Source organism: Lepidochelys kempii, chromosome 3 (genome assembly GCF_965140285.1).
Source record: "Lepidochelys kempii isolate rLepKem1 chromosome 3, rLepKem1.hap1, whole genome shotgun sequence".
In the NCBI taxonomy this organism is placed as follows: Eukaryota; Metazoa; Chordata; order Testudines; family Cheloniidae; genus Lepidochelys; species Lepidochelys kempii.
Genome location: NC_136382.1, coordinates 16562839 through 16704308, shown reverse-complemented (window position 1 = coordinate 16704308; position 141470 = coordinate 16562839). Strand labels below are relative to the sequence as shown.

The following is a 141470-nucleotide window of genomic DNA, read 5'->3' as shown; positions in this document are numbered from 1 at the left end:
AGGAGGTTGTGAAGGCTAGGACTATAACAGGGTTTAAAGGAGAACTGGATAAATTCATGGAAGTTAAGTCCATTAATGGCTATTAGCCATGATGGGTACGGAATGGTGTCCCTAGGCTCTGTTTGTCAGAGGGTGGAGACGGATGGCAGGAGAGAGATCACTTGATCATTACCTGTTAGGTTCACTCCCTCTGGGGCACCCGGCATTGGCCACTGTCGGTAGACAGGATACTGGGCTGGATGGACCTTTGGTCTGACCCAGTATGGCCATTCTTATGTTCTTAGTTAACAGCCCTACTTTTAAAATGTTCACATTGATAAACAAAATATCACAAGAGAAGACTGTAAGAACTAGCACAACATCCTCCATCAGTAAGGAAGCCAGGCACACCACAAAAGATAGATAGTAAGCGATGGCAGGAAATGGAAAATCTCTCTCACAATAAGAGTGTGAGCAAAGTCCCAGTGCAGGGCTGAAGATATTTAAGCTGCAGAAAGATTCATGCCTATATCTCTGTCAAAGGAGAGTCCAATACCAAGTAACTTACTTAAGATACATGTAAGTGTAAAATTCATGAACTAAATAGATGTTAAATTAGATTCACCCCACAAGGTTCCCCTACCATTTCATTCTGCAGGACACTTTAGAACAGACCCCATGCTTGGACTACCCACATGACTATTTCTCCAATCCTCAGGCTGCAGTTTCATTCTGTGGACATCTATGAACAGGCTCTGCAGACCACTAATTGCCCAGGAGTACTCTTAGAGAAGCAAACTTTACGATGTGATGGGCTCCCTGCATGGTTATCCTTGGAGGGCTTCCGATTGCCTTTAAACCAACGTCTCCCTGTCAACCTCTCCTTCCTCCTCTTCTCTTAGCTCTACATCGTCCTTACTGGCTCTCCTTTACCATGACTGAAAGGTCAGATCTTCTCCTTTCTCCACGGAAGCAGCCAATAAACATCACACACATTTTCATCTCCTTTGCAGGACCTACTTCATCTGTGTTAAATGTGGGATTTTCCAACATATTGGAGGAGCTGTCTGTCCTCCTCCTGGCTGCAGGTTTTGCAGGTCCCAAAAGCAAGCTCTGATCTAATGTTAGTTTTCATCACACTGCCGTATTATTTTTATTTCCCCCTGTTGGAGACCCCAGGGCATGGCCACTAGTTAAGTCGAGGGGCTGGAAGGCCATAAGGGTTGAGGAAGTCTCCCTGCTGAAGGCCTAAGGGCTTCTTCTTAACCCCCCTTAATAGAATTCAGGCCTGGCTGGTTTGAGTAAGCTCTTTTGCTCTTAAAACAATGTTGCAGCTGCAGATAATGCCTTATAGTGTAAGGTTTGCTGACTCCAAGTTAAAAATAATAGGAGATAGTTACAAGGCCAGGCAGGATGTGCTGGTTGTTTAAGTTGCTAGGAATGCTTGTAAGAGGTTGCAGGAAATAAACATTGTTGTAACCCATATAAGGAAGGCAGAGTATTTGTGCAAAGTTTTAATTGGCTGATGTGTAGTGCAGTAGCATTAAGGAATATAAAAGTGTGTGTAATGACCTGCTCTGGTGTGCAGGATTTGAGATTTTATTCTCCCTGTACCTTTTTTTTGAAGCTTCAAATAAACTTTTCTGCTTCTCCACCCTGTTGTGATTATTGAGTGAAACACGCCGGGTAACGAACCTCTGCTGTTGTTTTGCCTCTCGGCACTGGGTGCCGGCAACACCCCTCTTTTTTGCTTACCTGCATTTATTTCCGGGATATTGCCTTTCAGCTGTGTTGCAAATGAATCAACATATGTATGTTACTATCAAGATGTCAGTGAACCTTTGCAGTATGATACTGCTTGCACTACTCCCAGCCTAGTAAGTAAAACTCATCCATTTTCCTTTAGGCCTAGATGCATAACCATTTCATTATTACCCTTATCTTCAGTGAAGTTTCTGATCTGCAACATAAAAAGTCAATTTCAAAATCACGGACAACAGTGAAATCTTGCCCTGACCTTGAGCCTGAAAATAGACAAAAGGATAAGAATACCATAAAGATGGAGGTGCAGGTAGCCACAACTGCCAGACACAACAGCCTAAAGGAATCCATTGTAAAAGATCAGCTGGTTTTGTATACGCTGGTATACCACGCTGTCAATGATGGTCTCAGAAAACACTAGTAAACTTCAAAAGTACTGCACTTTGTACAGAAAATTGGGTTCTTGTTGTATCAGATGCAGCCATAAACCAACTTACTGGTTAAGCTGCCTTCTCATTTCATAACCATCCCTAATTTTATGAACCTTTGTAGTAATCAGAGCCAAAGAGGGTTATTTAATAGTGCTCCAAATTCTTCAGGATAAGCTCACTCTTTTTTTCCATTCCACGTACTCTCCAGTCCCCATTCTGGCATAAGGAAAAACCTGGCTGCTAAGAATGGAGGCATCACTGATTGGATGCTCACAGGTCTGCAGCCTGAATGGATAGATCACTAGAGAGGGTCAGAAAATGGGTATTTTTCCCTGGGAGCATTTTGATAATACCAAACATTTTTGTTTTCATCAAAATTTTCAGGGTAAAGTATCACCTTTTCTTCAAAAAAACAAAAATTGTTTCGCTTTTGGCAACCAAAACTGCAAACTGCCCAAACCCAAACCCTCAGTTTACAGGTTTCCCTTGGGAAAAAAAAAAAAAAGCATAGAGGGAAGCAGACACTTTCTGTGAACATTTTTTTCATTACAAATCAAATTTTCCATTTTAAAAAAAGAAGTTTTGATGGACTATTTTCAACCAGCTCTATAATCCACAAAGTGGTCAGACTGGCAGCACTGGGGAGAGAAGGCCTCTATTCACCACAGAACTGTGGGAGTCCAAGCATTTACCACATGCCACCCCTCAACCCTTCTTCCACAGTTCTGTAAATATTTTCATTGTGGGGGGAGAATGCAAAGAGGCACAGGGACTATCCTCCTCCTCTGCCCAAGATCCATGCCTCTGTTATCTCTAAAATTGTCTTGGTGCCCTCTACATGGGGCCAGCCTGGAAGCATTAGCTGGGACAGAATACAGTTCTCAGAGGGAGCACCTTATACCACAGATGACATTGGCTTCCAGTAGATACCTGGGTACAGTGCTAGATGTAGGTTGTGATCTGTAAAGCTCTTCAGTGTCTGAGCCATATGCCTCCCTCTTTCACGTGGCAGTTGAGATCCAGCTGTTTTATTGTAATTTGTTGTAAGAGTACTGACAGAAGTTCAACAGAAATCTTGTATAAATGTGCCTGTGTCTGGAATAAATGATGTGTGCAATCAAAAATGGTGGCCATTTAAAATGGTGGCTGTATACGACATCCGTAGGTATTGAAATGCATTAGGACCTTGTATCTTGGAGAGACTGTGAAGTGTGTGGATTTCAAGGCATGTTAGTTGGTTACTCCAACTAAGGAAAAAGGTAGAATTGGTACATAGCTCCTAATAAATTCCTTATTCTCTGTTACATCCATCTCCAATGGGAACCATTCTCTTAGCACAGTCTTCCGTGCATGGGTGGTGGATGAACCACAGGCTTGGGGAGGCTAGCTCCCGGCCCAGCCCACCCCTTCCCCCTGAAGTCCTGCGCCTCCTGCCTACTTCCCCCGTGGAAGCCCAAAGTCATCCCCCCATGGCTGCCAGCCCCTCCTCCCCATCCCCCCATGGCCCCTGGCTGCCCGAGCACCTCCAGCCTCAGGACCAGGGGCTAGAGACTCAATGACCTTAGTGGAGCAATGCTGATTTATAACAGCTAAAAAGCTGAGCCTATATTTTTATAACAGTGTACATAAAAACCGACACATAATTTACATGTGCAGTAACAGCTGCACAGGCTGACACTGTAATTGCATATGCAATTAGTCAGGCAGGTCATTTGACATGCAAATCACCATGGCCGCATATGCACAATTCTATGTGACTTTAAGTGATGGTAGGAGGCTAGATGATGGCTGGCAGTAGCCACTGAGGCAAGGTGGGTATCGGGGGTTGGGGTTCCCCTGGGAGGAGTGTGGGGGCACTGCTGTGAGGCAGCACCACAGGGTGAGAGGGCACCAGGGTCCGGGAGGGACAGGGGGCCTGCGGCAGCTGAGACACTGGCTGCAGAGGGCGCTCTGAGACTGACCAGCAGGAGGTGCCGTGAGCGATCTGCTACACAGACACACAACAGGGATTAGGCCAGTTCGGAGTCACTGTCCCAGCACCATGGAATAGGTTGTCATTCACCATTTACCCTCCTTGTACTTCAAGTTTTACTGCCATCAGTGCCTGACGCTCACCGGCTTGTTCTGATCCCACAGACTGCCGTATGGGATGACACGTATGTTCTTAGGAAAGCAGTTCTATTGTCTGAAATCACCCACCTATGTAGTTATAAGCAGGTACATATTAGCTGGGTCTTGTGGAGTTCCAGGGCTGCAGGAATTCATTTGGCATCACCAGTCTGCTATGGTCATCTCTGTTCACAAACCTCTGAAAAGAAATTCAGGTGCAGACAAAAGATGAAGAGGACATTGGCCTCATTAGACACATGGGGCCAGATCCTTTTAAGTCAATGGACCTGCACCCTTATAGCAACCTATTCTGCTCTTGAAAAGTATGTGGGCACCCTCACGGTCACCTGGTGCTCTTGAAGGCACAGTGCTGTCAGTTCGGCTCCTAACCTTTTCATTTCTTTTTTCAAAGTAACCCTGAATTTTATTTTTTTATATTAAAACAATAGAATAAAGCTTTTGAGCCAGAATCTGCTCCCACTGAAGTTAATGGGAGCTTTATCATTGACACTAGTGGCAGCAGAATGGCATAAGGTTCCACACTCCTTGTTATTCATTGGCATACGACAACTTCTGTACCATGCTAATTCAAAGCCATAATGGACTCCAGCCTGTTCATGGCACCCACATTCAAATTATTATGGTAGCATATAGGGGAACATCACCAGAATAATAACTAGCGGATCTAAAATTTGCATAATTTTTGCCCCTTCCAATATTGTGCAAAATATATTGCATAATTGCCAGTGAAGATGGAGGAGGGGATAAGAGACAGATTCAGAAGGGAATAAGAAAAAGGGAGATGAAGACCAGGGAGAGCTGCCAAAGACTGGGGAGGTGGAACAAAAAGGGAACAGAGTGAGCCTCAGTGAGATGAGGGAGAAATGACTATTTGTGGGAGGGGAAGGCCAGAGCCAATATGATTCAAAGGGGTCAATAGCTGATTTATTGGAGAAACTCTTCTCCTCCCCACCAGAGGGATGGGGCTCTGACCCTTTCTGCACTTCTCTCTCCCATGCACACTTTCTGCATGCCTTTCTCTCTTTCCCTCCCCAACCCCTTGCATCTCCAACTGCCCCTTACACACACTCCCAAGCGTGTCTCTGTGCCCCTGTCACACTTCTCGGGCTGCTGAAGGAGATGGGGTTCTTGACTCCCATTCCCCTAGTCCCTTTTGTATAGCCCCATATTCCCTAACCCCTAAATGGGTATAGGTTAGTGGTACGCTCTGCCTAATGATTCAACTTAAGGCTGGCCAAACCTATCATACCCAGCTAGTATACCAGGGTCACTGTCTCCTTTTAGAGAGGTGGGGTGGGGTGTGTGATAAGTGGCCTTCAAGAGGGCAGTTCTGCTCAAGGCTTCCTGGAGTCTCCTTTGGGAGCTGTACAGCAACTGCTGGGAACTACTTCCGTTTAAGCCCTTATTCCACCAGTCCATGCCTGAGGGGTGGGGCCAGCCTTGCCCACAGCAGATTTTTAGCCCCTTCATCACCAGCTGGGTTTATCATAGAATCATAGAATATCAGGGTTGGAAGGGACCTCAGGAGGTCATCTACTCCAACCCCCTGCTCAAAACAGGACTGATCCCCAATTAAATCATCCCAGCCAGGGCTTTGTCAAGCCTGACCTTAAAAACTTCTAAGGAGATTCCACCACCTCCCTAAGTAACGCATTCCAGTGTTTCACCACCCTCCTAGTGAAAAAGTTTTTCCTAGTATCCAACCTAAACCTCCCTCACTGCAACTTGAGACCATTACTCCTTGTCCTGTCATCCGCTACCACTGAGAATAGTCGAGATCCATCCTCTTCGGAACCACCTTTCAGGTAGTTGAAAGCAGCTATCAAATCTCCCCTCATTCTTCTCTTCTGTAGACTAACCAATCCCAGTTCCCTCAGCCGCTCCTCATAAGTCATGTGTTCCAGTCCCCTAATCATTTTTGTTGCCCTCCGCTGGACTCTCTCCAATTTTTCCACATCCTTCTTGTAGTGTGGGGCTCAAAACTGGACACAGTACTCCAGATGAGGCCTCACCAATATTGAATAGAGAGGAACGATCACGTCCCTCGAGCTGAATCATAGAATCATAGAATCATAGAATATCAGGGTTGGAAGGGACCCCTGAAGGTCATCTAGTCCAACCCCCTGCTCGAAGCAGGACCAATTCCCAGTTAAATCATCCCAGCCAGGGCTTTGTCAAGCCTGACCTTAAAAACCTCTAAGGAAGGAGATTCTACCACCTCCCTAGGTAACGCATTCCAGTGTTTCACCACCCTCCTAGTGAAAAAGTTTTTCCTAATATCCAATCTAAACCTCCCCCACTGCAACTTGAGACCATTACTCCTCGTTCTGTCATCTGCTACCATTGAGAACAGTCTAGAGCCATCCTCTTTGGAACCCCCTTTCAGGTAGTTGAAAGCAGCTATCAAATCCCCCCTCATTCTTCTCTTCTGCAGGCTAAACAATCTCAGCTCCCTCAGCCTCTCCTCATAAGTCATGTGTTCTAGACCCCTAATCATTTTTGTTGCCCTTCGCTGGACTCTCTCCAATTTATCCACATCCTTCTTGTAGTGTGGGGCCCAAAACTGGACACAGTACTCCAGATGAGGCCTCACCAATGTCGAATAGAGGGGAACGATCACGTCCCTCAATCTGCTGGCAATGCCCCTACTTATATATCCCAAAATGCCATTGGCCTTCTTGGCAATAAGGGCACACTGTTGACTCATATCCAGCTTCTCGTCCACTGTAACCCCTAGGTCCTTTTCTGCAGAACTGCTGCTGAGCCATTCGGTCCCTAGTCTGTAGCAGTGCATTGGATTCTTCCTTCCTAAGTGCAGGACTCTGCACTTGTCCTTGTGGAACCTCATCAGATTTCTTTTGGCCCAATCCTCCAATTTGTCAAGGTCCCTCTGTATCCTATCCCTACCCTCCAGCATATCTACCACTCCTCCCAGTTTAGTGTCTTCTGCAAACTTGCTGAGGGTGCAATCCACACCATCCTCCAGATCATTAATGAACATATTGAACAAAACCGGCCCCAGGACCGACCCTTGGGGCACTCTGCTTGATACTGGCTGCCAACTAGACATGGAGCCATTGATCACTACCCGTTGAGCCTGAAAATCTAGCCAATTTTCTACCCACCTTATAGTGCATTCATCCAGCCCATACTTCTTTAACTTGCTGACAAGAATACTGTGGGAGACAGTGTCAAAAGCTTTGCTAAAGTCAAGGAACAACATGTCCACTGCTTTCCCTTCATCCACAGAACCAGTTATCTCGTCATAGAAGGCAATTAGATTAGTCAGGCATGACTTGCCCTTGGTGAATCCATGCTGACTGTTCCTGATCACTTTCCTCTCCTCTAAGTGCTTTAGAATTGACTCCTTGAGGACCTGCTCCATGATTTTTCCAGGGACTGAGGTGAGGCTGACTGGCCTGTAGTTCCCAGGATCCTCCTTCTTCCCTTTTTTAAAGATGGGCACTACATTAGACTTTTTCCAGTCGTCCGGGACTTCTCCCGATTGCCATGAGTTTTCAAAGATAATGGCCAATGGCTCTGCAATCACATCCGCCAACTCCTTTAGCACTCTCGGATGCAACGCATCCAGCCCCATGGACTTGTGCACGTCCAGCTTTTCTAAATAGTTCCAAACCACTTATTTCTCCACAGAGGTTTGGTCACCTTCTCCCCATGCTGTGCTGCCCGGTGCAGTAGTCTGGGAGCTGACCTTGTTCGTGAAGACAGAGGCAAAAAAAGCATTGAGTACATTAGCTTTTTCCACATCCTCTGTCACTAGGTTGCCTCCCTCATTCAGTAAGGGGCCCACACTTTCCTTGACTTTCTTCTTGTTGCCAACATACCTGAAGAAACCCTTCTTGTTACTTTTAACATCTCTTGCTACCTGCAACTCCAGGTGTGATTTGGCCTTCCTGATTTCACTCCTGCATGCCGGAGCAATATTTTTATACTCATCCCTGGTCATTTGTCCAATTTTCCACTTCTTGTAAGCTTCTTTTTTGTGTTTAAGATCAGCAAGGATTTCACTGTTAAGCCAAGCTGGCCGCCTGCCATATTTACTATTCTTTCTACACATCGGGATGGTTTGCCCCTGTAACCTCAATAAGGATTCTTTAAAATACAGCCAGCTCTCCTGGACTCCTTTCCCCCTCATGTTATTCTCCCAGGGGATCTTGCCCATCAGTTCCCTGAGGGAGTCAAAGTCTTCTTTTCTGAAGTCCAGGGTCCGTATTCTGCTACTTTCCTTTCCTCCTTGTGTCAGGATCCTGAACTCGACCATCTCATGGTCACTGCCTCCCAGGTTCCCATCCACTTTTGCTTCCCCTACTAATTCTTCCCGGTTTGTGAGCAGCAGGTCAAGAAGAGCTCTGCCCCTAGTTGGTTCCTCCAGCACTTGCACCAGGAAATTGTCCCCTACATTTTCCAAAAACTTCCTGGATTGTCTGTGCACCGCTGTATTGCTCTCCCAGCAGATATCAGGGTGATTGAAGTCTCCCATGAGAACCAGGGCCTGCGATCTAGTAGCTTCTGCGAGTTGCCGGAAGAAAGCCTCGTCCACCTCATCCCCCTGGTCCGGTGGTCCATAGCAGACTCCCACCACGACATCACCCTTGGTGCTCACACTTCTAAACTTAATCCAGAGACTCTCAGGTTTTTCTGCTGTTTCATACCGGAGCTCTGAGCAGTTTAAAACCTAGTTTAAAGCCCTCCTCACTAGGTTAGCCAGCCTGCTTGCGAAGATGCTCTTCCCTCTCTTCGTTAGGTGGAGCCCGTCTTTGCCTAGCACTCCTCCTTCTTGGAACAATATCCCATGGTCAAAGAATCCAAGGCCTTCTCTCCTACACCACCTGTGTAGCCATTCGTTGACTTCCACAATTCGACGGTCTCTACCCAGGCCTTTTCCTTCCAAGGGGAGGATGGACGAGAACACCACTTGCGCCTCAAACTCCTTTATCCTTCTTCCCAGAGCCACGTAGTCTGCGGTGATCCGCTCAAGGTCATTCTTGGCAGTATCATTGGTGCCCACGTGGAGAAGCAGGAAGGGGTAGCGATCCGAGGGCTTGATGAGTCTCGGCAGTCTCTCCGTCACATTGCAAATCTTAGCTCCGGGCAAGCAGCAGACTTCTCAGTTTTCCCGGTCGGGGCGGCAGATAGATGACTCAGTCCCCTTGAGGAGAGAGTCCCCGACCACCACCACCCACTTCCCTCTCTTGGGAGTGGTGGTCATGGAACCCCCAACCCTAGGACAGTGCATCTCATACCTTCCAACTGGCGGAGTCTCCTTCTGCTCCCTTCCCTCAGACGTATCATCTGGTCCACTCTCCGCATTGGTACCTGTGGAGAGAATATGAAAACGGTTACTTACCTGTATCTGCGTTGCTGGTACATGGACATTCCCCTTTCTTCTTCTGGAAGTCACATGATGCCAAATTTCTTCGCCGGCCTCCTGCCCCATCACAGCCAGGGCTCTGCTAGGAGTCAGTCCTTCAAACCCCACAAAGGGCTTTTCTGTTCTAAATTCATAACTGTCTTAGCTCAGAACCAGAAGCATCAGGAATAGTCCAGTCTTTCCTTTATGCAGCTTGGGCCTTTGATCTTCAGATTCTGGGAACAGATGATCAGCAGACAATGGCCAACGCCTCAGACCATAACATCAAAAGGTTTGGGTCTTGGAGAATGAGGGGTGGGGAATTTGTATTCACCTCCTTTAGATATTTCCCAGGAAATCCATTTCACACGTATTGTTCCAAAAGGACCAGTCTTATCCACCACAGCATTTATTATAGTCCTTTGATCAGCCAGACCCACCATAACACAACCTTTGCATTTAATACAATGGACTCCAAAGATACTGAAATTTAATTCGATATGGGTTTTCAAAGATATTGCAGGAAATAGACAATTCTGTCATGTGGGGGGTCTGAGGTAGGCAGGGGAAAGGGGCAGACTGCTCATTTTTTCACCTGATCAGATGGGGAGGGGTGGGGATGAGGGAGTATAGCGACCCTGAGCAGCTGGACTCTTTCTGTTCCTTCTACCTCCCCTACATCAGGAACTGAAAGAAGGTTTTAGATAAGGGAACACTGTGCCTGCTGCAGGCAGCAGCTCTGACTGGCTGCTTTTCCCAGGAGGTGGGATAAGCAGCTGTCAGGTGAATCCAGTACCAGCATAGACAATACTGCAGGTGAATTAGTCGATAACACACTAACCAACTGGCACTTTTTGGTTAATTTCTTACAACATCTGGGATTTTGGGGGCAAGACAGACAGAGAACAGACTAGTCAATGCCTACAGAAATCAAATCTACAAAAGAGGAAACCAAGGTGATGGCAGGTGCAGTAGTAACAGCCGAGGACCTAACCTGAAGCTGGATGGAGAACTATCATGACGCTCCGAATCAGGGGCCTGGGCAGGAAGCCAAACTCACTGGCAGGTCTCACATAAACAGTGTTTAGCTACCATGGTGATAAGTAAATTAGATAAGATTAAGAGATAAAGAAAATATGACACATCACTCCTAAACACTTGCTATTCAGAGCACTGTGTATAGCAGTCACAAAACATTCATTCTAAAAAAGCCCTTGGCTTCTCTGTAGCGTATCCTTCATAACCTGGATGTGTCTGGGTCTGATAGCACCTCCCTGTTGGACCAATTCTTTCCTGACTTTGGTTATTTCTAAAGAACCTGAGGCCATCTTGTTTCATACTCACTCTTGTATTTATTCACTTGAGAACAGGGTTTATTTTTCTTAAGTTCTTTTTTCTTGAGTTCCCACTTTTTATCTGTCTGGTCTAACCCAAGCTCTCTAACAGATGTTCGTTCCTGCACATCGCCTTGGCTCTAGAGAAGAAAGACAAAATTTCACTCTAACCACAGCAAGTTCAGTAAAGTCACACTAGTGTGACACCCTGTACCCCATGTGATACTCCCTATTTGCCACTTTTATATGGTTGTGATATAATTTGTACTAAGTGTGTCTTGTGAGGCATCATTTGAAAACTCAATCTGCTGAACATCATTATCCTGTTAAAATGTGTTCATTGACATGGTATATGTAGCTATGAGATCTTGCTATATGATCGTTACCTAAATATGCTGTCATTCTGGGTTACACCCTCAGACCACTTTCTCAACAACAAAGGCATGCTGGCTTGTCAGCTAAATCAGACATTCACCAGCAAGGGGGGAAAGGGATAAACAAAGTATTTATAATTCATCTGAAGGATGGCTTGCAGAGCAGTATGCTGACCCCATGACCCAGCAAAGACTTTTCCAATACAAAGGGTCAGAGTATAGAAAGGACAGGCAGTGACCTCCCCCCCTACCCAGCATCTCTACTCACACCAGCAATTGAAAGACAAAGGTGCACTATTGAACTGGGGTGAGTGGTCTTGGTCTGCAGGTTTTCCAGCCAGTACAGACTGTGGAAAGCTTTTGGGTGAGAGAAACCTTTTTGCTTCTTAGCCTTAGTAAAGTTTAGGAATTAGCTTGTGTGTTTCTTTTTATTTCTTTTGTAACCAACTCTGACTTATAACTATCTATTAAAATCTACCTTTCTCTTGTTAATAAACTTGTTTGTTTTATCTAAACCAGTGTGTTTGGTTGAAGTGTTTGGGAAGCTTCCATTTGAGATAACAAGGCTGGTGCATATTCATTACCATATTCATTACACTTTGTCGGAATGATGAACTAATTATGAGCTTGTACAGGCCACTGGACTAGTGAATGGGCCAAGACACATGGGGGGTGGGGGGGGTAGCACAAGGCTGGAACTGAGGGATATGCGAGTGTTGCCCTGTATCTATTATGGGTAGCTAGGTGTAGCATTTGTGTACTCACCTGGGAATGACTTTGCATGCTAATGGCTGTGCATGAGCAGGCCAGGAGTGGCTGTTCTGACAGTAAAGCAGTGTGAAAGGTGCAGGGATGAAGAGTTAAGGGGACATAGCAGTTCAAGGTTACACTCTGGGGAATGTCACACCCAATTCTTCAGGATTATTCTGGATTTTCTATTTAAATAGCTATCATCATCACAGAGCACACAGGCTGATCCAAAATCTTGGCTCCAAATGCCCCATAACTTTTGGGAATGTTTGCATCCCAAATCCAGATCTAAACTTGGCAACCCAGATATTGACTGCATGGTTTATTCACCAAATCTATATTCTTTCCTACTGTGAAGCACTGTGGGATACAAATTTTTAGGAAAGATGTCATAGAAAGTGTTTTGCAGCAGTGTAATGCTCAGACTAGAGCTTAATTAAAAGTCACCCATGGCAATTTAGTGGGATATTTGTTCACTATTTTTTATTGTGCAGGCATGAACTTCAGGCCTCCTATAAGGCAATTTAAACATTATTCTGCAGAAGAACTGGGTACTGAGTTAACAATCCAAATATCCATGGGTAATATTGATATTTGGGGCTTTTTTCCCCCAGTGATATAAAACCGTGTTTTCCATGTGTTATACAGAAAGAAGTGTAGTTCATCTGTCCATTTGAGTCTAATGTTACAGCACTGCAAGAAGATCTGCTGCTCTGGGACAGAACTTCTGTACATATTCAAGAATTGGAGCCACTGGTATAAATCTTTCAAAAAATTAGTATCCACTATAGTTGGCCTGGTGATCCTACTAATTGAGGCTGCTGTTGGAATTCAGGTACATGCTTTCATTCAGAAATTCATAAATTGCATTGACTGGGTCAAACTGAGATGCCTGTCCTCAAGTGCCATTCTGGGCTTCTCCAGGTTTTGCTTCTTCTGCATAGCTATAGTACAGATTTTCTGTGTGACCATCTTTCCTTGCATCTGTTAAGTGAACTCTACATACCAAACACTCAGAACTGTCCCCTGGTTCACTGCCTGTCTGTCTTTTACTGCGTGAGGACTGTGACCTTCAGCCTAAAACTAAAAATCTCCAGGCTGATGCCATGGTGGTTCCTCGCTTCTGTACTTTAATTCTTTTTTTGGTGATATTTATAAAATACAATATAATAGTTCTTTCTAACCTCTCGGGACTTAAAACTGAGGAAAAACTTACACTGGAGCCACATTTTCCCCCCCTCTGTTTGGAGGTTTTCCCTGGCTTTCACCATATCCACCATTGCAGCCTCTCACTCTTCTCTCTCTCAAGACACACCTGACAGACGCTAAACAGTTTATAGCATTTCACAAACCCCAGCACGGAGCCCATGTTCTGGCAGTAAAAAGTATAAATGCCCTTCACCATCATCAATGTTATGCTGGACATATGTTTATATGCATATAAATATGCACGAAAACTACATGAATCTTCCCTGTTTAATCGCTGTAGATGCTTGGCTGTTGAGACAGTCCATTATCTTGATTCTGAGCTGCCACACACTGAAAAAGGCATTGACTAGGGGGCTACACCATGCAAGGGGCTGCGGTTGTTTGGGAGAAGGAACTTAACAAAACCTACCTCTGTCTTTCGGATGGGAGCCATTGAAAAGTAACTTTTCTCTTGAATAGATTATTGGAATATAGTTGCCCCACTCTCTGCTAGTGCAAACTGGCTCAGCTCCACTGACCCTACTTCTTGGCTCTTCTCTCAGACTGGTGCAAATCAGGAGTAAGGCTACATTTTAGTCACGGGTATTTTTAGTAAAAGTCATGGACAGGTGATGGGCAATAAGCAAAAATTCACGGCCCATGAGCTGTCTATGACTTGTACGATATACCCCTGGGTATATATAAACCTTGGGTGCTCTGGGGCAGGGGGTGGTTCGGGGGCACAGCCCAGGACCCCCGCTGGCGCTGGGGGGCATGCGTGGCCCGATACTTCCCCAGCAGCAGCCAGTGCAGCTGGCCCAGGTACTGCTTGAGCTGCTCAGGCAGCCCCTAGGCCAGCCGCACTGGCCTCTGCAGATGTCACAGAGGTCCTGTGACTTCTGTGACCTCTGTGACACTTGCCTCCTTAATCAGGAGTAACATTGTTGAAATAATTAAGCTACACCAGTGTAAAACTGCTGTTAAGGAGAGGATAATACCCCAAGAACTATCACAGGACTGTGAGTCACTTTTGTTACTCCCTGCCTCCAGCATGAGGGAGTCTTGTTTGTGCTTAGCTGGGTGATCTAATTCCTGACCCCACCAGCCTTCTAGCCACTCTAACGCTCTCCTCTAGACTATGCCAGCCTTTATTTTGCCTTGAAGGCTAACAATAGGTGCAGCCCAGTCCTCACACCAAGCACTGGAAGCTTAAATAGATCACTGACCTGACTAGTTCTGGTCTCTGTTTAAGATCAGGTCAGGTCTCTTTTTACCTTTCTGATGCCGAGTGTGATGCTGGGTCTCCAACCTGCTCCTAATTTAGTTATTGGTGGGTATAAGTGACCCAGTCTCACACATTAGCAGTCTGCACTGTACTTTAAAAACTTTTACAGAGTTTAGATACCACATTCTAGGCACATGAGATTAGATTAAAAGATAAAGAAATAGATGATACATCTCTCCTAACCACTTCCCATTGAAAGCCCTGTACACAGCACATCACAAAGCACTCAGGGTAAAGCCATACGCTTTCACACTCAAGATGGGCCTGGGGTCTGTTAGAATTTCCTGATTTACCAGTTCCTCATGACATTCCTTGGTTCTAAGAATTCTGAAGAACACTTTGTGGTTTTCTATTGCGTACAAACTGTGTTTTTCACAATCTTTCCATTGAGTTCTCAGTCTCTACCTGTCTGGTTCAGTCAAAAATTCCTTTCATCCTGCTGCCAGGCTGTGGTCTGCAGCTCCTGCACTCAACCTCAGCTTTGGAGAAGAAAGAAAACATCTTGCATTGAGCATGTGCAAGAGGGATGCAGTGAGCCCACCCACTTTGGCATGGCATACGACTGTAGTTCCTTCCAAGTGTCAGAAATAATCTACTCACATCCAGAGAGTCTTTAAACAACGCTCCCCTCACCTACGGTTTAATTTATTAAAGAAAGTTTGGTTCCCTTACATTCAGGGCTCCAGAGTCCTTCTTGGGACTGGGTGATTTCAACCTGGCCTGTCCACCCTACAAACTTTCCCCTTCAGTGTAGGGTTTTCTCAACTCTCCTTCTGGCTGAATTCTTCCTCTTGGCAGGCTTTCCTTGGCTGGGTTTGGACTTTCCTGTCTGATTCACCTACCCAGTCATCATTTCTCAGGTGGGTCTAATAACCTCAAACACCTGTTGGGGCCAGCTGGGAGAGAGGGAACATTGCTCTGCCCTCTTTGCAGGAACAATGGCCTGGGTTTTCCTACTCCTTTCCCTCCCAGTCACTAACTATGGCCTAAGACCATTTCCCTCTCACCCAATGTCCGTCTCCTGCCCCAGATGCCTGGAATCAGGTAACTGGCCTTCCAGACATCCTCCTTCAGCCTTGTGACACATTGTAGATACAATATGTCACACAACAACGTTGTTACACAACCCTGTTACACATTGCAGATACAATATGTCACACCAGGTCTCATTCTATTCTATTCTAGTGGTGCAATGGAAACACATTATAGCTACAGTTGTATCATATCTGTTTAAAGGACAACCATTCTAAGTCCCCTAAAATCTTCGTGCTTCGATGGATTCCTTTGAAATTTGGAGTGCCTCAGGAGCGGGCAAGGTAAGGTCAGAGATCCACATTTGGAGTCCTTTGAGCAAGGGGTTCTGCAGATTTAAGCCCTGAAAAAAAGTCATTTTAAAAAAAGTTTCTAAGTGGGATTTTTAAGGCAAAAGCTAAAGCTCAAACTATTTATTAGTGGGTCAAATAGTTTCAATCTGTCGAGTTTTACCCAAGATAGTGCATGGCACCCACAACATATTTGGGGGACCCTAAGGAAGAATGGTATTTGAGAAAAAAGTACATTTTTACACTGTGTAGGAACCAACACAGAAAAACAGCTAGAGGGTTTCCATTCCCACCATTTTATAGGCTTTAAACTCAACTCCTGTGGAGTGCTCTAAAATATAAATGATTACTCAGGCTTTTTTTTTTTTTTTAATTTGAGGCGGGGGGGGGGTGAGGGGTAGCATCCAATCATATTTTGGCTCGTTTGACCTAAGGGCTCCCAAGTTACAGGCCCCACTCAAAAAACTGGTTTCCTTCTGCTGCCTTGTACTGTTAGAGATACTGAAGACTGCATGAACTGCAGACCTCCTGCTGGCTGTGAATTCACCCTTCAGATAACATACTGCCTTATATATCAAAAATGTATACACACGGACTGTGGCTGAGATGGAAATAGGAGACAGATATGTTGCAAGCCTCTGGATAAGGATAAAAGGGATACAAAACAAGGGTGATGTCATGGTTGGGGTCTATTACAGACTACTAACCAGGAAGGAGGTGGATGAGGCTTTTTTAAAAACAAAATCACCCAGAGCACAGGACTTGATGGTGATGGGAGACTTAAAACTAACTATGACATCTGTTGGGAAAATAACACAGCAGGGCATCGATTATCCAACAAGTTCTTGGAATGTATTGGAGACAATTTTTTTATTTCAGAAGGTGGAGAAAGCTACTAGGGGAGAGGCTGTTCTAGATTTGGTTTTGACAAACAGGGAGGAACTAGTTGAGAATTTGAAAGTGGAAGGCAGCTGAGGTAAGAGTGATCATGAAATGGCAGCGTTCACGATTCTAAGGAATGGTAGGAGGGAGAACAGCCAAATAAAGACAATGGATTTCAAGAAGGCAGACCTTAGCAAACTCAGGGAGTTGATAGGTAAGATCCCATAAGAAGCAAGTCTAAGGGTAAAAATAGTTCAAGAGAGCTGGCGGTTTTTCAGAGATATTATTAAGGGCACAAGAGCAAACTATCCCACTGCGTAGGAAAGATAGGAAGTATGGCAAGAGAACTTGCTGGCTTAACCAGGAGATCTTCAATTATCTGAAACTCAAAAAAAGAGTCCTACAAAAAGTAGAAACTAGGTCAAATTACAAAGGATGAATATAAACAAATAACAAAGTATGTAGGAACAAAATTAGAAAGGCCAAGGCATAAAATGAGATTAAACTAGCTAGAGACATAAAGGGTAACAAGAAAACATTCTACAAATACAGTAGAAGCAAGAGGAAGACCAAGGACATGGTAGCCCTGTTATTCAATTTGTGGGGGAAAACAATGACTGGAAATGGCAGAAGTGCTAAATGACTTCTTTGTTTCAATTTCCACCAAGTTTAGTTACAACTGGACATCTAACATAGTGAATGCCAGTGAAAATGAGGTAGGATCACAGGCTAAGATAGGGAAAGGCCTGAACATCCTAGAATACTCAAGGAGCTGACTGAGGAGGTATCTGAGCCATTAGCGATTATCTTTGTAAAGTTATGGAATACGGGGGAGATTCCAGAGGATTGGAAAAGGGCAAATGTAGTGCCAAGCTATAAAAAGGGAAATAAGAACAACCCGGGGAATTACAGACCAGTCAGCTTAACTTCTGTACCCGGAGAGATAATGGAGCAAATAAGTAAGCAATCAGTTTGTAAAAACCTAGAAGATAATAAGGTGATAAGTAACAGCCAGCATGGATTTGTCAAGAATAAATTGTCAAACCAACCTGATAGCTTTTTGACAGGGTAACAAGCCTTGAAAATGGGGGATGGGGGGGGAGGGAAGGGGTGGAAGTCGTAGACGTGGTATATCTTGACTTTAGTAAGGCTTTTGATACTGTCTCGCATGACCTTCTCATAAACAAATTAAGGAAATACAACCTAGATGGAGCTACTATAAGGTAGGTGCATAACTGGTTGGAAAACTGTTCCCAAAGAATAATCATAAATCAAGCTGGAAGGACATATTAAATGGGGTCCCACAAGGATCAGTTCTGGGTCTGGTTCTGTTCAATATCTTCATCAGTGCTTTAGATAATGGCATAGAGAGTACACTTGTAAAGTTTGTGGATGATTCCAAACTGGGAGGGGTTGCAAGTGCTTTGGAGGATAGGATTAAAATTCAACATGATCTGGAGAAATGGTCTAAAGCAAATAGGATGAAATTCAATAAGGACAAATGCAAAGTACTCCACTTAGGAAGGAACAATCAGTTGCACACATACAAAATGGGAAATGATTGCCTAGGGAGGAGTACTGCAGAAAGGGATCTGGTGGTCACGATGGATCACAAGCTAAATAAAAGTCTGTATTACACTGTTGCAAAAAAAGCAAACATCATTCTGGGATGTATTATCAAGAGTGTTGTAAGTAAGACATGAGAAATAATTCTTCTGCTCTACTCCATGCTGGTTAGGCCTCAGCTGGAGTATTGTGTCCAGTTCTGGGTACCACATTTCAAGAAAGATGTGGACAAACTGGAGAAAGTCCAGAGAAGAGTGACATAAAAGGTTAAAGATCTAGAAAATATGACCTATGAGGGAAGATTGAAAAAATTGGTTTGTTTAGTCTGGAGAAGAGAATATTGAAGGGGGACATGATAATCATTTTCAAGTATATAAAAGGTAGTTACAAGGAAGAGGGAAGGTGAATTGTTTTCATTAACCCTTGAGCGATAGGACAAGAAGAAATGGGCTTAAATTGCAGCCAGGGAGGTTTAGGTTGGACATTAGGAAAAACTTCCTATCTGTCAGGGTGGTTAAGCACTGTAATAAATTGCCTAGGGAGGTTGTGGGAGGTCTAGAGAATACGTAGTCCTGGCATGAGTGCAGGGGACTGGACTATATGATCTCTCAAGATCCCTTCCAGTCCTACGATTCTATGATTCTACATCTAAGAATACATTCATCACAAGCCCCCACCCCACCTAGGACCAAAGGGGTTTTGAGCTGAGTGACTGGAGGCTGCTGCGATTTGAGAGTCATGAGTGGTAATTTACTCTGGGGGGAATGTAACCAAAGTATTCATGGGGGAATAAAGCATGTGAATGCTTTTTGGTAGGGGAGTGGTATTAGGGGTGGAAGGGCCTTGGGGCTTCAGCAAGGGGAGGCTGGCCACTCCAGGTCGCTGCCTCCGTGCAGCGCAGCGTCTGCCTGGAAAAGCCCGGCTGGGGAGGTAGCTGCGGCCCACCCTCTCTACTTCCTGCCCAGGCCTGGCTACCAGGGAGTGGGGCCGAGCAAGCCAGAAACATGCTGGGGAGAGGCACAGAGGAGAAGGACAGAGCCCGCCTCCCCGCCCCCTGCAAGTAGGGCTGGGAAGGGGGAGGGTGTCACTGGGGAAGGCACCAGGAGTGGGTTCCCTCTGCTCAGTCCAATCTAGGGGCATTGCTCAGGTGTCTGTGAGGGTGCAGGAGCTCCGGGGAGACACTGGGGCACTGTGGGCCTCCCTGGTCTGGCCAAGAAGAAGGTGTTCCCCACTCCTGCGGCCCCAGCCCTGGCCTAGGGAGGTGGGGCTGGAAGGTTCCTTCCAGAGGGGACACATGGAGTGGTCATATGCCCCCCCCCTTTACATTTTGTGTCCCCCCGTATCAGCAGGTATGAGCTGTCTCTGCCAGCCACTGCCTCCACCTTTTAGTGGGGGCACACCTAACACACTGACTGCACTTGGCGTGTATGCAAATAATTCCTGCTGGCTACTGCCAACTCCAGGAGAACAGAGGGTAGGTGACATGGGCATATTGTTGAGGTGGCTTTTGCGGTTTTGTTCTTTAATAGGATTGAGGGAATCCTGTGGGTGAGAATAAATGGGCTGGAAAAGGAGGTGAAGCATTTGTACATTTCAGCAACTGTGAGGTTGGCAGAGTAAAGGGGTGTGTGCTACTGGGCCTATTGGGGCATTGCTGAAAGAGGGAAGAGCTAAGGTTACCTAGGCATTTCCTGGTTTTCAGAAATCTGAGTTTTACTCAATTCAGCCTTTTGCAAGGGGACAACATACCCCCGGCTGCCTTCACTCTGCATTAATTGTAGTTTGTTGCCATTGAATTCTGTATAGGTTTATGGGCCAGCCATATCACCGTAGTATCTGAGCACCTTCCAACTGTGCATTCAGCTAATTAAGTAACATGCGTCACGTGTGGTTCCTTCTTTCTCTCATCTTCATCCTACCGAGGGAAACAGTGTGTGCCTTGTAAGGTTTTGGTAGGGATTTTTTAATACATACATACTGCTCTGTGTTTGAGCAGGCAGGTTGAGGAGAGTGGAGTTGTCGACCATAGTCCTCACGCTGGAGCATTAGGTAATCTTTTAGATACGCCGAGGTTCAGGACTTTGAGCACCTTGAAGATAGGGACCAAGACCTTGAACTTGTTTCAATGTTTTGTGGGAAGCCAGGCAGGCCTGGTGAACTTTTCATTCCTTGCATCAGACTAAACACATTGCAGACTGACCGTGCGGAGTATTTACTTTAAAATAATAAAATCTGACCTGTGAAGTTTCCTCTCTTTCTGCTATTATTTAGTACTAGAGGTGGTTCAAAACCAAATCACCGGATCAGAACACCACTGAAATCTGGAAAAGTTGGGATCCAGATCTGGACTTTGCAGCTGACAGCTGTCTTTTAAATAGGCTGAACCAAGGCCTGGATTCAAATGCTCTTGAACTTTTAGGAATGTTGACATCCAAATCCAGATCTGAACTTGGCAACTCAGGCCCATCCCTGTTTCATAATAGCAATGCATTTATTCCTCTGGTTTCTCCAGTAACGCACATCTTTATTTTTCAGCTGTGTAAATGTATTGAAGTAATTCAAATTTCAGACTAGAAAATTAATGTACACAAATGTAGTATTCTAGTGGGTTATGTGGTATATGTTTTATTTAGTTTGTATTATTCTGGCATAAACAGAAGGCATCCCAAAAGATCATTTTAAGATTGTTTTTACTCTGTACACAGCTCTTCAGAATGAAAATGCAAATATTAATGAGTGATACCAATAGATTGTAAGAGAATACACCACACATTTACGTTCCTGGTCAAGCAGATGCTTCATTATGAAGAGACATCTCTGAAGGGTTTGTTTTTCCAACTATATAAAGCTGTGTTGTCTATAGGTGATACAGACAAGAGGATAGTGCATCTGTCAACCACATTCCAACAGTAAAATGTTGCGTGACGAATGTTTGTTTCAGAGACAGAACTTTCGTAAAGAATGGGACACAATAATTGTAACTTTGTAAAAGAGGCTGACATCACTGAATCAAGCATAACTGTCCTGGTAATCTTAGTATCTGGGGCTTTTGTTGGGATGTGGATAAATTCTTTCATTGTGGCCATGAATTGTGTTGGGCGTGTCAAGTGCAGGTGCCTGTCCTCAAGTGATAATATCTTGGCTGTCCTGGCATTCTCGAGATTTTGCTTCTTGCTCAAAACAACATTACAGACTTTTTGCTCAACATTTTTCCAAGAGATCTATTACCAGAACTCCGTGTTCCAAGCATTCAGAGCTGTTACCTGGTTTTTGAACTTTTCCAATCAATGGTATGCCGCCTGCTTGTATGTATTTTACTGTGTGAAAATTGCAAACTTCAGCCACCCCCTCTTCATCTGTCTAAAATTTAAAATCTCCAAGCTGGTGCCATAGTTGCTCCTGGGTTCTGTGCTTTTATCCTTGTTCAGCAGCCTCCCTTTCCTTAATACTATTTACAAAATAGAGTATAATTACTTCAATTCCAACTTCAAAAGGCATTACAATGCGAAAAATGTCACAGCGTAAACATCTGTGTCTCACGTACTTTTTTCTGTGGCGTTAGATTTTCCATGGCGTTCACCATATTCATCATTTCAGTCTTTCTGTTGTTGGTCTCTCTCTGGAAACACACCCGGCAGATGCAAAACAACTCAAGCAGTGTCAGGAGCCCCTGCGTGGAGGCCCACATTCAAGCAATGATAGCTATCATGTCTTTCTTCCTCATCAATATTGTTAACTTTATAGCTTTGCTGATCTTGTTGACAAATATATATCAAGAAATATCTGCTGTGAGCATTGCCTGTACAATCATTGTAGATGCTTGGCCATCAGTACATTTCATTATCTTGATTCTGAGCAATCCCAAATTGAAAAAAAAAAAAATTGATTAAAGTTCTGTATTATGCAAAGTGCCAGGGATGAGTGGGAGAAGGAACATCATAAAATCTACTTTTGTCCTTCATATGGAATCCATTAGAAGAAACTCAAGCTTTTCTATTAAAAAATATAATTTAATCTAGGGTCTAAATTCTCTGCTGGTGTGAAATGCCACAGATTCATGTGTCTTTCACCTCAATTGTTCTCCCAAATCACTATAATTTAGAAGAAACTTCATTGAAAGCAATCAAGCTGCAGTGATGTAAAACCAGTGTAAATGTGAGGATAATTTAGGCACCTATTTTAATATGTCTCCTGGTATGTGTTTTGTTTTGGTGTTTTGAAAAGACTTCTAGCTCAGTGGAGAAATCTGGATGTAAAAATTAATCTTTCCAGAAGATAATTTTGTTGTCTCTCACTTCAGCTGATGGTACCTTGAATTTCCATGGAGATATGGGACTGCCTCTGAGTTCATTAAGGAAATATATTTTTGATTTCTTACAGGATAATCTCCTGTCTAAAAGACTGCAAGTACCAGGTGATATATCATTGAAAGTATCCCAAGAGAAATGGGGGAAGCCACATTGCTTTGAAGCATTTAAAACTGGACTCAACAACTCACTAGAAAATATATCACAGAAAACAATGAAGCATTGTCAGGAGCTAGACTAAGTGATTTAATAAGGCTTTTCCATCGCTAATTTGTATATCTTTATGATCCTGTGATCAAAGACCACTTAATTTTGTTCATCTCATGTACTTATCTTGTATTTATGAAGCACCTTTGATCCAATGACTTAAATGCTTTTGCTGTGTACAGGCCTGTGCTCTAAATTGTCCAATGTAAGAAAAGTCCAGCTCAGCCTCTTACTTAAAATTATTTATAAAAATCAGCAAAAATTTAAGACAAAAAGACCACCCAAGGACTGTGTTGAGATCATTTCTCATGAACCAGAGCAGTGTAGGACTAGAAATCAATGGACCAGAACTGGTGCGCTGGAAATTTGACCTAAATGGTGGAGAAAATAATGAGGGGATAGGATATTTCACCTGTCACTCCCTTTTGGGGTCCTTAAAAAAGACTTCAGGGTAAGAATCAAGTTAGCTAGCTGGGAATGAGCTTCCTCACTATCTTCTGGGATCCATTGTGACACCTTTGGACCTTCACTGCCTTGATCCAGAGAGATGTCCTGCCCAGTCCTGGCCAGAAAGAGAGACCCAGATGGCATCAGAACTTCAACCAGCTTTGGTTTTGATGATTTAACTGGGAATTGGTCCTGCTTTGAGCAGGGGGTTGGACTAGATGACCTTCTGGGGTCCCTTCCAACCCTGATATTCTATGATTCTATGATTCTATGGTTCCTGCTGTCACCAACCTCCCAATCATGTGCCCCATTCCTTCCCCCACCTTTTTTTCCTTCTCCTTCCTTTTGCCTTCTGTCTAGAAAGAGTCTGGCTTACCCAGCCAAGACCTTCTCTTCCTATGCTGCTGTGGGCCTATGACCAGAGAGGCAGCTAAAACAATGCCCAAAACAGTCTGATGGCTGATACAAGTTTGACAAGTCTTGGAGTGGCTGATCAGATCATGTCCTGGGGGGCTGTTTTTCCCCAGCAGCAAGGCTGCAGGTAAGAAGCAGCACTAGAGACAGAAGCTGCATTTTCTATCTGTGCTGATCTTGCCTTTTGCCCTTTGTGTCTGTTGCTCTTGTTTTGTCTTCAGGGAAACAGGATCAGATTTTAGCAACAGTAACGACAACAGCTCCAGCTCATCTCAACTAACATCGCTTTTCCCCCAAAGAGGCAGTTACTGCCATCTTTAGTACCATCTAAAAGACAATTAGACAGGCCTAGTGCCTAAGGAAATGGAAATAAGGGATGTTGGTCAAATAGAAGCCTCACTTAATACTTTACATTTCACATGCTTCCCTGTTTTTCTTTTTTTTTCTGTATCTTTGATGAAGTGTTTTAAAGGTGTTCTTTTATGATGATTGTTGCTATGGGATTAAGCAGGACAAGATCTCTGTACTCAAAACCCCAAACCATATTTGGCTGTTTAGTGTTGTACAGTGACAGGGCCATGTTCACACCTTCGGTTCCCTGGGCACATTTATTCCACTGTAATTAACACACACACTGTCCATTTTGGTCAATTTCACGGTCGTAGGATTTTAAAAATCATAAATTTCATTATTTCAGCCATCTAAATCTGAAATTCCCCAGTGTTGTAATTGTAGGGGTCCTGATCCAAGAAGAGTTGGGGGGGGTCACAAGGTTATTGTAGGTGGGGTTGTGGTACTGCTACCCTTATTTCTTCACTGCTGCTAGCGGGGGCCTTGCCTTCAGAGCTGGGTGCCCAGCCAACAGCTGCTGCTCTCTGGCCCCCTGAAATAACCTTGTGCCCCCCCACTGCCCGCAACTCCATTTCAGGTCAGGACCCCCAATTTGAGAAATACCAGTCTCATAGAATATCAGGGTTGGAAGGGATCTCAGGAGGTCATCTAGTACAACCCCCTGCTCAAAGCAGGACCAACCCCAACTAAATCATCCCAGCCAGGGCTTTGTCAAGCTGGGCCTTCTCACACTGTGAAATCTGTGTATAGTATAAGGTAAGAGCACACAAAAGACCAGATTTTATGGGGGGAGACCAGATTTCATGGCTGTGAATTTAGTAGGATCCTAGCGATACGACTACATAAAGTACCGTAAAAATGCAGCCATCTCTGGGTTGCATGGCTATTGATTTTACATGCCATCAAAGTCTAGTGATGACTCAGAAAAGATGATTAACTAGAGCCAGTTCCTGAGATGTGCTGAGCAACCCCACAAATCCCCCTGATTTCTGTAAATTATGCAGCTGCTCAGCATCAATCAGGAAAAGAGCCTAAGACTCAATGGAAGATAACGTATAAACCATGTTAGATTTCTCTCTTAGAAATTAGACAGATGAGAATACTAAACTCTACTAAAGATACTGGCTCAGATACTGAGTTGTGTCTGCAAAGCACAAAACAAACTCACTAGCCTTGTAAATATAGCTTTAAGATACCTTTGCACTCCCCTGGGCTGGCTTTGAGCTGATACAGTTCCCTGGCATTGTAGCAGTTGAAGGTCTGCTTTAAATTATGCTTGCTGCCTATGGCCCAATGGACTTTATAGCAGCAGCATCCAGAATGCTGAGACACTTCAACCATTCATCCATATTCTTGGCCACCAGCCTATGCAGGGAAGGGATGGTGTGCATAGGACCGGCAACAATAACTCTATGCCAGTGGAGTATCCTCCTGCATTGAGAGATCATTCTGTGAATGCATTGAGACCTCATTTGGAATACTATGTTCCATTCTGGTCTCCCATGTTTAAAAAAGATGAATTCAAACTGAATCAGGTGCAAAGAAGAGCTAGTAAGATGGTACGAGGAATGGAAAACTTACCTAATGAGAGGAGACTCAAAGAGCGTGGCTTGTTTAGCCTAATCAAAAGAAGGCTGAGGGAAGATATAATTGGTTTTTATAAATACATCAGAGGGCTAAATACCAGGGAGGGAGCAGAGTTATTTAAGTTAAGTACCAATGTGGACACACGAACAACTGGATATAAACTGGCCATCAACAAGTATAGGCTTGAAATTAGTGAAGGTTTTTAACAGCCTTCCAAAGGGAGCAGTGGGGGCAAAAAAACTTAACTGGCTTCAAGACTGAGCTTGATAAGTTTATGGAGGAGATGATATGATGGGACGTCCTACAATGGCATTTGCCTGATTTGCAACTGCCAGCAGCAAATATCTCCAGTGGCCGGTGATGGGACACTGGATGGTGAGGGCTACAGAGAATTTTTTCCCAGATGTCTGGCTGCTGGGGGTTGCTCACATGCTCAGGGTCTAACTGATCATCATATTTGGGATCAGGAAGGAATTTCCCCTTGGGTCAGATTGGCAAAGACTCTGGGTTTTTTTTGCCTTCCTCTGCAGCATGGGGCCCGGGTCACTTGCAGGTTTAACCTAATGTAAATGGTGGATTCTCTGCAATGTGAAGCCTTTAAACCATGATTTGAGGACTTCAGTTACTCAATCAGAGGTTAGAGGTCTATTATAGGAGTGGGTGGATGAGATTCTGGGGTCTGTGATGTGCATGAAGTCAGACTAGATAACGATGATGGGCCCTTCTGGCCTTAAAGTCTATGAGACTGGATATGGAGACTTTAGCTGCTTTTTGCCAGTAGCTAAGTGCAAAGTGGCCACAGCCTAGGTCCAGTGTCAGTCTTTGGAAAAGCATTACTTATACCTCTCCCTCCTGGTTCATACTTCTATCCAATTCCCGGCTCTTCCACTGGCCTGCTGGGTGACCTGGGGCATGTCACTTTCCTCCTTGTGCCTCAGTTTCTCCATCTGTAAAATAGGGTCAGTGATACTGACCTCTTTTGTAAAGTGCTTTGAGATCTAAGGATGAAAAGCACTGAGTAAAAGCTAGGTATTATTATTACTACATTAATAATATGTTGCTTTATAATGGCTTTTACTATTGCATCATGCCATATTTCTTTATAGACTATGTGTTATCTGATTAAAGTTCCATTGATTCACAATTTATGTGGAAGTGTTTTGATCATTATTGTCACAGTTCCTCCCCCACTCTGAACTCTAGGGTACAGATGTGGGGACCTGCATGAAAACTTCCTAAGCTTACTTTTACCAGCTTAGGTTAAAACTTCCCCAAGGTACAAATTAATTTTATCCTTTGCCCTTGGAATTTCCACTGCCACCACTAAACTTTAACTGGGTTTACTGGGAAACGTGGTTTGGACACATCTTTCCCCCAAAAATCCTCCCAACCCTTGCACCCCACTTCCTGGGGAAGGTTTGGTAAAAATCCTCACCAATTTGCATAGGTGACCACAGACCCAAACCCTTGGATCTGAGAACAATGAAAAAGCATTCCGTTTTCTTACAAGAAGACTTTTAATAGAAGTAAAGGAATCACCTCTGTAAAATCAGGATGGTAGATACCTTACAGGGTAATTAGATTCAAAACATAGAGAATCCCTCTAGGCAAAACCTTAAGTTACAAAAAAGACACACAGACAGGGATAGTCATTCTATTCAGCACAGTTCTTTTCTCAGCCATTTAAAGAAATCATAATCTAACACATACCTAGCTAGATTACTTACTAAAAGTTCTAAGACTCCATTCCTGTTCTGTCCCTGGCAAAAGCAGCATACAGACAGACACATAGACCCTTTGTTTCTCTCCCTCCTCCCAGCTTTTGAAAGTATCTTGTCTCCTCATTGGTCATTTTGGTCAGGTGCCAGTGAGGTTACCTTTAGCTTCTTAACCCTTTACAGGTGAGAGGATTTTTCCTCTAGCCAGGAGGGATTTTAAAGGGGTTTACCCTTCCCTTTATATTTATGACAATTATTATCAGTGTAGTTATTAGAAGGGTTACTCCAGTCAAATCAATCACATGTAGAGGTTTATGCAGCATAGGAATACTGGAACAGACTAGTGCTAGCTTGATTAGATGGATCCCCTGCCTCTAGCAGTGGCCTTCATCTCTTTTCATATCTGAGCTGAAAAATATCTCTCTTCAATGCTGTCCCACTCTGCTATTATTTATGGCATTGTGTTATTAACTCTGTAAAGCATTTCAGGATGCTATTTGTGTACCAAATAAAGTTGTATTGTACTTCAAAGATGTTAAGGGATTGCTGAGATCTGTGAACTCTGTGTGTCTGTGTATATATATATATATATGGAATATTTTTTGCTCTGAGAGAGCTTATGACTCATGGGCCAACAGGTGTAAATTGACAATGCTGGACTGAAGTAAAAGTTAATAGATTGCAAACTCTTTTGAGTAGGGGCTCTCTTTTCTTTTAATTTCAGTAGGTAAAAAACAGTTTAACTTTTTTCCCTCACTGGAAAACAGGAAGGGGAGAAGAAAGAGTGAGAAAGTGTTCCCAGGGGAGAAAAGGAAAAAGTGATTTTTTTTTCAAATTAAAACAAAACAAAGTTTTTGTTTTGAATTTTTCCATTCAAGGATTGATATGTCTGCCCTCTACCACTCTGTCTGTCAGGACTGACTTTGTCACAATAGCCAGATCCACTACTTCTAGCCATTTCCCATTAATAGCCATATGTACAACCCACCACACAGACCATATGCTTTTTCTCTTAGGTCTTCTCTACACAGTTCTTTAATTCACACCAGAGGGGTGTCAATTTTAGTCCCCACTAGTGTGTCATGCACTAACTGACCTACGTGGACCCTAGTGGCATATACTAAAAGTTCCCACATTAACATAGGCTTGTCTAGAACAGGGCTACGGTAATGCACACTAGAGAATTTCGGTGCATGCCAGCAGGGCACACACAAGCCAGTTAGCACGCAGCATGCTAGTGCAGACTAAAATTTACCCCTCTGACGTGGACTAAAGCACCATGTAGACAAGCACTTAGTGTATGTTTCATACTCCAGATGTATCTGGGGTCTGTTAGTGTCTTTGACTAGCTCTCTGTGACTTTCCCTAGTTCAAAGGAATCTGAAGACTCTACTGTTTCACATTCTTTCCTCTGTTTTTCTTTTGAGTAGAGAGTGTAGATTTTGCTTGAACACAGAGTGTATTTTTCTCAAGCTCTTCTTTCTTGAGTTCCCAGTCTTCATCTGTCTGGTCCAGTTGAATCCCTTTCAATCCTGCCACCAAACGGTAGTCCCTGCACTCCACCTCAGCTCTACAGAAGAAAGAAAAAACTTTGCCTTAACCATTGCACACTGCACAGTCCGACCACGCTTGTAGGACTGCTGTGGACTTTCCATTCAATGAAACAGACTAAAACATTGCGAACTGGTCATACACAAAAATTCAGTTAAAAATAACGAGCCTAAGCCTCTTCATTTCCACTCTTTCTGCTATTGCTTATTATGTAGAATTAGAGATGGTTCAGAACCAAAACATCAGATCAGAACAGCAAGAAAATCTGAAGAAGTTTCAGTCCCAATCTAATTTTGCAGCTGGTGGTGTCTCTAAAGTGGTCTGAACCAAACCCTAATTTAACAACCCTAAACTTAATTTTGCATCCAAATCCAAATCTGAACTTGGCAACTCAAGCCCACATCTTCCTAGAAATATATTGTTCTGCTTTATTCACTAATGCAACTCTGTATAACATTGTGGGATACAGTTTGCATGAAAGATGCTATAAAAATATAGCTGTGTTGTAGAAATTCACATTTTAAGCTAGAAAATTAAAGAAAAATTACCATAGTATGCAGGCAGGATCTGTGGCATTTCTTACATTTAGTTTTATTGCACTGTCATGAACATCATTCCTTCTACAAGAAGATTTAAACATTTATTTTATTTCTGTGCATTGCTCTTTGGATGAAAGTGCACATATCCATGAGTAACACTGATACTCATGAAGAGGATATTCTTGCCATGTACATTCCTCATTAATCAGGTGATTAATTAGGAAGAGAAACATATCCACTTGTAAAAAGAAAAGGAGTACTTGTGGCACCTTAGAGACTAACCAATTTATTTGAGCATGAGCTTTTGTGATGCTCTTCATCGGATGCATGAGCTGTAGCTCACGAAAGCTCATGCTCAAATAAATTGGTTAGTCTCTAAGGTGCCACAAGTACTCCTTTTCTTTTTGCGAATACAGACTAACACGGCTGTTACTCTGAAACATATCCACTTGTTTTATTTTGTTCAACTATTCAAAGTTGTGTGTATATGGGATGCAGACACAGGGTAGTGCATATGTCAACCAGACTCCAATAGCCAAACTTGGCAAGGAGAGTGGTTCTTCTGGGACAAAACTTCTGTACATCTTCAAGAATGAGGGCCAATAGTTGTAATGTTCAAAATGGAGGTAAGGCTATTGTATCTGATATAATTGTCCTGGCAATCACAATAACTGAGGCTACTGAAGAGCTACCTCTACCCTGCAGGAAGTATCCTTTAAGTTCCTGAGAGTTTAGACCTGACGGTTAAACCATTAATCCATCTTTAAGAAAAGGATTGATGATTTTCCATGGACAAAGCCTAGATACATAACAAAAGACTGAGAATAATAAGGGCCAACTCCTGACATTTGCTGATGATTGCAGTTCTCCTTGATTTCAAGAGGTACTGTGGATTCTGGACACCATTCTGGATGGGGCCACATCAGGGTTGATAGAAGACAACTTGACCATGAAGGGACCTCCTAGAACAGCAAATATGGCTTCAACATTAAGCACTCTGAAAATGAGATGGATACACACTAGAGAGCCAGGTTCTCTGCTTCTTTGCACCATGGTTAGCCGTTGGCACTGGTGCAAAGTGGGTGTAAAAGAACCCAAGATGGGGAATTTCTGCTGCAGACCAAAACTGATGTAAATTGTGTTTTTGTTGTTCTTGAAAAAACTCCAGGCCTCTGACACAAGCATTGTTTTTAACTCTGTACACCACTCTCCACACAACAGGCAAATATCAGGGAGTGACACTGACCCTCAACAGAATACATCTCACATTTACATGCCTAGTATAGCAGGAACAATTCCATTTAAGTATATATATTAACCCATGTTTTGAATGTGTGACCTACAGAGAGAAGGGCAGTGCATCTCTTGCCCAGATTCTAACACAGCACTGCATGAAGACCTTTGACCTCTGGGACAGAACTTGTGTACATCTTAAACAATGGGAAGCAACAGTTGTAATGTTCCCAAAGCTCTAATTTTCCCCCATCTGCTGTCAGTTTCCTGGCATTCCTAAGAGGCGAGGCAGTTGTTGGCTTTTGGGTAAATTCATTGTGGCAGTCAAAAAAGAGAGGCCTGAACTCAGATGATAAGATCTTGACCATTCTGGGGATCTCCAGGTTTTGCTTCTTGTGCACAGCAATGCTAAGGGTTTTCTATATGGCATTCTCTGCTAGCTTCTATCCTAGGAACAAAGCATAGCGAGCATTCACAGCTGTCAGCTGATTTTCAAGGTCTCCCATCCTCAGGTTGGTGGCCTGTTTATATGTCATTTACCATGTCAGAATTGGAGATTTCAGCCCCCTTTCTTCATCCACCTACACCTGAGAATCTCCAAGCTGATAGCCTGGTGGTGCCTTATGCCTGTGTTTTTATCCTTAGTCAACAGCATCCCTTTCTTCTGTGATATCTACAAAATGCAGTGTAATTATTCTGTTCCCAGTCTCTCCAAAAAGAACACTATGAAAGACTTGATCTTGGAGACAGATTTGTTTTTCTTTTCCGTGGCACTGGATTTCCTGTGGCTTTTGCCGCATTCATCATTTCTCCCCTCCTCCTCGTTTTCTCTCGGGAGTCACACCTGGCACATGCAAAACAGGTAAGCCAGTTTCAGGAGCCACGGCACAAAGGCCCACATTCAAGAAGTGAAAAGCATAATGTCTTTTTGTAATGGGGTGTGGACCCCACACTGGCCCTGCAAGAGATGGGTTAAGTCAGGAGGGCCCAATCAGCTAATTAGGCTGCAAACAGGGGAGCTTTAGGCTGGAGGCAGCTAACTAGAGAGAAGCTCACCTGCAAGAGACAGGCAGGGCTGCCACAAAAGACCAGGAAACTGGAAGTAGAGGGGGCAACAGGGGGAAAGATGCAGTCGCTCCCTGCGGAAAAGGAGGAGTGTTTGGGTTGAGTTATTCCCAGGGAGGAGGGAGACTGGCAAATCCAAAGGAGTGTGGAAGGCCAAGAAGTATGGAAGCAGCTCAGGGAAAGGCAGCAAGGTGCAGGGAATGGATCTTAGCTGCTGTGTAGAGGGTCCTTGAGCTGGAACCCAGAGTAGAGGGTGGGCCCATGTCCCCCTGCCAGCCACAGTGGGAGTGGCACTGTGAGGCAGTGAAGCAGAAGACTGCCTGAGATGGCTGGAGAGCAGGAACCTAAGGGGAAACCACATTAGTGACCTGGTGTGACGTTATGAGTGTAATAGGTTTCAGAGTAACAGCCGTGTTAGTCTGTATTCGCAAAAAGAAAAGGAGTACTTGTGGCACCTTAGAGACTGACCAATTTATTTGAGCATGAGCTTTCGTGAGCTACAGCTCACTTCATCGGATGCATATTGTGGAAACTGCAGAAGACATTATATACACAGAGACCATGAATGTAATATAATATCTCATTGAAAGGTGACATAAGGTCAGAAAGAGTTAATTAACTCACATACTGACCTGACCCATGGAAGAACTTTAAAGACTTGTTAGAAAGATATGTAAATGAATAGAGTTTTGAAATGCAAGCCTACATTGTTAGAGATAGAAGGGTAGATGTTTGCTCAGGTCTTGTGATTTAAGCAAACAAGTCTTGATTCAAAGATCAAAAAAGGAATATTAATATTTAGGAAGACTCTTGAGTGAAATAGTATTATTGTCTATATGTCTCTTTGAAGGTTGTGGTAATTTGTATCTGAACTGTTTAATGGATAAATTACCCTATGCTAATTGCCATGATGTTTAGGAGAAGGAAAGTTAAGCCTATCATTTTCTCTGGCCAAAAGGCTGCTAGAAATGTATAAAAACCCTGGGACACGATTCTTCTTCATCTCAGATCTGCTTTGGGTTTCAAGAAGGGGAAACCCTGAGCCATAAGGATTGAGATCCCCAGTCACTGACTGGAGTTATCCTGACTATGGACATTGGACTATAACCTGTGGACTATTTCTAAAAAGACTTTTGGCAACTACAGACTCCTCTCTGCTATGTATCTGAACCTCAAGAATTGAATTCAAGTCTGTCTGTATATTGATCTTTTAACCAACACTCTTTTCTTTTTAAATAAATTTTAGTTTAGTTAATAAGAATTGGCTATAAGAGTGTATTTTGGGTAAAATCTAAGTTATCATTTAACTTGGGTCCAGGGCTTGGTACTTTGGGATCAGGAGAACCTTTTCTTGTATATGATAAGATTTTCAGTAATCATTATCCTATCTGACACGTGTGTCTGGATGGAGGCCTGAGGCTGGGGACTTTAAGGGAACTGCATTATTTGGACTTCTGAGTAACCAGGGAGGTGCCATAGAAGCTGTTTTGTGCTGGGTTGTTAAACCTGAGTATTGGAATATCCACCAGCGTTTGAGGTTTGTCTGCCCCATTCTGTTTGCAGTTCACCCTGATTGAGTGACCTCAGCTGGCTCCCATGGGCCGCATCGTCACACCTGACCAGAGGGCTGAGTCAGGGAGAGAACACTGCGGTTCTTGAGAGCAAGAGAGGGAGCAGAGGACAAACTGATGGGCTGTGAATTGGAAAGTAAATTTCTCTTTTAAAATATGTATTTAATCAAAAATCTAGCCCTGGGTTTTCCTCTCACACTGGTGAAATGTAGCTGGTTCTCAGGACTTGCATTAAAACTGCCTGGGGTCTGCTTCAGCTGCCTGGCTGTCTCACGAAACTGGAGCTGAAGCTGCAGTTGCTGTTGTCACCCCATACTCCAGCTTGAGAGGGTGGATGTTACATCACCAGAGAAGGCCTTGGCACCCATCAGCTCCATTAATCACCAGCATGTGATCTAGCCGAAAGGGTTTTATTTTTAAAAACATTTTGTTTCAGAATTGTTTTTGCCATCGTAACATGTTTTATTTGTCAGAAGTCTCCTGGATGTTACATGATATGTTACTTTGCTTCATAACTCATGTTAATGTGCTTTGACTATTAATAATGGTGTCGTTTATTACAAATTTTACTCCGGTAAACTGAATTAAATATGGAGTGCCTTGCTTTCATTTACACTAAGTCCCCTTTACACCACTCTGGAGTGGAAAGGGCCCTTAGTGTACCTGAAAATCAGATCAGAAAGTTTGGCAGCTAGTTTCACAACATGGAAGCTGCACTATTGGAACAGACCGGCGGTCTGCGACAGCCAGATACATATCCTCCCTTTAGTAGTGGTATCACTGGCTCTTCATCTCATTTTGGGATACAATTTAGGTGAAATCAGCTATTCCAAATATAGTTGTATTTGGATCTCTGAGATCTAACTAAGCTAGTAAAGTCATAGAAATTTTTTTGCTCAGATCTCAGTTAGAATCATGGCCCATTTCCAGCAGCTAGTGTAAATTGACATAACTCCATTGAAGTCAACACTAACTTTCACCAGCTGAGCATCTGACCTGTTCTAGAAGAGCTTACATAAAATTTGCATGTGAATAATTTGCATGTGCAGTTACCCCAGTTCCACAAGGAAACACAAATGGTCAACAAACCAAACATACAAATGGCCCGTTCGGTCAGTTGAGTGTGGAAATCACAAGTGTAATTCTAAATGATAGCTTTTAACAGCATAAAAGATTTGTATTCCACAAGGTGAGAAACAGTGAAAACTTTCAACATTACATAATAGTATACTGACTTGACAGATCTGGCTAAATTTGAATGGGTACGTTTTCATTTGACTATTAAGCAGGAAAAAATTAAGCACATGTGCTCTGATTTCATAGTTACATGTAGTTAGTGCAATGGTGGTGGTGTACATGTTTCTTGAACATATTATTGTTGCCTGCAATTAGAAGTAGAACTGTTTTTATTCTGAATAAAGAATTTCTTTGATTTATCCCTTCTATTGCAAATTATTTGTGAACTAATCCTGATTTCTACCAGAGTAACTGTTATTTCTAATTAACCAGTTAGCTTGGATGAACAGTGTTCTGCCAAAGGGCTGTTCACTTTACCTATTGAGTGGTCATGCTGTGCAATTCGTCACCTAAGTCACACTGTGTTCCTTCAGCTTCCTCAATGGATGTCTGAGGCTTTTAAAAAATAAAACTAGCAAATGGTGAAGAGTGAATAACAAGTAGTCCTCTTTATGCACGAATACCCCCTTTTTGCATGTGAATATGGGTAGTCATATGACAAACAACCAATCCCCCCAAATATCTGTGGGAACACAATCCCAGTGGCATGAATGTTTGTGAAGAGTGAAGGAAAAGAGGCCTGGCCACCCATTCAGAATTCAAAGACTTGCTCGTGAGAAGAAGCCTTACAGATGCAATGATAAATGCCTGAGGTACTTATGAGACAATAGAGCCAGTTGGAACATTTTCCACAAAATGATTTTTCATTGGAAATTTGGAAAGACGCGAAACTTCGACATCTCAAAAGTCTTTGCAGAATTGAATTGTGACTCTTTGGCCAGCTCCGTACATGAGTTAACTCTCCCTTCTACCTTCCAAGGCAGCAGCTGGGATTTCTTGGGTTTAGACCCAGAAAGCTGCAACCCCAGGGGTGGCAGGTCTGTAGAAATGTTGGTGGTGCCCAAAACCCGCCCCCCCCAACTCTGCCCCCACCTGCCTAAGGCTCTGGAAGGAAGTTTGGGTGCTTGGTGTAGGCTCTGGGCTGGGACAGGGGGCGGGGGTGCAGGAAGGGCTGAGGGGGGCAGGCTCTGGAAGGGAGTTGGGGTGGGGGAGGGGGTCTGGGGTGCAGGCTCTGGGATGGAGTTTGGGTGCTGGGTGTAGGCTCCGGGCAGGGGGTGGGGGTGCAGGAGGGGGTGAGGGGGGCAGGCTCTGGGATGGAGTTTAGGTGTAGGCTCTGGGCTAGGGCAAGGGGTGGGGGCGCAGGAGAGGGCGAGGGGGGCAGGCTCTGAGAGGGAGTTTGGGGGTGGCGGGGGTGCAGGTTCTGGGTGGGAGTTTGGGGAGAGGAAGGGGTGAGGGCTGTGGATGAGAGGTTTGGGGTGTGGGAGGGGGCTCACGGCTGGGGCAGAGAATTAGGGTGCGGGGGGGGTGAGGGCTCTGGGGCGTTGGAGAGGCTCAGGGCTAGGGCGGAAGGGCAGGGTACGGGCAACCCGCCCTGCCACGAGTGACAGGGGTGCCCTAGGACCCTGCGGCAGCCGGCAGAGCAGAGTCAGCGTGAGCTGCAGGCGCTGGGGCCAGGGGAGGCGAGCGGGGGCAGCAAGTGGGGGCCGGGAGGAAACCGGGCTTTGGGACGCTCCCTCTCTCGGGAGCCCAGACTGTGGGCTCCATCCTGAGCCTGGACGTCTACATTGCAATTTAATTGCCCTACATGGCAAGGTAATTGCCCTGCAAGCCCGCGTCCGCTGACACAGGCAAGCCGCGGGTGTTTTATTGCAGGGGAGACATACCCAGAGTTTTCCGAAGAGCTCAGCTCCCCTGTCAGCACCTCTGTGAAGCGGCCAGATTTTCATAAGGGCTTGGTACCCGGAAGCTCCTGTTTATTCTTTCTTGAAAATCTGGCCACTTCATTTCAGAGCTTAAGTAGTCATTGAACATTTAAAATTCAAGCCACTTATTTATGTGCCTTAAGGGGAGCTCCTGGGTGCTTAGCTCTTTTGGAGACCTGGACCTAGAGCCAGAACACTTGGAAAAGATGGAAAATGATGAAGTGCTGTTCAGAGGCAGCAAGCCACTTAAGATAATTGGCTCTGTGGATTCACTGAAATCAACAAAGTTCTTTCCATTTGCTCACGCTGGTCCAGAAGCCCAGCAGAAAGCCTAAGCACATTTATATGCCACTTAAACCCCTAGGGCTTACATAGGGTTTAGGTTGAAATGCAAGTCGTGCATAGGCCATGGCGTAGGCCCTCTGTACAGGAGTGAATTTCACCTTCACTGGCTTCCACTTCATTTACTGCGGCTGGTTGCAGAAGTCTGTCAATACTCACATTTCTAAGAACTTCACACAGTCTTTGTGTCCATAGATTTCTGCAATCCTTTTCGGAGTGTCCCCATAGAGATCTGCTGTATCGAGGGCGGCATGCAAAAAATGAAGAGTCCTTAGAACGCCCAGTCTTCCTGACTCAGCAGCAAAATGAGCTGGAGTCCAACCCACGTCAGTTCTCAAGCAAAGGCGAGCGCCATGCTGCACAAGTAGCTTTACCATCTCTGATTGTCCTTGTAGATATGCAGAAAACACAGGGAGAAAAAAAAATGGTTCAAAGGTGAAATATTCAAGATGTTCTATATGGCAGTGTAAAGAATCTGTGTCCACGGACAACAAGCGCTGCAGTGATGTCACCAGCTAAACGGCACATACTTAGGAACTCCGGTTCCAACCCACACACGCCTCTACCCACTTGTGCCGATGCTCTGCTAGCTGGACTAGTGTTGGGTCTTTTACCCTCTGTAGACAGAAAATAGCCACAATCAGCTGATTAGGTCTGACCTTCCATCCAGACAATAGTACTGAGGTTCATAGCCACACATATGCTATACGGTATATTACATACTCCCTCTAGTTAGGCAGCGCTTGACCTCAAGCATCTGGGCTACAGGAATTCAAATCTCAGCAGCTGGACGTCATCCGCTATGAATGTAGTGTTAAGTGTACGAGCGTCAGCTGGGGAGCAAGATGGCCATGGGTTATGGCTGTGGATTGGTCACAGCCGCGTTTCCAGCACTTGCAAATCTGAGTCCTGTGATTTTCTTTTTAGGGTAGGGATATTTTTTTAAAATCATTAGGGACTCACATGAGCATAATTAAAATCTATATGTTTAATAACTTTTTAAAAATAACCAGATCCCCAGTCTCTTTGTCCAGACCTCATGGCCTGGGAGATGGATAAGCCAATCAGGGTACAAAAAAAGATCCTCAGCAAAGAGTGTCAGGGTATCTCTACACAGGGATAAACGAACCATGGCACAGCCGTGGCTGGCCTGGGTCAACTGTGAGGCTAAAAATAGCAGTGGAGACATTCAGATTTGGGCTGGAGCTTGGGCTCTGGAACCCAGCAAGGAGGGAGGGTCTTGGAGTCCATGCTCCAGCCCAAGTCCAACCAGCTGCACTGCTCTGTTTAACATCACAGCACACGTCCCAGCACCCTGAGCCAGTTGATCTGAGCTCTGAGATTCGCTGACACATTTTTTTTCTGCTGTGTAAACATACCCTTTGAGACTTACCTTCTGAAAGAAAAGGAGTACTTCTTTTTGCAAATACAGACTAACACAACTGTTACTCTGAAAGGTTTCAGATGAAGTGAGCTGTAGCTCACGAAAGCTTATGCTCAAATAAATTGGTTAGTCTCTAAGGTGCCACAAGTACTCCTTTTCTTGTTACTCTGAAACCTTCTGAAAGGACGCCCACATTCTATGGCCTTACCTGGAGATACATACACGGTTTTGATCAGCTCAGTATAACAAACGCAGCAACCCAGATAAGTAAAACACCAAGTTCAGAATTCACCCATAATAGCCCTTAGATACCACCTCTGTGCCATGTTAACTTGCCTCCCAGTCAGGACCCTGCTCAACTGCAGAGTATTTAACCACAGACCACAGTATTGTAGTCATTAACTTTTTATATTTCACTGAGCCTTCATCCATCCCAGGTGACATTCGTCAATCACAGAAGAAACTACATCTCTCAGCAATATCCTCTGCAGCTGTGATCATGGGAAGAAAGAAACTGCAGAGAGTTTCACTCAATTCCTAGAATTCCCTAAAGGCAGACCAGAAAGCAGTGCAGAGAGATGCTACACAAAGACAGACAAGCGAGAGGAAGAGAAAAAAGCGAAATGGAGAGGAGACAGGACACTGAAAGGCAATGAGGAAGGCAAAAAGACATTGGAGACAGGTTATGGGGGACAGAAGTGCAAGTCTGCGAAGCCTACCAAATATGGATCTAGCATAGAGATAAATACTTAGGTCCTTACTTGTTATACCATTGATTCCAAAGGGAGTTTTGCCAGACTGAAGGCTGAGTAAGAACAGAGTAAAGACCTCAGAATTTGACTCACAGATTTTTTTAGTTTGGGGAGGGAGGCTTGGGTAGGAGTTGGAAAGATATAGATTTTTCTGTGCAAAAACCTGTCCTTCCAGCTTGTTCTCAGCTTTGTATTCCATCCATGCTTACACATGATTTATTTCCCTGAAATGCTGAGGGAGAGGGAGAAAACCTGGCTGAGTTCGGACATTAATACAAAGCACAGTCCTGGTCTGCACAGAGTGTGAAACTATTCATCCAGGTCAGTACAAAATATTGAGGGAAAATGTACATTTGATATTTATATTTAATGCTTTGAAGAGCTGGATGTATGGTGTTTAGATTTTGTGTGCTGGTTGCAGGGGGTTAGCATTGTGTATACTATTGTGACACAATACAATACACAATGGCTCGGAGCCACTATTGAAGTCAATGGAGCTATGCCAGTTTACATTAGCTGAGAACCAGCCCAATATCAATAACTTAACTCATACCTTTTATACCCAACTATCATTAACCTACCACAGTGTGATATATGGCTTTGTTTCCCACCCTTCATTTAACCTTTCATCACTTGTCCTCCTCAGCCACCCCCAATCCTAGGGTTTCATATCATCACATCTTCTAATTTAGGTCCCAATCCTGCAGGGTACTGAGCACCCCCGGCAAGGTGCTGAGTGCCCTCATTCCCTGCTGAAGTTAATGGGAGTTGCGGGCACTAGGTAACTGCAGGAGATGCTCAGCAACTTGCAGGATCCGGCCCTTAGAATGTAAGTGTAACGCTAATGCTCCAGGGTGGGTCGTCAGCAGCAGGGATCAGACCTCTGGATCTTAATACATAAGGATCTACTGTCTGAGCTAAAAGACCCAGCTCTCGGAGCCAAGGAGGTAGCAGTAGAGCTTATCAGTCTCTAGCTGCTCTAGCCACCACTAGAGGGGAACAGAGTCCCACGTGGAGTAGGCATCGCTTACTAGAGAAAAGGAGTACTTGTGGCACCTTAGAGACTAACCAATTTCTAAGGTGCCACAAGTACTCCTTTTCTTTTTGCGAATACAGACTAACACGGCTGCTACTCTGAAACCTGTCATAAACTAGAGACCACACTGATGGATGCCACTGCCAGCTGGCACTCTCTGCACATCACTTGTAAGGCTCTTAGGCAGGTAATTAGGGAGTTACCAGCAGAGAGAAAACTCATTACATGTCTTACAAAGGGATATCACATGAACTGGGACCGAGGGTGCTTCGAGCAACCTGAACTTGTCACTGCTTTTGTGCAGTGTATTTTTAGTGCACACCAATTAATGTACGTTTAATCTTATCACCCCTTGCATAAGTCTTTGTTAGCACTTCCCCAAGCTTCCTAACTTTTATAAGGGCCAAGGGTCACTGATCCAAGGGCCACTGAAGTCAAGGGAAGCCTTTTACCTGGATTTCAAAGGGCTTTAGATCAGGCTCATAGCTCCTGTAATAAGATAATTATTTATTCTGAATGTGTGGTATTTGATTTCATCCCTTCTGGGAACAACATCTCAGGGGAAAGTCCAGCGGCAATGAAAAATGAATTAATAATGATTGAAACAACAAAAGTCACCGAATAAGGTAAGAATTTCTTTGTCTTTCTATAGGATCCTCAAGGATCTCAAAGCTCTTTACAAATGTTAATGCATTATAATACGGCTCTACCCCAAAGGATGGCAAAGTGATTCAAATGGTAGTGAGATGGTCTGTTTCTTGTGTCTCAGTGCCCTACAGACCACATGTACTCGGTGAATAGAATGTGTTCAGGATTTAAGCCAGGGGTGGGCAAACTTTTTGGCCCGAGGGCCACATCGGGGTTGCAAAACTGTACGGAGGGCCGGGTAGGGAAGGCTGTGTCTCCCCAAACAGCCTGGCCCCCACCCCCATCCGCCCCCTCCCACCTCCCACCCCCTGACTGCCCTTATCAGAACCCCTGACCCATCCAACCCCCCGCTGCTCCTTGTCTCCTGACCACCCCCTCCTGGGACCCCCCGCCCCTAACTGCTCCCCTGGGACCTCCCCCTTATCCAACCCTCCCTACTCCCTGACTGCCCTACCCCCTGTCCACACCCCCACCCCTCACAGGCCCCCCAGGACTCCCATGCCTATCCAACCTCCCCTGTTCCTCAACCCCTGACCGTCCCCCGCAGAATCCCCAACCCATCCAACCCCCACCCCCCTGCTCCCTGTCCCCTGACTGTCCCCAGGACTCCCTGCCCCTTATCCAAACGCCCCCCACCCCCCAGCTCCCTTACCATGCTGCTCAGAGTGGCAGGAGGTCACAGCCCCTCCGCCCAGCTGGAGCCAGAGCGCTGCCAACACGGCAGCTTCGCTGTGGGGCAGGACGGTCCTATGGGCCGGATGTGGCCTGCAGGCCATAGTTTGCCCACCTCTGGTTTAAGCCAATCTCTAACTATTAGAGGTAAGCATGAGACAGATGTGGGGGGCAGATTATCCCACATCTGCCTACTGAGAGGTTCTTTCACTTTCCTCTGAAGCATCTGGTACTGGTCACTGTCAGAGACAGAATACTGGACTAGATGGACTTTGGGTCTAATCCTGTCTGGTGATTTCAGTTCCTGTGCAAGTAAAAAGATGTTTGTTTCCCCCCTCACTAATTGCCCTGGAAATTCAACCTGGAATCTGAGGGTCAAGCTGGATTCTTTCTTTCTCATGCACTATCACCTGTTATAAAGATTCTGCAGGCTAAATTAAGCTCTCAGTGACCCCCATACAAACCATTTTCTTTAAAATTAAGTCCTTTGTTACATCCGCACAGTTCCACCTACTGCCTTCTAGGGGTTGGACCTGGTTGGACCTTAATAAATAGTTCTGATGCTAAAACACCAAACGTCAGCTGCAGGCAGGATCTGGTCCTGCATTGCTGATTTGAAAGATTCAACACTAAAAATAAAGGTGGGAGGATTTTAAACCACTGTGTAGTTACTGTGCTCAATCTGTTTTTCCTAAATGCCAATTGTGTCTACACATTGATTCGCCCTTCACACAGGTGTAAATCAGGAATAACTCCACTCAAGTCAATGCAGCTATTCCAGTGTTTCAGAGTGGCAGCCATGTTAGTCTGTATTCGCAAAAAGAAAAGGAGTACTTGTGGCACCTTAGAGACTAACCAATTTATTTGAGCATAAGCTTATGCTCAAATAAATTGGTTAGTCTCTAAGGTGCCACTAGGCCACTAGTACTCCTTTTCTTATTCCAGTGTGAAATCAAAGCGATGAAAGAAATAGGGCCCTTATATATACACACAGTGTGTAAAAATTACACATTATCCCTTTAAAATAATCAAACTTCATATAAACAAGAAATGATCATTTGGGGTCCAATCCCACATGTTCTTTAAACAGGCAAAATTCCCTTTTAATTCAATATTTTGTCTGTTTGGGCAAGGACAGCAGAATCAGAACCTCTCAGTGTAATTATCGGGATGCTGCATAACCCCATTAACAGCCTGCTCAGCAGTGGTGCTGGAACAATTTGTATAGTGGGGGTGCAGAGAGTCATTGAACCAAACTGTAAACCCTGTATATAATGGAAACTACTTCAAGCCAGGGGGTGCGGCAGCACACCCAGCATCCCTAGTTCTAGCACCTCTCCTGCATAGTGTAATATAATAATAAGCTGCACTCTCTTATATAACGTCAATGTTAGCATGTACATGGGCTACTGAGTACAGGGCCTCCTTACCTTTAGCAGCAGCCCAGTGCAGTGGTGTCCTGTCATTCCAATCCGTATCTTTGTAATTCACATCAAAAAGCCCTTTTTTCAGAAGCTTATTCACTAAATCGTAATCGCCCAGAGCTACAGCTTCATGAAGCTCTGTCATGTTGCACAGTTCTGACAACCCCTAGTACAAGAACAACAAAACAACAACTTCATGCACATGCTTTATATAGCAGTTTTCAGTAACTGTGGCTCAGAAAAGCCTCAACCCAAGAGACAATTTGAATGGATTAGGCAGTGTCCACACTGAAAATTCAGACATTAACCATCTGTATCAAAATTCTATCGAAGGCCAGAACAAGAAAGGCAGAGAGACAAAAAGAAAGAAAGAAAATTAACATCCACAGTTAACTGAACCTAAACCAATCACTGATTGCAGTCTGCTGGTGATGTTTGCTAGGTATTTAGTCTCCAAGTTCAGGGAATTCTGTTACAAAGTGTGACTCAGTAAATAAAGAAAACCACAGATAAAATCATAGTGCATTTCTCAAAGATGTCGCTGAAGATCTGCCAGCTCACAACACACAGTTGGCCTCCAAGTCTGTTGTTACTTATTTACCATGGAAACTGGCTCCTCCCTTGTTAAAGGTGCAGGTTTATTATATAGATTTATTTTTTTTTAAAGAAAAGACGTTACTGATCAGATATTTCCCATGTTATTCTGGGCAGATCTTGACACACCACACTGCTTATAAAAAAACATAATGCTGTTCTCCCCCAGGGGCATGCTCTGCATGCACAGACACCGTCCTATGAATCCAGCTGGGTGTGAGGCCTGTGCAATGGGTCCCCCATTGTGTTAGGTGATCACTTAGTGGCTGCTTTGCTGACAAATTATGTGCATCCCCAGAAAACAAAACTAGCTCTTCTAGGAACACAGGGTATTTCCTCCAGTGATGTACCCAGCTGGAAGGATCATTGCTAAGGAAAGCTCTCCCTTCTTCCAAGTGTAGAATGTAGTACTCATCTCTTACCAACCAGGGAAGCTAGAAGCCAGGCTGGGGATATTGATGTAGGTTTTAGTATAATAGATGCACAGGGTCTACAAGCATAGCCCAAGCTGAAGGGGTAAAGGGATCATCTCCTTTAATGCAAAGGGTGATATTCACCCTCCTAACACAAAGCCTCAAGAGGGAGAAGAGCCAGATGAGCTGAGTGAGGCAGCTAGTCCAGGCAGGCACAGAAAGAACACGGGCTGGACAGCTCAGATACAATGTGTATCCACCCCCCCGCACCACCACCCCCCTTCCACACACACACTTCACAGAGCAAAGCCAGTGGGGAGGAAACCAGTCAGTGGGACAGACCAAGGCAGCTGGGGCATGAGGTAACAGGGGGATGTAAATTGCAAAGTGGGAGATGAGTTGTCAGGGGATCTCTGGCATCAGCCTGAGAAAGAATTGTTGGCCAAAAGGTCCAATTCACTCAGCACTGTTGTACATGGACCACCCCACTGCTGGAAGGGAGCACACACGCTCCTCCACAGCCACAGAAGGATTGGTTCCATGGTCAGAGAACAGACAGAAGGGGCTAATTAGCAGGCCCTTTCAGAGGTCCAGAGAGGCCTGGGCCACTTCCAGCTTTTGAGGCCCCTAGCCATAATAAAAATTTAAAAATGACAACACATGAAAACAAAATAAGGCGCCAAAAAAAGAGTGAGACATAATTTGAATATTTTTTTATTTAACAAATGCTTTTCTAGCTTTTTTCTGTGCAAATGCACTAATTATTGAGGGAAAAGCTAGCTTTTGTGCAGTGCCACAGTGGATATTAAGCATGGTGAGCCCATTCAAACGCTCTTGTCCGACAGTTGGACGGTGATAGTTCTTTACCTGCCTCAACATGTTGAAGGTGCATTCAACTCAAGCCACTGATGCAGGCAAACTGACAAAAATATGCAATACAATTGTGATATTAGGAAACACCCCAGAGAGTCCAAGTTCAAATATTTCTTGAAGCAATTCCTTTGTCTTGCAATCCAATTTAAAGTTCATGGAATATATTTGTCTAAGGAAGATGACCTCGTCACTGAGATCTTTTGAGATTTCTTTGTTGTTGCTGAAATTGTTCAGCTGCAGAAAGTAGATCTTCATTATCAGTCTGTTGAACTTCCAAAGAAGGGTACAAATTAGTTGCAGTGACTCAAACTGACATGTAAGACCTGATTGAATAGAGTCAATGATGACAAGGAAGACATTGACCCTATAATGCTGCTTGGCATCGGATTTGGTACGTAAGTTGTGATTGGTGGAGAACTCAGATGAAATGGCAATATTCTGTGCTACTAATTTGGACTCAGTCAGGATCGCATCCCATTGTCATGAATCTGTTGAATCTCATTGATAAGACTTTCAATGTTATCCCTCTCAACATCAAGAGTAGCATTGCATGCTTCAATTACTAGATTAGTTTGGTGGATCATTGTAAGTAGCTTCATCCACAAAGATGACATCAGAATGCAGTCACATTTGGACATGTGCTTCTGAATAGATTGAAGTTCAGTTTGAGCCTGTGCAGTGAGATTGAGAGTTTCAAGCTCATTTAAAGCCTTTCTCACTGAATTCAAATGCTGTGCAACTGGTTGAACACCATTAATCCGTGCAGACCATCTAATTTTGGACATCCCATGCAGTGAAACAGGAGGATATTGCTTCAGAATTTCCCACCTTTGTGGATGGCTACTGGAGAGATTGTACATTTGCTGAACAGTTCCAAAGTAAGTAATTGCCTCCTTGCATGATTGAGCACAGTCAACACCTTCAAGGTTTAGTGTGTGGTTTCCACAGCTGGAGAAAATACAGTCTGAATTATGCTCATGCAGAACTGCTTGTACACCTTCATACTGCCCAGCCATATTAGATCCACTGTCATAGGCTTGACCAATGCAGACTTGAAAATCTAACTTAAAACCTTCTAGAACTGCTAGTACTGGAGCAGCAGTTTCTTTTCCAGTTTTTTTCGTGAAATTATCAAACAAAATAAACCTTTTTTCAATTGAAAATTTTGAGCTGTCTATAATCTTAACATATCAAATAACGATAGTAGTCTGTTCCTTGTGAGAACAATCTGGAGTGGCATCGACAATTACTGAAAAATACTTGGCATTTCAAATCTCATCAAGAATTGTTGTTTTTTCGAATGACGCAAATAGCTCAATAAACGCATTTTGTATGCATGTGGAGAGATAATGGACTTGCATGCACTTTTGACTCTCTTGCGATTCTTGAACACATTTAACATGCTCTGATAAAAGGGGGTCATATTTGCTGAGGAGCTCAACTATGCCCAGAAAATTTCCATTTGCACAATCACCAATACATTGACTGGAACCAAAGAAAGCCAATCCCCACACAGAAAGAAAAAGGATGACATTCAGGATATGCTCAAGAAGTTTTTTCCAGTTATTAGTTTCTGTAGAGAGTTCAGTCAAGAGTAAATTCTCAACTGAACTTTCAGCTTATGCTGCCCTACTGGCTGATTTCCATGCAACATAGTTTTCTTTCTGTGATGTTGAACTCTCATTTGATGGTATTCGGTCTTTCAACTTCCTCCAACCTCTGTTGATGCTCCATCCTGATTGATGACAGAGAACTGATTCATTTGCAGCACTTTTGTTCAAAATGAAGCAGGGTGCACAGGACAGAGATTGTTTTTCCGTACTCCAGCATAACCAGTCTCCGTACTCTAGCATAACCAGTCTCTAGTCTCTAATGTATTGGTGATCTCACCATTTGGAAGAGTTTTTGTCAGCAGACGAGTAGGGAAAGCATGATTATCAGCATCTCGTGAACTCTTACTTGCAATTTCAAAACAACTAATTTGAAGAAAAGATTGCATTTGGGCAGCATTGCTCTTGTCAATAGTTCCAATGTCAGTCACAATCAAACCTGTCGTACTCATGAATTGCTCTTGCTGTGTAAGATCTACATCTTTCTGTTGCTGTTGAGTTTCTTGATTCTACACAGGATCTTCTGCTGCATCTGTTACTGCTGGTACATCTCCTTCTCGACTACTGTCCTCATGTTCAGGTATTGGCACTGAAATATCACCTGTTGCAGTTGCGGAGTTTTCATTATCGGTAGCATTGTTTGTTGGGTAAGGTGTGTTTTCCAGTGGTTTGAGAAATGAAGTTACTGGCTTTGAGCTCTTAGCTGCCGCTTCACTCAGTTGTTTTTGCCATCTTTTGCTTGTACCACTTTCAAATCTCCTCTTCATAGTGATCTATCTGGCCAATATGTAGCCTATCCACACTTGAAATATTCTGCTGTAAATAAATAGCTTATCTACACTTGAAATCTTCTACTGTAAACATGTAAACAAATGCTGAATGGTACACAAATGCTGAAAAGACTTAAAACAAAGGAATACTAATTAAGAACACAAAATGAAACAGTCAGTTTATTATCGTTATCACTGAATCAAAACTCAAGCACGCAAGGTATAATATCACAGGCTGAGCTGAAGACAAAGGGATGACATATATATAGTGAACACAGATACAGAGAGAGGAATAATGTCCAAAAATTTCAAACATGTGTCCTCATGAAACTCACTGTACAAGATCGTCCTCACAAATTTCAGCTTGAATCTTGGCCTAAAGACTATGAAAGCCTATGATGATGGCCAAGCTACCAAGCTAGGGTTCAACCAACCAACCAGTCACCTCCTTTTAGCTACTATATGAAGATAATAATGAGGAATTCTCAAACATAAATAATTCCTTAGTCAACTAGATGTAAAACTATAAAGACACTAAAATGTAACAATTCTGTATCTTTCAACATGCACATGATCCAGCACCAGCCACTAGTATTGGTTTGTTTATATAATCAGCTTATCTGAGAGGACACATTCATCACGATCTAATCTTGTGCCTTCAGAGCTGATACCTTTTTATTAATATTTATGAACATTTTTAACTCTTTAATAGGACAAAATCTATATCAGTTAACAAAAAAATTATGTCTTTTACCAAAACACATCTCTTATTTGCTTAAATTTGCAGCTCTAAGCTGAGAGAGTGTGTCACATTTTGGTCCAATAGGAATGCGCATAAAAAAAAGTTGCAAAACTTATCAAATGCCAAAAAATTAACAAGTGTCTAAATTTGAGGACCCCTTTGAGCTTGAGGCCCAGGCCAAATGGCCCTCCTGCCTCCCCCCTCCCCCGATTGGCCCTGCTAATTAGAGAGGCGAGGTGTGTGAGGTAATATCTTATATAGGCTAATGGTCTTTCTGATAACAATCCCTGGTATGAGCAGACTTTCACAGCTCAGCCCGAGCTTTGCACCAACTGAAAGGGACAGGGAAAAGGTGACAGGGTAAAACCAAAGTCAACAAGATTAGGCCCCATATCCCCACTTCACCCTTACCCTGTGACCCCCATGGATTATATGGGGGGCTGTGTATTTTGGGAGGGTTCTCAGCTCACTGTCGTGTGCCCCCGCCAACTGCCAGTGAAGGGTTACCCAGCTGTTCACATTTGGCCAGAGCATCTGGAATCTTAGCTCCCAGCTAAGATGAGGGTGCAGGGGGAAATCAGGCTGGGGGCATCTTGGAGGGTCTCTGGGTCACAACAGGCCATCAAGGTTTACAAATGGGTCCTGAGCTCAAAAAGATTGAGAACCACTTCTTTAATGGCCCTTGCTGTCTTGTGTTTCAGAAGCGACCAGAACCTTGTCAGAGCAGTGTGTATTTATATAGCTAGGCTGCGCATGTTGTAGAAAGTGAGTCAACACAGTTATTTGGACTCCACTGTATCCATGTGGTTCCTTCGTATGATGTCTGATGCCCCAGTTTCCCCATATATAAAATGGGGATAATGATACTGACTGCCTTTGTAAAATACTTTGAGAACTACTGATGAAAAGTGCGAGATAAGATCTAGGTGTTTAGGGTGCATCTAAAAAAAGTCATATGTTGTTGCCATAGGAAGTCACAAAAGTGTCATTATTTCAGGTTTCAGAGTAGCAGCCGTGTTAGTCTGTATCCGCAAAAAGAAAAGGAGCACTTGTGGCACCTTAGCTCACATAAATTTGTTAGTCTCTAAGGTGCCACAAGTACTCCTTTTCTTTTTATTGGTTTCAGGGTTTCTGCAGCACTGATGTCACATGTATTGTATTCCCCTCCACCACCTCTCCAACCCTGCGATTGTTCTTGCTGAACCTGTTTCTTGAATAAACACAAGTCTCCAGGGCTGACCTTTTACAGACATTAAATTCTACCATACAAACTATATGCTCTGTTGGATCCAACCCTCAATTAGGACTACAGCTGGTAAGAAAAACAGGGGGGAGTGGAAAGAAAAGGAGTACTTGTGGCACCTTAGAGACTAACCAATTTAGAATCCTGAAAATGTTTACAAACTTCATTCTCGTTTTCAAGCAAAAATGTCTTTTAGATTTCAGCCAGCTTTCTGTGCAGTTCACACCTAGTGATATTCACACATGCGTTGGGCAGCCACATCCTCTCCCACCCTCCAGGGAAGCAGTCTCAGAAATCTGTGAAGTTCACTCTGTCGCGCTCCCGCTCTCCCCTTCTCACATGCCAAAGCCCCTGGCTTAAAGTGGTTTCCATCATATGCAGGGTTTGCAGTTTGGTTCAGTGTTCGAGCACCCCTGCAGCTGAGAGCAGAATTTGGCTCAAAGTCACTCCCACAAGGAGCTTTCAGTGTCAGAGCTAGATCCTACTCATGTATGTGGTACAACACAGGGGTGCTGGGCCTGGAACAATTTGTATGGGGGGGAGGGGTGCTGAGCGTCATTGAACCAAACTGTAAATCCTGTATATCAGAGGTTCTCAAACTTTGGTCCGTGGACCACCAGTGGTCGGCGAGCTCCATTCAGGTGGTCCGCGGATAGTTCCCTCTAAGGTGCGCACCTGGGCGGCCACACACGAGAGAATGAAGGGCCACCCACCTAATGCGCCGCGCAGGCATTGGTCCACTATTTAGGTGCTTGGACCCTGGAGAAGACGCACATGTAAGGTGAGGTGGCGGCCTTGGGGGGAATAGGGAGTAGTTGGGAGGGGGTGGGGGGAATTTGGGACGTGCAGGGCTGCAGCGGCCAGAGAAAGAGGCGACTTTCCCCAGCTCCAGGGCTGTGGCTGCCGGGGGAAAGACGCCTCTCATTCCCAGCCTCAACCCTGTGGCTGCTGTGGTGGAGGAAAGACCCCCCTCCTTCCCAGCCCCAGCAGGGGACAGAGGGCACATCCATCACATTAGAAAGGTCAGACTACTGATATTAAAATATGAGTTGTGCGCTCTTATTTGTAGAACAACAAAAAAAAAAAACCGTTCATTATTATTAAGGTTTTTTTGTGTAGTGCTTTTACCCAAAGGGCTTTACAATGGTTAGCTAAGGATACAAACAAGGCTTGGAGAGCTCATTAAGTGGCCTGCCGAGACCCTCAGCAATTTTCAAGTGAGCTGCGGAAAAAAAAGTTGGAGAACCGCTGCTGTGTAGGATGGAAACCACGCCACGCCGGGGTGGCAGCCCCCCTGGTCCCAGCACCTGGGCTCAGCTGCCCTGATGCCACTGGGGCTGACGGCAGCACTGGATCCCTTGTGATGAGCCGTAAAACAGCCACGGGGCTGAAGAAGTGGGACCGAAATGAGCCCCAGCCTGGCTGCGTGTGAGTGAGCGCCAGCCCCCGGGATGTGCGCTGAGTTACACAGCCGCCGGGAAACACACAGCGTCCCGATGGAGAGGCCCTGCGGTGGCTTGCCGGGCGCCGGGCGGGAGCGCGGCGCAGAAGGAAAAGCTCCCGCTGTGTAAAGAGGGTTGCAAGTCCCTCCCCTCCTGTGGGGAGCGAGGCCGAGGCCGACAGAAAGAGAAACAGCCCCGGAGCAGCAGCCTGCTGGGGCGCTGGCTGTCTCGGGGATCCAGGCTGCCACAGGACTGCGGCAGGCGGGCGCAGCTCCCCCGCGCCCGGGCAGGCCGCTCCCGGGGACCCCGCGCAGGAGGTAAGGGGCGTGGGAGAAGGGAGGCAGAGGAAAAAGCCCCAGAGCGGGGCGGGAGGGGATCTGTAAAGGGCTCTGTTCTAAGCCCAGTGGTTCTCGCTGCCGTCTCTCTGCCTTGCTCCTCTTTCTCAGTCCAGTCTTCCCCAGGCTAGCCCCACACCCCCGACCTCTGCCCAGAGGCTGAGTCTTATGCCAGCCCCCCTTCCCCCCCGCTACTCAGACTATCATCTCGCCTCCTCCAGACTGGCTCCTCATCGCCCCCTGCTACCCAGAGCGGCATGTCCCCCAGCTCCTCACCCAGTCCCGATGCCCCCCAGACCTGCATTTCACCCTCCCTGCCCCTGCACAGACTAGCATCTTGCCACATCCCACAGGGCTAGTCCAGCAGACACAAATCAGGAGCGTTTAGTGATTAACTGGGGCCTCTGGGTTCAGTGTGCCACCATCTCCCCCTCAGCTACCCCAATTTCTTGTGCCATACCTGCCGGGGGAGGGGAGAGTCCTTCCTGTTGGACTGGGAGGGCGAATGGGTGACTTGGCTTGTATCTGGTGTGTGTACAGAGGGAGTTGGAGGAAGAGTGGATGAAGGCGTCCCAGAGCCAGGGGAAACTACTTTGTTCTGGGGTGTATAAAGAGGGAGGTAGCCTGGGAGTCCGGGGGACTTTACATTGTCACCAAAACTCTGCACGAAGCAGCTTGTACCCTACCCCACCTGGCACTGGCATGTGGACAGTTTACATGCAGTTACTGAGGAAGCAACTGTAGGTAGAAACAGGGGCTAAAGTGTCAGCTGGATTTACAGCTGTTATAATATTATTTGTATTACCATAGTACCTTTGCACATCACTCAGGGATCAGGACCCTGTTGTGCGAGGCACTATACAAACACAGAACAAAAATACGAGCTTCCAATCTAAGTTCCAGACAAGAGACAGCTGATGGATGTAAACTGACAGGGGGGAAAACACAAGGAAACAATGAGACAATACTGGTCAGCATGATAAACAGTGGTGTCAGCAGGTCAGCTGCCTAGCCATTGTCAGATTTCAGTAGACATCAGGGCAAAAGAGAGTTTTAAGGAGCAATTTGAAGGAGTGTAATGATGTAGCTTTATGGCTGTGGTGGCAGATCCTCAGTAGAGCTAGGCTGATTTACACCAGCTCAGAATCTGGCCCTCTGTTGTGTCTTATTAACATTGAAACCAAAAAGAAAAGGAGTACTTGTGGCACCTTAGAGACTAACAAATTTATTTGAGCATAAGCTTTCGTGAGCTACAGCTCACTTCATCAGATGCATTCAGTGGAAAATACTGAATTTTTAGGTATTTTTCTATTAAAGAGGCATTAATGTAAGTAACCCTTGTGCCAAAGGGGGAGTTATATTTTGTTACACTGTAAAGAAGGGTGAGGGGCAGAAACTGCTTCCAAGGGGCAGAAAGATCCTTTCCAAGTAAACGTATCCAACTGGGAATTACACGTTTAATTCCTGGCTCTGGCAAACATTTACAGTATGACCCTGGGCAAGTCACAGCCTTTCGAAGCCCCATATTCCCATCTGTACAATCTTGCTTTTCCTTGTGGAGTTTGATGCTACAGTGACGGCTGCTAAAGACATATGCAGGCTTAATTTAGTCACTTTGTGTAAGATGTTTTCAAACATCAGCTAGAAGTTGCTATAGAAGTGCAAAGTCTTACTGTCTACCAGACTTGGTGCCTAGAGCAGCCCTTTTGTATTTCGCTCAATTGTGCATGGCCCCCACAATACGAAAGCCTTTGGCGTAAGGACATTCTGTGTCATCAGGCTCCCTCAGTCTTATTCACCACTTATCCATGAGTAAATATTTAATCTCTCTGACTAAACTCTTCCTCTCTGTCAGCCTTCCTAATAATACAACATCCTGAGTGGAGGTTATGGACAGGGCCAAGGTCAGAAAAACTAACAGAGTTTGATTAAAGATATTAACTTTCCAATCCTACCCCCCCTAAAGTGTGAGAGGTTTCCAGTTACTGGAGTGGGGAGGAGGCTGTTCACAGGTTAATTTGCACGGACGTCTCTTACCTTAGCCCCACATTTACATTTATCTTTTATATATGCAATCCTAACTCAGGCCTGACATTAGCAGTGCTGACTCATGACAGGCTGTAATAAAGTGCAGCATGCATTCTTATACACAGTTTCAAAATGAAATTCTTGTTTCCAGCTTCCTTTGCTGCAGCTGTTTTGCATCCTACACTTTAGGTGGATCACATGCTTTAAAGATCTCACGGACTGGGGAACTCATTCATCCATGTAACAGACTTTGGAGCAAGTTAATGTTGTGCCTGGGCCAGTCACAGACACTAAATTGCATTGTGCCACTGTAGCCTATGTTTATAAACTTCCTTGTGGTCAGGGTCACTCACTAATATTGATGATTGTCCCTCTTGTCCATAACAAACTGAGTAGCTGGCATACATCATAGAAATAAACAGGCAAGGGAGCATCTAATGATAATCACATCTAGGGCCTAATCCTGCCACTCTGACATAGATGTAATTCTCACTGGAACCTATGGGAGTTTTATGTATGAGAGAACTACAAGAGGAGGCCTAAAGTGGCCAAGTGAAGCCAGACCCTCAGCTGATTCAGCTCCACTGGTCAGTGCTGATTCACTCTAGCTTTGGATCTAGCCCTTGGGAGTTTAGAAATGAATAGTTACCGTCATATATGTATTGAATACATAAAGGAGAGGCCTCCCTGACTTCTCTCTGCTTCTTTCAACTGAGCTCTTGTGACCATTTCCCTGAGGCCCTCCATATGGATGGGCAGTGGTTTGCCACCACTGAAATTGCAGGAGTGGTTAACATGGAAAATTATGTGATAAGCAGCATTCTGGTTCCTCCTGTGTCTGATGCCAATTGACATTCCTCCCCACTTTTCCCCAACTCTCTCCTTTCTGCACTTACTCCACTAATTCCTCTTCTTACCCCTCTGCATGGCATTTAGCTGCAGACATGTTGCCCTATATTATACATCTGTACACTCACTATTCCTCCTAACTTCAGACCCACATGTAATAGTGGCAAGAGAGCATTAAACTAGGAGATGCCTATAATAAAGTGTCACTTCAGTCAAACATTACCAAAGAAAGGCCCTTGTCAGCATAATGCAAAGTGTAGCACCTTAAAATACACTGAAAGGAAGCAGTGCTGATCAAATCAAGGTCGGGGTGGTTGTTTTTTTGCTCACTTACTTCCTTTAACTATGTATCTCCTCCTCTGCAGTGCCACAAACTTACTCTCCTTTTACTTAAGTATCAACATGATTGGTTCACATACAGAAAACCCCTTGCAAACAACGCTTGAAGTTTATCTGCTTATTACCATTTCCTTTGACTAGTAACTAATATTTTGGTATGTTGCTGTTGTGCATAGTTTGTTATTTTTTTGAAAGCTAGAAGACATTCTTCATAGCGCATTTATACAGTGCAGTTTTTATGGTATGCCCATGTATATGATCCAAGGAAGAGTTAGAGTTGGGGGCTCATCTACCTTCAGATACATCTCACACATTGTGTATGCCCTGAGCACACGCACATAAGTGGCAGGATATACTGAAACAAAGTACAGTATTGGGCCTTTACTGTCTGAAGCAGCAGCTAAGGGACCACAGTACCATTCCCACATCACACAGAGTCTTTCTGGGGAAATCAGTTAGAAATAATTGCTCCTCAGATTAATTTAACTGGCTACAGCATTGGGAATTTAGTCTCTCTGCCTCAGTTTCTCCATCTATAAAATAGGATTAATATGTAACACATTTGCAAGGAGTGCAGGGGTGCTTAGAAAGAAAGGTTCAAAGAAGTAGTATGATGATAATGAAACAGACTGATGCTCACAAATGCCACTAAAGTTAAGGATTTCCAGTCCCCCATTTTATTACTAACTCTGCCACAGAAAGGTGTTGGAAGATGACATGAGGGTTTTTCCTGTGGGATTCAGGCTGATTGGGAAGCTCCCCCCAACGTACTGTGACCACTGAAGTACTACCATCATCTTTCAGTGTTTAACTCTGCCCTCCAGATAGACACCTACAATTCCCCAGGGCATCACCAGGAGTTGCTTGGGTAGATGTTATAGCACAATTGCGCCCTTCCTCCTAAAAGTAGGGTTCTGGCAACTACAGCTCCCTGCCACCACAAAGGGAACTGGCTGGCCTGGCAAGGGCAGCGGTGGTGGTGGGACCTGGGGAAGGTGCGCGCCCGGCTCTTCTGCCATGACTACACCCGGGGCGCCAGCCGATGGAGGGATGCAGCGATAGGACAGTTGGAACGGGAGGTCTTAGAGCTGGAGAGGCGTCTGGCCGCCAGCCCCAAGGATCCATCCCTCTCCAGGGCATGCCGGAAGAAGCAGAAGGAGCTCCGGGCCCTTGAGGACTATCGGGCCCGGGGTGCCTTTGTTCGATCCCGCATCCGCCTCCTTCGGGAGATGGATCGTGACTCCCGCTTCTTTTACACCTTGGAGAAAAAGAGGAGGGCCAAGAAGCACGTCACTTGCCTCCTAGCAGAGGACAGCACGCCCCTCACGGATCCGGCGGAGATGTGCGGGAGGGCCAGGGCCTTTTATGCAGGCCTCTTCTCCCCAGATCTGACCGATCCTAACACTTGCAGAGTGCTCTGGGACGAACTCCCAATGGTCAGCGCGGGCGACCGAGACCAGTTAGAGCTGCCTCTCACTGTGGCCAAGTTCTCGGAAGCCCTCCACCGCATGCCCACCAATAAATCTCTGGGCATGGACAGGCTGACTGTGGAGTTCTACCGTGTGTTCTGAGACCTCCTCGGCCCAGACCTAGTCACCGTCTGGGCCGAGTCTTTGCAGAGCAGGGTCCTCCCTCTTTCATGCAGGTGAGCCGTGCTCGCCTTATTGCCGAAGAAGGGGGACCTCCACAATTTACGAAATTGGCATCCCGTCTCGCTCCTCAGCATGGACAACAAGGTTGTAGCGAAAGCCATCTCGCTGTGGCTAGGATCCGTGCTGGCGGACGTGATCCACCCAGACCAGACCTACACCATCCCGGGCCACACCATCTTCGACAACCTGTATCTGGTCTGGGACCTCTTGGAACTCGGGTGTAGGGACGGTCTGTCGTTCGCACTCCTGTCCCTGGATCAGGAGAAGGCGTTCGACAGGGTGGATCACAGATATCTCCTGAGCACTCTGCGAGTGTTTGGCTTCAGACCCCAGTTTGTGGGTTTTCTCCAGGTGCTGTATGCTTTCGCAGAGTGTCTGGTCAGGCTCAACTGGACCCTGGTCAGCTTCGGAGTATGGCAGTGGTGCCCCTTCTTGGGCCATCTGTACGCTCTGGCGATCGAGCCCTTCCTCTGTCTCCTCCGTAGGAGGTTGACGGGGTTGGTGCTGCGGGAGCCGGAGCTGCAGCTGGTCCTGTTGGTGTACGCCGACAATGTGCTCCTCGTGGTCCAGGACCCGGGCGACTTGGCGCTGGTGGAGGCTTGCCAGGCCATTTACTCGGCAGCCTCATCTGCCAGGGTCAACTGGGTCAAGAGCTCTGGCTTGGTGGTAGGGGACTGGTGGCAGGCAAGCTCCCTCCCACCCACGCTTCAGGCCATCCGGTGGAGTGCAGGTCCACTGCTCTATCTTGGCATTTACCTTTCTGCCACGCATCCATCTCCCCCGGAGAACTGGCACGGTTTAGAGGGCAGGGTGGTAGAGTGGCTCCGGAGATGGATGGGACTACTCTGGTGTCTCTCCCTTTGAGGGAGGGCACTGGTGCTTAATCAACTAGTCCTGTCCATGCTCTGGTCCCAGCTCAACACTCTGGTCCCAGCCCCGGGTTTCCTAGGCAACCTCTGGACATTGATTCTGGAATTCTTCTAGTCAGGGCTGCACTGGGTCTCTGCAGGGGTTCTCCATCTACCCTGGAGGAGGGAGGGCAGGGCCTGAAGTGTCTCCGCACTCAGGTCCATGTCTTCCGCCTCCAGGCCCTGCAGAGGCTCCTTTATGGTGCAGGTAGTCTGGCGTTGAGAGTACTGGCGCACGCCTTCCTGCGCCGCTTCCGAGGGCTCTGATATGACCGGCAGCTCCTTTATCTCCATCCGAGAGGTCTTCCGCAAGACCTCTCCGGGCTGCCGGTCTTCTACCAGGACCTCGTCTGGACTTGGAAACTGTTCACAGTGACCAGGTCCATGGCGGCCTCCGTGGGGGAAGAGCTCCTCGCGGATCCCCTGCTACACAACCCCCAGCTCCGTGTGCAGGTGGCGGAGTCCCCTCAGTGCACCAGAGGTTGGTCCTGGCAGAAGTCACTAGAGTCAGAGACCTCCGGGACTACGACCGGGGAGACTGGCTGGAACCCTTGATGCTAGCTCAGTACATGGGGCTCTCCAGACCTCGTACTCCCCTGCGTGTACTTCAGGAGGTGAGGGCCGCTTTGCCGCTCGCTGCTTGGGTTTACCTCGACCGGATCCTAAGGAGGGGCATGCCCCGCCCACCCTCCACGCCAGGCCCTCCGGACCTTCTTATCGGGCCCCTGCCCCATGGACCCAACCGACCCCCCACCCCTTCACCGTGAGCCAGCTACACGAGCTGCAACCGGTCCATTTCCAGACCACGCCAAGGAAACATCTATACACGCTCGTGCTCCACACCCTTCATGTCCTCACCCTCGCGTCCTGCCCCAAACACAAAGTGGTGGGACCTCCTGCCACCCCTAGAGGGTGAGGAGCCCCGGTGGGCTGGCCTATATTCCACCTTGGTCCCGAGGCCTGCCGGGGATATCAGTTGGTGGCTCCTTCATGGGGCCGTGAGTACGGGCGTGTACTTGGCGCGGTTCACTCCAATCCCGGACACTTGCCCCTTTTGCGGTGTGAGGGAAATCCTGGCGCATGTCTACCTGGAGTCCGCCAGGCTGCAGCCCCTATTCCAGTTCCTCACGAGTATTTTGTTAAGATTTTGGTTGCACTTTTCCCCTCACCTCCTTATCTATGCACTCCCTGTCCTTGGCCCCACTAAGTCACAGGACCTCCTGGTCAACCTCCTCCTGGCCCTGGCTAAAGCGGCCATCTATAAAACCAGGGTGAGGAGGTTGGCAGATGGAGTCTCCTGTGACTGTGGGGCTTATTTCTGATCCTCCGTCCGTTCACGCCTCTGAGCAGAGTTCCTCTGGGCCGTGTCCACTGACTCCCTTGACACCTTTAAGGAGCAGTGGGCACTGTCCAGGGTTCTCTGCTCGGTGTCCCCGGTCCTTCGTTTGACCCTTTGACCACACTCCTGTCCCTATGGTTCATTAGTTGTCCCCCGTAATTATTTAGTTTTCCAGGTCCTGTGGACCCCCTCTTAGGCTGGGGGGGATCCTTTACTACTTCCTGGATCCCAATAAGACAGCTTCCTACTTTCCCCACCTCTTTTGGAGTCCTAAAAAATACATTTTTCACTTAAGGATTTTTAAAAATTCCTTGTTTTACTAATATCTTGATTAAAATGGAAAGAAGTTTGAAAATCTAGTTTGTTCCATTGCCATTTATGGTAGTTTATTCAAACTAGTGCACACACTACTCAGCTTGAACAAGATTAGACTGTGAGGTTTCACTTTGTGACTCTCATACTCTCGCATGGTGCTGCTGGGTTTAAGTTTCCATCCTAAGAGGGGAATGTTTTTAAGGTCAGGCTTGACAAAGCCCTGGCTGGGAGGATTTAGTTGGAGATTGGTCCTGCTTTGAGCAGGGGGTTGGACTAGATGACCTCCTGAGGTCCCTTCCAACCCTGATATGCTATGATTCTATGTTTAAACATGCTACCCATCCCGCTTAAAACATCTGTGCAAACCTTTCTATTTATAGTCAGGATTGGAATGGAGATGTAGGCTAGTGTCCAGGCACAGGAATTTTTGGAGTTTACTCCAGCTCCAACACCAACTTCCTTTGTAGCCGTGGTTAAAGGTGCAGAAAGAAATTTGAAAATAGAAATCTTTAGTACCAAATTTATTATATACATATATATTTTTATAAATTGAAATTAGCATCTATTTAACTATCTGTGGTTTCATTGTAAACTTTTGTTTTTAAGGTCATCCAGAAGGAAGATAAAGAATAGAGTCTACTGGCACATTTAATTATCTTTATGAAATTTCAAAGAAAGGCTTACAATTATTATGTCCAAAAATACATGTACCCTTTTCTGGCAAGGCTACAATTTCACATATTAATTTTGGTTTGCTCAGTTCCCGTCTGGGAAAGAAAAATGTAACTAGGTAGTTCCTAGTCAATTTGAAAGCTGTGGGTAGCTTATTAGTGCCAATTTGCATTCAACTTATTTTTCACTAAGGTCAGCTACAAAAACTAATTATTAATGTGAGAGTCTTGCTAAGACTAGAATTATTGTCAATGGCTTTACTCATTTCAGTGTCCAGTTTAACCAGCAGTTTGCAACATTCATAAGTCAGTGGTGTAAAAAAAGAGGTTATAGGTTCAACTCTGGAGCTTACTCGGTACGTGGATATATCAAAGATACTCAACTCACAGTGCTTCTAAAGTCAAACTTCTCTTCAGTCACCAGTTAGAATCTTTACTATAAGTTATGGAGAGTTGGTTTTTCATTATTTTTAAATCTACCTATGGCTTAACCCATAGGACAATGAGCACATGTTCATCCTCACCACTTGGGCCTGAGGGATTTTGTGCCAGGTCCCTCTTCTCCTTGGCAAAGGGCCCCTATGTCCTCCTTCCTGAGATTGCTCTCCTCCTACAGTCCTGCTGAGGAGCTCACATGGCTGTGCATGCTCTGTAATAGCAGTGCATACCAACTCCCCAGTTGGCAGCAGCTCCCAGCTTCTGGAAGTAGTTGGGAACCTGAAGCAAAAGGGGACGGTACGTGACAGAGAGTGAGGGTAGAATGTGGAAGGTTCCTAAAAAAAACCAGAAGTGGTAGCAGGTGGGAGAAAGGGACTTACAGCAGGCATGAAACCAGACCCAGTTCCTCCCTATCTAAACAACCCCACATCAGCAGCAAGAAACCCAGGACATTTGTTAGTTAGACCCTGTGTGACATACGGAGAGCAGCTAATTTTCAAAGGGTTAAAACAGCAAAACTAGGAGAGATTTTCCTCTATGTCAGAGTCCTGGCACCACACAGCCATGAAAACTTCCAGCATTTTAGCATGTTAGTGCTGACCAGAGATAAGGAGGTCATACCATTAGTTCCACTGCCATACACTGTCTCCTTGCCTGCATGGTAGGCAAAAGATAGATCACAACCTTGCTATTTATGCATTGCTTTACATGCTTTGCTCCTTTTCCTCAAACTCCATGCCACCAGTATACCAGTATCACGGAAGAATAGCTACTTCAGTAGAGGAAAAGTTTAAAATTCCTTCATGGCATAAAGTATTAGTGACCCAAAGTTTTCCTGGGTAACTACCCACTCACCTCTTTTTCACATGGTTAGGTTTAAGATTTTCAAAGCACTTCTCAGTTTGCTTTGGGTTTATTCTTTTAAAAATAGGCATTAGTATCATCCTAGATAAGATATTTTCTCAAAATTATGAATGACTTACACCCTGGTTGGCAGAAAAATATAGTTACATCCATGCTACTAAAATATATATAGTATTTCTCATTTAATAACTTCCCCTTTTATCATTAAAGGGAAAGCAGCTTTAAAAACAAAAAACAAACAAAAAATACACAGTAGCACCTACCTCTGCTACAGTTTGATAAGATAAAAGGAAAATATATTTCCCTTGTCAGTTTCATGTTGTGGATTTAACAACATGTACTGAAGACAACTTTATGATTTCCTTTAGTCTTTAAGCTATTTAAGGTTATAAGCCACAAAAATTGTCAGGGAGAGCAAAGTGAAGATACTTTTAACTCCGTTTGAAATTCACTAGATTTCAACTTGGTAAAGTGGGAGCGGAGTTCACTCTGCCACCTACTTTTAAAGTACGCTTTTGTTCAGCTGGATTCCCTCACCATCTACTGATGCATTAACCCCTATCAGCAGGGAGCTAAGCCTAAACTCAACTTTCCAACCATACCAGTATTGAAGAACTGCAACTCAAGTTCCACAACAGCGATAGCACTGTGTTGCCAGTATTCCACTCTAATCACATGATCCATGTGTGAAACTTGTATTGCAAGTGATAATGAATATGTGAGAGGCGGCATGGGGCAGTTCTGAAGCACTAGCCTAGAACTCAGGCCTCCTGGGTCTAATTCCCTGCTCTGTAACAGACTTCTTTTGTGACGATAGGAAAGACCCTTAGTCCTTCTGTGCCTCAGTTTCCCTTCCGTAAAATGCGTATGCTCATACTTCTCCCACCTTGCTGCAGAGCTGAGGATAAATAAAGATGCCCAGACACTACGGTAATGGACATGTAAGTGCTTTAGGTCACAAGCATGCACGTTATTCAGTTTAAGGCCTTATCCACACTAGAAAAGATCTGCTGATTTATTTCTACTTCCTAGTAACAAGGCCAGTTCCTACCAGTCCCCAAACAAAATAAGCTATACCAGCAAAAGCCCTTGTTTGACTGCATAGTTATGTCCGATTTTTTTTCTCCACACTAAGCGACACAGCTATACCAGCAAAACTCTTCAGTATAGAAAAGGCCTTCACCCCTCTAAAGAGAGGATTTAACTTTCTGAGCTCCTTAGGGCAAAATGCCTAGCACATAAGTAGCACTACCATAAACAATAAATCCACAAGATGTAATAGACACTATGCAGCAAAACAACAACAATAAAGACAACAGGAAATATACTTGTGACCATGATGAAGACAGAATATACCTAGCCAGGTGCCTGAAAATCCACAGAAAAAATTAATAATGAACCATTTAAAATGTAGTTTGGTTTAAATTATTGGTTAAATGCCTGTTCCAGTTCAAAACTGAAACAATAACATTCAATTTTATTACTTTAGGGCAGGAGAAAACAAATACTACAGGGAAAGACAGCTCAGGTCTTGCTTTAAAGAAATCAAATGAATGCTCTAAGAAAAGTAATTTCAGCTTTATTAAAAGTGAGAAAGTCATGAGGACTATGTTAGGTATTGCTGCTGATTACAATGTTAGCATAACTAGCGAAGTTGAATTCTGAAAACAGAACTATCCCTATTGATTTATTTTTGAAAGAGTGACTATTGTGAGAGACAAGCCCCTTGACAAGGCAAAAGTATAAAACCTGTATCTCTTCCAACACCACATTTGAGCAACAAAATTTAAATCTTCAGTTGCCCTCTACATTGTTTTCCTGGCTAGGAGAGCATTTGTTCATTAGTTCCTTCTAGATGGCCCTCTGATGGTGACAACAGAACAACACCGTTCTGCCTGTTTTGCTAATGGTCTTTGCAGCAGGAGGGTACAATGTCACAGAGGAGACAGAGGCTTGCAGAGAGCTTAGTAGCCCATCTGGCCAGAAGTCCCTTCCTACAGGAAGTGGGTGGTATTGGGCTCAGCCCATCTGAGCCAGGAGTCCCTTCACAGGGAGGTGGTAGGAAGCAGGCATGGTGGCACAACTGAGCCAATAGCCCCTTTGCAGAGGAGGTGGGTGGTACTGGGGCTCAGCCCATGTGGGCTATGAATCTCTTCCCAGAGGAGGTGGGTAGTATCAGACAAGGCCCATCTGAGCCAGGAATCCCTTCGCAGGGGGAGGTGGTACACAGAACAACTGGGCCAGGGCAGCACATGCAGGTCAAGCCCCACTCCCAGTGGCATGGAGGAGCAGCATATCTGGGTCCAGAGTCTCTTCCCAGGCTGGTGGAGCCTATTAGCCAGCAGGGCCCCTGCTCTCCTAACAGGCCAGGTCGAAGTCATCCCTCTCCTGGTTGTAGTTCAGCACGTGTTGGCGGATGCGGGAGGAATCGGTCCAGGTGATGAAATCCTCCATGGCCCGGCTCACCAGGCAGGCGGGGTCGGTCACCACCTCGGGCCCCACCCGCACGTGCCCCTGCTCGATGAAGGTGATGGCGTCGCGCAGCCTCTGGGCCATGCGGAGCCGCAGCAGCAGGCAGGGCAGGCGGCGGCGGCAGAAGGCGCTGGCCGAGACCCGCTCGCACTGCTCCAGCGAGTGCTTGGAGCTCACCAGCCCCAGCCCGTAGAGCTTCTCCAGCAGCGCGGCGGTGCAGCGGGCCCGGAAGGCGGCGTCGGCCTCGCCCAGGTCGCGGATGCGGCGCGCCAGCTCCCGCACGGCCCGGCTGAGCTGGTTGTAGCGGGTGTAGTCCTCGCGGCGCTGCAGGCGGTAGCGCCGCAGCACCCGCAGCTCGGCCAGGTTCCCCGAGGCCGCTTCCCAGCTCACCAGGTCCAGCCGCTTCAGCAGCTTCTGCTCGTGGAACTTCAGCTTCCGCACCATCCTGCCGCGCGGTGCGGGGCCGCGGGCAGCCGGGCGCGGGACGGGGGGGTGGGGGCGGCGCGCGGGAGCTGCCTGTCACGTGCAAGCGGGCGCGGGACCCCGGCGCAGTCACAGCCCCGGGCGGGGGGAAACCGGAACTGCCGGCGCGCGGCGCTGGGAGCGGAAGCCCGCTGCCCTTCGCTCTCATTGGCCAGAAGGAGGGGCCGCCCACCCGTCACATATTTCGACGGGCGGGGCGGGCAGCGGCGCGCGGGGCGGTACAGAGGGGCGGGGAGCCAGGGGGTGCGCGTGGTCTCCGCTGGCGGCGGCGGCGGCGCTGCTCGTGTCTGCGGGCCCGAGCCGTGGTTACTCTCTCAGCCTCTCGGGCGGATCTCCGGAGCCCTTTGGGAGCGCGGGGACAGCATTTCTGGAGCCGCCCCAGTTCAGACAGTTGCGTGTGGAAGGCAAAAGGCCACCCCGCCACCCTGACAGCAGGGTGGAAAGGGCGTGGGGTGTTTTGCAAGGTCCCAGCAAGTTACGGGACCCGCCGTTCAGCTAGTGCGGTATCTAGAAACATGTAACAGAATTCAAGCAGAGAAAAGCATTTCTTAACCAGGAAAATTTAAGAGATTCAAAATACAAGTGTCTTCCCTAGGGTTGGGTTTCAGTTTTCCGAATTATATTTGTTTGGCACGAATAACTTCTTGAATATTGCAATCAGCCTGTCCTGCTTTATTCTTTGCTACCCTGCTTCCTTTTCTGTTTAGGGGTATGCATGTCTTTTGTGACTCAAGTAGCCTCTTTGCTGAGTCTTAAGTGTAACAGTTTAAAGTGTCTCAATGTCTCTGAGAGAACAGACTTTGCGCTGCTGTCATGCTTTTCGTACAAGGCTCTTACACAACCTTACAAATAATGAACAAAGCCTCACACACCCCTGTGAGCTAGGGAAGTATTCTTCCCATTTTTCAGGCAGGGGACTGAGGGCTTGTCTGTTCTTAAAACGCTACATTGGCACAGCTGCACTGCTGTAGCCTTTCAGTGTAGACACTACCTATGCCGACAGGAGGGGCTCACCCATTGGTGTAGATAGTCCACCTCCCCAAGAATTGTTCCATTGACCTAGTGCTGTCTGCACAGGGATTTAGGTCGGTTTAACTACACCACTCAGGGGAGTGGATTTTTCACACTCCCAATTAACGTAGCTATGCGGACCTAATTTTCTAGCGTAGATTCAACCTGAGACTGGAGAGATTAAGGACCCAATTCAGCAGGGTACTTAAGTAAGCACATATTTAACTTTCAGTTCTGAGTAGTCCCATCAAAGTCAATGGTGCTTGAAGTTAGAAACATATTTAAATATCTTGCTGAACTGGGGTCTTACGCTCAGATCCTCAGAGTATTTAGGTTCTTATAAACCTTTGCAGACCTGAGCCCTAGTCACTTGCCCACGGTTGCATAGCAAGTCTGTTGCAGAGCTAGGAAGAGAACCCAGGTGCCCTGACTCCTTAACTTGTGTCTTTATCACTTAACAGTATTTTCTTTCATTGTCATTTTGGGCATAAAATCACAATCATTTATAGGCTGTGGCTGCAAGCTAACTGGAAAATAAGGGCTTGTCTACGCTTAAAACACTACACAGCACAGTTGTGCTCATGTAGTGCTTCAAGGTAAACACTATCTATGCTGATGGGAGAGATTCTCCCATCGACGTAGGTAATCCACCTTCCTGGGGGGCGGTAGTTAGGTGGATGGAAGAATTCTTCAATTGACCTAGTGCTATCAACACAGGGACTCAGGTCAGCTTAACTACACTGCTCAGGGGTGTGGATTTTTCACATGGCTGGGCAGCGTAGTTATGCTGAACTAATTTTCTAGTCTGTATCAGCAAAAACAATATGGAGTCCTTGTGGCATCTTAGAGACTAACAAATGTATTTGGGCATAAGCTTTCGTGGGCTAGAACTCTACTTGGCTACCACTCTAATTTTCCAGTGTAGATGAGGATTCAGTCACTTCAGATTCAGATTATGGCCCTGATTCTCAGCAGCTCTGCAGTCTCTTTACATCACTCCTCACACACAAAAGGGTTCATCTACACAGAAACCCCTCCCACCCTGTGACAGTGAGTCTCAGAGCCCAGGTTAACTGACTGGAGCTTGCGAAACTAAATATAGCTGTTGATGGAGTGAAGTCAGGGCTTCAGGATCCTTCCTCCCCCTCGCAGAGGTTCAGAGCCTGGGTTCCAGCCTGAGCCTGAACTTTGTCACCACAATTTTTAACCTCCCCCAGGCTCTGAGACACACTATTGTGAAGCTGTACCCTAAGGGTATGCCTACACTGCAATAAAAGACGTGGCATGGCCGCAGTTGGTCCAGGCTAGCTGATTCAGGCTTACAGGGCTCAGGCTGCGGGGCTATAAAATTGCAGTGCAGAAGTTTGGGCTTGGGCTGGAGCCTGAGTTCTGAGATTCTGTGAGGGGGAGGATCTCAGAGCCCAGGTTCCAGCCTGACTTTGAATGTCTATGCTGCAATTTTTCAACCTTGTAGCCCAAGCCACGCAAGCTCAAGTCAGCTGACGTGGGCTCTGAGACTTAGTGCCGTGGATTTTTAGTTGCAGTGTGGACATGACCACAAGGTCTAGAAAACAGCTAGGATTCCCCCGGCACAGGGGGATTCTCAAAGAGGTGAAGGGACAGCAAAACAGGCTTTTCCCTCTTGCAGCTGTGATTGTAGGGGCTCTGGGGGTGGTATAGGGCCCAGAAGAGCGGTGCTGTGGGAGGAAAAGTGTGTGGCTGGGGTATTCTCTGCTCCAGCTGTTCTGGGCTTGGAAGGATTAGATTTTTATTGGTAAACATCGATTTCATCACACACACAGAAACAGATAAAAAGATATTTCCACTAATAATAACCAAAATTTCGAGATAGGCAAAGTAAGAAAAATGCTGCTTGAGAACTTATTAGTGTTTGATTTAATGATATTTACATTGTATGTTTTTACATGTGACATTGACTGTTGGTGTTTTAAAGATTATAAAGCTTTAACTTTTTGAATCTGAACATCTGCTGTCATTCAATAATTATTGTCTGGACCCCCCATCCATAATGTCTCACAGCTATGAAAATTTAAACAGATTAAAATAAAAAAACTTAGAACCCATCATTTTGCATAACTGTGAAGATTTAAATCAATGAAAATTAAATATTCTTTAAAATATTTAAGAATTTATGATGGTGTCCCTAGCCTTTGTTTGCCAGAAGCTGGGAATGGGCAACAGGGGGTGGATCAGTTGATGAGTACCTGTTCCGTTCATTCCTGTGAAGCACCTGGCATTGGCCACTGTTGGAAGATGGGATACTGGGCTAGATGGACCATTGGTCTGATTCAGTGTGGTCAGTCTTACGTTCTGATAAACATTGATATTATCTGTTGAAATTATAAAAAAATAAAAGCTGAATTCTGCCAAGCCTACCAACAGGGGGCCTTGGGAAGCTGCTATAAAAACCTGCCCAGGAACTGCTCTAAATTATGCTCTAGACTGATTGGGCCCAAACTTATCCCAGAATCCAGGAGGCATGAAAGGGGCGTACAGTTGCCTTTACCTCACCTCTATGGGCTCCCGTAAGGCACAGCACAGAATGTGGGCTGTAATGACCAGTCAATGTAATTATGATCTGATGGCTCTGTGGTAGGGGTGCTGTGTGAAAAGCGCTGATGCTCTTAGTCCAGGTTGTAGTGAAGCAGGAATGAACATCACAAAAAAACAGCCCCCACAATTGGCTCTCTTGGTAGACTCAGCAAGGATTGAATGGCCAAGGAGACTGAGCGAGGCTCCCAATCTTCTGCTAATCCAGATGCCACCCTTAAAAGGAAAACAAAAACTACATTGCTTTTGAATATTTGTTGCTTATATGGTTTTAAATTATTTGCTTTGACAAAGATTATGAAGCTGAAAGACGTTCGTGAATAGAAGTGCGCGAATAGAAGATGCAGTCTTCAAAGTTTCATTTACTTTTCCATTTCCGTTACTGGTTGCTCTGGACTAGCATAGGGAAATTGGGAGAAATTAAATTTGCAGGTAAGAAATGTATCCTTCAGTGTTGCAGCTATTATTAATTTGTAGGAGACTAACAAAAAACAAAAAAAGGGGGAGAAATGTGATTTTGCACTTGTTACCTCAAAGCTCTTAATTTATGTGCAGACTACCAGTTCACTATGCATCCCAGTCAGTAACTCCTCCATGCATGAAGTTTCATGCAAGCAACATCTGCAGAATTGGGGCCTATTAGTGCCTTTGGGTATTTAATGGAACATTATTTTATGAAGAATAATGATCTTGTGGCGATAACACAGGACTGGGAGATAGAAGATCTCATCTGTAGTCCCATCTCTAGCATAGACTATTTGTGTAACCTTGGACAGGTCACTTAACTGTTCTGTGCCTCAGTTTCCCCACATGTGAAATGGAGATGATTCTTTATTGCCTTGCATTTTATGGAGTCATCTACACCTATGCAAAGAGACCGCTAGCATTTTAACCCTGCTGTTTCTCCCTTTACATAATGTAAATGACTACACAAGGGCCAAGGCAATAGAGAATCTGGCCCAGTAAGGATGGTCTAAACCTCAGTTCATTACTGTTTGTAAAGCACTTTGAGACCCTAGATGGAGGTCATCATAGAACTGCAAAGTATTATTATTTTATTGTTATCACACACAAAAATTAGCCCATCCTTACAATAACTATAGATACATTTAACATTCTTCTTGATCCTGAAATATCCATCAGTTCTGAACGTGATCTGAAACACTGATACAGTTCCGTTTTCTCAGCTGGGTAAGCCATTATCAAGCATTCCAGAGTACTGGTCACAGGCATGTGTAAGCTTTGAGAGTGATTTTCAGAGTGCTGAGCACTCAGAGCTACTTACCGGGAAATTGTGGGCACTTCACAGTTTTGAAAATCAGGCTTACTTTGTGCTGTCTCTTCATTCATCCAATTTCACACAAATGAGACATGCAGTCCTCCAATATGAAGGAGGAAAATCTCCTAATCCTAGGCCAATTAGCCTTTGAGCCTTTTAATAGCAGACAAAATGCTGAGGTTTGCAAAGCAGCCACTGACCACAGGCATGTATTTCCATGGGGTTTTATAGTATGCACATATTCTCTGCCTGTGAATTAGAATAAGGTAATTGGTCTGTTTTTATTTAATATTTCATGTATTTTTATGTGACTATGAAACTTCTGCCAAATCAGTGGTGAAAAGCAATAGGCTGGCCCTGGTAGTGTAATGGATATCATTCAAAGTAATTTTTCCAGTGGATCCCGATGTGAGTTATAAATGCTACTGACTGTACCTACTGGTGCTATCTGTGTCAACTAATTATTATGCACCTTAGAAAGATTGATCTAGAGGAAGAGTTGGCTATGTTACCACCACTCGCCTCCCTCAGGGCTTTGCTGAAGGCTGGGCTGTAAAGTGTCTGATATCACATGAGACATGCACACATTCAGAAGACCGGTCATGCAGATCAGCAGTCCTGTTTACAAGTCACACATCAAGCCGGTCTGCAAGGATTCTGCTGGAGTTTCTCCTCCTGGCCACCAGGGACAGCTATGGTGAAAGAATTGCGGACCCCCAAACTCCATCTCCCCTGCTCTTGCTGCTCCCCTGCAGGATGCAAACCATTATGGAGCTGCTGGAAGGAGGAGGTGGTTCCAGTTGGCAAGGGAGCCAGGAGTCAGGAGGAGTGGCTGGGGGAGGAGACAAGTGGGAAGCCAGCTCGGAGAAGGAGGGGGACAGTCTCAGGGGATAGGCCGAGGACAGGATGGGTGTCGGGTTGAAAGGTTGGGGGAAGCATGGGGATCAGAATGAAGCAGGAGCTGAAAGGGGACAGGGCAGGGTGGAGAAGATTAATGCAGACAAGGCAGAGTGTGGGGCGGCTTTAAGGTAACAGTGGTAAAATGGGGGCGGCTGAACCAAACTCCTCCATGCAGGCTGCTCCAGGATCTCCTAACCCTGCCCCATCAAACATTGCTCCTGGCCGAATATCACTGCTCATCCCCCCAGCAATCCCAGGTTTCTGCCAGCTTCCTAGTCCCCACATCACTCTGGTAACCCCTGCCCCGGCTCTCATCTCCGCCCCTCATCATTCCCACCCAGCTGTCTGTGGCTTGCCCAGGTGAAATTCTATGGCCTGTGGTACACAGGAGATCATAATGGCCCTTTCTGGCTTTAAAATCTATGAATCCTGTGCCTATTTCTCATCACCCTGAATGTCAGCTCAGCCCTGAATCTCAAAGTCCTGAATCTTTAATGTCCTTATGTCCTTTTCAGCAGGTATGAGTCTCATGTTCTGTTTTTTCCCCCCAGGCTTGTCTGTTAATGCACAGAAGGAACTGGGGAGCATGAGCTCTGCAAAGTTTTATAGAATCCCCGAGGGGAAGGGGCCTTACACTGTTGGCTGCACGGACCTGATGACTGATCACACGATTCAGGTATGATAGCCAAAACCTTCCTGTCACTCCCTACTTTATTTTGACGTAAGTCACAAGTCCAACATTGCAGCCTTTGTCATACTACTAGGTATTAATTAAATGAAAAGTTCCTCTGGTTCTGATAGGTGGAAATTCACCCAGGCAGAGGGGCAGGATAAAGCCTCCAGGCATTTTACTTTTTGTGAACAAAATGTTTCATATGAATTAATTCTGACAGAGGATGGCTACTGTGGCACAGGTATCGCGAGAAGTGTAAGGCTGTAATGACAGGAATATACTGTAAATCAGTCAATTTTGTCAGATACTAGGATATAGATTTTATAAACTGAAGTTGGCAGGCAAAAATGTCTGGATATAGACACTATCATTATTAACCTCCAAAACTCTGGAGAAGTTCAGAACTGAATCCTTATCTAAATCTGAGCTTTGTAGCTTGGACCCATCTCTAAGTACAATTTAAGAGCCTGATCCTGCTTTCCTAGTTAAGGCAATGCTCCTTAGCCAAGATCCTCAAAGGTATTTAGACACCAAACTCCAACTGAATTCACAGCTCACCATAGAGAATTCTTTGGAATGGGGCAGGAAAACTCTTCCTGATTGTTCCATGTGCCGTAGTGAAGGTGAGAAACGTGGTTTGCCACCCCATGGAATGAGCCAGAGGCCCTGCCCCTGATCCTGGGAGATATGCAAGACCATTCACCCAGAGCCCTCATACCTCTGGGTTCCTGGCACCTGCCCCCATCCTTCCTGGCAACTTAGCTCCAATGGAGACCCACCACCAAGGTCTCCCATGACTGCAGCTGTCCCCATCAGAAAAGTCCCCCTAGCATGGCAAATGAGGGATGATGTATAGCATTTCTGCTGTGTGTTAAAAAGTAACAATTATGGAATTTGTACCCATTTAAAAAGAAAGATTACTGCCTTCAGAATTGGTATAGAACCATAACAGAACCAAGCAATTATATCTCTCAGGTTCCCAAAAATGCAGATAAAGTATTAAGCAGTTAATGGGCCTGCAGCCCATTCAGCCTAGTCAATGCTGATTTGCATTTTCAGGTACAGTAGCCTCACAATTTTTCTACTAAGACACTCTTGCCCTTTGTTGTTGGTAGTTCCTGTAGCATTGGCATGGCATTTTTAAACTCCAAGCAAAGCTAGTATGGTAGAATTTGCTTGTAGTGATTGTGGTGAGTAGGGATCATTTGGGTATTTTTGTCTGTGAATTGTATAAGGATTTATTGTGTGCCTACATTACATAATGATTGGGTAGTTCACATGGTAGAGTTTAACTGCTTCAAATTAGCTTTCGTGCCTTTATTAGGTAAATGATCTGGATTATTAACATTCACTAAAGTCTAGATTATGAAATTTACTCACACTGGTAACCAGTTATTCACCTGAGTAATGCAATAGGGACTGTTCAGGTGAGTAACTCCTCATCACTGTCAGGGTTTTGCAATCTGTTCCTAAATAAGCCTTTGTCAAAAATGGCTCATTCATTACAGTGTGATTTGTAAATAGAAGATTCATCAGCTAAGCTCTTCATGTGCATTGGGTAATAGATCAGAAACTTAAAATTCAGGCAATCTGACACTGTTTTTAAAAGTCCAGTTTAAAATAAGTATTGTTCTTAACAGCCATCTTGCCCTATTGTTTAGGGCATTTTGCATGCACTCCTACAGTTAATTCACCAAAACACAATATAATCAGTGAGCGATTTTGAATAGTGTGCTCCAAAGTCACTTTTGTCCTAAAGAGCAAGAATGCAAACTGTACATACTTTTTATCTGATGGACACCTTCTTTATTACATTAAATTACTTGTACGTAGTCCCACCCTGTGGTCCTTGCAGAAGAAACATTCTATTGAAAAAACATACCCAATGGCATACCCAATGGCATACATGGTTCACAAGAAGAGAAAGGACCCAAAAGGAAGGAAATTGAGAGGGGAGAGAGAACAGTGGTAAGACTTTGAGAGAGAGAAAATACTACTAATAAAAATATGTATAGGGGAACAGAGACCACAGCAGATATGAAAACATCTTGAAAGAGATTGGTTTGGAGGGGAAAATAATCTGAAACACTTAACAAAGAAGAAACACTATAGAAAATTATTAATGGTAATATTTTGTATTTATGCAGCTTTCATCTGTAGCTATCAAAATGCTTTACAAAGAGGGTAAGTATCACTGTCCTCAGTTTAGACAGAGAAACTGAGGCACAGAGGAGTAATGGTCAGACAGCAAGTCAGTGCTTAAACTGTGTATAAAGGTCAGATCTCCTGACTCTCAGTCTGTGCCCTATCTGCTGGAACATATTGCCTGAAACAAGTCTGAGGGAAATGCAGGCTCTGAAGAAGTCTGAAGAAATATGATGCAGGAGGAAATAGGAAGAGAATAGGGAAAGAAGGAGAAATAAGAGAATGGAGGCAGCAAATACTCTAAAGTTAATAGAGAGTTTGCACTGTACATTTTGAAATAATGCTGTAATGGTATCCTGGGAGGGAATGTTATCTAACTTTAGCTGGATGCCAGAGATCATGTCTGTTTGGTTCCCAGGTATGAAAAATACAGTAACATTTGGTGGCAATCAAAGCTGAGCCTTTATTGTTAATTTTCTCGTTGGACTCTCTCTTACACCTTGTGGTATCATTTTAACATGTTAAACTCTTAGGTAAAAATATTTTTCTTCTTTAGCAGCTTCAGTGAGAAAATCTGTTTCTTTTTCTGATTCAATCACAGGGAAGCTTCTTTCGTCTGTATTATCCTTCACAAAATGGCACAAGTAGTGAAGAAACCAAGTGGATCCCCAGGAAGGAATATTATCGCGGACTTTCCGACTTCCTCAACGTGTACCGGATGTTAGGAGAGACAGTTTTTCAGTACTATGTTGGTAAGATGAGTTTATTTCTAATTGCCTTACCAGTGAGACATTGTGTGCTATGGTCAGTTTAGTTATGGCACCTGTATGTGAGGAATGTGTTAATACTGCAGGAGCTCAAGGGAATTTCCTTTGCAGAACTGTTTCTCCTCCTCTTCCTATGGGGCAGGAACATTCAGGTGACTGTGACTGTGACTGTATGTTTCACTGCACCACGTGCCCAAATATCACTGTCATGGGTGTCTGGGAATATTCCCAGTAGTAAGCCCCATGGGTAAAATTCATCCTTGAGCAAAGGGCCATCACTTAAGCCCTATAGGGAATCTTTTTGAAGGCACAAAGGGGAGGCTAGGTGCCCAGCTCTGATTGAAAGTCAGTAGGAGTTGGATGCCTAACTGACTTTGTGCCCTTGAAAATCTTCCCCTACAGAATTTAAGTGGGAGATAGGCCTTATGCTGGCTCTCTGTATGGGGGGGAATTTCACCCTTTGCCCGGTAATAAGTGTCTGTAGGATCAGGCTTTTTAGTGCAGAATACGAACTAAGGCCTTTACTCTTATTCTCCTTGTGTATCTCACTCAAAAATCTAATTTAAATCAATGGGACAACCTGAGGAGTAAAGCAGCTACTCAAGGTAAGGGAGGGTATCAGAACGTGTCTCAAATAAGTGGTTACATGAGAAGCCACACTAACTGCAGATATCCTTTTTTATCTAGGCTCAGTGACATGTCCTGCAAAATGGAATGCTGCTTTCAAGCCTGGAGAGAAATACCCCCTCATTATTTTTTCCCATGGACTTGGAGCTTTCCGGTAATGCTGCAGTTTGTGGCCTCAGACCACATGGGGACAAGTGACTCTCCAATGTAACTCCACTGCACCCAGTGGACTTATGCTAGGGAGGAATTTAGCCCAGGAAGTTGACAGTTCTTGAGAATGGTTTTGAACACTATTCCAGTAAAGTTGCATTGGATCCATCACAGCATTAGCTAAAACTGGTTTTAAAAACAGTGGGCCAGATCCTCAGCTGGTGTAAAGTAGTATATCTCCATGGAAATCAATGCCAATTTATAAAAACTGAGGGCCTGCTCCAATTTTGGTTTATTTATATGTTTCCCTATTTGAAAATACTTGCTTCTTAGGAGTGTTGCGAGAAAAAATTATTTAAGGTTTGTAAAGCACTTTGAAGATGTAAAGTATTGTGCACATGGTATTATTATATATAATCATTAGTTTCTCTTCCTCAAAAAATCCTCTTCAAAATGGGTGTTGGTATAAAGATAGAGAGGCTGTATGGCTTAGTGGACAGAGCACTGGACTGGGACTCAGGAGACCTCAAAGGGATTCCTGGCTGAGCCGCTGGGTGACCTTAGGCAAGTCACTTCCCTCTCCCGTGCCTCAGTTTCTCCATCTCCTTTCTCAAACACTTTGAGTTCTATGCATGAAAGCACCATATCAGAGCTAGAAATTATTATTATTCCTGTGGGACTTTGAAAATGTTGTACAGACTTCCACATAAAAATCAGTCCCTTAGTAACTTGAGAAAGAAAGGAGGCATTGATCTACAATGTACAATATTAAATTAGGTGTAGTACAAGCATGGCCTATATGTTATTTCAGGAGCAAGGTATTGAAACTATGTGTATTTAAGCAGTGTATTATTTTGATTTCAGGACTATATATTCTGCTATCTGCATTGAGATGGCATCTCAGGGTTTTATAGTTGCTGCTGTGGAGCATAGGTATGTATAGTACATCTGCTTCTTTGGGTTAGAAGAGGCGAACAGTTATTTCACAAAGTCCTATGCTTATCATTTGATCTTGCAAGGTGCTGTGTGCAAAACCTGAGACCTTCTGAAATTTGAAAAACATTTATTTGACTGGAAGAGATCATTTTTCTCAGCAACGTCTTTAGTCTAAAAGATGCAAAAAGAATGTCGTGTTTATTGTACAGGATAACTTGGATTTATTTTCAAAGACTAAAATAGTATTAATTTTCTTCAAAACCCATGTAACTCCCATAGCTCAACTCTCAATCTAAACAAAGAGCAAGTTACTTGAATTCTTTGACTAGGGGAGCTGGCAGTAGTCCATGTAATTTTTTTTAAATGCTCTATTTGTGGCTGTTTAATATTAGATTCCGGCAAAACAAGGTCTGTTTTCTTTTCATTTAGACTTTATTATATACATTCAATTATAATGCTGCTCTAGTTATTTTCTTGATGCCAGGAGCCAGTCTTTCTTGATAGGGGGTGAAATCCTAACCCCATTGAAATCAGTGGCACTAGTCCCATTAACTTCATTCGAGACACAATTTCAGCCCTGAAGTCCATGTGGGTTGAGTACTGTTGGCATGAGTGTGAACTAGCCTTCACAAGTAACTTTTTTTCTGTATTATAGAGATAAATCCTCTTCTGCTACTTATTACTGTAAAGAAAATCCTGTTTCTGAAGCACGAGAAGAGGCTACAGAAAATCCGGAAGAGGAATGGATCTTCTACAGAAAACTAAACCAAGGTGAACAGGAATTTCCTTTACGCCACCAACAGGTATGTGTTGTGGAATGCTGATCTAAAAACTGAGGAAGATGCAATCTATCACCCAATAGGTGCCAAGGGATAGATTAAAGCTGACATATTTGCAAGGCCACTAACCCATCAGACTTCCTACCTCAGGCCAGGTCTACACTACAGACTTTTACCAGCATAGCTATGTTGCTGAGGAGTGTGATGAGGAATGATTTGTGACTGACAGAGCTGAGCTGGCAAAAGCGCCTAACATAGATGTGGTTATACCAGCACAGCTGTGCTTTTGGCAGTATATTTTGCTCAGAGGTGGGGGACGGAGGGAGGCCTCGAATAAGCTATCCCAGCAAAAGAGCAGCTTTGCTGACATCCCCACACTAGGAGTGCTTAACAGGTATCGTATACCCATATAGTTATACCCACACAGCCTTCCAAGTATGGAGCTGGCCGCAGAAGCATGCCAGCAGTTTTTCTCCTGTGTTCCAATCCCCACTTAAGTCAGCAGAGGTCTTTCCATTGACTTCAATAGGCTTTGGATGAGGTCCTTAGTGAGTCTCTGGTGACAGTGTGCACACCAATGAGGCAACAACTGACCTCTCATATATACATCCAATATCCTGTTTGTGAGCCTAAATTCACGCCAGTTAGAGAAACATTGGGAATAACCTGCCGAGTTACTGCCTATTGGAATGATCTCTCTGGTGGAGCTCAGCAGGTGTTTCTTTCAGGGATTCATAGCGATTCCAGCGGCACATAGGCCTCATGCTGGCCATACACAGTGGGGCGAATTTCACCCTCACATAGAAAGCTGGTTCCAAAGAAAGAGAGAGATTATTTTTCTTGATTGGTAAAATATAAAAATCAAAAGGAATACAAAAACATCCTACAACCCTCATTAGGTAACGGGTATACAACACAAGAAGGGCTCTCTGATCGGTTCCCACTGAGGGCTTGTCTAGATGAAGACAAACAGCATATTGACACACTTTAAAGCTCCAGTATAGACAGGGCAAGTTGTACTGTGTTACGAATTATACCTGGTAGGACACGCACACAACTGCTGCGAATTACACCTGGTAGGTCACGCACACAAATGCTGCGAATTATACCTGATAGGACACGCACAGTTCAAATCTAGGCTGAGGCACATAAACAAAGTCCACAACTGCAGAGTTCCCAAAAGACACTAAGTTTATTACGCTCGAGCGTGGTGCCCCCCTGCTAGCCAGGAGGGGACCCCGAATACAGATTATACAAAGGTTATATACTTTTTAGCAAAGCATGTTGCCCTCGTGCATCGGAAACCTTAGCCAATAAACAAACCCTTGTCTTATCTACCACCTATCCCTGCTTGGTGCATTCCTCCTGCTAAACTAGTATGTTAATTACACAGCATGGTCCTAAAGCCATGCATCAGTAACTTTTATTATCCGGATGGGAGGCCTCACATCAAAGGCCAGGAAATAGGGAGTTAGAGACTGACAAAAAACAGATACTGGGAGTCAAGGCAGGCTGGAGACGAGGAGGATTTTCACAGGGATGCGGTGTCTAAGGAACACTCCTCCTGGTGCATGATGTGCTTCCTTTTAGACAATGGTGGGCCCCAAACCAAAATGGAGTCACATGTGCTAACTTTTCCTTAACAACTGTAACACGATAGCTCATTCAGGTGAACCCCACAAGAGAGACAAGGGATCATCTGGACCAGCCAAGTTTTAAATACATCTTTCATCCAAGTCCTGACAAGCCTGCTCCTGAAAAGTACTGAGTCTATGGGAGTTGCTCTCATGGGGCTAAATTAACTCTTGTGCAGAGTAAGCTCAAGGCCACTGGCACTTCAGTCCTCAGGGCCAAATTCTCTGCTGGTTTAAACTGGTACAGCTCCTTTCATTTTTTTCTATTTATGGATCCAAGCTCCAGTTCTGCAAAGTGCTTATCTTTGAACATGAGCGTAATCCCAATGACTTGAAGCCCTAGATGTTTCTAAGATTTTTTTCTAAGTGTTTTAACTGAATGTCTGGCAGCTTGTTTTTTCTGTCCAGAAGGATAATTGTTGTTTTTTTATCTATGTCTAGTTGCAGCAGAGAACAGAGGAGTGTATCAAAGCTCTTGACCTCATTCTTGATATTAATTCTGGAAAACATGTAGTGAATGTACTATCTTTAAACTTCGATTGGACTCTCTTAAAGGTGAGTGAAGAGATCTAGACTCCTTTTAATAATAGCCTGACTGCCTTTCTGTTTTCTCTTTCTGTGATCCCCACATCAGCCAACCATATTAGTTGTATGACTGTTTCATCTCATGTGATCCTGAAGCTGTGTTTTTATAGCTGCTATCTTTCTATTTCCATTCTAGTAGTCTCTAGCTTTTAAAATAGATATGCCGTAATGACTAAAAGTTGGGAAAGGAACGTTCCTCACAGCATCTTGATTTCTTTTACAGGGTTCTATTGATAGTGACAGAATAGCTGTGATGGGACACTCTTTTGGTGCTGCTACAGCCATTGAGGCTCTAAGCAAAGAAGCTAGATTCAAGTAAGTATCATAAAGCAAAGGCAAGTCCCAGGCTTTGGGATGGCATCGAACTGCATTTAAGCTTTTTGCTTTTCTTGGCTATGCTGAGATCTCATTTAACTAGTACTAACTGTAATGATTACAGCAATTGTAAAGAAAATGGCTTTGCTTACTAGGGACAATTTTTTCCTTACTTACCCCCTGCTTCTGTGAGCTCCAGGGAGCCAGAACATCTGAAACAGACTCACATGCTTTCTCATTTCTTGGTACCCTGTGGAAGCGTCTCTGCCAGAGCTTCACGGGGCCAGGGACAGGACTGAGTGGAACATCGGCCTGCTCCCCGCCATACCAAATGGATTTCCAGTCTGCAATGAAAGCACGCTATCCCTTCAGGAATTCTTATAGCCTATTTATCCATGTACACTGTAACTCAAAGCATACTGAGACCACCCTATGAACCATTCTATGTCAGTGATATGATCGCATAGCTCCTTTTTTGCAGGTGTGGCATTGCTCTGGATGCATGGATGCTTCCTCTAGATGATGAAGTTTATACCAGGGTCCGCCAGCCATTGTTGTTTATCAACTCAGAAAAATTCCAGTGGGCTTCAAATGTTTTAAAGATAAAGAAACTTTACTCCACTGGCACAGAAAGAAAAATGATCACTATCAAGTAAGTATTACAGCACTATAGTCCTGTTTTCTTCTCTAGAGACTGGATTCTTTGCTTGTAAAATCTACAGGAGGAAAATTACAGGCTTCTGAGGAGAGTTGGTGGTTTACCTGTGGGAATCTAGCAGTGCCAGTTATTACAACCTCACCAGAAGTATTTACCATGCAAGGCATTTTCGTTTTCAAATCTCTTCATATAGAAGTCTGGCGTCAAAGCAAAGGGCTTTGTGCACCAAATCAATACAGACTTCCAACCAAAGATGCAAGATATCTGTTCTACTGTATTCAGGTTCTTATGCTGTGCCCATCATCTGTGTAACCTGGCTGTGAGAATGGGGGCTAGAGTAGCAACTGGAGCCCATTGTGCAACACCCAGGTGGAATTTGTGACCCGTGGATCTGCATACCCCAGCCACTTCCCCGGCCTACTCACAAATCCTTTCAATTGAAGTTAGGTGCTTAAATACTTCTGTTTGAACTGGGCCATGTGACTTGCCCAAGGCCATAAAAAAAAAGTCCTTTTTGAGGCCTTCACCTCTCCTAAGCAGAGAACACCTCTGTAGCCAGTACTTAAGAGAAATGCCTGATCCATTCACTGGCACAGATGGCCCTGAAGGTGATGGGATGGAGAAAAATATAAGAATCCCACACAAGGGGTGTGTATTCCTTCAGTGACACAGAGAACAAGGATGTTGATAAACTGGAGAAGGTTCAGAGAAGAGCACAAGATTGATTAGATTAGAAAAAACATGCCTTATAGTGATAGGCTCAAGGACAATGGTGGGCAACCTGTGGCCCATCAGGGTAAGCTGATTGCGGGCTGCGAGACATTTTGTGGACATTGACCGTACATAGGCACGGCCCCCCACAGCTCTCATTGGCCGTGAACGGTGAACCATGGCCACTAGGAGCTGCAGGGGGGCCATGCCTGCAGATGGTCAACGTCTGCGAAATGTCTCGCGGCCCGCAATCAGCTTACCCTGATGGGCTGCATGCAGCCGTGGGCCGCAGGTTGCCCACCACTACTCAAGGAGCTCAATCTATTTAGCCTAACAAAAATTAAGAGGTAACTTGATCACAATCTATAAGTATCTACATGTGGAACAAATATTTGATAAAGGGATCTTCAGTCCAGCAGAGAAAGGTACAACATGATCCAGTGACTGAAAGTTGAACCTAGACAAATTTGGACGAAATAAGGCATACATTTTCAACAAGGGTAATTAACCATTGGAACAATTTACTCCAGGCCATGGATACTCCATCACTAGCATTTAAATCAACACTGGATGTTTTTTCTAAAGATATGCTCTAGGGATTTTGCGGGGGAAGTTCTGTGGCCTGTGTTATACTGGAGGTCAGACTGGATGATCCCATGATCCCTTCTGGTCCAGGAATCTGTGACTCTATTAACAGTTTCAAGGGTCCTTCAGGGGGCATTTGGAGGCTGTGGGGAGCAGATCCAGTTAATACGATTATTTGGATCCACTAGACAACACATCCCAACCAACTGGGCAAGAACTGTGAGGGGCAGAGGATTATTGCTGCCCTAAGGATCTCAGATTCATACACAAAACTGCAGTCCTTGACTTCAAGGCTAGTCATGTAGACATGTACCTCAACACAGAATTTACCCTTAGGGTTCTTCCTACACTTGAAAGCTATTCCAATTAAGGCAGGTTTCGAATTTAACAAATAAAAGCTATTCCCAAATAACAGAGTATGGAAAAGCCCTGAAGCAGCAGTAGCAATAGAGGAATACAAGTCTCCTATCCCAATTAAGTATATAATCCATGATTATCTTTGCAAATGACTTGATTTACATGCATTACCTTTTATTGCAAAACTGCCTTCCTGTGAACTCATTTAAAACTGTCTCTTTTCTGTTTACAGGGGATCAGTACATCAGAGTTTTCCAGATTTTACCTTCCTGGCTGGTACCATTGTTGGAAAGATTTTCAAATTAAAGGGAGAAATAGACCCAAACATAGCTATAGATATTAGCAACAAAGCTTCATTAGCCTTCTTGCAGAAACATTTAGGTGAGTAGCAGTATTAAAAGGTAGTTTTGTTTAAAAGGCTCAGGTGACCATTAAGACGGATATGACTAAGCGTTAATCAACTCTTTATTGCTATGCAGCCCCTCAAACTAACCCACCATTTTCTATAGGACAAAAATTAAAATGTGAATTATCTCAGTACCTGCTGACCTGCCCCTTGCTGAAAATGTGTGAATACTTTGACAGTTGACTCTTTTCTCTGGGTTTGTAACTTGACTGTAAAAAGTTTCTCCCAGCTGCAAGATCGGGTTAAAGTGCCTCAAGTTAGGAACATTTAAATTTTCTTCATTTTATTCATTTTTAATTTATGAGATGTGTAAATAGTTTAAAGTTTCCCCACTTCACATTTTATTTTGTTCCAACATCTTCCAAACCAGTTTGATTTAAAAGATGAAATTGGCAAGTAATTACCTCATTATCTGGTAGTTTGATTTTAATAATTTTTGCATTTGTCTCCTTCAGACAGTTGTTGTTTTTGGTCACATTTGTTTTGCTTCCATGTTTCACAGGTCTGGAGAAAGGTTTTGATCAGTGGGACGCTCTCCTGGATGGCGAAGGTCATAATGTCATTCCCGGAACCAACATTGATCTACCCTCAACTCAGCCTGAATCACTAGAATGAAGAAACTGATAAACAGTGCTTTAGTATGCACGGTATTAAGTCTTCAACAAGATCTTACTTAGAAGTCTAGTACGGCTGGCCAGCTACTTCCCACAGCTCCAGCGTATTTTTTGTTCTTACTTATCAAGACAGGTGACTGTGAGGCAATCTCATTGCACGCTGATAAAAGAGTTGCAGGGGTTTAAATTCATACCAGCCTATAAACTTGTTATTGAAAATACTGTAAAACTTTTGCTTTCTACAAATTAAATATTAAATCAGTTATTAGATCGATGTCTGACTCTAAATTAGGAAAGAAGCAGTGTTGCCTAGTGTTTACAGCAGGTGACTTTCATTCTGGCAAGAGTTTGGGCAAAATGTTTATCCTCTCTGTTCTTCAGCATCTCCATCTTTAACATGGAGACAATACCTAACCAGCATATCAGATGCTTTGAGCTCTCCAGCTGTAGAGTGCTACATAAGTATTGAGGGGGGAAAAAAATTACTAGACCTAAGTTAGCCTGACTTCAAGAATATCAAATGGGAAGCCCTGACTCAGTTTCTTAAGAGTCTGATCCTAAATGAAGATAGATTTTACAAAATATTTCCACCAGCACCCCTGGAAGCCTCTTGAGAGCATACAGTGTGTATGGTAACACCCATTGTTTCATGTTTTCTCTGTATATAAAATCTCCCCACTGTATTTTCCACTGCGTGCATCCGCTGAAGTGAGCTGTAGCTCTCGAAAGCTTATGCTCAAATAAATTGGTTAGTCTCTAAGGTGCCACAAGTACTCAGTTTCTTTTTGCGGATACAGACTAACACGGTTGCTACTCTGAAAACTCTTGAGAGCACTTGTTCTTGGGAGAGTTCCTGTAAGACTTCTGGAAGTTTGGCTCTTCTTATGAGGTTTCAGTTCCATGGGAACTGCAAACTGAAAGAAGACTCCTTCTAGTTTTGGATTTAACCCAGAACCAAAATTGCAAGGACAGATTGGGATCTAGGGACTTTAATCACAGTCCTGCCTCCTAAAATTCAAACCAGTTTGGATTGTAGGTGCCACATATGGTATATTTAGTAGTTAATAACTGATTCTGTTTTTTAGAAGCCACACTGCACATGCTTAAGCATTCCTGCCATGCTTTAGGAAACTAAAACTGCAAACAAATTAGCTGAAATGTTTTCCCTCAATGACAGACAATGCAAGACTAGCAGAATTTCTTGTCAAGATTACAAAGCACAGGGAGCACTTAGGTGCTTTGGAAAATCCAACCCAAGTGACACAGGAGCACAAGTCCCCTAAAAGTCAATGGGATTTTGCACCTTCTCCATCCAGCTTTTGCCTGCTTTGTAATCATCAGTTGGGGATGAGGCTGATACGGGAGGGAAAATTGAACTCTCAAGGCAATGTAGTCTTCATCTTTAAGAGTAATTCTTTTGTCTTCACATACATTTACCTGCTTTGTACAAATGCCATCTCAACCTACTGTGACATGCACTATTGCATTTCGGGATGCTTTTTTACATGTCATAAGCAAACTGTAGCCAGGTTCCAGGACAGTGGAAGTTTTCTGACCTTGTGCGTGCCCTTGCAATACAAATCTATGTTTTCAACAATAAACAAGCTCTTGAGCTGGAATTTGCTGAACAAGGGAAATAGAAACGTTTATTTTTAAACTACATTCTAAGCTACATTATCTCCAACTTAAAATTGTGCTTACTTCCCTACAAGGGGTCATTTTGGGTCTGTTAGAACTCAGGAGCTCTCCCTTTTAACTCCCCACAAATAAACACCTCCCCCCCTCATAGAATCACTGTTCTGGCAAAGGACAACTGAACTCCTTTCATAGAGCCATTAGCAGTCAGAGGAAGAGAGCTTTACGACCATGTCTACTGCACAGATAGAGTACTGTTCCTCCTCAGTGGAGAACCTGTGGAGTGGTGGTTAGGGACTATTTAGAAAAGCTGAACGTGCACAAGTCCATGGAGCCGGACGAGTTGCATCCGAGAGTGCTGAAGGAATTGGCGGCTGTGATTGCAGAGCCATTGGCCATTATCTTTGAAAACTCGTGGCGAACCGGGGAAGTCCCAGATGACTGGAAAAAGGCTAATGTAGTGCCAATCTTTAAAAAAGGGAAGAAGGAGGATCCTGGGAACTACAGGCCAGTCAGCCTCACCTCAGTCCCTGGAAAAATCATGGAGCAGGTCCTCAAAGAATCAATCCTGAAGCACTTGCATGAGAGGAAAGTGATCAGGAACAGCCAGCATGGATTCACCAAGGGAAGGTCATGCCTGACTAATCTAATCACCTTTTATGACGAGATTACTGGTTCTGTGGATGAAGGGAAAGCAGTGGATGTATTGTTTCTTGACTTTAGCAAAGCTTTTGACACGGTCTCCCACAGTATTCTTGTCAGCAAGTTAAGGAAGTATGGGCTGGATGAATGCACTATAAGGTGGGTAGAAAGCTGGCTAGATTGTCGGGCTCAACGGGTAGTGATCAATGGCTCCATGTCTAGTTGGCAGCCGGTATCAAGTGGAGTGCCCCAAGGGTCGGTCCTGGGGCCGGTTTTGTTCAATATCTTCATAAATGATCTGGAGGATGGTGTGGATTGCACTCTCAGCAAATTTGCGGATGATACTAAACTGGGAGGAGTGGTAGATACGCTGGAGGGGAGGGATAGGATACAGAAGGACCTAGACAAATTGGAGGATTGGGCCAAAAGAAATCTGATGAGGTTCAACAAGGATAAGTGCAGGGTCCTGCACTTAGGATGGAAGAACCCAATGCACAGCTACAGACTAGGGACCGAATGGCTAGGCAGCAGTTCTGCGGAAAAGGACCTAGGGGTGACAGTGGACGAGAAGCTGGATATGAGTCAGCAGTGTGCCCTTGTTGCCAAGAAGGCCAATGGCATTTTGGGATGTATAAGTAGGGGCATAGCGAGCAGATCGAGGGACGTGATCGTTCCCCTCTATTCGACATTGGTGAGGCCTCATCTGGAGTACTGTGTCCAGTTTTGGGCCCCACACTTCAAGAAGTGGATAAATTGGAGAGAGTCCAGCGAAGGGCAACAAAAATGATTAGGGGACTGGAACACATGAGTTATGAGGAGAGGCTGAGGGAGCTGGGATTGTTTAGCCTGCAGAAGAGAAGAATGAGGGGGGGATTTGATAGCTGCTTTCAACTACCTGAAAGGGGGTTCCAAAGAGGATGGCTCTAGACTGTTCTCAATGGTCTCAAGTTGCAGTGGGGGAGGTTTAGATTGGATATTAGGAAAAACTTTTTCACTAAGAGGGTGGTGAAACACTGGAATGCGTTACCTAGGGAGGTGGTAGAATCTCCTTCCTTAGATGTTTTTAAGGTCAGGCTTGACAAAGCCCTGGCTGGGATGATTTAACTGGGAATTGGTCCTGCTTCGAGCAGGGGGTTGGACTAGATGACCTTCTGGGGTCCCTTCCAACCCTGATATTCTATGATTCTATGACCTAGGGCAGGCCATTGGCCCTGATGCAGTGATAAAATTTCATTTTTAAGAATGCCAAGCGGTCATTTGTGTTATGGACATGAGTTCCCCAGCCACATTACCCCTACTAGAGATGGTCTATTCCCAGTTCTGCCCATGGCATTGCCACCTTCCCCTTGCTCCCATCCTTCCATTCGGCACAAGTAATTGACACACATACTTCCTAGTCAGTACCCATTAGGTTGATATATTTAGAATACTACAGTGGCAATAACATCTGCATGATCAGCCACTGCCCTTTCCCTTCTAGCTTCCCTAGAAGGCATCATCGGACAGTTTTGTTTCCATAGCTGTGGCAAGGAGTGGCTATAGTACTCTTAGGCTATGTCCACGCTACGGACCTTACAGCAGCACTGCTGTACCGCTACAGCTGTGCTGCTGTGAGGTCTCCCGTGAAGCCGCTCTTTGCCAGCCGGAGAGCGCTCTTGCCGGCATAATTAAACTACCCCCAACAAAGCAGCATTAGCTGCGTGAGCAGAAGTTCCCCTGCTGACATAGCGCTGTCCACAGCACTTTTGCCGGTGAAACTCATGTTTGTCAGGGGTGTGGGTTTTTTTCCCCACACCCCTGAGAGACAAAAGTGGTAGTGTAGACATAGCCTTAGGCATTCTCACCACTAGCAGCCTTATGCTGCTTATGCTATTACCAGTGTTGCTACTTGCCGTGTCTAGGTGAGACAGTAGGCATGGGAAAGCACTTGATAGACCTTTTAGAAGCCGCTGTGCAGCTCTGATCTTCAGAAGAAGCGATCTCCATAAGTAATTATCAACATGGAGAGATGGGTGGACAAAGCCACGGTCCTAAGATCTTGTTTTGTCTACAGGTGGAGCAAAATTAAATCAACTTTCAAGAAGAGTTTAATAAGACTCCTAATCTTAAGAATAAACATTGCAAAATGTTGCCCCCTTTAACCATAGTTCATTTGATTCTAATGTTTATATACAGCGTACAGCAGAATTAGCATTTGTAAGATACTGCAATGAAGTTTTAGAAATACATTTAACAGTATTTTTTTCAATAAAACCACCTCCCTCCAGGCCCATTTTTATGAATTTACTAACATACTGTAGAATAAGCCCCGTTACCAACAGCATAAAGATTTACCAAAGAGATTCAAACAAACAAAAAGTGACAAGTGGGATTTTCCATAGTATTTAAGGAACAAGTCCCACTGACTGTCAATGGGACTTGTGTTCCTAAATCACAATTGCATGGAAAAATCCTACAGCTTTGTGGAGAATCTACCTTACCTGATTATGGCACAAAACAGGTTTTAATCTTAATCTTACCAACCTTGTGAGAATTCTGACATATTACTCATAGCATAGCAGTGTCCTTTGCCTCTAAGAGAAAATGGTAATATCTAATGAAACTTGCTCTGTTCCATAGCAATTTCCACACATGCAACAGAAAAAGTTTATTTCATTCACTGTGCTTACAATTCTGTTTGAAGGTTTTGTTCCTACTTGTAAAGTGAGAACAAGCAAGTCAGTACTTTTGCATACACATTTCCAGTGTTTGGAAACGTTTAGAACAGTGCCAGATGTTGGAACTGGATAATGGGGGATGAATCACCCAAATTGCCCTGTTCTGTTCACTCCCTCTGCAGCACATGGCACCAGCCACTGTTGGAAGAGGATACTGAGCTAGATATATGAGGGAATTCTGCGCCAAAAAGTTAAAAATTCTGTGCACAGTATTCTAAAGTTCTGCGTATTTTATTTGTCAATAAACAAGATGGCGGCTCCAGCATGGCAGTGGGGAGCACAGTCCACTGGCTGCACAGAGGTGGAAGATCACCCTGCATTTCCCCCCCATCCCCAACATGGACTTGGCCATGAGGTTGACCCAACTGACAGTGCAGGAGCCAAGGCTTGCCCCACAAACACCCCAGGGCCCTGTCCCTCCATGCCAGGTGCACCAAGATAGTAAGTGAGAGGGACAGTCTCTCACACATGCTCAACCCTGGCCCCCGATCCAGGTGTGGGGCAAGCAGGCTCAGCCCAGCAGGATACAAGTGTGGAGGGGTTTAGTGCGGGGGGATCCAGGTGCGGGGTGAGAGGGTTCTGTGTGGGGCAATTTGGGTGTGAGTGGTTTGGTGGGGGATCTGGATGCACAGGGGCTCGTTGAGGGACTCTACAGGGGATGCTGGGGGAGTGGGGCTTAGTGTGGTGGAGGTCCGGGTGCAGCTGGTTGGGCACAGTGGGGTGGGGGTCTGGATGCAGGGGGGAGGACCTTGATGGCGGGGTCCCAGTGTGGGAAGTGAGGCTCGGCAGGGGGTGGAGGGAGAGGGGGGTTCAGGTGCAGAAAGGCTCTAGATGCAGGGGCTGAGGCTCAGCATGGTGAGTGTTTGAGTGCAGGGGACTGTGTGTGGGGATTCTAGGTATGGGGAGTCTGGATGCAGGTGGGATGAATGATAGGGGCATGCAGCAAGAGGGAGTGCAGAGCTTCCTGCAGTCAGGGGAGGGTTCTGGGGGTGGGTCTGACCTGGCCCCAGCAGCTCCTTGTAAGGGAAGAGGAAGTTCTGTCCTTTCCCGGCCCCCGCAGCCCAGCCAGGACTAGCAGCTGAGATCAGCACAGGGTAGGAGTCAGCGGCCAGGGTCTGCCCAGCCCCTTCTCCACAGTGATTTACCTCTCCACCAACTGCTCCAGGTGCCCAAAACGACACGCCTACACTGCTGGGGAGGGTTTCATGACCACTCTTCTGGCTTCCTTGTCATTTTCTGTGGGGAAGCAAAGAAATCTGCAGAGAACATGAATTCTGTATGTGCGCAGTGGCGCAGCATTGGCCCAGGAGTATAGATGGACCCATTTGTCTGACCCAGTATGGCCGTTCTTATCCTCTTATGTTTAATATTCCTGGGGTGCTCTGTACTTATTGGCCCTGTTTTTAAAAAGGGTGTTCATCCAACAGATTGTAGTCAATTAATTATAGATGAAGGAAGTATTCCTTATACACTAAAGAAAGTAGTGGAGAAATCAAAAAGATCAAGACCAGATAACAATGCACCAGCATCAGCTTTATTCCATCTTGTTCTATTGTTAGTATAGTAGTATAAATGCAGAGTTCACACTGAAGTATATATTGTTTACCATAAAGGAGGACAAAACATTCAAAGTAACTGGTGCAAAATATCCTCACATTTTTTTTAGGAGAGCTATTCTAGCAAAGAAATCTCAGCGCTCATCAGAAAGCAGTGTTGCATAATGTACAGTCGTTTGTATACATCTGAGTAACCTTCATTTAAGCAAACCCAAACTTAAATCAAGTATAGTTCCAGTAGAAATATAGGACTTAAGCAATCTACATATGCAAAAAAGTTTAACATCAATCTAGTTATTACAACTATTGGTACAACAGACTAAAACATTCAATAGCTGAAACTCCACTGGTCAAGAGCTGCCCAAATTCTCACTTAAATGAAGGCAGCACAATTTTAAGAAACTACATGCTGGAACTATCAAAACATCTGTAGATTCCATGTAGGCATTTTGTTAGCACTTCACACTTGTGTAACACATTACAGAAATATGACATACGAGTTAGATATTACTTGCACAGCTGTATGAAAACCATGCTCAAAATACTTCTACACTGTAGAATTCAGATATCTCGGGGAAGTACATGTTCATAAGACTTTGCTTCTCCAACACATGACACTAGTGAACTAGAAGCCTTACTCGGTGGCATTTTCAGGACTGCTGGACAACATATATGGATCAACCATTACATCTGTGCCACAGCTGGCCTTTTTTTCTAGGAAAAGAGGAGAGAAAGACAGAGGTAAGAATAGGACCATGAAGATCCAAAAATATACTTATGCAGTAACAGTCATTAAAGAGCGTGACCTGTATGTTTTTTGATAGTCTGAAAGATTGTAGTACAATTTCAGACCAACTTTGTCTACTTCATGGTCCTGTACTAAGTTTACCCCAAAGATTACACAGTTGAAAGACCATTGTGTACAATGATTAACTATTAACTAAGGCAGCTGGAACTTTAGTCAAAGGTGAAATGTTTACAAGACTGTCTCGAGTTTTGTGTTGTATTGTTCAGTTTAAGAGATAACCCATTCCACCTGCAGGGGTCAAACATAATAGTCATAGTAGATATTTAAAAACGTAGTTTAAGATAGATGAATTCAAACTGGAACAGGTACAGAGAAGGGCTACTAGGATGATCCAAGGAATGGAAAACCTGTCTTATGAAAGGAGCCTCAAAGAGCTTGGCTTGTTTAGCCTAACCAAGAGAAGGCTGAGAGGAGATATAATTGCTCTCTATAAATATATCAGAGGGATAAGTACCAGAGAGGGAGAGGAATTATTTAAGGTCAGTACCAATGTGGACACAAGAACAAATGGATATAAACTGGCCATCAGGAAGTTTAGACTTGAAATTAGACGAAGGTTTCTAACCATCAGAGGAGTGAAGTTCTGGAACAGCCTTTCAAGGGGAGTAGTGGGGACAAAAGACATAACTGGTTTCAAGACTAAACTTGATAAGTTTATGGAGGGAATGGTATGAGGGCATAGCCTAATTTTGGCAATTAATTGATCTTTGACTATTAGCGGTAAATATGCCCAATGGCCTGTGAAGGGATGTTAGATGGGGTGGGATCTGAATTACTACAGAGAATTCTTTCCTGGGTGTCTGGCTGGTGAGTCTTTCCCACATGCTCAGGATTTAGCTGATCATCATATTAGGGGTTGGGAAGGAATTTTCCTCCAGGGCAGATTGGCAGAGGCCCTGAAGGTTTCTCACCTTCCTCTGCAGCGTGGGGCACGGGTCACTTGCTGGACGATTCTCTGCACCTTGAAGTCTTTAAACCATGATTTGACAACTTCAGTAGCTCAGACATAGGTTAGGGGTTTATTACAGGAGTGGGTGGGTGAGATTCTGTGGCCTGTGTTGTGCAGGAGGTCAAACTAGACGATCATAATGGTCCCTTCGGACCTTAAAGTCCAGGACTCTATGGTGTTTTATCAATAAAATGTTGATTCTATTAACATGTACAGTTTGTATCAGACATTCAGATACTGTGACATTCTGTGGATAGATGAGTTTGTATCTGAAGGTTTTTTAAAGTTAAAAAACAGTCATTAACAGGACTGAGTGAAAGGGAACCGGCCACCATTTGCAGACTTATACACACTTGATTTTAAGATATTCTGATTAGAGCTCGCTTGCTCTCTCATATGCACGCATATAAATTTTTTGTAAGCACAGAAAAACTGTTAATAGAACATTACAGTTAAAAAGTCAAATGCTCAAGAGTTAGGAAATGCCAGCATGACGGTTACCTGTGCACTCCTTGTGCACATGCATTCCAACGGTCTAATTACATGATCACATGCTATTGTTTCCACAGGACCCCTGCTTCATTCTATGCACAAGATGGATGGTGCTCAATGATCAGATATTCAATATCTTATTTTATCCTCATTCCGCACCCTATATAATGCACACTATTCATACCCTGCTCTGAAGACAGGATTATTAATTCCAATATGGCACTCTTGGGAAGGTGGGGTAATATCCCCATTTTACATCTGGCGAGTTGAGACAGAGAATAAGGTCAAAGGTATCAGCTAGTTTTGGGTGCCCTGAGACACCTAGGATCTGATTTTTCAGAGTACTTAGCATTATATAGCACTCTACAAGTTCACAGCACAGCTCCCATTTATTTCAGTAAGATGTGAAAGCTCAACACATCAGAAACCATGCCCACAATTTGGGCATCCAGAAAATGAGGAACACAATTAGCGACTGCCTGTGGAAAGTTTGGTTTAAGAACACCCCAGTGTAACCCCAGCATCACACAGGAACTCTGTGGCACAGGCAAGGATAGAATCCGGTTCTTCAGGGTAGCATTCACTTCCCTGAATCACCGGACCCACTTTCTCTTTCTGCAATGCACTGCCTCATTCACTACACACCTTTCAACTTCTGCAACAAATAATGCAGGACCTTACAGACAACCGTCTCCTTTACCACACAATCCTAATTCATCCCCAGAGCAAGACCACCCTGTACACTGAATGAGGCAAAGGACCTGTGGAAAAAATAATGTGATCATGTAATTAAAGACCATCAGAATGTATATGCAGCAGGGGGCCAAATTAAGGTTGCACCTTAATCATGGCATTTCCTCACTTTTGAGGGCTTGACATTGCAGCCTCAATTTTTTCAATGTAGTTTTGTGTGTAATTTCTTGGGTTTTCAGAAAAAACAAATGAAAAAAAACTAGAAATTCCTTCATATGGCATGTGATCCATCTAGGTGTCAATAAGCAGTGGTGGAACCTTTTAATCTCCTTTTGATCCACCACAGATCTCAGTCACTTGAACTAGTGGAATTCCTGATTGCCGTAGTAGGTTGCCAGCACTAAAGGGCAATGAAACACATGCTTTGCCAGAGTGTTTCACAAATATTTATTGACTGCAGTGAGAGTGAGTCAGTCTCACGAATCTTGGGTTCCATTCCAGGCTCTGGAGGGGAGTGTGCTCTAGTAGTCACAGACTCTTCTGCCTATGCCACCCCCATACTTCACCCCTTCTGCCCAGTCCCCTCCAGCAAGTCCTTGTCCCAGCCCTCTCTCTTCCCCATGCTTGTTTTTGTCCCAGTCTCAGTTTCTTTGCCCAAGTTTGGCAGAGTTAGGAGTAACTGAAAACATGGTCTTATAATGGGAAGTGTTGGGCAATCATAATAATAGGCAGTGCTACCATTCCCGTCTATCATATAAATTGTCAACGTGACCTTTCAAACAAAAAGACTCAGGAGAGAATTTACTTGTCCATATCTTTAAAAGCCAATTTCCTAACTTCTGTAACAAGGATACCTTACATTACTGAAAAAATTAAAAAAATTAAAAAAAAAAACCCCACAATCCTGGCAATACACCAGACAAACTTAAGTAAACCGGTGCTAGTAGTAGGAAGGTCTATACACCTTTGACTCAAATGAGAAAAGCAGATTAGCTAATAGCTTTTCAGGCACTGTAAAAAGTCAGGAAGAAAGTATCACCAGCTAAGCTTTTTATTCCTAGTATCAGTCTACAGGTTGGCAAGTTAAACCCGATCATCTCAGAGAAAAAAAACAGAATGACATAAGGTTTCTTGTACTTTTTTTGTAAGAAAGAACAAAAATAAAGGAAGAGCTACAGAGAGACCACATGCCTCAGGTGATCAGTAATGGATACAAAGACTTTCATGTGACAGTCACTACCACTTTACAAAGATTTGGGAGCCTACAAGACCCGACTTGTTATCATGGTTCAATTCTCCAGGTGGAAAAGTACCCAAGAGATAAGCCTCAACCGAAAGGCCAATGATTTGACCAGGCATGAAAACAGAACTATTATTTCCCCTTAGGGATAGTCCTTCCAGACATGGCAATATGGGGAGTCTTGCACTGTTACTGGCTGTGCTGTACCTGCTAGTGAAAAACCCAGAAAATTATTCTACAGTGACCAGTTAGTCCAACCACATTTCACAGCTGGAAGTTCTGTTTAAAATATACTAGAATATCATGCTTTTAGCCTTTTGAAGCATAAGACAGGTACTTAACATCCAACTAACAATGAACTTTTCATATGGCAGGAGTTTAGAAAATAAAATTTAAGTACTACCTTTCAACACTGAGCCTTCCGCTGATAAGGAGTGCAAGTTATCTGTCACATGGAACTCTGCCTAAAACAGAAACAAAAACAGGTTTTGCTGAAAGGGACAAAAACACAACTGCTAAAAAACTTTTTGTATTTGCATCTGATTTAAAAGTAGACTGGTTTTTACATTAACACTCAGGTATTCACTCATGATCAGTAGGAGAATTATTTTCCTATCTCAAGCACTAGAACTGGCTTTGTGTCCATCTTATTTCTTCAAGCCAGGCTTCTGTCGCAGGAATGAAGAAGCTGAAAATTGATTCCACTCCCTTCTTCATAATAATCAGCATCTGTGACAAATGACTCTGGCATAATTTAATATTAGGTTCCTGGATGTATGTGTTGCCATAACAGCACTGTCCACAAAGCAAAATACAAATGCAAGACCCCTTTAAGATCATTTCTACTACTAAATAGTTATGAAATATTTCATTGTTCCTTATGCAATGTTTCTTTAAGCTCTTTGTTAGCACTATATTGTCAGAACTGATGCCCCAATAGCATTATTCAGAACTGTCAAGTCTGACAGCAATAAGCAGCTTTCTGCACTTCCTGATATTTCTTCTGCTTAACACTGTGTTTACTCACTTTCAATATCACCCGTTTTCTGGAACTGGGTTTCACACAACCCAAAATAATAATATTCCTTATCCAAGTAACTGGCTGAGGGCTAGCCAGTTATACTCCACTCTTCAGGTTTTAAAAAAGGAGGGCCACAGGGGTCACTTAGAAGCTACAGTGTATCAGGCAGTTTGGTAAAGTTTTGATAAACATCAAGATTTTCCAGATAAAGGTTGGGTGGGTTGGTGTTGGTGTTATCCCTCATGATCACACAAAGATTACAACTCAAAATTCCAGATACTGGATATTTTATCTCCATTAGGTTTCCCCAAATATTTACCAAGAGCTATAACACTGTACCTCAGATGGACTCTTAGTCACTTCAGGAATACCATTCCAAACATTCTCAGGATTCACTATCTCCTCATTGCCATTAGAGAGATTCAAAACCTATATAGATAAAACATTAACCTTAGTCTAGTAGGCACTACCAGTTTATACAGAATACACAACACAACATGTTAATGGAAAAAAAGTCCACAACTGGCATATCATGTAAAACACTAAGTATACAATTCCTGTAAAATGCAAGAAGGGAGAAAAGAGTATATAGTGTTCAGTTTCTGGTTCAGACATTTATTCGTCTAAGGTGTATAAACAGATGTCTGCAGCTACTCTTCAAAACCATTCAAAAATCAGACTAGGAAACAGAGATTTAATAGGAAGAGTTCTTGAAAACCTTTACATTGGCACCTCCTGGCATCTACTTACCAAGTGAATTTCCATTGAGTAACTCTATTTACCAATATAAGAGGCAACTGTAACTATGTATTCTAGAAATCCAAAAGCAGCAAGCAACACTAACTACAGTGGAACCTCAGAATTACAAACACTCTGAGAATGGAGATCGTTTGTAACTCTGAAATGTTCATATCTCTGAACAAAACGTTAGGGTTGTTCTTTCAAAAGTTTACAGCTGAACATTGACTTAATACGGCTTTGAAGCTGTACTATGCAGAAGAAAAATGCTGCTTTCCCTTTCTTTTTTTTAGTAGTTTGCATTTAAGCCACTACTGCACTGTATTTGCTGCCTTTTTTTGTGGGGGGTAGGGTGGGGTGGTGGTCTCTGCTGCTGCCTGATTGCGTACTTCCGGTTCCAAACGAGGTGTGTGGTTGACTGATTAGTTCACAACTCTGGCGTTTGTAACGCTAAGGTTCTACTGTAACTATTTTAATCTCTGTAACCTCTCTAGTAATCTGAGAGTCTGGAGAACGTGGGATGCACGTGGAGCAACCAAAGCATTTCTAATGTACATGGAATCTTTTCTACACATGGAGAGAGCTCTGAAGTCCTACTTACCCTGGTGCCTTCATCAGATATCTCCAAAATCCGAGCCTCACACCACTTCAGACATGTCCACACCATACATTTGGAGCCAACAGCAAACCCCTCTAGATTACAGGCATGCTCACTTTGCTCTACAAGATTTGAAATGTCACCAAAATTTGCTGTAACAGTTTTAGACTTGATTAAAAACTGTCAGTGTATTTAACTGCCTCTGCCTGCTGCCTTTTCAGTCTCTATTTGCAGGTAAGAAACTACTCTTATTTGTTAGAGTTAGTAATGGACACATTTTACAGGAGATTTTGCAGTGCTAACTCATTACTAAAACCCAGGAATTCAAGAGGTTTTAAGGGTGGAATAGATCTAAATCAAGAGTGTCTCATAGACCACATAACACTCTGTTCATATATTATTCCTTTAAACTATAGCACTTTTTATGTATCTTACCTCACAGACCTCATTTCCCCATCCCCTCCCCACGTCTAATCTTAACATTAGAATTAATTTCTTCTCCAAAACACACCCCAGTCAAATATTTTATAAACATTTAAGCTAAATTTTGCATTTGCAACTGTTGATTTTTTAAAACAAAATGTTACTGTGCTGTACAGTTTGAGTCTATCTTTAAAATAATTAAGGTATATACCTGCATCATGACCAGCTAAAGTTACATCCTGCTTTCCTCTTATTTCAATTTCTTCTTCATCGGAGGGCTTATGCCTCAAGGACTCTCCACTCACAAGAGTATTTTTATACTCTCTGAACACTTCATGCAAGTCTGGTTTCATCGGTTCTGCACAACTCTTCTCTTGCAAAGTTAGCCATTTCTTACATTTTTCACCTCTGCTGTCAGCTTGTCCTACATCACAAAGCTCTACAGGGCAAGTAGACATTTGCTTTTTAAAGTCAGTTTTGGGGAATGAAAACTTATCTGCAGAAAGCTCTAAAAGAGATGATTCCAACTCTAACAGGTCCTTCCTTGTTTCATCACCAAGAGAAGCCTGCACCTCAGATGGCACCAGTTCCAATTCCTCTTTTCTTTCAGCACCAAGCAAAGATTGTACTTTGTGCGTCTCTGGTTCCAGCTCCTTCCTGGCTCCATTACGAAGTAAAGTCTTTACTAGGGAAGACTCCACTTCCAACTCAGTTGGTACAGCTTTCATTTGATGAACTTCAAGCAAGTCCAAGTCCCAATCCACACTCTCCTTTGTTTCTTCACCCAAGGAAATCTGTACCTCACATGGTATCAGTTCAAATAGTTTCCCTCTTTCATCACCACATTCAGGCTGTATTTCAAGTGACGACTCCATTTCCAACCAATTCTCTCTATTACTAAATGAAGGTGACACTTCAAGGGATTTCAGTTTCATTAGCTCCCCCGTTTCATCATCCAAAAGCTGTATTTGGAGTGATTCCACTTCTGACAATTTTTCCTTTGTTTCATCAGTCAAGGAAGTCTGCATTTTTAGTGACTCCACTTCCAGCACCTCTTCTTTTGTTTTGCCACCCAAGAAAGGGTGCCCTTCGAGTGACTCTAGCCCTTCAAGTGACTCTAGCTCCAGTAAGAGCTTTTTCAGTTCGTCAAGTGAGGAGTGCGTTTGTAACTGCTCCATTTCCAACAGCTTCTCATTCTCACCCAGGGAAGGCTGCACCTCAGCTGATGGAAGTTCCAACAGCTCCTTTCTTTCTTCACCCAGGAAAGATTGTACTCTAAGTGATAATTCTAACATCTCTGCTTTGAGTTCGTCATCCTCCAAGAACTGTGCTTCAAATGGCTCAAGAACTAAGTCCTTTGCTCCACTATTGGCAAGAAGCTGTGATTCAGATGTTTTTGGTTCTGCATATACCTTTGTTTTGCTATCGCTCTCTTTTTCCAATAAAGGATTCTCTACTTTATTAAGTATTTCAAAATTGGTCTGATGCTCATCAGCAGTTTTGAGACTCACTTTTTCTTCAATTTCTGCAGTATTTAGACATCCATTGTCTGTCAGGTGGAATGGTTCTGCACAGAGTAAAGCATCCTGCAGAGCACTATTTTCTTGCTCAGCATCTCCAGTAGAAGCCGCAGCTTTTTCAAGGCAAACAGCATCTGTATTATCTGTCCCTGGACCCTCATTCTTTTCACTGAACGTGTTCTGAATGTTTGCCAAAGTCGTATCAGTGTTATGCTTCCAAAAACATTTCATCTCCTCATTAATGTTTTTTCCATTACATTCCAGTTTAACAACAGATAAGGGAATTTCAGAAGATCTATCCTTTTGTATTTCCATTATTGTGACCTCTAGTAAATATTCTGCAGTCATGTCATAAAACTTGTCTTTTGCTTCATTACTCCATGAACTCTCTGGGGAATTAAATCCAGACAGACAGCATGGAAATGCTTGCATAGGTATTGTAAGCAATTGATCAGGAATTTGTCTAATCATCTCTCTGCCAACAAGTTCCTCAGATCCATAATCCACATGTCTCACAGTTAGGTTGTTACCTTTTATGCTGCTAACTTTTGCTCTGTAAAGTTTTCCATCTTCACTATACTTTGCTATGCAAATATCACCACTTCTAATACTAGATCTGAAGTCATCCACACTGCTTATTTCAAGTTCTCCAGTTTCCTGTAGTTTTTTTTTTAAGTAGTTTATATTTTCTGGATCAGCCATCTGACACCAAAAGTATTCTGGACCCTTTACAACAGTGACATAGGTTTCTACAATCTGAGCTACCTCTGGAGTCTTCCAGAAGAATGATTTAGTGTCCGTTATACTAGAAGCTTTATTTTTCTCATCAGAAGGCAGAGGTTCACACTGATTTGCCACATCAGCACCACTCTCTCTCCTGTCAGGTGCTTCTGTTGACTGAGATTCTTCTCTCGTTGCAAAGGTTTCATTAATCAAATCTACTGCTATCATACCTTGCTCATCATAGAGAACAATTTCCCATCTGTCTTTGAGTTTCTCTACAAATTCACAGTTTATTTGAACTTCACTTGTTCTTTCTGAAAAATAACTCACTGCTTCGTGTGTCCAATTTGTAAGCTGTTTAGACTGAACTCCAGCCAGCGAGGAATGAATACTCATCATTGGAATTGATGAATATTTTTCAAGCAGTCTATTTGTTTCACAAACATTAACTACTGAAGTGTTGCCATAATCTATATATTGTACACTGATCTGTTCATCAGATAGTTTCTGTTTTACTACAGCTCGATACCACAAGCCGTCTTCTGAAAAAACTGCACAAATTAAGTCTCCTACTTGCAACTGTTGTTGACTGAGACTATCTGTTCCTGTTTTATTGTTTAATCCTTCTGAAATATTGTTAAGTTGAGGCTCATCACTTGCTAATTGGATATAAAAATCTGAAGGGTTATTTACATGAGAAATGTATACTAAAGTTTTCAGACCAGGCACTAAGTTCCTTGGAGGCAAGTCACATATGCTTTTAAGCGGAAAGAGTGTACTATTTTCTCCTTGATTTCTAGTTTTAAGAGTATCAGGTTTAACAATATCAGACTTTCTCTCTTTCTTTATAAAGGGTAAAGATTTATTTTCACCTACTTTTTTACCCACTAAGGGAGTACTTGTTGAGGGAAAATCTTTGTTAGTGTTAAATCTTTCCACAGATCCTAGAAATTTGGTTGACAACTCTCTTTTTGCAGCAGGTTCGAAGTGTTTTACATCCTTACATACAAAATTGGTTTTGGTATTGCGCTCCTCTCCTTGGATTTCAGATCTCCAAGTTCTATTCTCAGACTTTCTCATGTATGTTGCTGATAACTTCATGTTTTCATTCCTCTCTTCTTTAGCATTTATGTTTTTAGAATGTAGAGTTTCATTTCCTACATATTTGTTAGACTCTCTATTTCTTGGTAAGCTTAAACCCTCTTTCATTTTTGCATTAATTTGAATATTGCCATCATACAGTTCAACTATCAGCTTTCCATCAGATTCTTTTGCTACCACTACCATCTTTAAAGGCTTATCCAAGACAGCGGTTTCAAACCATGTGGTAGCTTCTTTTGGTATATTAGAGATATCAGATAGTGAACATTTTATGGCTTGCATTGGCAAAAGCAAGATATCGTATGCATCGCTGGGTATAGGAATCAAGTCTTCTTTCTTTACCACCTGTATATTCCCAAAGTCTACAAAGAAGACTTCCTTATTAGGCTTGGTTTTCAAAACTACTCCTCTGTACAAGTGATTGTCAGTGTACCTTGCAAGATACAGGTTTCCAGGGTTTTGTGACATTTTTAAACTGTGCATTACTTTGCTTAGTCGACCAATGTTATTTGTGAGCTGTTCTAGAACATTTGCGCTTCTGGCAAGTTGGCAGTAAAATTTCCATGGATTGTCAACATGTGTTACATAAATCTCTTCTTCACTTCCAATTTTGATGTCATGTGTAGAATAATAATAAGAGTGTAGCTGAACAGAGGATGCCAGAGGTTTTTGAGGTGGTACAGGTCTGGCCAACCCTTTCTCGGTTAAAAAATGGCACACACTCTGAAAAGGCGTAATTAAGTCCACAACATTAAACAGCTCTTTATTGTTTATGGCAGCTAGAGCAAATATTGTACACTTCAGTTCCAAATGATCTGCTGTCTCATCAACAAACTCCTGAAAAGCTAGGATTGCTTTTTCATCCCAAATAAAAGGATCCTGACCATTTGGTTGGATTAAATTGTAAAGGCTGCATCTGAAAGCCTGAGCCTTTAATTTCAGAAAATTTGCATTAATTGAGCAGAGATTCTTTACAGAAACCAGCTCCTTGTTCCCATAGTCAACATATATCACTTCTACCTGTTCTGTAGAATACTCTCCACTAATAATCAAAGCTCTGTACCATTTTTCATCCTCTGAATACTTTGCTAAACACACTGGACTTGCCCAGTGATGTGGCTGTGTTGAAGTCTTGCAATAATCTTGAATTTCAGCCATTAGTGTCTTAAGTTCTTGGTTGTTGCTACTCAACTGACACCAAAAGTAGCCAGGACTTTCAACATAGGATATTACCACCTGAACTGTACTACCAACTTCCAGCTGACCTTCATAAGGAGATCCTGGTTTTATTTCCAAGTAGTACTGTGTAAGAGAGGAGGGCAGATTTAGGTTTCCCTTAACTTTTTTTTCATCAGGAGCAGAGTCACTTGATAAATGGCAAGTTTCTGCAGTAGGCTGGTCTTTGACAGTCAAAGGCACAGAGGGATTCAGCACTATGTTGTCTCTTATTGTTTTGGATCGCATTCCACTCCTCCTGGCTGTTGAACTCACTAGCTCCCCCTCGCCAGCACGTTCTTTGGGATCCTGCCCCAGAGACTGAGCAGATAACTTCTGAAGAGCCTCTGGAATCTCAGCCCCCTGGAATTTTGCATAGCCTCCTTGGGACAAGATTTTGCTTATATTTTTCTCCCCCGTTTGAGACTGGTCAAGAACTTCAATCACATGCTTGTCACCCTGCGTAGCCAACACCTGGATCACCAGCTCTTTGCTCTGCACTGTCCTTTTAAAGTGAGCCACAGACTCTTTACTCCATGCCTCTCCCAGGGGAGAAACATCTGCCAAACAGCACTTCAGAGCTACAGCAGGCAGCTCCCTGAATTGAGGCAGCAGCTCCTTCACCTTATACCAGTCCAAGATCTCCCTGTTGCCTCTATCTACCAGGTGCACTTCCACCCCATTCCGCAGCACCCTTGTGATAATGGCCCGATAGTAGGCGTTCTCCTTCCACTTGGCGCAGCACAGGGATCTCGGCTGGGGCTCCAGGACGATGCCGTCCAGCTTCTGGGCTGGGGAGTAGAAGTCGCTCATGCTCCGCATCAGCTGGCTGAAAGGCAGCAGGTGCTCCTTCAGCCGCAGCCAGAACTCAGAGGGGTCTCGGACGAAGGACACCTGGGCATCGTAAAACACTCCCACCTTCAGCCGCACGCCTGGTAGGTGGGCAGCGGCCGGGTCCCTCTGAGCCGCAGTTGCAAGGAGTCTGTCTGGCGGCGGCGGCCCCGGCTCCTTAGGAGGGTCGGTGTCCTCCTCTTTCGGCTGCTCCTGCGCTCCCTGGCCGCCCTGCAGCAGGCTGTGGGCCAGACAGCGGGTTTGCACCCCATAGAGGCAGTTCAGGTTGAGGCCCTTCTCCCCGTACAGGTTCACGTAGTAGAGGTGCTCGAAGGGGCTGTAGGCTTCGATGCGGGCGCTCACCGCCTTGCCCAGCAGCAGCGCCTTGAGCCCGCTGAGCTGGGAGCGGGACCAGCCGCAGCCCCCGTCCGAGATACCCTGCAGGGCGCACGGGTAAGTCACTACCGGCATGCGGAAACACTCCACGGGCAGGCGGCGCAGGTTAGCCCCGGTGACAAATTCCTTCCTGCCGTAGTCCACACAGATCACCTGGGCCACCAACCGACTCTGCTCCCCGGGGAAGATCTCCAGCAACAGCGCGCGGTACCAGCGGCCGTCTACGCCGCGTGCGGCGCAAGGAGAGCCCGGCTTGGGTAGCGGATCCTGCTCCCACCTGACCGCCGTCTCGTACATCTGGTGCAAGGAGTCCGAGAGGCGCTGGATCTCCTGGGACAGGCTCTGCAGCTGGCAATAGACGCGGTGCGGGTCGGAGATCTGGGTCACCAGCACCGGCTCAGTCACCCCCAGCTGAAGTCGTGGGTAGAAGAAATCCAGGGCGTCCGGGCCCGGCTGGGGAGCGGTAGCCACAGGGTACTGCGTAGCTGAAGTAGGGCCAGGGGGCTCCGGCTTGGGCTGGCCGAGCAGGCGGGGCGCCGCCAGGCAGCGCTTGAGCAGGGCGCGGAAGCAGCTGGGAGTGACCTGCTTGGCCAGGCCCAAATGGTGCATCTGGGCCAGCAGCCAAGGCAGCTCGAGCAGGACCAGGCGCTGCGGCATCAGCACCTCTCGCACCAGCCCCGACACCTGCTTGGCTTGCAGGTAGCCGAGGAACTCCAGGGCGCCCGCCGTCCAGCTGGCGGCCGGCTGCTCCCCGCCGCCCGCCCCGCCCGCCCCGGCTCCCGGCGGCACCAGGTCGGCCAGCACGCAGCCCAGCACCTCGGAGGGCAGGTGGAAGAATTCGTCCCCGCCCCGAGCCAGGTAGTAGGCGCCGGTCGTCACCGTGCGACCCTCGTCCAGCAGGAAGACTCGGCAGTGCTGGCCCTGGCGGCTCACGACCCGGCAGCGGTGCCAATGATCCCCCAGTTCCACCAGGCACAGATCCCCCGGGCACAGCCCGGCCCCCGCCGCCGGCCAGATGGCTCCCGGGGCGCCGACCAGGCGCGGACCGGCCTTAGCCTGGATGTCCTGGTGCAGGCGGGCATACTCCTCCCGGCGCTCGCCCAGCAGGCCCCACAGCCGCACCAGCGGCACCTCCGGGTGGACGTCCACGAAGGAGACCCTCAGGCTGACGGTGGTGCCGGGACTGGGGATCCCCTGCACGGAGCACATCCCCCAGCGCGGCCGCCCCCTCAGAGCGACCGACCGACCGACCGACAGCGCCCTGGGAAGTGAGCTAGCGGCCGTTCCGCAGGTAGAGAGGCACGTGACCACCCCCCCCCCCCAACTGTCCGGCACGAGGCCGGCCCGCTACGCTCCACTGTTATAGGCTCTTCTTCCTCACGTGACCCTTCCCGCCGCCGTTGGGTGGTCCGTGGGCCTCCCTGGAAAGAACGTCCGTTAAACGAATGAAGTCTGTGTCAGGAGGGAGGTCGCATTGGTCCAGTCTGTTTTGCCCAGGAGGAGGGGGGTAAGAACGGGCTGGGCGGCCCTTACCGTCAGAGGGGAAGGGAGCGGGTGAGGGTCAGCAGTACCCCTCAGGCCCTTGGTGCGGGATAGGCGGGCGGAGGCCTGAGCGGTGTCTCCAGGCTACTGGGGCTCGAGGCAAGCCATTAGGGGCTGGCATCTGGTCTAGAGTGAAGCATAGCATGCCGGGACTTGTTTACATGCTGCTTGACATCAGGGGAGAGCATTGCATGCTGGGAGGGAGCTGCCTTTACAGGCTAGGTGGGCTGAGGACCAAGCATTGCATGCTGGGAGCTGTCTCAGGCAGCTCAGGCTCAGGGTGAAGCATTAAGCTATGGGACTTGAGTACAGACTCCTTGAGGTCAAGGTGAAGTGTTGGATGCTGGGACCTGTCACTACATATTGCTCAGGGTGAAGCATTTTATGCTGGGACCTGTCTCTGTAAGTTGCAGTTTGGGCTCAGGGTTAAGTGCTGCATGCTGGGAATTGTCTGTGGGCCGCACCCAGCTGCTCAGTTCAAACAGTGGTTGTGATGGCAGTGCACAGTTGGGAGCATGTTTCGGTGTGGATGCAATCTGTGTTACACCTCTACTAGCTGGAGCACATGGTTAGCATGTAAAATTTCTCTAAGGCACACAAACCGAGGGCTGGGTGCTAAGCCCAGCTCCCCTAAACCACAGGACAATAAGCTCCTAATATTAGCCATTAGGTGTCATAAAGTAATTTTGCAAATTAGCAGGATGGGGACAGCTGTAACTTAAACAGCTTCCCACATCTGTCTGTGGGCCACTGCACCGTCCCAGAATAGCCAATGCACAGAACTGTGTGTACCCCAGAGCTGCCCCTGATATACCCCTGCAGCAGGGCTGAACTGGGGCAAATGAGTATAAAGGTATTACACCACTCCTGTGTTCTCCAGGGAGTCATCCTTAGCCTGGGGAATTCTAGTTAGGATGATCTATCTGCATTCCTGTGGCATAGAGAGGGAATGCAGCTCAGAAATGAGGCCAGCAGGTCTAAACACATTTTAAAATGTAGTGTTTCAAGAAATGTGATATACTACATAATTGACAATGTTGACCAAGTAATATGTGTAAACAAGGTTAAGATTTTGTCACAAATATTTTTAGTAAAAGTCATGGGCAATAAAGAAAAATTCATGGAAGCCCATGACCTGTCCATGACTTTTACTAAAAATATCCTGTCGGGGCTTAGAGCTCGAGGATCCCCCTGCCACCCAGGAGCTCTGGGATACCCCCGCTGCCCGCAGCAACCCAGAGTTCTGGGTAGGCCCCCTGCTGCCTGCATCTCCCTGCAGGCAGGGAGACCCTGCTGCTCCTGGCTGCCACAGGCTGTAGTCGTGGAGGTCACTGAAGGTCATTGGAAGTCACAGATTCCATGACTTCCATAACCTCTGTGAAAAAATCGTAGCCTTACATATAAATGTACACCAAAAAAAAAAAAAATCAAACATAGGTGTTTAAAACAAAGCACCTAAATAAGAGTGGCCTGATTTTCAGAGATGCTTAGTTTCCCACCGAAGTCAATAAGAATTATAGTCACTTTACATTGCTGAACATCAGACAATTTATTCAGATGTCTACTGGATTTGAGTGTCTAACTTTGGGCACCTACGTTTGAACTTTGCGGCATGGGTGTTTATTACTGTACATCAGTATATTTGGCACTTAATTTGGCACATCTTTTAATACTTATATTTTAATTCATTTGTAAACATAAAGCATGCCAGATTCCTGCCATCAATATTAAACTTTATTAAGCACTATGTTTCTTCCTTAAATATTTCTTGCCTAGGTATAACTTTAGTAAGAGCCAAACAGTGTCTTTCATCAAAATGCTGTAATACACTGAAAAGTGATCATTAAAATAGCATCTGAAGAGATAACTACCTATGTGTATCCACAGTTACATCTACTTGGGTGGTCAGACTTGCAGGGCCACTGAAGGTGAGGGCAGAATTTTGCCCACAGATTTATTATTGATTGTGATGATGTGTGAGAAATAAGGAACTCAGGTTGAGTTTTCAGGACAGTTAGAAAAAAAAATTCTGCTTATGAACAGAAAACATTTGACATCAAAGACACTGAGACATGAACATGGGACTTTACATTTTTACAGAGCAATTTTTCAGAGCAGGATTGGACTTTGTGTTCCAGCACACTATCCAAATGCTGGCTAGTGTCAGCTGGTCGTATCCTCCCCCTCCTCTGAAATCCAGACAGCATTTGGAGGGTGTCTGGTTAGACAGGCTACAGTTTTGATCCTCCCATTGCAGGATGTTGTTCAGTTTCCATCCACCCTGATTAAGATACTCAAAATATTCATAACATCATTTAACCATTTGTAGGTTGAAAATATTTTGTGGTTATGAAAGAGAATCCAGTAAGATCTAGGCAAACTGAGGGCAGGTACTATACATGTTTTTACACAAACCTCTGCTGGTACAAATTAGTGCTGACCTGCTAATGTACCACTGGGATTCTCAAAAGACACCTGTCCAAAAGATCTTCAGTCTCTAATCATTATGATTCCCTCTGTACTGGTGAATTTCACCAGTAGCACAGTAGTGTGTCCAAACATCATGTGAGATGATTTAGTTGGCGATTGGTCCTGCTTTGAGCAGGGGGTTGGACTAGATAACCTCCTGAGGTCCCTTTCAACCCTGATATTCTATGATTCAAACAGGTAGTGGTGGTGTGAAGAGGGTATACATCCATTGAGAAATAAGTTGAACCTATCAATTCCTTTCACGTGTTATATCAAACTTATCTGCGGCCAAGTCTTCACAGCTGAATCTACTGTATTAACTTATTACAGCACCTAGTACTTAATGCTTGGTTTGCTAAAAAATGACACACCTCTAATGAAGAGGTAGCTACAGGAGATGTATTTTCCTTTATTGTGTACATCTGTGTGTTTGTCTAATTCTAATGAAAGGCTGCAAAATTTACACTTGAGTCTTTTATTTATCCACAGAACATGTATAATGCACGATTAAAAACGTACATTCTATAGAAGTATCTAGAGCTCAATCAAGTCTCATCCTTAGCTACAGGAGCCCTCTCTCTAGGATTAAAAAGGTAATTTAGTGTACTTGCTTAGTAAGTTGTTTTGCCTTTCCTGAATCTTCCAGCATGGCTGACACTTATTGCCAGGTGGAGTTGTGCTTTTTGTCATAGACAGTTATGCCATTGAGACCACCAATTCTATATACTGCTTTAGCAACCACCTCCGAAGAGAGACCACCCTGTCACAAGCAACTACTTGTAGAGGACACAGAAAGTTTTCCCCCTATAATTTAACTGCGAAGAAACTGTAAAGAGGGATGACCTGTCATCTGCAACCAGTGACCACATTTTCTTACTCCCATTCATAAAAACAAACCTGTAGGAGAAACTGATTTTTGCCTATCAGTAGGGATCTAGTGTACCATACCATGCCACCCTTACTTCTGCACTGTTGCTGGTGAGAATGGCCAAGCGGGGCACTGGGCCAGCAGCCAACGCTCTCCCGTGTGCAAACCTTTGAAGAGTGGCCATCTCTTACAAGAGACCACTTTTGCTAACTCCCATGAGTGGTCACTCTTGGCAGGTTTTACTGTACTGTAATCTGTCAAGTGGCAATCAGAAGGTAATATTAAATCACTATCAACCAGACTGAATTTGAAGTGATGACGTAAAGGTGAGAGACTATTGCCAGTCTCCTAAAATAACCAGTTTCCTTAGGGATGGAGTGTTTTATTGATGATCTGCTGGATTTCCAACTCTGTTTTATTTGTTATGTGATTATTAGTATATGCTTTCAAGATCTTAAAAAGAACTAACTCCACAGATCCTTCTGATTTGTTCATAGGTAAGCCAGAATACCAATGACCAAGGAGCCTGCAAAAGTAACCATACAATTTATTACAAACTAAGAACAGAGGTAACATTTTAGTAAGTATTCATTAGCCAGTTTAACAGGGATAAATACATAACTATATTAAAGTCTTTGTCTTAGCTAGATTATAAGAAGTTTATGGAGGGTGTCATATGTTGCCTATAGTTAAGGTTGCCCAACCTCTCCCATAAGACCCTCTTTCCAATTTATTTTGCTAAAATGTAACCCTTTGGGCTGAAATTTTCCACGCTGCAGGCTGAATATTTTCAGAAAATTTCAGCAACAATTGTTCAGCAGTTTCCAAAAATAAAATTAGGGGAAAATACATAGTTTTGCCCATGTTAAAGAAATTCTTACAACTGTTTAGATCAGCAACACTCATACCAACAATACATGCTGACTCCATGGGTGCTCCGGGGCTGGAGTCTGAATAGGGGCAGGGAGGGGGCAGAGTTGGGGCGGGGACTTTGGGGAAGGGGTTGGAATGGGGGCAGGGGCGGAGTCAAGGCGAGGCGCCTATGTACCAACATACTTCGGAGAAAGGAACTGAAATTTGACAAGGTGCCTGTCTGTGTCAGTGGTGTGCTTTTGCTTTTTTCCCCCATAAAAAAACACACAAAATTTGGCCAAATTATAAACCTTTGAAAAAAATCTCAGTTGGCACATGCTCAGTAGAGACTTGTTAGAGTTTGGCTGCTAAATTCTCTGAAGATTCCATCTGTACTGGACATAGTCCAGCCCAGGGATGCAGTAGCTGAGCAGGACTTTCCTTGCAATTGTTCTTTCCAGCTGCTGTGATACCAGGCACAGGAACTGAGAGCAGAAAGATTTTCTTTCCTGTGCTCTCTTTGCCAATGCCCAGGCACCCTGAAGGAGGAAGCTCCTTGACTTGAATGCAGAGAACAAGCGTCAGACCCCGGGGGAAAGGGAAGTGGAGGGAGTAGATTAGTGCCAGTGGGAGTGGGACTGGTTGGCAAAGGAGTCTGGGACCTGGGGAAAAGAAACCAGGGGATTGAGAATAAGTGAGTGGGTAAAAGACTGACAGTGGTCAAGGACCCGGAAGAGGGGGAGACTGGCTCTGACCGAGCGGGGAGACTGGCTCTGACCGAGCAGGGAGACTGGGACAAGGAGCCTGGGGGAGGTGAGAGTGGTTGGACAAGAAGACTGGGGCAAGCAGAGTAAAAAAGTCACATTAATTTTGGAATAGAGTGTCCACACAGAGAGTTACACTGACATAGCTTTAGCAGAATAATTATCCTGCTATAGCTATGCCTGTCTGCTTCCCTGTGTAGACAAGCATGTGGCTTATGAGATCTGAGAACTTGACAATTCAGGATGAATGAAGGCAGGCACATAATGAGACACAAACCTCTGTCAGTACACATCAATCTTGATCTGCAACATCCCTATTACTCCAGGCCTGGGACCACTTCTGAACGAACACTGACGGTCATGTCAGCCAATGTGGTTGGTGAAGTGAATAAATGAGAACTCTAATCTAGCTAAGGAGTTACAGTGCCTATCATGAAGGTATTTAAACACAGAGACCAGTCTTTCCATGTAACTGGAGGCAATGCTTGGGTTCATGCCTCCAGATTTAAATGACTAGTGTACTAAGAATGCACACTAATTTAATTCATTTTTAAAACCTCATATTAATATTTTCCAAGTTTAACGATACAGTGAATGCAACAAAGGACTATGAAATACATACTTTAATATCATTATTGCTGTAAGATGTTCTGTGTAGTTCTCTAATTCTGTTTTAGGACCCAATCTTGCAGGGTGCTGAGTGCCTCCTACAAAGCGCTCCAACTTCAGTTCTCAGCAAAGTCAATGGGAATTGAAGGCATTCAGCACCTGGCAGGATAAGGGTCTTGATGCATTGAAGGAACCCCTGTAGTTGTACAACACTGCATTACAAACTATTTCGTTCTAAAGAGTTTATACTAAAAGAGGAAAAGTCATTTACCATTCGCATCCAGGTTGGTAAAAAGCCTTTGTATAGAGACATAAATCCTTCACCTTGTATAGCCTGTATCAAGCAGTCTGTAGAAGACTTATACAGCAGTCCCCTAGCAACAAGGAAGTAGAACAAAATGAAGTTGGTGTTACAAATACACAAGTAGACTGTAGGAAATGAAAGTGTTTCAGCACCATCACCCCCACCCAATATAACACCCCCAAATCTTCCATTAGGGTAGTTCCTATGAAAGGTTACATTTAGAAATAAGATCCCTGGCATAGACCCACTGAAGTAAATGAAGCTATACCAGGGATTAATTCAGCCCCCAAAAGTAAACTATATACTTTAAGGAAGAACTTTATATAGTTATGGACCATTACTACAAAAATAGCTTTTATATGCAAAAATAAACACCAAGACAATAGGCAGAAAGATTAAGAGTAGACTAGAGATCCAAAGCCTGCTGTATCGAAGAAATCAATGTGAATCTTTCCATTGACTTCATTGGGAGTTCAGTTCACGTCCCAAATTACTACTGAAGCTGGGAAATACCCTCTCAGAAATATCCATACCTTCCCTGTTTATCTCTTGGTTGGTTCATTATCCGCGTTTTGATGACATCAGCAGGAGTTCCCAGGATAGCAGCTACCAGGCCGGAACATACACTATCAATAAAAAACACTATTTGAAGAAAAAACACATCAAGATTTATCATCCCAATTCAACCACCTACATCTGAGTTTCAATAATAAAGACATTTTTATGGCTGTTGTCATTAAACCATGATTAATGCCCCATAACTTAATGTGGGTTTCCCAGTTAGGACAGAGCTGGGAAGCATTGCCTCAGCATCCTGCCCAGCCCCAGTGGAGTTCCTCAAGGATTGGTTTTGGGACCAATCTTATTTAATCTTTTTATTACTGACCTCAGCACAAAAAGTGGGAGTGTGCTAATAAAGTTTGCGGATGATACAAAGCTGGGAGGTATTGCCAATTTAGAGAAGGACCGGGATATCCTACAGGAGGATCTGGATGACCTTGTAAACTGGAGTAATAGTAATAGGATGAAATTTAATAGTGAGAAGTGTAAGGTCATGCATTTAGGGATTAATAACAAGAATTTTAGTTATAAGCTAGGGACGCATCAATTAGAAGTAACGGAGGAGGAAAAGGACCTTGGACTATTGGTTGATCATAGGATGACTATGAGCCGCCAATGTGATATGGCCGTGAAAAAGGCTAATGCAGTCTTGAGATGCATCAGGAGAGGTATTTCCAGTAGGGATAAGGAGGTTTTAGTACGGTTATAAAAGGCACTGGTGAGACCTCATCTGGAATACTGTGTGCAGTTCTGGTCTCCCATGTTTAAGAAGGATGAATTCAAACTGGAACAGATACAGAGAAGGGTTACTAGGATGATCCAAGGAATGGAAAATTTGTCTTGTGAAAGGAGACTCAAGGAGTGTGGCTTGTTTAGCCTAACTAAAAGAAGGTTGAGGGGAGATATGATTGCTGTCTATAAATATATCAGAGGGATAAATACCAGAGAGGGAGAGGAATTATTTAAGCTCAGTACCAATGTGGACACAAGAACAAATGGATATAAACTGGCCACCAGGAAATTTAGACTAGAAATTAGACGAAGGTTTCTAACCAACTTCAGAGGAGTGAAGTTCTGGAACAGCCTTCCATGGGAAGCTGTGGGGGCAAAAGATCTATCTGGCTTTAAGATTAAACTTGATAAGTTTATGGAGGAGATGGTATGATGGGATAACATGGTTTTGGTAATTAAATATTCATGGTAAATAGGCCCAAAGGCCTGTGATGGGATATCAGATGGGGTGGGATCTGAGTTACCTAGGAAAGAATTTTCTGTAGTATCTGGCTGATTAATCTTGCCCATATGCTCAGGGTTTAGCTGATCGGCCATATTCGGGGTCGGGAAGGAATTTTCCTCCAGGGCAGATTGGAAGAGGCCCTGGAGGTTTTTCGCCTTCCTTTATAGCATGGAGCACGGGTCACTTGCTGGAGGATTCTCTGCTCCTTGAAGTCTTTAAACTACGATTTGAGGACTTCAGTACCACAGATATAGGTGTGAGGTTTTTTGCAGGAGTGGTGGGTGAAATTCTGTGGCTTGCATTGTGCAGGAGGTCAGACTAGATGATCATAATGGTCCCTTCTGACCTAAATATCTATGAATCTATGTACAAGTTGAGGGCAGAAGACGAAATGAAGATAAAGTAGTTTAGGACCGAACCCTACCAGATCATTTAAGGTATCACCTAATTTTTCCATACACACAGTTACACTGGTCTCCAGAGAAGCAGCATATGTACATAGTTAAAAACAGCCTATGGAGAGAGGTCCAGAGAGCCATATACAGTGTGTCTGATTTTAATACTCCTCCCATTGAGCAGATGGAATAAGATGCGGAGAACGTGATCTCCTGAGTCCCAGACCATTGCCTAAACTGCAAGTCCATCCCTTCCCTCCTCTCTCCTGAGGATATCTGATACCTTTATTGGAATAGGATTTGCCTTGGTGCTCAGTAGGCAGTATACCATCCTGTTCTCTACATCTGGCCCACTTCTGCCTAGGATCAAGTTCTTCACCAAGGAGACACCTATCAACATTAGGTGCATCTCCTGTTCTTTCTACTAGTTCCCTTTCAGTTCTTGCTTTTTGGTTACTGGTCAGCTACTGTCTATTCTCTGTCTGCTCCTGCTCCATCTCCAGGTACAATACTTAGTCACAGAATTCCAAATATACTGTGTATAATTTACCACCACCTAGCACTTTCATATGCAATCTCAAAGTGCTTTGCAACATTGGGTAAGTAGCATTATTTCCAGCTACAGCATTGGTAACGGAAGCAACAAGAAGTAAAGTGATTTGTTTATGACTACACAGCAAGTTACTGGCAGAGCTGGGAATAGAACCCTCGTTCCCAAGTTGCATTTGAGTGCCCTGTTATGGCTACCTCTGAAGAAGCAATAATTGGAAGACAGAGGGAAGCAGCAATGTGACTGTCCTGAAAATTATAACATCACTGAGTGATTAGCTTGTGGCTAAAAGTTATCTCCTTAGAGAGGTTGGAGGGGATAATAAAATAATAAGGCACCTTGCAATGCTGTGAGTCGCACTATTGTCCTGAAGTGGTGTGTTCAGAAGTAAAAAGTGTTTCACTGAGTCATAAGTAGTCAGATCTGTAAAGACAGTAATTAGTGGAAATAAGCATAAATGAGAAGTTACTTGGTGTTCAGGCTCCTTGTTATTGATTTAGGAGATAAAGACCTGTGCTAAATAAATCCCTGGTGTAACCTATTGACTACAAGAATTGCACCAGGCTGGCATATACCCTGTTCCCCTTTTCTACTGCCATCAGCTACATCTAGAGCCTCCTCTCTGCTTTCCCCCTGCCTCCATCAGAAAACATATTATTGGAATATGCATATAGAATAATTGAACTCTCTCTCTTCCCGAAACCGCCCACCTTTCCTCCTGTTTAACATGAAAACAGTAACTTGGAAAACAAATGACCAAGGGGAAATTTGGCAAAAATGTTGTCAAACAAAATTGGAAACATTCATATAACTCTAAAAAGGATTTTTTTCCACTTCTCTATCACTTTTCTTTCCCTGTGTAGGCACCATTATCCCCATTTTGTAAATGGCAAAAAATGACAATAGAGGGCATAAGGGGGTCTAAATTGGGATAACTTGATAAAGGGTTGGAAGGAAGTGTAAGTTAAAGTGACTAAGGATTTAAATGAAGACCAGCAGTCTCCTAGAAAATTAATGATAGATTTAGGAATAGAAGACAGGTGTCCTGACCTTAGATATGGTGCTTTATCTACACCAAGGGAAGGTCATGCCTGACTAATCTAATCGCCTTTTATGATGAGATTACTGGTTCTGTGGATGAAGGGAAAGCAGTGGATGTATTGTTTCTTGACTTTAGCAAAGCTTTTGACACGGTCTCCCATAGTATTCTTGTCAGCAAGTTAAGGAAGTATGGGCTGGATGAATGCACTATAAGGTGGGTAGAAAGCTGGCTAAATTGTCGGGCTCAACGGGTAGTGATCAATGGCTCCATGTCTAGTTGGCAGCCGGTATCAAGTGGAGTGCCCCAAGGGTCGGTCCTGGGGCCAGTTTTATTCAATATCTTCATAAATGATCTGGAGGATGGTGTGGATTGCACTCTCAGCAAATTTGCGGATGATACTAAACTGGGAGGAGTGGTAGATACGCTGGAGGGGAGGGATAGGATACAGAAGGACCTAGACCAATTGGAAGATTGGGCCAAAAGGAATCTGATGAGGTTCAATAAGGATAAGTGCAGGGTCCTGCACTTAGGACGGAAGAACCCAATGCACAGCTACAGACTAGGGACCGAATGGCTAGGCAGCAGTTCTGCAGAAAAGGACCTAGGGGTGACAGTGGACGAGAAGCTGGATATGAGTCAGCAGTGTGCCCTTGTTGCCAAGAAGGCCAATGGCATTTTGGGATGTATAAGTAGGGGCATAGCGAGCAGATCGAGGGACGTGATCGTTCCCCTCTATTCGACATTGGTGAGGCCTCATCTGGAGTACTGTGTCCAGTTTTGGGCCCCACACTTCAAGAAGGATGTGGATAAATTGGAGAGAGTCCAGCGAAGGGCAACAAAAATGATTAGGGGACTGGAACACATGAGTTATGAGGAGAGGCTGAGGGAGCTGGGATTGTTTAGCCTGCAGAAGAGAAGAATGAGGGGGGATTTGATAGCTGCTTTCAACTACCTGAAAGGAGGTTCCAAAGAGGATGGCTCTAGACTGTTCTCAATGGTAGCAGATGACAGAACGAGGAGTAATGGTCTCAAGTTGCAGTGGGGGAGGTTTAGATTGGATATTAGGAAAAACTTTTTCACTAAGAGGGTGGTGAAACACTGGAATGCGTTACCTAGGGAGGTGGTAGAATCTCCTTCCTTAGAGGTTTTTAAGGTCAGGCTTGACAAAGCCCTGGCTGGGATGATTTAACTGGGAATTGGTCCTGCTTTGAGCAGGGGGTTGGACTAGATGACCTTCTGGGGTCCCTTCCAACCCTGATATTCTATGATTCTATGATTCTACAGAACCATGCAGACTTCCATAATACTTTATAGTAGGGCTGTCAAGCGATTAAAAAAATTGATCACAATTAATCGTGCAATTAAAAAAATTAATCGTGTGATTATTTGCACTGTTAAACAATAGAATACCCTTTATTTAAATATTTTTGGATGTTTTCTACATTTTCAAATATATTGATTTCAATTACAACACAGAATACAAAGTGTACAGTGCTCACTTTATTTTTGATTACAAGTATTTGCACTGTAAAATAACAAAATAAATAGTATTTTTCAATTCACCTAATATAAGTACTGTAGTGCAATCTCTTTATCATGAAAGTTGAACTTACAAATGTAGAATTATGTACAAAAAATGCATTCAAAAATAAAACTGTAAAATTTTAGAGCCTACAAGTCCACTCAGCCCTACTTCTTTTTCAGCCTATCGCTCAGACAAACAAGTTTGTTTACATTTGCAGGAGATAATGCTGCTCACTTCTTGTTTACAATGTCACCTGAAATGTCACCCGAAAGTGAGAACAGGCGTTGGCATGTGTCAAGGTTCCTCCCCCACTCTGAACTCTAGGGTACAGATGTGGGGACCTGCATAAAAACCTCCTAAGCTTATCTTTACCAGCTTAGGTCAAAACTTCCCCAAGGTACAAAATATTCCACCCGTTGTCCTTGGACTGGCCGCTACCACCACCAAACTAATACTGGTTACTGGGGAAGAGCTGTTTGGACGCGTCCTTCCCCCCAAAATACTTCCCAAAACCTTGCACCCCACTTCCTGGACAAGGTTTGGTAAAAAGCCTCACCAATTTGCCTAGGTGACTACAGACCCAGACCCTTGGATCTTAAGAACAATGAACAATCCTCCCAACACTTGCACCCCCCCTTTCCTGGGAAATGTTGGATAAAAAGCCTCACCAATTTGCATAGGTGACCACAGACCCAAACCCTTGGATCTGAGAACAATGAAAAAGCATTCAGTTTTCTTACAAGAAGACTTTTAATAAAAATAGAAGTAAATAGAAATAAAGAAATCCCCCCTGTAAAATCAGGATGGTAGATATCTTACAGGGTAATTAGATTCAAAAACATAGAGAACCCCTCTAGGCAAAACCTTAAGTTACAAAAAGATTCACAGACAGAAATAGTTATTCTATTCAGCACAGTTCTTTTCTCAGCCATTTAAAGAAATCATAATCTAACACGTACCTAGCTAGATTACTTACTAAAAGTTCTAAGACTCCATTCCTGGTCTATCCCCGGTAAAGACCAGCATATAGACAGACACAGACCCTTTGTTTCTCTCCCTCCTCCCAGCTTTTGAAAGTATCTTGTCTCCTCATTGGTCATTTTGGTCAGGTGCCAGGGAGGTTACCTTTAGCTTCTTAACCCTTTACAGGTCAGAGGAGCTTTCCCCTGGCCAGGAAGGATTTCAAAGGGGTTTACCCTTCCCTTTATATTTATGACAGCATGGCACTGTTGTAGCCAGTGTCACAAGATATTTACGTGCCAGATGCGCTAAAGATTCATATGTCCCTTCATGCTTCAACCACCATTTCAGGGGACGGGCTATGAAGTTTTACTTTTTTTGGTTTGAGTGCAGTTATGTAATCAAAAAAAAAAATCTACATTTTTAAGTTGCACTTTCCCGACAAAGAGATTGCACTACAGTACTTGTATGAGGTGAATTGAAAAATACTATTTTTCATTTTTACAGTGCAAATATTTGTAATAAAAATAATATATACCGATTTCAGTTACAACACAGAATACAATATATATGAAAATATAGAAAAACATCCAAAAGATTTAACAAATTTCAATTGATATTCTATTGTTTAACAGTGCGATTAAAACTGCTATTAATTTTTTTGAGCTAATCACGTGAGTTAACTGCGATTAATCGACAACCCTACTTTATAGTGTTTTTCAGGACAAATGTATAAGGTGGTAGAAGTTACATGTTAGTAAACAGATGCAACTAAATGTAAGAGAGTCTGAATTGGTATAGCTTTTCTTCTGAGGGATGGAAAGACTAAATTAGTGTGTGTGTGCGTGTGCGTGTGTGTAACCCCTAGACATAAGCACCCTCCAGTGACCAACCTCAGCAACACAGGCATAAATCTCCTCAGTTTAACCACAGGCGTGGGTTTCTATACAAGAATTCCACCAGTCTTTAGCTGTTCTGACAACCAACCTGGCCTTTTATATTGGCACAATTTTACCTTCTTACTCCAACAATTACAGGTGGATTCCCCACATTCAAACACCCAACGTACAGAAACAATAACAGGCTCTTCTTCCCCAGAGAGTTCTTCCAGTCCAACCATTCCTGGGCTCTTCTTCCTTAAAACTGTCTTAAAGCCAGTCCTTAATAACGGTACATCCAGACTCCCTTCATAAGGTGGTTCCTCCCAGGGCTTTCACCAGAGGCAGGCTTCTTCCCTTTCCCCAAGTCAGGGATTCTAGGTGCCCCTCACAAGGCCCATCCTGCTGGTCCTTCCAGTATCATGCTAGCCTCCTTCTTCCTAATAACTATCACATGATCCCCTTCTAAACTTAGTAAGAGGTAATTAGTTGGCCACAAGTGGACAATGCCCACATGTTCTTAAAGGACCAGACTCACCTGTGACAATGGATACTTTAACTTTTATACCTGCTTGTTATCCTTTCTCTAGCCTTAGTGATGTATAACTTATGCCACCTCTGACCCTGGCCCATCAATCTTAAAAAGGGATTTACATACATCAGCAACAAATACTTAAAATAGCCTTGGGTTAAGTGGCCTAGAAATTACCAGCCATTCTGCTAAGCAAATTTAAACAGGCCAACAAAAAAATGACAGAAGGTCAAAAGTAAACTGATGCAGAGAAAGAGGCTTCTACTGAGCATTGGGGGACATGATTATGGAGGGCACTCCTTAGGCAACAACCCTGAACCCAGAAGACCTCACCATCCTACAGATAAAACCTCAGGAAAGATGGCAAAGACAACCCAACTTATCTCAATGGTCCTGGAAGGACAAAGGAAGAGAGAGTCACTTAAGGAGCTCAGGCCTACTTTATTATGTTTACCTCCCATGTTTACCAGAGCAGCTCTTTGGACATTTGGCACCCAACCTGCCCAAAGGCCCTGAATTCCCCCTTCAGACAGGATCTTCACAAATGCATGGTGAACTCCATGAAATCTGAAATAAATAACATTTGACATTTCTCTAGCATCTCATATGTCTTTACAAACATTCATTCATACAGCTAATGAGTAGAGAATTCAGTGATGGACAAACTTCTGTTGTACACATGCAAGGAGGACTTCTTGTGCTTTCTGTAGCACACATTTTAAAAAAAAAATTCATAGGAATGTTCGTAAAGGTTATTGACCTGTTACAGCCCTGAAGACTGAAGTCCTCTGTTTATCCACAGAAGAGATCCTTTATATTAAGGGCAGTGATAATCCAAGCTTCCCCACACTGCCCCACCAATGTGCCTCAACCATGACTTGAAGAAACTATTTTGATGGGAGTTCAGTCTCCAGCCAGATCCTTAGCTGGTATAAATAAGCACAGTTCCATCGATGGAGCTATGCTGAAGTACACCAGCTAAGGATCTGGGCTTTGTGTGTCATTTTAATCACTTAAGCTCTCCTCTATAAAAAAAAAAATACTTGCTTAAACCACAAGGTTTTGTGCAGTAATGGTATGTATAAATTAGGTGCATAAATATGCATATATTTTTGCACATACAAAGTCCTAAAAATCTGTCTCATACTGCATGGCACTTGTCAACATCCACAGAATGACCACTGACAACAACAAAAAAATGCCAATTAAAATGAGCTTACTTGAGAACTCACCGTAATGGTTTCCCTTCTAGTCTCCTCTTTCCTTCCATTTGCATCTGCACCTTCACCAGATCAGTTGGACTGGCAAAAAACTGACCAATGGCACCAGCTGCCATCCCTCCAACTACAGATTTCCTGTACAAAAGTAAAGTGGGACCTAAACTCCCATTTTTCTCCAGAATACATTCAAGACGTTAACAACTATGAAGTCACAATGCCTGTTTCCCCAATGAAAATAAATGCCTCACCTAATGAGCTCTGTAGCATCTTCCACGTGAAATGGAATCTTAAACAACCACTTCTCATGTGAACAGCCAGAGCTTAATCAATGATTGTAGTAACTCCAGATGGCTAATATAGTCTATAATGTTCTTGTCAGTTTTATACAGTGTTAAAGGTAACTTGGAAATAAAATATTTAATATACATTACCAATATATGCTGGTTGCACTCAGGAAACATTGAAATAGCCAGAAGTTAGTCCCTTCCCCTTAATTGCACTTTCCCTTTATGATTTCTCTTTTTTATTTGGGAAGAAATTGGTATCAAATACTTATAGTCTTTTTCTGTTTTTTGGTTTGCTTGTTTTTTTTTTAAGTGAATTTGCACAGCAGTGGGGTGTGGGTCTCAAGAATGGTCTTCTTGGAAACTCTTGCTATTCCCATTGCATTCCAAGTTGTTACGTTCATGGCTACACCATCTGTAGCACCTCCTCAAGTTCTGTGATTTTTGGAGGTAGCCCCCAGAAGTCTGAGCTCAGGCAAGTAATGCAACTAGCCAGGTGAGATGGAGGGGTATTCAACATATTAACACTTCAAAGGGAAAACCACGAGGAGTCCTTGTGGCACCTTCGAGACTAACAAATTTATTTGGGCATAAGCTTTTGTGGGCTATAACCCATTTCCTCAGATGCATGGAGTGAAAAATACAATAGGCAGGTACAAATATACAGCACATGAAAAGCTGTGAGTTGCCTTACCAAGTTGGGGGTCAGTGCTAACAAGGCCAATTTAATCCGGGTGAATGTGGCCCATTCCCAACAGTTGACAAGGAGGGGTGAATATCAGATGGCAAATTACTTTTTGTAGTGACCCAGCCACTCCCAGTCTTTATTCAGGCCTAATTTGACAGTGTCAAGTTTGCAAATTAATTCCAGTTCTGCAGTTTCTCACTGAAGTCTGTTATTAAAGTTTTTTTTGTTGAAGAATTGCCACTTTTAAGTCTGTTATTGAGTGTCCAGGGAGACTGAAGTGCTCTCCTACTGGTTTTTGAATGTTACAATTCTTGACGTCTGATTTTTGTCCATTTATTCTTTTGTAGTTTGGCCAATGTACATGGCAGAGGGGCATTGCTGGCACATGATGGCCAGGACCTAACCACATGATAGGACCTAACCACATCAGCCACACCATCAAGGGCTCGTTCACCTGCACATCTACCAATGTGATATATGCCATCAGGGTTGTACCGTATGACTGGAGAATTGCTAACATAGTTCCTGTTTTTAAGAAAGGGAAAAAAATTGATCCGGGTTACTACAGGCCTGTTAGTTTGACATCTGTAGTATGCAAGGTCTTGGAAAAAATTTTGAAGGAAAAAGTAGTTAAGGACATTGAGGTCAATGGTAAATGGGACAAAATACAACATGGTTTTACAAAAGGTAGATCGTGCCAAATCAACCTGATCTCCTTCTTTGAGAAAGTAACAGATTTTTTAGACAAAGGAAACGCAGTGGATCTAATTTACCTAGATTTCAGTAAGGTGTTTGATACGGTGCCACATGGGGAATTATTAGTTAAATTGGAAAAGATGGGGATCAACATGAAAATCGAAATGTGGATAAGGAATTGGTTAAAGGGGAGACTACAGCGGGTCATACTGAAAGGTGAACTGTCAGCCTGGAGGGAGGTTACCAGTGGAGTTCATCAGGGATCGGTTTTGGGACCAATCTTATTTAATCTGTTTATTACTGACCTCAGCACAAAAAGTGGGAGTGTGCTAATAAAGTGTGCGGATGATAAAAAGCTGGGGGGTATTGCCAATTTAGAGAAGGACCAGGATATCATACAGGAGGATCTGGATGACCTTGTAAACTGGAGTAATAGTAATAGGATGAAATTTAATAGTGAGAAGTGTAAGGTCATGCATTTAGGGATTAATAACAAGAATTTTAGTTATAAGCTGGGGACACATCAATTAGAAGTAATGGAGGAGGAGAAGGACCTTGGAGTATTGTTTGACCACAGGATGATTATGAGCCGCCAATGTGATATGGCTGTGAAAAAAGCTAATGCGGTCTTGGGATGCATCAGGCGAGGTATTTCCAGTAGAGATAAGGAGGTGTTAGTACCATTATACAAGGCACTGGTGAGATCTCATCTGGAATAAATACTGTGTGCAGTTCTGGTCTCCCATGTTTAAGAAGAATGAATTCAAACTGGAACAGGTACAGAGAAGGGCTACTAGGATGATCCAAGGAATGGGAAACCTGTCTTATGAAAGGAGACTCAAGGAGCTTGGCTTGTTTAGCCTAACCAAAAGAAGGCTGAGGGGAGATATGATTAGTCTCTATAAATATATCAGAGGGATAAATACCAGAGAGGGAGAGGAATTATTTAAGATCAGTACCAATGTGGGCACAAGAACAAATGGATATAAACTGGCCATCAGGAAGTTTAGACTTGAAATTAGATGAAGGTTTCTAACCATCGCTCCAACCCAGTGGCCTGTGATGGAATGTTAGATGGGGTGGGATCTGAGTTACTGCAGAGAATTCTTTCCTGGGTATCTGGCTGGTGAATCTTGTCCACATGCTCAGGGTTCAGCTGATCGCCATATTTGGGATTGGGAAGGAATTTTCCTCCAGGGCAGATTGGAAGATGCCCTGGGGGTTTTTCGCCTTCCTCTGCAGCATGGGGCACGGGTCACTTGCTGGAGGATTCTCTGCACCTTGAAGTCTTTAAACCATGATTTGAGGACTTCAATAGCTCAGACATAGGTGAGAGGTTTATTTCAGGAGTGGGTGGGTGAGATTCGGTGGCCTGCATTGTGCAGGAGGTCAGACTAGATGATCATAATATTCCCCTCTGACCTTAATATCTATGAATCTATGTGCCAGCAATGCCCCTCTGCCATGTACATTGGCCAAACCGGACAGTCTCTATGCAAAAGAATAAATGGACACAAATCAGACATCAAGAATTATAACATTCAAAAACCAGTAGGAGAGCACTTCAGTCTCCACAAGGATGTAGAGACAAAATCAAAAATGCTAAGGCACAAAATGAGTTATACCTGGCAAGGGACATAAAAGGCAATAGGAAGAGCTTATTTAAACACACTAGGAGCAAGAGAAAGACAAAGGAAAGTGTAGGTCGTCTACTTAGCGGGGAAGGAGATTTAAAAACTAGGGCTACGAGTTTGTCACAGATGTCACAGAAATCACAGAATCTGTGACTTCCAGAAACCTCTGTGACTTGAGCACCCTGCTGTAGGGTCGCCGTGGCTTGGAACTACGGGGCCCAAGCTCCCAGCTGCAGAAGGAGGCAGGATGCCCCGCAGCTCCCAGGCAGCGGGGCCGCTCTGCGAGATCCTGGCCGCGGCGGGCACTGGGGCCCCTGAGAGCTCCCAGCCGCTGCAGCTGCTCTGCAGCTCCTGGCCCTGCAGCTGGCGGGGGTGCCTGGGAGCACGAGCTGCCACAGCAAGCAGGGGTGCCCAGGAGCACGGAGCCGCTGCAGCCGGTGGGGGTGCCCGGGAGCACAGAGCCATCACAGGTGGCAGGCTTGGAGCCACTGGTGATTTGGGGACCCTGCAGCTCCAAGCCAGGCACCCCTGAGTGGTGTGGGGAGCCTGCAGCTCCCCATTTTGTCATGCATATTTTTAATAAAAGTCACGGATAGGTCATGGGCTTCCATGAATTTTTCTTTATTGCCCGTGACCTGTCAGGGACTTTTACTAAAAATATGTATGACAAAATCTGAGCCTGGGAAGGAATGAAAGCCAAAATAGGGAAAGAATGGGTTGAAAATATTTATATAAGTTAGATATATTCAAGTCAGCAGGGCCTGATGAAATTCATCCTTACGGAATTAGCTGAAGCAACCTCAGAGCCATTAGCAATTATCTTTGAGAGCTCCTGGAGGACACAAGAGGTCCTAGAAGACTGGAAAAGGGCAAACATAGTACAGTACCAATCTTTAAAAAGGGGAACAAGGAGGACTGAGGGAATTATAGACCAGGCAGCCTAACTTCAATACCTGGAAAGATATTAGAGCGATTATTAATCAATTTTTAAGTACCTGGAACATAATAGGTTTATAAGGAATAATCAGTATGGATTTGTCAAGAATAAATTATGCCAAACCAACTTAATTTCCTTCTCTGATAGGATTACTGACCTAGTGGATGGGGGGAAGCAGTAGAAGTAATATACCTTGATGTTAGTAAGGCTTTTGACACAGTTCCGTATGACATTCTCATAAGCAAACTAAGGAAATGTGGTCTAGATGAAATTACTATTAGGTAGGTGCACAACTGTTCGGAAGAAAATACTTGAAGAGTAGTTATTAGTTAAAACCAGTTATTAGTGGTTTGCTGTCAACTTGGGAGGACATACCAAGTGAGTTAAATACAGGGTCTATCCTGAGTCTGGTACTATTCAATATTTTCGTTAATGACTTGGATAATCGAATAGAGAGTATGCTTATAAAATTTGCCGATGACACCAAGGTGGGAAGGATTTCAAGCACTTTGTTGGACAGGTTTAAAATTGAAAATGACCTTGACAAATAGGAGAATTAGTCTGAATTAAACCAGATGAAATTCAATAAAGACAAGTGCAAAGTACTTCACTTAGGAAGGAAAAAATCAAAAACCACAACTAGTACTGAAGAAGAGGATCTGGTGATCATTTAGCACTTCTGCCATTTCCACATTTTCTGTTATTGTTCCCCCTCACTCCCCACCATTGAGTAACAGGCCTACCCTGTCCTTGGTCTTCCTCTTCCTTATAATGTATGTGTAGAATGTTGTTATTCTTTATGTCTCTAGCTAGTTTAATCTCATTTTGTGCCTTGGCCTTTCTTATTTTGTCTCTACATGCTTGTGTTGTTTGTTTCTATTCATCCTCTGTAATTTAACCTAGTTTCCACTTTTTGTGGGACTCTTTTCTGAGTTTCAGATCCTTGAAGATCTCCTGGTTAAGCCAGGGCTGTCTCCTGCCATACTTCCTATCTTTCCTGTGCAGTAGGATAGTTTGCTCTTGTGCCCTCAGTAATATTTCTTTGAAAAACTGCCAACTCTCTTTAATAATAGGGAGATTCATTGCAAATTACTGACTTGCAAGTTAGTGATTTAGGATGAAATTCACTCTGTGCAAACAACCAATGCAAAGACTATGCACCACTTAAATCTTCAAAGTAGAGATCAAATAGTAACCTACATGTTGCATAAGCCTTGTGTTGGCCAACTGCATATGAATTAATTTCACTCCAGGCCCTTGTTTACACAGGAAAGTTGCACAGGTTTTTAAACTAATTTGGTCAAACCAGTGGAACCCCTGTGTAGACACTCCTATTTCAGTTTTGCTCAAACCTGTTCCCAGTCGACTTAAACCAAGGGAAGCTGCTCTTCAACTGAAATAAAGAGTTCCTCACAGATGTTTGCACTGGATTAATTAAATCAATTTAAATTCACACCTTAGTTAAACCGGTGCAGCTTTCTTGTGTAGACAAGCTGTGAGAGACAATTTTCCAGGGCCTATAGAACTGCTGCAATGACAACAACCCCAACAGTAGGCAGTAGCACATTTACCAAAGAGGAAAGCTCTCATCTTCAGCTCCACCAAGCACAGAGTCACGAAGGTGCTCATATGTAACCATCCGCACTCCGGAGTATACTACAGAAAACAAAACCACAAGAGAATTTTTAGGGCAGCCCTCTCTCTGTTTGTACTAGAATAGAAAGCCAAGAGATTAATTGTAAAACATCTACCACAATGGGACCCTTGGTTCTGACTGAGGCATTTGGTTGCTACTGTAATAACAAATAATCCAAAAGGGGAGGAAAAAGAGGCTGAATGGAATATCTGCCCCAGCCATGAACTTGTTAGTGTAAGGGAATCTCTTTTGCTAAGTGGTATTTCTTGTCAAAGATATGAGATGTCTCAGCACTTTAAGACACTTTACTTCACCGGACATCTCACCACCAATCTGTGAGATTTCTTTCATTTCCAGCAAACTAGCCATTAAAGAATCCTCTATGTGTGTTCCCTCCCACAGGCGCAATCCCTTTAAGATTTGCTGCTGTCATTGTATTTCCAATTAAAAAAAATACAAACCAGCTATCTCTGAGAACCTCTTCCTGCTAACGAGAAGGGAATGTGATATAATGGATGGGGCACTAGACTGCATTTCAGATTTCATGGTTTCAAGTCCTGGCTCTGCCATGGACCTGCTGGGTGACCTGGGAAAAGTCACTTCCCTTCTGTAAATTGAGGATAATGATACTGACCTCCTTTGTAAAGCATTTTGACACCTACTGATGAAAAGTGCTGTATAACTATCCACTTCAAAATGCCAACCTTTAGTTAATTTGGATTACTTTTCTTGGCTGTCCCCATGTAGACAAGCCCTTTGAGTCCTGGACCTCAATGGAAAAATAGGGGGGTTAATTGAAAATGTTTGATTGGATGATTTGACTGCACATTCCAACTCAGGCAAGAATGTAAGTAACAGCGAAAAGGCTTGGAGATGGAGCACTTGGCTCCCTCTAGAGGCTATAATTAAGGCTGTAAGTCTGTCCCAGAGATCCTGGATTCCATGACTGTCCGGAAATTCCATGACTCCTGCAGCAGCCGGTACGGCTGACCCCAGGGCCACCCAAGCAGCTGCTGCTACTGCACTGGCTGCTGTTCAGGTGGCTCCAGGCAGCTGGCCTCTGGGGCCACCAAAGGAGCAGCAGTCCCAGGTGATGTCCCGAAGCACCGGGGCAGCACCCCGCCTCACTGGGCTGCCCAACCCCCAGAGCAACAGCAGAGCCCTGGGCGGCCTCCCTTCCAGAGCAACATCGGCACCCCTGAGCAGCAGTGGTGCCCCAGAACCCTCCCCACCCCTGAGCAGCAGTGGCACCGCAGGTGCACCCCAGAGCACCTAAGATTTAGTCAGTGGTATTTATAGTACAAGTCATGGGCAGGTCACGGCCGTGAATTTTTGTTTATTGCCCATGGTCTGTCTCTGACTCTTACTAAAAATACCCAGGACTAAACCTTAGCTTTAATTATAATGTTGTTTACTCATAGTTCGACCGACTGTATTGGAACTAGTTTATATTTTGATTGCATGAATGATAACAGATTGTAAGACATTACAAGCAGTACAATCTGGTTAGGGAATGCAGTTCAAGTTCAGCAAGGTAGAGTTGGGAGAACTCCACTCTAAAGACCAGGAGCTTTATGCCAGCACGCACGATTCTGTCTCAGGGTCTAGTGTTCCTCCATTCCCTACCTGGAGATTCCAAACCCTGCGCAGAGTGATTCTGTAGGACTGAACTGATGGCAGTGGCAACGGCAATGAAGCCACACTGTAAGGCCCGACTAGTCCAGCTGTGGCAGGGGTGCCAGAACTGACTTTACAGCAACACGTGACCAGACCAGCTGTGACAGGTCTGCAGAACTGACTTCACAGTGAGGCCCACTGGACAAGCTGCGATGAGGATGCAGAACTGACTTCATGGCAAGACCCAACCAGAGCAGCCATGTTAGGCAGGCCATTCATCCAATTTTAGGTCAGACAGCCCTGTTTTTAAATTGTTTGTCTCCTACCGTGTACTGAGACAACACAGGATGTGGTTTTGTCTGGTATCATGGCTAGGGGATGCCATTTTGAAGATCACACTCCCACACCCATGCCTGCATGACCTACCATGCACCATGCAGGCCAGGTCATTCTGGCGAGAGTGGAGACATGCAGGCGGGGGAATGTCCCATCTTCTGGGGTTGTGTAAACAGCATTCTTGGCAGGAAGGGTGAACTGACTTCACAGGAGATCCAACTAGAGCAGCTGGGGCAGGGATGCGGAACTGACTTAATAGTAAACCCATGTTAGGCCAGTCATTCATCCAGTTTTAAGCCCGATAGCCCTGTTTTTAAATGGTGTGTCCCCTGTCTGGTACTGAGACAACACTGGATATGGTTTCGACTAATATCATGGATGGGAAATGCCATTTTGAAGAGAACACCACCCCACCCCTGCTGGCATGACTTCACACGCACCATGAATGTGAGGTCACACTGGCGAGGATGGAGTCATGCAGGTGGGAGTGAGGGGCAGACCCATGCCATGGCCAGTATTCTGGGGATGTGTGAATGACCACCCTAGCCATGGCAGGGATGCAGAACTGACTTCACAGTGAGATCCAGTTAGACTAGCTGAGACAGGGGGTGCAGAACTGATTTCTCAGCAAGGCCTGACCGGACCAGCTTTGGCAGTGGTGAAGAACTAACTTCAAAGCAAGGCCCGACTGTACCAGCTTTGGCAGTGGTGTGGAAGTGACTACACTGTGAGGTCCAACTGGACCAATCCAAGTGGAGGTGCAAGAACTGACATCATGGCAAGGTCTGACCACACCAGTGGCAGCCAAAGTACAGAGCTCACATTTCAGTGTGACCCACGCAGGGGTGCAAAACTGAGTAAGTTCTCAGTGGCAGAAAAGCTGATTTCTTGCAGCTGAACTAGGTAGCCTCACAATGGAGCAGGACTTCTCTGGATCGGAGCAGACAGATGGAGGAGAGCCACCCCCTGACAGCAACTGAGTCTGAGACCACTTCTAAAGTGAATTAAGCTAAATCAAATCGAGACCACTTTAATTCTGAATAAGAGCATTCACTCAAGTGTTTAACTAATCTACTTTAAATCCGCTTGGATTAAATTTCCTGAGTGTCCTCATTCAGGGCACGTCTTCATTAGCAACGGCTTGTGTAGTCGCAACAGAGTGCTGGGAGAGAGCTCTCCCAGCACTATAAAAAACCCACCTCCATGAGGGGAATAGCTACTGTCACGGAGTCCCTGGGCGATGGTCTGGAACTGCTCCCCATGAAGCCAGTCAGGACTCTGGGGCAATCTCCTTTCTGTGAGCAGCCTGCCTTCTGGACACAAAGCTCACACAGCTTCCACCTTCCTGGGTCTGACCTCGGAGCATTCAGCATCCTCTGCCCCTCCGTGCGCTTCCCACAGCGAGTCCGCTCAGGCGGGCCTCCTGGGGAAGCCAGAGGGTCCTGCACCCCAACTTCGCAGTCAGACGTGACTCTCAGCCAGCCAGTAAAACAGAGGTTTATTAGACGACAGGAACATGGTCTAAAACAGAGCTTGTAGGTGCAGAGAACCGGACCCTCAGCTGGGTCCATTTTGGGGGGCAGTGAGCCAGACAACCACGTCTGCCCTTCACTCAATGCCTCCAGCCAGCCCCAAACTGAAACTCCCTCCAGCCCCTTCTCCTCTGGGCCTTGTTCCCTTCCTGGGCCAGGAGGCCACCTGATTCCCCTGTTCTCCAACCCTTCAGCTCTCACCTTGCAGAGGGGGAAGGGCCCAGGCCATAAGTTGCCAGGAAACAGGGTGTTGGCCATTCTCTGTGTCCAGACCCCTGCCCTCTAGGGCTCCGCAACGATCACATACCCCTCCACCCAGACACTCAAGAACTGCACAGGGGAAACTGAGGCACCGTCACACTATTCAGAGGAAACATTAAGAACAGTCCCACTTCGTCACAGCTACCAACACTGGAAGCTTGGCTCCCAGCGCTGGTGCACTGTCTACACTGGCACTTTACAGCACTGAGACTTGCAGCACTCAGGAGTGTGTTTTTTCACACCCCTGAGCAAGAAAGTTGCAGTGCTGTAAAGTACCAGTGTAGACAAGCCTTCGGACAAGCCCTAAGTAGAGCTGGGAATGAGGTTTCAGGTGGGTGGGAACTGTTGTGTGATTAAGGGTCCGCAGTAAGCTGGTCACTTACTGTTTGGGTCTGGAGGGCTGACTGAACACTGATTGGGTTTGGGTTGTTGTGTTGCATGTAAATATACGTGCAGTGATCATGCTTTGGGATTTTTTTTCTTTTCCCCCCAAATAAAAGGAACCAGTGGTGCTGAGTGCTGCCATCCCAAGGATGCTGAGTGCCTGTGAGTGGGGAAAAACGACCTGCAAAGGTAAGTGGGGAGGTTTTACTTTAACTTCTCAGAGTCAGAATACGGCTCTGGTTGAGGGCTCAAGCCATAGTTTAAGAGGACCTCTAGGCACATTGAATGAGCCCTTATGCTGCCATTGGCACTAGCCAGAAGGGTTACAAATTGACATGGCAGGATTATGACACAAGACAGTATAGCTGTGGGACATTATCTTGGCCATTATCTTTGAAAACTCGTGGTGAACGGGGGAAGTCCCAGATGACTGGAAAAAGGCTAATGTAGTGCCAATCTTTAAAAAAGGGAAGAAGGAGGATCCTGGGAACTACAGGCCAGTCAGCCTCACCTCAGTCCCTGGAAAAATCATGGAACAGGTCCTCAAGGAATCAATCCTGAAGCACTTACATGAGAGGAAAGTGATCAGGAACAGTCAGCATGGATTCACCAAGGGAAGGTCATGCCTGACTAATCTAATCGCCTTCTATGATGAGATTACTGGTTCTGTGGATGAAGGGAAAGCAGTGGATGTATTGTTTCTTGACTTTAGCAAAGCTTTTGACACTGTCTCCCACAGTATTCTTGTCAGCAAGTTAAAGAAGTATGGGCTGGATGAATGCACTATAAGGTGGGTAGAAAGTTGGCTAGATTGTCGGGCTCAATGGGTAGTGATCAATGGCTCCATGTCTAGTTGGCAGCTGGTGTCAAGTGGAGTGCTCCAGGGGTCGGTCCTGGGGCCGGTTTTGTTTAATATCTTCATAAATGATCTGGAGGATGGTGTGGATTGCACTCTCAGCAAATTTGCGGATGATACTAGGAGGAGTGGTAGATACGCTGGAGGGCAGGGATAGGATACAGAGGGACCTAGACAAATTGGAGGATTGGGCCAAAAGAAATCTGATGAGGTTCAATAAGGATAAGTGCAGGGTCCTGCACTTAGGACGGAAGAACCCAATGCACAGCTACAGACTAGGGACCGAATGGCTAGGCAGCAGTTCTGCAGAAAAGGACCTAGGGGTGACAGTGGACGAGAAGCTGGATATGAGTCACAGTGTGCCCTTGTTGCCAAGAAGGCCAATGGCATTTTGGGATGTATAAGTAGGGGCATAGCGAGCAGATCAAGGGACATGATCGTCCCCCTCTATTCTACATTGGTGAGGCCTCATCTGGAGTACTGTGTCCAGTTTTGGGCCCCACACTACAAGAAGGATGTGGATAAATTGGAGAGAGTCCAGCGAAGGTCAACAAAAATGATTAGGGGTCTGGAACACTCAGTGGTTTGAGCATTGGCCTGCTAAACCCAGGGTTCTGAGTTCAATCCTTGAGGGGGCCATTTGGGGCAAAAATTGGGGATTGGTCCTGCTTTGAGCAGGGGGTTGGACTAGATGACCTCCTGAGGTCCCTTCCAACCCTGATATTCTATGACTCTATGACTTATGAGGAGAACTGGGATTGTTTAGTCTGCAGAAGAGAAGAATGAGGGGGGATTTGATAGCTGCTTTCAACTAGGTGGTGGAATCTCCTTCCTTAGAAGTTTTTAAGGTCAGGCTTGACAAAGCCCTGGCTGGGATGATTTAATTGGGGATCGGTCCTGCTTTGAGCAGGGGGTTGGACTAGATGACCTCCTGAGGTCCCTTCCAACCCTGATATTCTATGATTCTATGACATAGCACACAGCAGTGGTTTTCAAACTACGGATCGCGACCCAGTACTGGGTTGCGGAATGGAAGGCACTGGGTCGCAGCAGCTCTGATCAGCACTGCTGACTGGGCCACTAAAAGTCCTGTTGGCGGTGCTGACCGGCTAGGGAGGCTAGTTCCTCCCTGTTCCAACACCGCACTGTGCCCTGTAAGCAACCAGCAGCAGGTCCGGCTCCTAGGCGGCAGGGCCATGGGGCTCCACATGCTGCCCCTGCCCTGAGCATCAGCTCCGCACTCCCATTGGGCGTGAACTGGCCAATGGGAGCAGGGTGGGGGGAACGGTGCCTGCGGGTGAGCGCTGCGTGGAGCCGCTTCCGCACCTCCGCCTAGAAACTGCACCTGCTGCTGGCCGCTTCCAGGGCGCAGTGCAGTCCACAGTGCCAGGACAGGCAGGAAGCCTGCCTTACCACCCCTGATGTGCCACTGACCGGAAGCCGCCCAAGGTAAGCCTACGCCCTAACCCTGCACCCCAATCCCCTGCCTCAGCCCTGAGTCCCCTCCCCAGACCCGGAGCCACCTCCTGCACCCCAAAACCTCAGCCCCACCCCAGAGCCTGCACCCCCAGCCCAGAGCCATGACTCCCTCCCACACTCCAATCCCCTACCGCAGCCCAGAGGCCCCTCCCATACCCTGAAGCCCTCATTCCCAGCCCCACCCCACAGCACTCACCCCTGCACTCCAACCCTCTGCCCCAGCTCTGAGCCCCTCCCACTCCCCAACCCCCTAATCCCCAGCTCCGCTGGGTCGTGGGCATCAACAATTTTCTTCAACTGGGTCATCGGGAAAAAAGTTTGAAAACCACTGGCATGCAACATTCTGACTCATTGCTATGGGAGAAGATAATCACCTATGTGTCTGTAGACGGCAGGTGTTGCTCCTTGCCAGAGTTTTAGTAAGCCTTCCTCTTGAACAATCCCTGCTGCAGTACGTAGCATGCCACGGTAGGGTACAGCTCTTCTGGCAGCAGCTCCATATCGACAAACAGCAGCTTCACCTTGGATCTGCAGCCGTGTTTTCGTGAGATCCAGGGGAAAGGTTGCTAGCAAAAAATATCAGGGAACACAGCTGAACAAGGGCACATCCTGCAGAACAGATTGTTGCGAAACACAGGCTGGCAGCATTTGGTTTGCCGCAGGCACTGTTAGCAAGTGCTCATCCTGACTGAGACAGGAGGCTCATTATTCATGGTGCCTTTTGACAAGATAGCAAAAAAATACATCAATCGCCTTTCATTCTATCCCAAGTTCTTCCCCTTCCAAATCCAATGCTTACCACCTGCCCCACTTTTGAAGTTTCTTTGGAGAAGCATTTGGAGTTTCTGGAAGATGCTGGAGCACGTCAAATCCTTGTCAGTTACTCCCACCCTTTTACATACTCTGTGACCAAGACTTTGGTGTACACAATGCAGTTGGGCAGGTCAGGCACCCCCTTATTCTCAAGTGGCCACTCTGCATTTCCAGTCTGTGCCCAGAGGGAAAACACACTCTGCAGAGCCAGTAATCTCCCCATCCCCATGCAGGGGAGCATGAAATGGGAAGATGTTTGACTGGCTCCATCCCACGATGTGGGGAAGGTGCTTTGAGCAGAGGGGGAAGCAATCTTCTATTGGCGTGGATTAATAGAAGATTACTTTTCCCCATTGGAACAAAGCAGAACCAGGGAAGAAAGTGTCCCGCAATCCCTTCCCTATGCTGCTTCTGGGGCAGTGCAGTTACACGCTGCCCTTACATTAAAAAAAAAACTTGAGAACAGCTAGGCTGCTGGTGTGCTGAGACCACCGCTTCCTCTGCTAACCAACATTGCCTTGTATTTCCCAGGCTGTCTGTATCCATCGGTTGTCACTTGTTTTATACTTAGATTGTAATCTCTGTGTAGTACAGACTATCTCTTGGTTCTATGTTTGTACAGAGCCTAGCACAATGGGGTTCAGGTCCATGACTAGGGCTCCTAGGCACTACAGTAATATAAATAATAAACAACACTAATAATAATACTTAGGGATGCCAGTAAAGTCACAGTATAGTCCCATATTATAAGTTATTATTTCTTGTACTGGGTATCTTTAAACAAAAGAGAACCCTTAAATCACTAGGACATTGCACCAAGTTTGCATGTACAAATTAATAGTTTACACTACATAGATATTACAAAATATCAAATTATTTATCACAATGCAGCATTGTATAGGCGTTTCCTCTCCCGTAAATATCTGCTATCATTTTATTGCACTGACACCTGTCTCTAAAGACAGTTCTGCTGTAATTGGAAACTAGATTAGATCTCTTTTTGGGGTGAAGGAGGAGTGCTACTCTAGGCAAATTACTCACAGTCAAGTTCAACGGATTGTTCTTCGTTTTTGGTGTTCTATCAGAAATAAGAGTACATTGCACATTTAAATCACTCACAACTTGTCTTGGTTTGCTATTGCATCCCACTGTTCTCAACAGCAGAGATTTAGGGCTAGTCTACACTGGCAGTGCTTTAACATGGCTTGTGTGGTCATGGCACAGCTCTCCCAGCGCTCTAAAAAAAACCCACCTCCATGAGAAGCGCGGCTCCCAGTGCTGGGGTACTGTTTACACAAGCACTTTACAGTGCTGAAACTTGCTTCACTCAGGGGCGTGCTTTTTCACACCCTTGAGCGAGAAAGTTGCAGTGCTGTAAATTGCCAGTGTAAACAAGCCCCCAGAACTGAAATACCTACTGCGGAGCAACACCAAGTTTGCAAAGCTGCAGACCCGGAGAAACCATGTGATGTAATATATTTTGCAACCTGCAATACACAGACAAGTATAAAGAGCAGAGGCCAGTGTAACAAGTTCCCTGCGCTGGGAAGTTGTTGAACGTTGAGGCAGCAGTGAACAGAGAGCTGGGGGAATGGGGCTGAGTATTTTCCCTGCCTCCCACCCCAGTCAATCACGACTCCCTTCCCTCTAATAAAATCATAGTGGCTAGTACCTAGTTCTGCAACCACCGCTGCACAGGCTGACAGGGTGAACTTACTGGCTCGGGGCCATCTCTCTGGGAAAGGCAAACTCCTCTCCTCCTGGGGTAGCATTGAGCATGTAACATAACAGGCTCACTCACCTACCCACCCGAAATAATTAAAAGTCAGTGAGTGAGTCACTCTCCTGAGGTCATTTTCCTAAAGTTCCAGCCGCACCAAGGAGCACTCACCCCACACCGTCTCCTGATAAACAGACTCTAAAGTCTCTGCTCAGTGACATAATTAAGTCCTACAGAGAGGCTTCTGGGAAATGTAGTCTTTCATCTTATCTCGTTTTCACGTGCAGTAGTGAAAGTTGGTTTTTAAACACAGTTATTTATTGCCAGTTGCTGATATTCAAAAATCATGAGTCAGGTCCGCAAAATCATGAGATTGACTTAAACATAATCATAGAATAGAATCACAGAATATCAGGGTTGGAAGGGACCTCAGGAGGTCATCTAGTCCAACCCCCTGCTCAAAGCAGGACCAATCCCCAATTAAATCATCCCAGCCAGGGCTTTCTCAAGCCTGACCTTAAAAACATCTAAGGAAGGAGATTCCACCACCTCCCTAGGTAATGCATTCCAGTGTTTCACCACCCTCCAAGTGAAAAAGTTTTTCCTAATATCCAACCTAAACCTCCCACACTGCAACTTGAGACCATTACTCCTTGTTCTGTCATCTGCTACCACTGAGAACAGTCTAGATCCAACCTCTTTGGAACCCCCTTTCAGGTAGTTGAAAGCAGCTATCAAATCCCCCCTCATTCTTCTCTTCCGCAGACTAAACAATCCCAGTTCCCTCAGCCTCTCTTCATAAGTCATGTGTTCTAGTCCCCTAATCATTTTTGTTGCCCTCCGCTGGACTTTTTCCAATTGTTCCACATTCTTCTTGTAGTGTGGGGACCAAAACTGGACACAGTACTCCAGATGAGGCCTCATCAATGTCGAATAGAGGGGAATGATCACGTCTCCTGATCTGTTTGGCAATGCCCCTACGTATACATCCCAAATGCCATTGGCCTTCTTGGCAACAAGGGCACACTGTTGACTCATATCCAGCTTCTCGTCCACTGTAACCCCTAAGTCCTTTTCTGCAGAACTGCTGCCAAGCCATTCGGTCCCTAATCTGTAGTGGTGCATGGGATTCTTCCGTCCTAAGTGCAGGACCCTGCACTTGTCCTTGTTGAACCTCATCAGATTTCTTTTGGCCCAATCCTCTAATTTGTCTAGGTCCCTCTGTATCCTATCCCTACCCTCCAGTGTATCTACCTCTCCTCCCAATTTAGTGTCATCTGCAAACTTGCTGAGGGTGCAATCCACACCATCCTCCAGATCATTTATGAAGATATTGAACAAAACCGGCCTCAGGACCAACTCTTGGGGCACTCCACTTGATACCGGCTGCCAACTAGACATGAAGCCATTGATCACTACCCATTGAGTCCAACAATCTAGCCAACTTTCTATCCACCTTATAGTGCATTCATCCAGCCCATACTTCTTTAACTTGCTGGCAAGAATACTGTAGGAGACCGTGTCAAAAGCTTTGCTAAAGTCAAGGAACAACACATACACCACTCTCCCCTCATCCACAGAGCCAGCTATCTCATCATAGAAGGCAATTAGATTAGTCAGGCATGACTTGCCCTTGGTGAATCCATGCTGACTGTTCCTGATCACTTTCCTCTCCTCTAAGTGCTTCAGAATTGATTCCTTGAGGACCTGCTCCATGATTTTTCCAGGGACTGAGATGAGGCTGACTGGCCTGTAGTTCCCAGGATCCTCCTTCTTCCCTTTTTTAAAGATGGGCACTACATTAGCCTTTTTCCAGACGTCCGGGACTTCCCCGGATCGCCATGAGTTTTCAGAGATAATGGCCAATGGCTCTGCAATCACATCCGCCAACTCCTTTAGCACTCTCAGATGCAGCGCATCCAGCCCCATGGACTTGTGCACGTCCAGCTTTTCTAAATAGTCCCGAACCACTTCTTTCTCCACAGAGGGCTGGTCACCTCCTCCCCATGCTGTGCTGCCCAATGCAGTAGTCTGGGAGCTGACCTTGTTCGTGAAGACGGAGGCAAAAAAGCATTGAGTACATTAGCTTTTTCCACATCCTCTGTCACTAGGTTGCCTCCCTCATTCAGTAAGGGGCCCACACTTTCCTTGACTTTCTTCTTGTTGCTAACATACCTGAAGAAACCCTTCTTGTTACTTTTAACATCTCTTCCTAGCTGCAACTCCAAGTGTGATTTGGCCTTCCTGATTTCACTCCTGCATCCCCGAGCAATATTTTTATACTCTTCCCTGGTCATTTGTCCAATCTTCCACTTCTTGGAAGCTTCTTTTTTGTGTTCAAGATCAGCAAGGATTTCACTGTTAAGCCAAGCTGGTCGCCTGCCATATTTACTATTCTTTCTACACATCGGGATGGTTTGTCCCTGTAACCTCAATAAGGATTCTTTAAAATAAAGCCAGCTCTCCTGGACTCCTTTCCCCCTCATGTTGTTCTCCCAGAGGATCCTGCCCATCAGTTCCCTGAGGGAGTCAAAGTCTGCTTTTCTGAAGTCCGGGGTCCGTATTCTGCTGCTCTCCTTTCTTCCCTGTGTCAGGATCTTGAACTCGACCATCTCATGGTCACTGCCTCCCAGGTTCCCATCCACTTTACTAATTCTTCCCGGTTTGTGAGCAGCAGGTCAAGAAGAGCTCTGCCCCTAGTTGGTTCCTCCAGCACTTGCACCAGGAAATTGTCCCTTACCCTTTCCAAAAACTTCCTGGATAATCTGTGCACCGCTATATTGCTCTCCCAGCAGATATCAGGGTGATTGAAGTCTCCCATGAGAACCAGGGCCTGCGATCTAGTAACTTCCGTGAGTTGCCGGACTATATATATAATTAGACTATATATGTATATATATTTGCCTTCAGTTATTTGAGTGGTTAGAGTTCACGTTTTCAAACTCTGCTCTGGAATCATGAGGGCTAGAAACTTTTTTTTCCGAGATGAAAGCTGAGATTCTCACATAGTCAGGACTCCAGCACAGGGGTGCTATTTCAGATTTTAACCGTGATTTCAGAGGCTACTTAGGCACCTGAAAACTCTAGGTGTGATGTTTTGTTTTGTTTTTTGTTTTGTGTTGCAGATAAGTTAGAAATTAACTGCTTGGAACACTGTATCTAATTCCTATATAAAGAAAGAAAAACACCAATTAAAGCCATATTTTAAGTTTATATGTAAATTTAGAACAATCTGGAGAGAATACCTCAATGCTTGGGTTTGGAAATATCTTGTATCAGTTTTGGAGCCTTAGCACAGATATCAGAAACACAAGTTTGATACTTTATACACTACCTTTAGTAGAGATAAATAAAAATAAATAAAATTTGCCTAATATCTGCTTACTTTCTCTGACACACACTGTGTTACCACAATTATCCACTCTATTTTAGTCAATTGTTTTTTCACTCCACTAAAAAGATATTTACTTAATTTTAACATGCACAGTTAAGTTTTTTCCCCCTCTTTAATTAAGAATAGGAATTTGTTTAATTATTTTGGCATTTCTGTTTACTGATCACAATCATATATGTTACTCATTAATATTTGAATCCATCATTACTATTAGTATCGGACTTGGAACTGCATTTATTTTCATGTAAATTTTAAGTTATTTTACAGATATAATAAAAAATATAATTTGAAAATAAGCAACCTTCATCTGCACAGTGCCTAAAGTTTTGTGTTTAGCTTTTTTTAAAAAAAACTGGCACTGCTAAGGTGAGTACAAGCTAAATTTAAATTCTAGAAGGATACTATTATTTGATGGTGTGTGTGTTGGGGAGAGTGTGTGGGAGACTGAAGGTGTGTGTGTATGAGATTGTGTGTGCTGAATGATTGTGTCAGCACACTCAGGCTGGCCTTACCATGAGGCAAACTGAGGCGGCCACCTCTGGTGCCAGACTGGGGGGGGGGGGCACCAATAGGACCCAGAGTGTAGAAAATTGTGTCTGCTGCTAGTGCATATGTATTATTTCTGCTCTACATGCACAGGGATGGTGGAGTGCTGTGCTGGAGGAAGGAGGGTACAAGAGACTTAACAGGCAGGCAGGAGAAAAGGTGAGAGGGAACAACAGAAAGCAGCAGGATCTGCAGGGAGAGAGAGGAGGAGGAGCCTCTTATGTACCTCTGTAGCACCCCAGGAGCCTGGACTGGTTGACACCAGCTTCTCAGGGAGCTTCCTGTTTCCTGCTGCTTCCCTGAACCCTCTTGAGGAGAACAGGCAGTCAACTGAAGTAGTAGGAGCCAGTTAGGCCCTGCTACCAGCCTGCTTATTTGTCCCCTTCAACTGAGTGTTGAGAGCCACTATCGCTGGCACAGAACAGCAGTCATGAGTGAAAAAAGAAAACACCCCTCTGGGGCAGCATTCAGAAAAAGAAAGCAAGCAAAGGAAGCTTTTCTAGCTAAGCAGGAAGCAGTTCTCCTGAGATACATAGACACAAATGTTCACAGTGAGCCTTCCGGCCCCAGTGAGGATGTGAGTGGTGAGGAGATGCCTGATCGTCCAGTTAGTCAGAGTGCAGGTGACCTGGCAGCTACTGCAGCATCCATATCTCCATCTCAAATGGATGTAACCATGCACATTTCTGAAGAAAAGTGTAGATTAGAGAAGAGTGTGGTGGAGGCGCAAGAAACAGGTGCTGCTGAGTTTAGTTCCTTAAGTTTAGATGATCCAGGACTGTGGACCCAGTTGAGCAGTAGCCTGAGGGACTTCCCTGTACTGCATGGACCACAGCAAGTGAAAAATGTCATGTTCCCCACAGACAATGAAAATAGAAGTTTTCATTCAACACATTACTGGCGTGAAATCCCCAATGGTGACAAAGTGGAGAGGCCATGGCTTATGTACTCAAAAACCCAGAATGCTGCATACTGTTTTTGTTGCAAACTCTTCCAGTCTAATGTTCCAGCCACATTGGGTTCTAGAGGAACAAAGGACTGGAAAAATCTGTCTAGAAATCTGGCATGCCATGAGAAGGCAGGAAATCACCAGAGAGCATTCCATAGGTGGAAAGAGCTTGAGATGAGACTAAGGTTAAGGGCCAGCATAGATGATCTGCATCAAGAGAAGATTGCATCAGAGTCTCTTTACTGGCAAAATGTTCTGAAAAGGCTCATTGCCATTGTGAGAATGCTTGCTACCCAAAACCTAGCACCGCGTGGCACTTCAGATCAGCTGTATGTGCCAAACAATGGAAACTTCCTTAAAGTTGTGGAGCTGATTGCTGAGTTTGATGTTGTACTCCAGGAGCATCTAAGCAGAGTCACCACCCAAGAAATGTACACACACCACTACCTTGGAAAAACAATTCAAAATGGGATCATACAGTTACTGGCAACAAAAGTCAAACAGAAGATTGTGGCAGATCTGAAGTCAGCAAGATAGTACTCTATTATTCTGGACTGCACACCTGACCTCAGCCATATGAAACTGTAGGGAGCCAGGGTGGCTTCCCTCCGAACCAGAGGGTAAAGAGCCACCCTCTCAGCCTGAGTGGGCGGTGCCAGACCAAGCTTACGCCAATCCCCGGAAGGGAGGGGTGGGACAGGAAGTACAAAGGGCAGGACCCTTTGCCCAGTGAGGAGAGCACCAGGGAGGGAGACAGACACAGGCTGCTCCCTCGCGATCCTGCTGCCGACCCAGGGGAGGCCCGGGCCCAGGAGGAACCTGACCGGGAGGAAGGCCTGTGGCGACCAGGACTGCCAGCCGCTGAGTACCCGGAGGACCTGGAGGGGCCAGGCGGTAACCCACGCCAGCATGAGCCCGACACAGAGAGGGAGCTGGAGCTGCCAACAGCGGAATACCTGGACGAGCTGGAGGGACTGGAGAGACCCACTTGAGAAACCGGGTAGGAAGTAGCCCAGGGGCAGAACTGCTCTGTGGGGTGGGTGTGTTTGGTCAGCGTGCGCGGATGGCCCCCCGCTGACCCAGCAGCAGGACCTTCACCTCCCGCCACTGTCAGGGTCCTGGGCTGGAACGCAGTGCAGTTGGGTGGGCCTGCGTTCCCCTACCCTGGCCAACCTGCCTTGGGTAGCAAAACTGTGCGCTACCAACCCGTGCCGGCGCTCCCCGGCCCAAGGGGCGCGCCGCAGACTCGTGCCGGCGCTCCCCGGCCCAAGGGGCGCGCCGCAGACTCGTGCCGGCACACCTTTCCCACTAATTCCCCAGTGCCCGAAAGGTGTGACTAAGGCCTGCCAGTGGGGCCATAGCTCTCCATCGCCCCCTAGGGGCTCGAAACCTGTCACAGGAACAAATGACTTTAATGGTGCATTTTGTAAGAACAGCAGAACCTAGTGAAAATGTCCCTGCAATGGTGACTGTCAGAAAGCATTTTCTAGAATTTATTGACCTTGATGATACTACAGGAGCTGGTATGAAAAATGTGCTTCTTAAAAAGCTGGAAGATATGGGAATTGCGATAGATGACATGTGAGGTCAGGGCTACGATAATGTGTCAACATGAGAGGAAAGAACAGAAGAGTGCAGACACGGATCCGAGAGTTAAAGCCTCGAGGTTTTTTTGTCCCATGCAGTTCTTATTCATTGAACTTGGTGGTCAGTGATGCAGCATCAGCTTCTAGAGAGGCTGCTGAATTGTTTAATGTAATTCAAAGCATCTATGTATATTTCTCTGCATCAACTCATCGATGGCAAATTTTGAAGCAACATCTGAGAACATCCTCCTGACACTAAAACCACTGAGTGCCACACGATGGAAAAGTCGAATGGAGGCTGTCATAAATATAAAGGGAAAGGTAAACCCCTTTAAAATCCCTCCTGGCCAGGGAAAAGCTCCTCTCACCTGTAAAGGGTTAAGAAGCTAAAGGTAACCTCCCTGGCACCTGACCAAAATGACCAATGAGGAGACAAGATACTTTCAAAAGCTGGGAGGAGGGAGAGAAACAAAGGGTCTGTGTGTCTGTCTATATTCTGTCTTTGCCGGGGATAGACCAGGAATGGAGTCTTAGAACTTTTAGTAAGTAATCTAGCTAGGTACGTGTTAGATTATGATTTCTTTAAATGGCTGAGAAAAGAACTGTGCTGAATAGAATAACTATTTCTGTCTGTGAATCTTTTTTGTAACTTAAGGTTTTGCCTAGAGGGGTTCTCTATGTTTTGAATCTAATTACCCTGTAAGGTATCTACCATCCTGATTTTACAGGGGGGATTTCTTTATTTCTATTTACTTCTATTTTTATTAAAAGTCTTCTTGTAAGAAAACTGAATGCTTTTTCATTGTTCTCAGATCCAAGGGTTTGGGTCTGTGGTCACCTATGCAAATTGGTGAGGCTTTTTATCCAACATTTCCCAGGAAAGGGGGGGTGCAAGTGTTGGGAGGATTGTTCATTGTTCTTAAGATCCAAGGGTCTGGGTCTGTAGTCACCTAGGCAAACTGGTGGGGCTTTTTACCAAACCTTGTCCAGGAAGTGGGGTGCAAGGTTTTGGGAAGTATTTTGGGGGGAAGGACGTGTCCAAACAGCTCTTCCGCAGTAACCAGTATTAGTTTGGTGATGGTAGCGGCCAATCCAAGGACAAAGGGTGGAATATTTTGTACCTTGGGGAAGTTTTGACCTAAGCTGGTAAAGATAAGCTTAGGAGGTTTTTCATGCAGGTCCCCACATCTGTACCCTAGAGTTCAGAGTGGGGGAGGAACCTTGACAGAGGCGATAAAGCCTATCAAACACCAAATTGGGAAGATAGATGATGCTATAGTTGCCGTTATGGAGGATAATGCTATGACAGGAACTATTTGTGGGAGAACAGTGGCAGAGGGAAATAGAATCACCAGAAACATACATAACTTCAAATTTCTGTGTGGCTTAGTGTTATGGCATAACATACTGTTTGAAATAAATGTTGTAAGCAAGAGACTCCAAGGTGTTGACCTTGATATAGCTGGAGCAATGGAACAACTGGACAAAGCAAAGTCATACCTACAGTCTTACTGGTCAGATGAGGGATTTCAAAACATTCTGAAGAGTGCATAGAAGCTGGCAGAGGAACTTCATACTGAAGCTATTTTCCCACCCGTTCAAGAATACAAGCGTCACCGAAGAAGACGGCATTTTGATTACGAGGCATGGGATAATCCCATAAGAGACCCCAAACAACAATTCAAAGTTGAATTCTTTAACCAGGTGCTAGATTGTGCAATACAGTCACTTGAGGAACGTTTCATGCAGCTCAAGGAACACAGCGGTATATTTGGGATGTTGTATGATATTCCAAAACTCCTCACTATACCTGAAGAAGACCTACACCAGCAATGCAAGGCACTAGAGACAGTGTTGACCCATGATGACATGTGCTATATTGATGCGAGTGATTTAGGTGATGAACTGAAAGTCCTTTCAAGATGCATTTCAGCAGGGATCAACTCCAAAGGCTGTTCTGGAATGTAGGTGCACAAATAAGATGACCACCCTCTTTCCAAATGCTTTTTTTTGCTCTGCGTATACGTCTAACACTTCCTGTAACAGTTGCCAGTGGAGAACGCAGCTTCTCCAAGCTGAAGCTAATAAAAACACATCTACACTCCACAATGACACAGGAGAGGCTGGTCGGCCTTGCAACCATCTCAATAGAGCATGAGCTGGGCCAGACTGTGGACCTTCAGGAAGCAGTTCAAATCTTTACAACCAAGAAGGCACCGAAAGCACCACTTTGATTATTCAAACAGATAAAAATGCCAGTGTTTACTATGCAGACAAGAAAAGTTGTTGGATCATATTAAAGAAGTTCTGTATTAAAATCACAAATGAGTTTGATTCCCCATGGTTTAAATTCCAGGCTATTACTAATTAAGAGGTCTCTTGGTTTTTGGTACTGTTTCTCTTCCTCTATGTGTGAAACTTGCAAGCTGCTAATTGCCTTAGTACATTTTAAGACAGAGTCTGTTCTCAAAGCAATACTCTGTAACAACAGAAACAGCACCCAGAGACTCCCCGCCCTTTTGTTGTATTAACAATTGTGATTAAAATAGAAATAGAGGATGTATGTGGATGGATGCTTGGTGTGGATAATAACTGAATGATCAGGGAGGTGCCAGCCTAAGAATCCAGTGTTCATCAGCTGAAGAAGGCGTCAAGTGGAAATAACCAGAGGACCCCCCGGAGGGCAGACTGGAATCCACCCAACCGCCTCAAGAATGGGAGAACCAAAGAACAAGATAACATCTAGCAGCACGGAGCCGTCAGGAATGTGCTTTCTGCTGATTGATTCAGCAACAGCATGATGAAGCAATTCCCATAGACTGGCATAGGAAGAAATTCCTATAAAAATGGACTCTAGAAAGTGAGAACTTTGGGGTCTGATTCTGCAAACCAACTTCCAGGAGCATCAGATGAGCATCTGACAAGGCCCTGCTCCCTCCTCATGTCCAGGCCACCTGGCCAGTGGCTTGGCATGAGCAACTCTAAGGCTGGTAACTATGATAACAACCTTGCAGAACCTGTGTGTGTGTGTGTGTGTGTGTGTGTGAATGAATGTGTGAATAAATATGAGATTGAATGGAATGTTCTAGCTATAACTAACGGCTTACTATGATTCTTTCTGTATCCACAATAAATGTGGTATTTTGCCTTTTCCCCTTTAATAAGATCTTGCTGGTTTTTATTTTATTGGTATAACAAAGTTACATTTGCTGTTCAGGCATTTGAAAGTTAAGTGTTACTTAAAATTTTTGAACAAGGCATTTTAAGTTGTTAGTTCTCTTTTATTGGGGTAGGTAGAAGAGCAGTACCATGAGAGGATTAGAACAGGAAGAAGGCAGAATTGAGACCTTTCAAAGTTTTGGCCCAAGCGAGGGAGCATGGGCGCATCATTTGAGCTCCCCACCTCAGGTGCCAAAATGTTGTGAGCTGGCCCTGAGCACACTGTCTCTTTAAGCCAAGCATGTAGGAGTCTGAACACTTGTTCAGTACAGCAGTAGCAGCAGCTCCTACTCCTGAGTCAGAGGAACATGCACAGTCAGGCATCTGTCCCCACCTCCCTAGCTCAGCAGAGACCCACTCGGGCACAGCCACCTCTAGCATCAGATGAGCTCCTCTAGTGCTGCACCAGCCGTGGATCAGCTTCCCAGGGAAGAGGAGACTGCCAGGGTGACAGGAGCTGGGCAACCGGAGAGTGGCGGCTGCTGGCTGAGCAACCAGCTCTGGGAGGGGTGCTACAGGTGGGGGCTGAGACAAATTTTCAGGTGGCTATAGTCCCTGCAAATCCCCCCTTGCACCACCCTGTTTGTAAAATTA

The 141470-nt window shown here is 44.7% G+C and overlaps 5 protein-coding genes across 9 annotated transcripts; 1 reads left to right on the top strand and 4 right to left on the bottom strand.

The window, feature by feature from the left end:
* Positions 1-27248: 27248 nt before the first annotated feature.
* ANKRD66 (ankyrin repeat domain 66) lies at positions 27249-43189 on the bottom strand. 3 transcript variants are annotated; one of them, XM_073335088.2, is made up of 4 exons: positions 43008-43189; positions 42627-42786; positions 36864-37092; positions 27249-28974 (listed from the first exon to the last, which is right to left on the bottom strand). In XM_073335088.2, the coding sequence occupies exons 2-4, from the start codon at positions 42763-42765 to the stop codon at positions 28794-28796; spliced, it is 549 nt and encodes a 182-aa protein (XP_073191189.1). In that variant the 5' UTR covers positions 42766-42786; positions 43008-43189; the 3' UTR covers positions 27249-28793. The 3 variants fall into 3 exon arrangements, with proteins under 3 accessions (XP_073191189.1, XP_073191188.1, XP_073191187.1); XM_073335087.2 differs by having other exon boundaries at positions 43020-43189; XM_073335086.2 differs by having other exon boundaries at positions 42627-43189.
* Positions 43190-50533: 7344 nt separating this feature from the next.
* PLA2G7 (phospholipase A2 group VII) lies at positions 50534-81473 on the top strand. 2 transcript variants are annotated; one of them, XM_073335799.1, is made up of 12 exons: positions 50534-50624; positions 66877-67014; positions 69313-69437; positions 72181-72331; positions 73034-73127; positions 73988-74056; positions 74715-74862; positions 76914-77027; positions 77281-77372; positions 77854-78024; positions 79916-80064; positions 80592-81473. In XM_073335799.1, the coding sequence occupies exons 2-12, from the start codon at positions 66924-66926 to the stop codon at positions 80702-80704; spliced, it is 1317 nt and encodes a 438-aa protein (XP_073191900.1). In that variant the 5' UTR covers positions 50534-50624; positions 66877-66923; the 3' UTR covers positions 80705-81473. The 2 variants fall into 2 exon arrangements, with proteins under 2 accessions (XP_073191900.1, XP_073191901.1); XM_073335800.1 differs by lacking the exon at positions 66877-67014 and having other exon boundaries at positions 50542-50624.
* On the bottom strand, positions 61609-63130 carry IMP3 (IMP U3 small nucleolar ribonucleoprotein 3). Its single transcript, XM_073335803.1, has one exon. It carries the CDS (start codon positions 62959-62961, stop codon positions 62404-62406), a length of 558 nt encoding a protein of 185 aa, XP_073191904.1. The 5' UTR covers positions 62962-63130; the 3' UTR covers positions 61609-62403.
* Positions 81474-87238: 5765 nt separating the features above from the next.
* On the bottom strand, positions 87239-101210 carry TDRD6 (tudor domain containing 6). Its single transcript, XM_073335795.1, has 5 exons — positions 94427-101210; positions 93796-93914; positions 92796-92885; positions 91839-91899; positions 87239-87967 (listed from the first exon to the last, which is right to left on the bottom strand). The coding sequence occupies exons 1-5, from the start codon at positions 101208-101210 to the stop codon at positions 87888-87890; spliced, it is 7134 nt and encodes a 2377-aa protein (XP_073191896.1). The 3' UTR covers positions 87239-87887.
* Positions 101211-103149: 1939 nt separating this feature from the next.
* On the bottom strand, positions 103150-131364 carry SLC25A27 (solute carrier family 25 member 27). 2 transcript variants are annotated; one of them, XM_073335801.1, is made up of 9 exons: positions 131135-131364; positions 129024-129215; positions 122120-122204; positions 116322-116444; positions 115544-115656; positions 110491-110575; positions 107943-108035; positions 107377-107479; positions 103150-105406 (listed from the first exon to the last, which is right to left on the bottom strand). In XM_073335801.1, exons 1-9 carry the CDS (start codon positions 131232-131234, stop codon positions 105335-105337), a joined length of 966 nt encoding a protein of 321 aa, XP_073191902.1. In that variant the 5' UTR covers positions 131235-131364; the 3' UTR covers positions 103150-105334. The 2 variants fall into 2 exon arrangements, with proteins under 2 accessions (XP_073191902.1, XP_073191903.1); XM_073335802.1 differs by having other exon boundaries at positions 131180-131364.
* Between the last annotated feature and the right edge of the window lie 10106 nt (positions 131365-141470).

Bases quoted from the DNA above. Each gene is read 5' to 3' on its own strand.
- ANKRD66 (XM_073335086.2), bottom strand. From the start codon at position 42,765: ATGACAGAGCTTCATGAAGCTGTAGCTCTGGGCGATTACGATTTAGTG. The intron at 37,093-42,626 runs GTAAGGAGGCCC...CATATCTACAAG, and splicing joins GCACTGGGCTGCTGCTAAAG to GACAATCAGAGATGGTAAAG. The intron at 28,975-36,863 runs GTGAGTATTGAC...TTTCTTCTGTAG, and splicing joins TGTGTGAAGTTCTTAGAAAT to AGCTGAGGTGGAGTGCAGGG.
- IMP3 (XM_073335803.1), bottom strand. From the start codon at position 62,961: ATGGTGCGGAAGCTGAAGTTCCACGAGCAGAAGCTGCTGAAGCGGCTG.
- PLA2G7 (XM_073335799.1), top strand. From the start codon at position 66,924: ATGCAGTCTTCAAAGTTTCATTTACTTTTCCATTTCCGTTACTGGTTG. The intron at 77,373-77,853 runs GTAAGTATCATA...CCTTTTTTGCAG, and splicing joins AGCAAAGAAGCTAGATTCAA to GTGTGGCATTGCTCTGGATG. The intron at 78,025-79,915 runs GTAAGTATTACA...TTCTGTTTACAG, and splicing joins AGAAAAATGATCACTATCAA to GGGATCAGTACATCAGAGTT.
- TDRD6 (XM_073335795.1), bottom strand. From the start codon at position 101,210: ATGTGCTCCGTGCAGGGGATCCCCAGTCCCGGCACCACCGTCAGCCTG. The intron at 91,900-92,795 runs GTACAGTGTTAT...TTTCTGTTTTAG, and splicing joins TGACTAAGAGTCCATCTGAG to GCAGAGTTCCATGTGACAGA. The intron at 87,968-91,838 runs GTAGTACTTAAA...CTCTTTTCCTAG, and splicing joins GGAAGGCTCAGTGTTGAAAG to AAAAAAAGGCCAGCTGTGGC.
- SLC25A27 (XM_073335801.1), bottom strand. From the start codon at position 131,234: ATGCTACCCCAGGAGGAGAGGAGTTTGCCTTTCCCAGAGAGATGGCCC. The intron at 129,216-131,134 runs GTACTAGCCACT...ATTTTTTGCTAG, and splicing joins AGCGGTGGTTGCAGAACTAG to CAACCTTTCCCCTGGATCTC. The intron at 115,657-116,321 runs GTGAGTTCTCAA...TATTTATTTCAG, and splicing joins CTAGAAGGGAAACCATTACG to ATTTCATGGAGTTCACCATG.